The sequence below is a fragment of the Pristiophorus japonicus genome, chromosome 19 (genome assembly GCF_044704955.1).
Source record: "Pristiophorus japonicus isolate sPriJap1 chromosome 19, sPriJap1.hap1, whole genome shotgun sequence".
In the NCBI taxonomy this organism is placed as follows: Eukaryota; Metazoa; Chordata; class Chondrichthyes; family Pristiophoridae; genus Pristiophorus; species Pristiophorus japonicus.
In genome coordinates this window covers 1,740,719-1,884,897 of record NC_091995.1, presented here as the reverse complement: position 1 = coordinate 1,884,897, position 144,179 = coordinate 1,740,719, and the positions used below count along the sequence as shown (strand labels likewise).

General features: G+C 48.2%; 4 protein-coding genes across 5 annotated transcripts in view; all 4 read right to left on the bottom strand.

The window, feature by feature from the left end:
• Positions 1–24,159, bottom strand: part of LOC139229611 (zinc-binding protein A33-like) — a 52,224-nt gene extending 28,065 nt beyond the window's left edge. The window contains exons 1-6 of one of the 2 annotated variants that reach the window (XM_070861120.1): positions 23,304–24,157; positions 23,128–23,223; positions 22,447–22,680; positions 18,400–18,422; positions 18,196–18,311; positions 12,850–14,711 (exon numbers count right to left, since the gene is read on the bottom strand). In XM_070861120.1, coding sequence (XP_070717221.1) covers positions 14,161–14,711; positions 18,196–18,311; positions 18,400–18,422; positions 22,447–22,680; positions 23,128–23,223; positions 23,304–23,720 — 1,437 coding nt within the window. In that variant the 5' untranslated portion in view covers positions 23,721–24,157 and the 3' untranslated portion in view covers positions 12,850–14,160. Of the gene's footprint in view, positions 1–12,849; positions 14,712–18,195; positions 18,312–18,399; positions 18,423–22,446; positions 22,681–23,127; positions 23,224–23,303 lie in introns of those variants that run through there. The other variant, XM_070861121.1, reaches the window with a different exon arrangement.
• On the bottom strand, positions 3,468–12,115 carry LOC139230316 (zinc-binding protein A33-like). The gene is made up of 4 exons (XM_070862141.1): positions 12,053–12,115; positions 9,335–9,357; positions 7,580–7,695; positions 3,468–4,049 (listed from the first exon to the last, which is right to left on the bottom strand). The coding sequence occupies exons 1-4, from the start codon at positions 12,113–12,115 to the stop codon at positions 3,502–3,504; spliced, it is 750 nt and encodes a 249-aa protein (XP_070718242.1). The 3' UTR covers positions 3,468–3,501.
• Positions 24,160–61,444: 37,285 nt separating the features above from the next.
• Positions 61,445–90,785, bottom strand: LOC139229610 (nuclear factor 7, brain-like). The gene is made up of 5 exons (XM_070861119.1): positions 90,072–90,785; positions 89,893–89,988; positions 88,216–88,449; positions 77,912–78,041; positions 61,445–63,277 (listed from the first exon to the last, which is right to left on the bottom strand). Exons 1-5 carry the CDS (start codon positions 90,492–90,494, stop codon positions 62,727–62,729), a joined length of 1,434 nt encoding a protein of 477 aa, XP_070717220.1. The 5' UTR covers positions 90,495–90,785; the 3' UTR covers positions 61,445–62,726.
• Positions 90,786–104,583: 13,798 nt separating this feature from the next.
• LOC139230609 (zinc-binding protein A33-like) lies at positions 104,584–120,348 on the bottom strand. The gene is made up of 6 exons (XM_070862428.1): positions 119,974–120,348; positions 117,976–118,071; positions 116,069–116,302; positions 110,393–110,415; positions 108,650–108,765; positions 104,584–105,131 (listed from the first exon to the last, which is right to left on the bottom strand). The coding sequence occupies exons 1-6, from the start codon at positions 120,346–120,348 to the stop codon at positions 104,584–104,586; spliced, it is 1,392 nt and encodes a 463-aa protein (XP_070718529.1).
• Between the last annotated feature and the right edge of the window lie 23,831 nt (positions 120,349–144,179).

Below are 144,179 nucleotides of genomic sequence, written 5' to 3'. Positions count from 1 at the left end.
TATCTCTCACAGACACACATACAGGGACTGAAACGTCCCGTTTTTATAGCCCCATTAGCACCTCCGTTGACACACTAATTTGGCAGTGTGGCGTTTTCGTCCAGGAGCGCCACACTCCGCGATAAGGTCCCCTGGCTGGTACTCAACCACCGATGATGTCACCACCATGCCCGCCGATTCCTCGCCACCCCGCGCCGACCCCTTTGCGCCCCGCGGGGGCGGGAAAATGGTTCCGGCAGATGCCGGCGCAAGCTTCGCCGGCCGCAAAGTTTGAGGACATCCGCGACCCGGGCGCCCCTTGAAGGGGAGGCCTTTAGCGCACTGGGCATCCATTTTATTTTACTGGGTGACTCTTGGCTCGGCCCAACAATCGCGGCCCTAGCGTGGACCGGGCCGCCGTGGTGCAAGCCGGCACTCCGCTTTGGGTGCCGGGCAGCTGGCCCGGTCAACCGCGTGCCTGGTGGCCCAATGACTGGCTTCTAAAGAGCCTGTAGTAGTGTGCAAGGCAGCCCTGCCCTTTAATTAAAGGGGAGGCACCCAACTCTAGTGCCACTCCAAGGAGGCAGAGTGCTTGGAGGAGTGCATGGCCCAAATCCACGTCGGGGCGGGGCTTCAGGGCAGGGCGATCCACCCCCATAATCATAAGAACACAAGAAATAGGAGCAGGAGTAGGCCATACGGCCCCTCGAGCCTGCTCCACCATTTAATACCATCATGGCTGATCCGATCATGGACTCAGCTCCACTTCCCTGCCCGCTCCCCATAACCCCTTATTCCCTTATCGGATAAGAAACTGTCTATCTCTGTCTTAAATTTATTCAATGTCCCAGCTTCCACAGCTCTCTGAGGCAGTGAATTCCACAGATTAACAACCCTCAGAGAAGAAATTCCTCCTCATCTCAGTTTTAAATGGGCGACCCCTTATTCTAAGACCATGCCCCCTAGTTCTAGTCTCCCCCATCAGTGGAAACATCCTCTCTGCATCCACCTTGGCAAGCCCCTCATAATCTTATACGTTTCGATAAGATCACCTCCCGTTCTTCTGAATTCCAATGAGCTGAGGCCCAACCTCCTCAACCTTTCCTCATAAGTCAACTCCCTCATCTCCGGAATCAACCGAGTGAACCTTCTCTGAACTGCCTCCAAAGCAAGTATATCCTTTCGTAAATATGGAAACCAAAACTGCACGCAGTATTCCAGGTGTGGCCTCACCAATACCCTGTACAACTGTAGCAAGACTTCCCTGCTTTTATACTCCATCCCCTTTGCAATAAAGGCCAAGATTCCATTGGCCTTCCTGATCACTTGCTGTACCTGCATACTAACCTTTTGTGTTTCATGCACAAGTACCTCCAGGTCCCTCTGTACTGCGGCACTTTGCAATCTTTCTCCGTTTAAATAATAACTTGCTCTTTGATTTTTTTTCTGCCAAAGTGCATGACCTCACACTTTCCAACATTATATAATCTTTGCTCCATACGGACATATACTCATAATCTCTCCCTCACACACACACGCACAAAAATAATCTCCCTGCATATGCTCACACTTTCTTTCTCTCTCACACACACACACACAAAAGCTCCCCTCTACCCATAGACGCGGACTGAACCCTCTGACCAAGAATTTGGTCACCTGCCCTAATTTCTCCTCGTGTGTCAAATTTTGTCTGACAACGCTCCTGTGAAGCGCCTGGAAACGTTTGACTATGTTAAAGGTGCTTTTTTAAATGCAAGTTGTTGAGGGTAGTCCAGAACATGGGTGTGGTGTATGTAGCACACAAATCACTGACTCCACACGGTCTGGTGTTGATCTAACTGCTGTGACCTTCGTCCTTTATTGTTCAGCTCCAGAGTGCCTCTAAGGTGTGATGGTCAGCCTTATATAGTGCCTGTTGCAGGTACTACCAGGGTTTCCCACCACAGCGCCCTCTGTGGTGTGGCATAGTGCTTACATTACATTTAAGGTATTGGGACGATACACACATCATTACATAACAAAGGGGGCATAACCTTAACATTAGAATCTGGCCAGTCAGGAGTGATGTCAGCAAACACAAAGGGGGCTGCTGGAAATGTGGAACATTCAACCCCCAAAAAGCTGTGGATTCTGGAGCTCAACTGAAAATTCCAAGACTGAGAGCCAGAGAATATTTTGCTTAGGTAAGCGTATTAAGAGTTACGGGACCCAGGCGGGTAAATGGAGTTGAGTTGCAGATGAGCCTGGTTTAATTGAATGGCAGAGCAAAGAAAAGACTTGCATTTCTATAGCGCCTTTCACAACCACCGGGCGTCTCAAAGCGCTTTACAGCCAATGAAGTACTTTTGGAGTGTGGTCACTGTTGTAATGGGGGAAAAGCGGCAGCCAACTTGCACACAGCAAGCTCCCACATCAGCAGTGTGCTAATGACCAGACAATCTGTTTTTGTTATGTTGATTGAGGGATAATTATTAGCCCCAGGACACCGGGGATACCTCCCCTGCTTTTGTTCGAAACAGTGCCATGGGATCTTTTACGTCCACTGGAGAGGGTAGACGGGGCTTCGGTTTAATGTCTCATTTGAAGGATGGCACCTCCGACAGTACAGTGCTCCCTCAGCCCTGCATTGGGGGTGTCAGCCTAGATTTTTATGTGCTCGAGTCTCCAGAGTGGGACTTGAACCCATGACCTTCTGACTCAGATGCGAGTGTGCTGCCCACTGAGCTATAGCTGACACACCAGGCTCGATGGGCCGAATGGCCTCTTCCTCTGCAGCACGGGCCAGCCCACACTGTGCGCACTAGGTCCGTGCAGCAGAGCCAGTCTCTAGTCGTCTTGGTTAACCCTTGCCATTGGACAAAGATCTAGCTCTGTCAAGCCCGTGTGGTGGCTGGTGTGCAACAGCCACCACACGTCAAAAAAATCCACGCACAGTCATCGTCATGTCGTCAACTATCGTTGTAACCCATGTATCAGCTGACCTAAGCTGTACACCATGAGAACATTGACCACAGGGGGCGAACTTGTGGGAGACACTGCTGACCTGGACTTTCTGGTATAAAAGGGGAAGCTCCACCCACCTTCATCAATTGAGGTCTTGGTAATAAAGGTAACTGGTCACAGAGTGACCTTCTCTCAAGTATGGGCCTCATGTGCATTAATACTGTATCGTCAGGACATATCAGGTATCCTCCACCCTTCAACATGCAGTTCGGGACCTGGAATATTAGGTCCTTCACTGAAACACCCGTGAACTCATCCCTTTTTGACGTGGAAGCAAGTCACCCTCGTTTCGAGGGACTGCCGATGACGATGATGGTGACCTGATACCCGGTTTAGAAACGGACTTGCAATTGACCAGCTGCGTATTTGCAGCATTTTTATGCCTGTCGCAATCTTTAAACACGTTATTCAGATTTTATCTGGTACCCAGGCGACAATAGCAAACGCCGAAAAGGGAGCTTTCAGCAAGAAACCGCCCCCCCCCAAAAAAAAAAAATCACGGCACCCTGCAGCTTGGTGTCAGTGACCCTTCTCGCAGCAGATTCTCAATGGCTCTGAATTTTTCCCGTCGTCGTTCAAACAGGGACTGAAGTAGGGGAAGATTCTCTCGGTGAAGGTGTGGGTGAAGGTGTAGAGATGGGACATGTTGTCAGCGTTGTAAAACGACACCTGTCCGCCCTCGTAGTCCAGGTACACCCCGATCTTCCGGGGTCTGGCTCTCTGGGCGAGGGGGGTGCGAGGACTTGTCACTGCCCAATACTCATTGCCGTTTCTCAGCCACACAATCCAGTATCCAGTCTCCGGCGACGGTGCCTCGTTCCCTTTCCGGTCGACAGATCCCCGCACCACGCCCACATCCCACTTGGGCTTGTTCTTCACCTCCACCTCCCAGTAGTGCTTCCCCGACGCAAAGCCCTCGCTGGCCAGGACGCAGACGTAAGGGTCGAACCTGTCCGGGCTGGCGGGGAGCGGGGGCCGCCTGCCGCCGTGCTTCACCGCAGTCAGATCTTCCGACAGGACCAGCCGGCGATGAGCCGTGCTGGGGTCGAGCGTCAAAGGGGCTGGAGCTGAGGGAAAGAAGGGACAACTCATCATCTTGACCTGGCTTCTCACCATCAACTCACAGGCGGTCCCTCGTCTCGAGGAAGACACCGGCTTCCATCTTAGAATGGTGGCTGAACAGTCCAAATCGGGAATTACAGTCCCTGTCTCAGGTGGGGCAGACAGTGGTTGAGGGAAGGGGAGGGTGGGACTGGTTTGCCGCACGCTCCTTCCGCTGCCTGCGCTTGCTTTCTGCATGCTCTCGGCGACGAGACTCGAGGCGCCCGGATGCACTTCCTCCACTTAGGGCGGACTGGTCTTTGGCCAGGGACTCCCACGTGTCAGTGGGGATGTTGCAATTTATCAGGGAGGCTTTGAGGGTGTCCCTCATAACGGTTCCCTCTGCCCACTTGGGGGCTCGCTTGCCGTGAAGGAGTTCCGAGTAGAACGCTTGCTTTGGGGAGTCTCGTGTCGGGCATGTGAACAATGTGGCCCGCCCAGCGGAGCTGGTCGAGTGTGGTCAGTGCTTCGATGCTGGGGATGTTGGCCTGGTCGAGGACGCTAACGTTGGTGCGTCTGTCCTCCCAGGGGATTTGTAGGATCTTGCGGAGACATCGTTGATGGTATTTCTCCAGCGACTTGAGGTATCATCTGTACATGGTCCATGTCTCTGAGCCATACAGGAGGGCGGGTATCACTACAGCCTTGTAGACCATGAGCTTGATCAACTATGATCTATGAAGGTACTGAATAACTTTCCTCTGGTAAGATGCATGCTTCCCCACATAATTTAGGGAGGGATCGTGGAGGTATGTCCCTGGTGGTCAGGGCCGGATTGAGGGCCGATGGGCCTGGGGCAGACTGATCCCAATACACTGATAGTTATCTTTGTTCATGTTCATTACATTATGTATAGATTCTGATTCTGAGTATGAAAACATAGGCAAGTACATTCAACAATGAAAGCATATATCAAGTAGGTATATATTCTAGTTCTGGTAACATTGCAATACTTGATTCCTGTACATATATACAAATTTCTCTCAACATGTAAAATAAAGCAGGCTAGAACATATTCTATTCTGTATATAGGTATATTAGTGTATATAGGTACTTCTGTATATAGTTACATTAGTGTAGATAGGTACTTCTGTATATCAGTATATTAGTGTATATAGGTACTTGTGTATATCGGCACATTCGTGTATATAGGTACTTCTGTATATAGGTGCATTAGTGTAGATAGGTATTTCTGTATATAGGTGCATTAGTGTATATAGGTATTTCTGTATATAGATACATTAGTGTATATAGGTATTTCTGTATATAGTTACATTAGTGTAGATAGGTACTTCTGTATATCAGTATATTAGTGTATACAGAAGTACCTATATTGGTGTATATAGGTATTTCTGTATATAGGTACATTAGTGTATATAGGTACTTCTGTATATAGGTACATTAGTGTATATAGGTACTTCTGTATATCGGTACAATAGTGTATATTGGTACTTCTGTATATAGATATAAACAAGTGAATCTATTTTCCTCGGTCTTGTTTTTTCTCTCTTATTGTTGATTCTATTCAGCCTCTTTGGGAGGCCTTATATATTTTTCCCTACATTTATTTGGTGGGCCTAAGTTCTTTGGTGGGCCTGGGGCTACAGCCCCATCCGCCCCAAGGTTAATCCCCCCCCGCTGGTGGGACTCGCACCAATGTGCTGCACAGCTGCACGTCACATCTGGCAGAGGAGTCTGCAGCTGCCTATTCCTTGCAATCATAGAACGGTTACAGCACAGAAGGAGGCCATTCGACCCGTCGAGCCCATGCCGGCTCTCTGCAAGAGCACCTCAGCTAGTCCCACTCCCCCGCCCTTTCCCCGGAGCCCCGCAGTTTTCTTTGCCCTTCAGGTACTTATCCAATTCCGCTTTTGAAAGCCACGATTGAGTCTGCCTCCACCACCCTCTCAGGCCGTGCATTCCAGATCCTAACCGCTCGCTGCGTAAAAAAGTTTTTCTTCATGTTGCCTTTGGTTCTTCTGCCTTAAATCAGTGTCCTCCGATTCTCGACCCTTCCCCCAATGGGAATAGTGTCTCTCTATCCACTCTGTCCAGATCCCTCATGACTTTGAAACCTCAATCAAATCTCCTCTCAACCTTCTCTGCTCCAGGGGGACAAACCCAGCTTCTCCAGTCTATCCACATAACTGAAGTCCCGCATCCCTGGAATTTCTATCTTATAGTCTTGTTTATTTGCTGACATCACCTTTTTAATAAAATAGAATCGTTTCTTATCAAACTCTGCAAATCACGTGAACTCCAAATAACACGACACACACACACACACACACACACACATAAAGAAAGACTTGGATTTATATAGCGCCTTTCACGACCACCAGACATCTCAAAGCGCTTTACAGCCAATGATGTACTGTTAAAGTGTAGACACTTGTAATGTTGGAAACGCAGCAGCCAATTTGCGCACAGCAAGCTTCCACAAACAGCAATGTGATAATCATCCAGATAATCTGTTTTTTTGTGATGTTGATTGAGGGATAAATATTGGTCCCAGGACATAACTCCCCTGTTCTTCTTCGACATAGTACCATGGAAGCTTTTATGTCCACCTGAGAGGGCAGACGGGCCCTCGGTTTTAACGTCTCATCTGAAAGACAGCACCTCCGACAGTGCAGCGCTCCCTCAGCACTGCACTGGGAGTGTCAGCTTAGTTCCTGAAGTGGGGCTCGAACACGGGGATGAGGGGGTTGACTTATGGGGAAAGGTTGAGGAGGTTGGGCCTCTACTCATTGGAATTCAGAAGAATGAGAGGTGATCTTATCGAAACGTATGAGATTATGAGGGGGCTTGACAAGGTGGATGCAGAGAGGATGTTTCCACTGATGGGGGAGACTAGAACTAGGGGACATGGTCTTAGAATAAGGGGCCGTCCATTTAGTACTGAGATGAGGAGAAATTTCTTCTCTCAGAGGGTTGTAAACCTGTGGAATTTGCTGCCTTAGAGAGCTGTGGAAACTGGGACATTCAATACATTTAAGACAGTTTCTTAACCGTTAAGGGGATAAGGGGTTATGGGGAGCGGGCAGGGAAGTGGACCTGAGTCCATGATCGGATCAGCCATGATGGTATTAAATGGCGGAGCAGGCTCGAGGGGCCGTATGGCCGACTCCTGCTCCTATTTCTGATGTTCTTTTGCTTCAGGCTCAGAGGTGAGTATGCTGCCCACTGAGCCACAGCTGACGCACTTGGACTTTATCCTCAGTAAATAACCACTCTCTATAAAAGTTTGTTCATGCTCACTGAGCTAGGAATTTGTCTCATAAATCAAAGTCACTTCATTACCATCACAATTACACCCTGGGCTCGAGACAGTGTGCTAGATTTCTCCCAGCAGGATTATTTCGTTTCGAAGTAAGTATTTTTTAAATTTCATTTCTGTCTTTAAATATTTAATGCTCAAAACTTTCCACATTCACAATATTTAAGCTAGCAATCGAATGAAGTTAAGAATGGAAAAATAAATCACGCTCTTTACCAGGGTTGATGTACTCTCTCATTTCTTTCCAGGCTGCATATTGTAACGGGCCCTTAAATACACCCAAAGGCAGATCTCCATGCACCAGTGATATTGGTTTCTGTCTTTCAGCGATACTAGAAAAGGGAACGTATACAATGTTTGAAAAAAAAAGAGTTGCATTGTTATGGCGCCTTTCGCGAGCACCGAATGTCCAACGTGCATTACCGTGAAGTAACTTTTCGAAGTGTAGTCACTGTTGTAATGAGGGAAACGCGGCAGCCGATTTGCGCACAGCAAGCTCCCACAAACAGCAATGTGATAATCTGTTTTTCACTGATGTTGGTTGAGGGATAAACATTGGTCCCAGGACACCGGGGAGAACTCCCCTGCTCTTCTTCGAAATAATGCATTTGCTTAATGGGTTCTTTGCTTAAGCATTCTTAGCAACACATTGCTATTGAGAGCTAGTTGGTTTATTAAGGAAGGTTTAACAATCACTCGACACATGCCCAGTTCATCCACTTGGCTCACAACTGCATACCTCATCGTGGATGACCTAGACCCAACTGGCTGGGGTTTGATTGTGTCTTGTGAACATCACGTGACTGGCTAAACCACTCACAATGCAACAGCTCTACCACTATTTTAAGTAAAACTATAAATCAAGTGCCCCCCCGCCCCCTTAAAAGGGGCACTCGAACTGACAAATGAACAATTAAACTTTGAACATTAAATGAATCAAATTAAATTTGGTTGCCGGGGGTGATGATTCCGTCAAGTCCCTCCGGCGCCCACGTCTCGCAAAAGGCTGTGAGCGTACTGGTGGACACCGCGTGCTCCATTTCCAGGGACACCTTTGCATGAATGTTAGGGAGAGAGTTAGGCATTTGGACTGAACGACCCCCTTGAGCACCCGCTGCCTGGACCGGTTAATGGCCACCTTGGCCCAGGAGCAGTCCTACGAGGAGGCCCTCCGACCTGCCCGCTCCCCTCCGCACAGGGGGCCCAAAGATCAGGAGTGTGGGACTGAAGTGCAGCCAGAATTTGAGGAGCAGCCCCTTCAAATATTGGAAGAGGGGCTGCAACCTCGCACACTGTACCTACAGGTGGAACACGGACTCCTCCAGACCGCAGAAATTACAGGCGGCCTGAGAGCCCGTGAACCGGCTTAAAAACCGATTGCACCGTGCACCACCCTCCAGGCCAAGTCCCCGATAGATAAAGGGAGGACTCCCGCGTAGAGAGCACTCCATTGGGGACCCCCTTCTCCTCCGGACGGCAAGATGGTGCGCCATGGCGTGTGCAGACAGCAGACGAGGCTGGCAAAGTGGAGAGTGTGCACGAGCAGCCCGTACAGGAAACCCCTCTGCGCAGAGCTGCAAGGCACCAGTGGGGGGGGGGGGATTTCCCCGAGGAGGCTCAAGTTGTGAGGCACCGGCTCCCAAGGGAGGTTTCGGGGCAACAGTTCTACCAACCTGTGAGTATCCTCACAGGTGCATACATTACAAGTGCCGTGGGCTCTTTTACATCCACCTGAGAGAGCAGACGGGGCCTCGGTTTAATCTCTCATCTGAAAGACGGCACCTCCGACAGTGCAGCTCTCCCTCAGCACTGCACTGGGAACATCAGCCGATATTTACGTGCTGAAGTCCCTGAAGTGGGACTTGAACCCACAACCTTCTGACTCAGGGGGCGAGAGTGCTCCCCACTGAGCCATCGTTGAGCACAGTGCTAATTTAGTTTAAATTAGTTCATGAGTAATAAATGACCCACCTCTTTCTCAACGAGCCGTTCTCCTAAAACAGACAAGACGCAGATTTCAGTTCGCAGTAATGACAGTGTCAAGTCAGATCAATTACACGGAGCTTGAGTTATTAGATGACTATAAGAACGTAAGAAATAAGAGCAGGAGTAGGCTATTCTGCCCCTCGAGCCTGCTCCGCCATTCAATGAGATCATGGCTGATCTGATCTTGGGCTCAGCTCCACTTCCCTGCCCGCTCCCCATAACCCTTAACTCATCATTCAAAAATCTGTCTCTCGCCACCTTAAATATATTCAATGACCCAGCCTCCACAGCTCTCTGAGGCAGAGAATTCCAAAGATTCACGACCCTCTGAGAGAAGAAATTCCTCCTCATTTCCGTTTTAAATGGGCGACCCCTTTATTCTGAAACTAAGACCCCTCGTTCTAGATTCCCCCACGAGGGGAAACGTCCTCTCTGCATCTATCGCATCTAACCTGTCAAGCCCCCTCAGAACCTTATAGTTCATCATTTTAGTATGTAAGACAGGAAGACAAAATGCTGTACCTCTGCAGGGAGCATGTGCAGATAACCAGCCAGATGCACACACACACAGACAGCGCTAATACATAGCATTGTACCACACGTTAAACGCTTGGTGCTTTTCGTTCTTCAATGTTTTTAAACCTTCAGCTCTAGTTCTGTTTGAGAGGGGAAGCATTTCTATAACAAGTTTTCTGGCACCCGTTCAGCTCTCTCTCTTGCTCTCTCTTTCTCAAACACACACAAGCTCGCCGACACACCCACGTAGACTCATGCACCTTCTCTTTCTCGCTGACATATATAAACACTCCTACACACCCACATATATTCATACGCTCTTTCACAAAGAAGCTGTCATAAACACCCATATGTGCTCATACACTCTCTCTGTCTCTCACACACACACACAAACTCTCGAACACAGCCACAGAAACTGATACTCTCTCATACACACATAATCTCCCCTATATATCCATATTAACTCATACACACACACGTGCACATATACTCATACACCACTCTCTCGCACGCATAAACCCCCCCCCCTGCATATCCTCATATACTGACGCTCTCTCTCACTCACACACACAAACTTTGCTACATACAAACTGCATGCTTGAGATAGGACATTAATTGTACATAAACTACATATGAACTAAATGGCACAATTCCAAAAGGGGTGCAGAAACAGAGAATCCTGGGGTGCAAGTACACACATCTTTGAAGGAGGCAGCATAAGTTGATAAAGCAGTTTTAAAAAAGCAGACAGGACCCTTGGCTTTATAAATAGAGGAATTGAGTACAAAAGCAAGGAAGTTATGCCCAACCTTTTATAAATCACTGGTTTGGCTTGCTAAAATCCATATACACTACATTATATGCACTGCCTCTTCGACTGTCCCAGTTACCTCCTCGAAAATTTCAATCAAGTTAGTCAGACACGACTTTCCCTTAACAAGTCGATGCTGAATGTCCTTGGTTAATCCATGTCTTTCCAAATGAAGATTTATTCTGTCCCTAAGGAATATTTCCTCTAATTTTTCCACCACTGAGGTTAGGCTGACTGACCTGTAATTACTCGGTCTGTCCCTTTCTCCCTTTTGAAACAAAGGTACACCATCAGCAGTCCTCCAGTCCTCTGGCACCACAGCTGTTGTCAGAGAAAACTGAAAAATGACGGTCAGACCTTCTGCCTTTTCCACTGTTGCTTCTCTTAACAGCCTGGGATACAGTTCATGGAACACTCTCCACCTGCCTGGATCAGTGTAGGTCCAACAACATTCAAGAAGTGAACTAACACAGTAAGTAATCAGGAAGGCGAATGGAATGTTGGCCTTTATTGCAAGGCGGATAGAGTATAAAAGCACTGAAGTCCTGCTACAACTGTACAGGTTATTGGTGAGGCCACATCTGGAGTACTGCTTACAGTTTTGGTCTCTCTATTGAAGGGCCGATATGCTTGCATTATATGCCGTTCAGAGAAGGTTCACTCAACTGATTCCGGAGATGAGGGAGTTGACTTATGAGGATATGTTGATTAGGTTGGGCCTATACACATTGAAGTTCAGAAGAATGAGAGGTGATATTATTGAAACTTATAAGATAATGAGGGGGCTCGACAAGGTGGATGTAGAGAGCATATTCCCACTCATAGTGGAAACTAAAGCTACGGGACATAGTCTTAGAATAAGGGACCGCCCACTTAAAGCTAAGATGAGGAGAAATTTCTTCTCTCAGAGGGTCGTGAACCTGTGGAATTATCTGCTCCAGAAAGCTGTGGAGGCTGAGTCATTGAATATATTTAAGGTGGAGATAGACAGATTTTTGAGCGATAATGGAGTAAAGGGTTATGGGGAGCGGGCAGGGAAGTGGAGCTGAGTCCGTGATCAGATTAGCCATGATCTTATTAAATTGCGGAGCAGGCTCGAGGAGCAAAATGGCCGACATATGCTCCTATTTCTTTCGTTCTTGTGTTCTTAAAGGAATCTCAATACCGATCAGGACAAAGCATCTCGCTTGATTGGCACCCCATACACCACATTGAACACTCACTCCCTCCACCACCGCTGTACCGTGGCTGCACTGTGTACAATCTACAAGACGCACTGCAACAACTCGCTAAGGCTTCTTCGGCAGTACCTCCCAAACCCGAGATATTTACCACCTAGAAGGACAAGGGCAGCAGGTGCATTGTAACTCCATCACCTCCAAGTTCCCGTCCAAGTTGCACACCATCCTGATGTGTAAATAAATCAGGCGTTCCTTCATCGCTGGGTCCAAACCCTGTAACACCCTCACTAACAGCACTGTGGGAACACCTTTGAGACGTTCCTTAAAACCTATCACTTTGAGCAAGCATTTAGTCACCTGTCCAACTATCTCAGCGGTTCAAGAACGTGCGATCCACTACATTCTCAAGGGGCAATTAGCGACGCCCGCATCACATGAGTGAATTAAAAAAAAGAGACGGACGGACGGGCGGAGAAGCGCACAGAGGAACTCCTCAAGGTTGAAAAATGTGTTTTTGTTTGTTTCCCAATTCTGCCACGTGGTGACGCTGTTGTCTGCTCAGTTACAGCAGGCGCTCGGTTCTGCCAGAGATGCCTGCAGCAGTTCCCAGTATTGGACAATGCAAGTAGTCCTGCCTTAAAACCAGGGACCTGGGGAGGCAAACTCGCTTAGAGACAGGTATAATCAGTTTAGCCCGATGCAAACAAATGGACATCGGAACCACAAGCCGAAAAGGATTGAGGGCCACCAAAATCCCCTTCTACCTTCGCGGCTGTTGCATAATAGAACAATATTGGAGATGGTGACAAATTATAGCAAACCTGACTGCGGACTGACAGCGTCAAGAATCATTCGGCCCTTTCCCACTCAGAGCTTTGAAATTAACCAGGTATCCGAGACCAACCCAAGCAGCTGTCTGCTGGTTTGTGATTTATTTAGGTTTCCATATGACTCAGGAAAAGCAGGAGACAGGTAGAAAAGTGTTCCTTTTAAATCCATTTTTATTAAGATTCTGCAATATAATCTCCTTTACAATTCTCTTACATTCTCCATTAATAACGATCAGATAGCGAGTTAATTGTTGTTTTAAAGCAAAATGCTCAACAGTTGCTAGCCGTGGCTCAATGGGCAACACTTTCGCCTCTGAGTCAGAAGGTTGTGGGTTCATGTCCCACTCCAGAGACTTGAGCACCGCATCACAGTGCTGCACTGAGAGGGCGATGCACTGTCGGAGATGTTTTCATAGGAATTGGCACTGCCTTTTCCTGAAGATCACGATATTACTTGAAACACGATCTAAATACTGTGAAGCATTTTTGTTTCATCAAATTCCGCACAAAACCAACATCAGGTATCAGCCAGTGGGTGGTCAATACACAACATTATCAGAGCAGAGAAGCTCCAGCAACGATCACATGTTGGCAGGGACAATGGGTGGTCCCCAGGCCAGAGAGGACAGCAATAGCACATGGGATAGGGTGAAAGGCAAGTATCGAGTCTATTTTGGGTCTTTGAATCAGTGACTGTTACAGACTCGCTTGCTGCAGCTGGAGCGTAACTCAGGCGTTGCCCGCAAAGCCAGGAATTTCTGGTCAACGGCTCACCATTCTGCTTCAAGACGGAAGATTATATTTTCGGATTCCGTTCGGCAGCAGCCACAACCCTAACCCCAATCGCTCACCCTGCCGATCCTGCTCCCCGCATTTCCCCGTTCCACACCAGCTCCATTCAGCCCGGCTTTACATCCGCCAGGTTTCCGCCTCAAGATGCACTGCCAGCCCCCGCCCCCCGCACTTGGACTTCCTGATTTTGCCCTCACGGGAATTCTGGACAGAGTCTCCCTCCTCAGAATGAACTCCCCCCGCACTGGGAACGGGGCCCAGTTTGTGATGTTCCCCAGTGAGTGCTGCACAGATTGCACCAACACCCCACACTCTCTGCTCCTTAATGAAGGCGCTGAGCTGTTTATATTCAATGGCTTGACGGTTCCGCTAAAACCGCAGTCAAAGGAAGGTCACAGGGAATAAAGTTAAATGTCGATCTGGGTAATATCTCCAGAGGAATGCCAGGCTGTGGTCCCTGGAGGGAGAGACTCTATCCCAGTACAGGTTGGGCGGGGGTGATATGTTGTAGGGTGAGGATGGGAGGGTTATTCAGTGACCTGACCCTGCTGGGGTTACAGTCAAACACTGATTACAGACTGAGATACAAATGGAAATGTTCATCACACAAACACACCCGGGGAGGGAATGGAGTCAGAAACTGGAATTGGAGGGAAAATGATGGAAACAGACCCATTAATGTTAGTGTCCTTTAACCCCGCAGATTATCAGCGGTGCGGAGTTTTTCCCGCCTTCATACCACCCCGGATTGAAGATGGGAAAGATTCTCTCAGTGAAAGTGTGGGTGAAAGTGTGGAGATGGGACATGTTGTCCGCATTGTAAAATGACACCTGTCCGCCCTCATAGTCCAGGTACACCCCGATCTTCCGGGGCTTCACACTCGGGGTGAGGGGGGTCTGTGAGGGGGAGGTGAGGGCAGCATAGACACTTCCGGGTCTCAGCCACACAACCCAGTATCCAGTCTCTGGGCTCGGGGTGATTGCCCCTTTCCTCCCGGCAGACTCTCGGGTCACTCCCAGACCCCACTCAGTCTTGTTCCCCACCTCCACCTCCCAGTAGTGTCTCCCTGATGTGAATCCCTCCGATCCCAGGACAAAGGACCAGTAATCAAACCTCTCCGGGGTGTCAGGGAGCGGCTGCTGTTTGTCTCCGAGTCTCACACGGGTCCGGCCCTCAGACAGGATGAGCCAGGGACTCGCTGTGTTCGGATCCAGAGTCAGAGAGGCTGGAGCTGGGGGAAAGTTAAAATAACACAGTCAGTGATTTAAGCCGCGATTTCCGCTGTCTCGGCGGGTCGGTGGCGGGCGATGTCGGTGACAGGTCCCGGACTCGCTGCTGGCTCCAGCCCGCTGTCTGAAATTACTTCCCTGATTACACCTGTTAAGCCCCGCCCAGCGGGCCTGCCGGCCAATTGCAGGCTGCGGGTCTGATGACGTCTGGAGACCTTTGACCCACTGAAACAAATGCTATTTTTCCCACTGATCCCGCGAAAAATTCCCCGATAATTTATTGATGTGACAGAATCAAACTCTGAGTGACATTCCTTCTTCTAATCCTCAGCTTTCTGCATATTATTGAAAAATTACTTTGTCTCAGTGCTGATCAGCACGTCTGGCCAGCTGAACATGACAGTAGAAAAATAGATCAAATAAGATGCAATTATATTTAAGATGGAAAAGACAAGTTAATGATAAACTAATCAAATTCAGAGAGGATGAAACTCAAGGATTGCAAGACGCGTATTCAAATAAATGCACAAAGATATAGCACTATTTTATATTACAGTATTTCATTTTATAATTAGGATATAGAGGCATTGGAGGAAGTGCAAAATAGATATACAAGGAAATAGCACAAAAAGGTGAGAGGCTATAATTATCAGGAAAGATTGAATAGGCTCTAGAAATGGGAAAACTGAGGGGTGAAATGATAGAGGTCGTTAATATTATGAAAGGGTCTGATAGGGTAGATGTAGAGAAGACGTTTCCATTTGTGAGGAGACAAAAACTAGACACCATAAAAACATAAAATTAAGTAATAAATCTAACAGGGGATTCAGGAGAAACCTCTTTATCCGGAGAGTGGTGAGAATGTGGAACTCACTACCACGAGAAGCAGTTCAGGCAAATAGCACAGAAGCATTTAAGGGGAAGCGAGATTAACACACGAGGGAGGAAGGGACAGAAGGATATGCTGATATGGTTCGATGAAGAGGGGTGGGAGAAGGCTCGTGTGGAGCATAAACACCGGCTTGGACCTGTTGGGCTGAATGGCCTGTTTTTGTGCTGTATATACTTTGTAAAAATAAATCATCAGGCTGGGCCATCAAAGCATTGTTACCAAAACAAATTTGCAACATATGGCACCGGGAAGACGGCGGCTGACCTCGAGAGGGAACAGGGTTTGGGGGAGGGTGTAGTGGGATGGAACCCCTCAAAGTCGGATTAGTGATATGGGATGGGGGCTGGAGTTGTTGATGTCAGTTCATTGGATATATTCAAGAGGGAGTTAGATATGGCGCTTATGACTAAAGGGATCAAGGGGCATTGAGAGAAAGCAGGAAAGGGGTCTTGAGGTGAAATATCAGCCATGATCTTACTGAAAGGTGGTGCGGGCTTGAAAGGCCAAATGGCCTATTCCTGCACCTATTTTCTATGTTTCTATGTTTTTATGTTGAGTTCCCAGCTTTGGTCACCCTGGAGCCATGTCTTCGTGATGGCAATGATATCATACTCGTTAATTGCTGCCTGCGCAGTTAATTCATTCACCTTATTACAAATACTCCTCGCATTGAGGCACAGAGCCTTCAGCCTTGCCTTTTTAACACACTTTGCCCATTTAGAATTTTGCCATAGTGGCCCTTTTTGATTTTTGCCTTGGGTTTCTCTGCCCTTCACTTTTACTTTTCTTGTTTCTATCTTTTGTTTCTGCCCCCATTCCACTTCACTCTGTCTCCCTGCAAAGGTTGTCATCCCCCTGCCGTCTTAGTTTAACCCTTCCCCAACAGATCTAGCAAACACTCCCCCGAGGACATTGGGTCCGGTCCTACCCAGGTGCAAACCGTCCGGTTTGTTCCAGTCCCACCTCCCCCAGAACCGGTTCCAATGTCCCAGGAATTTGAATCCCTCTTTTCTGCACCACTCCTCAAGCCACGTATTCATCTTTGCTATCCTGCAATTCCTATTCTGACTAGCATGTGGCACTGGTAGCAATCCTGAGGTCCTACTTTTTAATTTAACTCCTAGCTCCCTAAATCCAGCTTGTAGGACCTCATCCCATTTTTTACCTATAACGTTGGTACCTATATGCAGCCCGACAACTGGCTGTTCACCCTAACCCTCCAAAATGTCCTGCTCCAAGACATCCTTGACCCTTGCACCAGGGAGGCAACATACCACCCTGGAATGTCAATTTTGGCCGCAGAAACGTCTATCTATTCCCCTTACAATAGAATCCCCTACCACTATAGCTCTTCCACTGTATTTCCTGCCATCCTGTGCAGCAGAGCCACCCACGGTGCCATGAACTTGGCTGCTGCCCTCACCTGATGATTCATCCCCCCAACAGTACCCAAAACGGTGTGTCTGTTTTGGTGGGGGATGACCACAGGGGTCCCCTGCACTACCTTCCTTCCACTGCTCTTCCTGCTGATCACCCATTCCCTATCTGGCTGTGTAAACTTTAGGTCCGGTGTGTCGAACTCACTAAACGTGTTTTCACGACATCCTCAACATCGCGGATGCTCCAGACTGAATCCATGCACAGCTCCGGTGCCGCAATGTGGTCTGTCAGGTGCTGCAGCAGGATACACTTACTGCACATGTAGTATCAGGGACTCTGGAAGCGTCCCTGAGTTCCCACATAGCACAGGAGGAGCATGACACGTGTCCGAGCTTTCCTGCCATCACTTAACCCTTAGATTAACTTTATTTAATTTGGCAACAATGATAAAGTTTACCTACTGATAAAGAAAAAGTAAATGAAGAAAAACTACTCACCAATTACGAGCCAATCACTTACCCCCTTGGCTGTGACGTCACCCTTCGATTTCTTTCTCCGTCCTTTTTTGCCTTCTCACCCTGCTACAGGTGTACCAGCTGGCTCCTCCTCGACTGCCGCTCCCCGACTGTGACTGATGGGACTTTTATAGGCCTCCCTCCGATCTCCTCCGCCTGGTCGATGAACTCCCACCGCTCAGAATGATGGGCCTTTTATAGGCCTCCCTCCAATCTCCCGCGTTTCCTCGACGAACTCACACTACTCCGACAAACGGACCTTTTCTCGGCCTCTCTCCAATCTCCCACGCCTCTCGATGTGCCCCTCAAAGTCGGGTGAGTTCCGTGGGATGGGGGGTGGGACGTGTTGCCAGGCGAGGAGGAATCATGGATTCCGTTATATCTTGAACCTGTTTTGTGATGAGCAATCTGGCTATTTTACTGACGCTGCAGTCACCGTCAGTCTGAAGGGTGAGAACATTGTTCTGTGTTGTCAATACCATACACTGCTTCTGTATCGAACCCGCACTCCTGGATCTGATATAGGGTCACAAACAGTTACACTGATTTCACACACCAGTTTCAATCTCCTTTTGGAGATTATTATATAATATTTTGTATTTAATTGCACAAATACAGAAGTTGTGTTTCATTATTTCGATGTATTCACGCAACGAGATTTTTACGAAGTCTGAAATTGGGGTGCTGAAAACGTTTTACCTGGGCTGATGTTCTCTATCATTTCTTTCCACGCTTTGTATTGACCGGGCCCTTTGAATATTCCCAGCGGCAGATTCCAGCCGTCCAATGAAAGGAGATTACCCTCGTCACTGATTCTAAAAATATGAAACATTCAACTCTAGAATTCTCGCAGTGCATTCCTTTAACAGGTGAAATAACAATTCAGTAAAGTGAACCTCATACCTTCTCATCCGGGAAGCTGCCTCCTGAAATAAAACAGAAACACAGACCTGAGTTCACAGGGAGGGTCTGGGGGCAAAATTTCAGAATCAGTGTCATACGCTACACATGGCACCAACTGAGAAATAGTTAATTAATAAAAACAGTAAAATGCTGGAAATCTCTGTGAGTCAGGCAGCATCTGTGGAGCGAAACAGAGTAAATGTTTTGTGTCTGTGAGCCTTCGTCAGAACTGAAAACCTCCGAAAATAAACAGATTGTTAAATAAATGGAGGGGCACTGAAAGGGGAAGAGGAGGGAAGAACAAAACGGAAGGTCTGTGATACTCTGGAAGACAGGAGTAATTTTAGAGACAACAGGGATGATCGCCAAATTGAGCTGGTAATAGCACAAGTTAGGAAACAAAATATGAGCCGAGATGGTGTGTGAATGGTGGAATAACTTCCAGCTGCCTTGGGAAAGAGAGAAACAAGAAAAGTAAAAGAGGGGAGGGTGGTTTGTTAAAAAAAAATGAGGGCAGAGAACAAAATATGGGCAGAGGTTATGTTCTGAAATTGTTGAACTCGATGTTGAGTCCAGAAGGCTGTAAAATACCTAAACGTAAGATTGGAACAGAGGATGCTGAGAAGGGACATTGAGGTGTACACATTGTGAGGATCCTGGATAGCAAGGGCCTATTTCCCGTGGTGGAGGGATCAATTATGAGGGGCCATAGTATTATGATGGTTGGTGGTAGGTTCAGAGGGGATTTGAGGGGGGGGGCTTCTTGATACAGAGGGTTGTGGGGGTCTGGAACTCACGGCCTGGAAGGGTGGTGGATGCAGGAATCCTCATCACATTTAAAAGGTGATTGGATGGGCACTTAAAGGGCCGTAACCTGCAGGGTTACTGACTTAGAGCTGGTAAGTGGGATTAGACTGGATAACCATTTGTTGGCTGGCGCAGATACGATCGTAAGTCATGCAGGGCATCAAATACGACCCGGGTGGTCTCCTGGACTAGTTTCGATCGGCTGGATGGGACGGAGAGGAATTTTCACGCTTTGTTCCCCAATTGGCCTGGATTTTTATCTGGTTTTTGCCTCTCTCAGGAGATCACATGGCTCTGGCTGGGGTGGAGTGTAGAATGTTTCGGTGCAAGGGGTGTCGCAGTTGTGTGGGGTGGACTGGTTGGGCTGGGTACTCTTTGCTTCCCGGCATTGTTCATAGGTTTATATGTAACCTTCAGGACTGCTGACCGAGGGGCAAGCTCGACTGGCCGTATGGCCTACTCCTGTTCCTATTTATTATGTTCTTATGTGATCGATTCTACTTTCTACACAAGCTAACTGAGAGATGGAAGAACTTCCATAGCAATTATTGAACCGGACCTCCCACAACCCGGAGTTACGCTGTGCATGTAGCACCGTGATGGGCGCTTCTCCCTGGGGATCTCACACCGCTTGGATTCAGGGCATTGAGTGTCACTTTGGTGCCTTCAGGTGCCTGGTCCGGTTGTAAGTAATGATCAGGTATATGAGCAAACTGTTTGTGCACAGCTTATTAAGATCGAAATGAAATGGAAACGGTCGGAAGAAAATGAGAATGCAGTGAGGCAGATTTCAGTAAAACGAGTAGCGAGCTAACTAGCTTGAGGCAATGGAAGAAAGATAGATACACAGAAATGAACATCAAAAATGGGATGTTTTAAAAAGTGATTCGAACAATGTAGAATAAATGTATTCTGTTAAAACAGAATGCAATTGCTAGTAGTTTTTGAGGTCCATGGTAAAATAATGAAGCAAGAAGCCTATTTAAATTAAAGCTCAGATTTCAAATGAGATGATCTTGTTGGAAATGCTTCATAGATATGTTTGAGGATCGAATACATATGGTTGATGGGACAATACAGTGAATGCAATGTACATGGAGTTTAGGAAAGCCTTGATAAGGTACCACACAGGCGATGACTAGAGAAGCTCGTGGGATATGGAATTCGGGGAGGATAGCAAATTGGATTAGAAATTACTTCGGATAAAATCAGAGAATAGCAATTAAGGGTGAGTTTTCAGGGCGAATAGAGGTGGGCAGTGGGGTCCCACAGTGATTCGTTCTGGGGCTAGAATTAATTTGATACAAGACCAAAAGAAGTGGTGAAGGGTTAATAAGAACATGCGTGAATGGGCTAAATTTTTGTTGGTCAGAATTATCTGCCAGTAAGTGTGGGCTGAGACAGGGGAAGTAACAGCAGGAATCCCACACCGAATGGATGTTGGCTTGGTGTGGTAGAAGAGCAGAAGGATTTGGGGGTATAGGCTCACAGAGCATTAAAGGCAGCTCCAGGGTTGATAAGGCTGTTTAACAAAACCTAACAAGATACGAGGTTACATAGGATTAAAGAGGATAAACGACACTGAAATAGGCCGTTCGGGCCAACCAGTCCATGCCGGCGTTGATGCTCCACTCGAGCCTACTCCTGCCTTTCCTCATCTAAATCTATCGCCATAACAGGTTGTATCACAAGGGATATAGCAGAGAAAATAAACAGGCAATGATGCAGTATTAGGCTCCACACCAGAGGGACGCTAATCTGGGTTGAATGTGGAGACAGCACAGATGGTCTCGGATGCTGCCTGGAATCAGGAAATGTAAATATGAAGAAAGAAAAAAATCAATTTATGGGGCAACACGATATAATATCATGGACTTATTTAAGTGAGACAAGGTATGTAGAAACAAACAATGGAGCTACTGAAGAGATTACAAAGTTTCGGTTTTGAAGAATGGACTCAGTCGAGAATATTTCGTGGACTTTATTGGCTTTTCTGAGGGTATTTTCCCTGTGGTGGGATCACCCTGTGCAGATAAGTAAAAAAGCTGGTGTTGGTAAAACTCCAGAGACTGCATGGCAGTTAGCTGTGACAAAAGAACTGTCAGTCATCCAGAACGGGTTTGCCCACCAGTCCCAGCTAAAGGAAGGGGGCCATGAATATTGACAAAAGAGCTGTCGGCCAGGAAGGGGGGCCACTGACAACGCCACTCTAACATGCAAAAGCATTTCTCACCTGCATCTCCGAAGGAAAGCAGAACAATGAACCCACTAGCCTGGTCAGACAAAGAGGAGCCAGGTCTTTCCCAACACAAAGACTGAGAGAGATGCCCAGATTAAGAGCCATCAGCCCAATACATATGGGTTGGATGGCCCATCACTGACCATGACTCATTTCATTTACACTCTGAATAATAATTCCCGGATCTGGAACTTTCGTAAGGCGATTCGAACCGTCCATCTAGCAATTGGGCAAGGATCAAAACCGCTTACACTACTTGTTACAAAATTTAGGATGTGCAAAGAGTTCAGAATTGGAGGAGCACAGATATCTTGGTGGGTTGTTTAGCTGGAGATGGTTGCAGAGATAGGGAGTGGAGAGGCCACGGAGTGAGTTGAAAATAAGAATGAGAATGTCAAAATTGAGATGTTTCTTAACCAGGAGACAGTTTGCGCCAGTGAGCACAGGGGTGATGGCTGGACGTGACTTGGTGTAAGTTAGGAAATGTGCCTCTGAGTTCTGGATGAGCCCAAGTTTATGGAGGGGGTAAAATCGGAGGCCAGCCTGGAGAGCATTGGACTAGTCAAGTTCATAGGTAGCAAAAGCATAGATGAGGGTTTCAGCAGCTGATGTTGAGGCAGGAGCTGAGACGGGCGATGTTACAGAGGTGGAAATAAGTGGTGTTGATGATGGCGTGGATATGTGGTAGGAATCCCATATCGGGGTCAAATAAGACGCCAAGGTTGTGAACAGCCTGGATCAGCCTCAGACAGTGGCCGAGGAGAGGGGTGGAGTTGGTGTCGAGGGAACGGAATTTGTGGCGGGACCAAAGAAAATGACTTCGACCATCCCAATAATTAGTTGGAAGAAATTGCTATTCTTCCACTTCTGGATATTGGACAAGCACCGTGACACATCTGGAACATTGCCGGGGTCGCGAGGTGAGCTGGGTGAGACCAGCATACATGACGTTGTGTTTCAGATGATGTCACTGAATGTATTTAAATAAAACAAGGTATTACCTTCAGAAATGAGACTGTGTCTTGCTCCTCCATCTGTCTCTGTAACTCGGATATCTCTCGATTAATACCATTTAACTTCTGTTGGATTCCACTGAGGTTCACATCCATTGATTTTAGAATATTCCCCTCTTGTTCCCTGAGATCTCTGATCAAACGCTGCTCTTTATCACTGAGAATCTGGTGCATTTTAGCGAACTCGGATGCGATGTGGGTCTGCAGAATGCTCGACTGTTCCTACCAAATGAAATGTGAAACATAATTCATGTACCGTGAAAAAGGGAACAAAACTAACCGAGATCCCAGAAAATCAGCACAGGGAGACATAGGAACATAGAAAATAGGTGCAGGAGCAGGCCATTCGGCCCTTCAAGCCTGCACCGCCATTGAATATGTTCATTGGCTGATCATGCAACTTCAGAACACTCCTGCCTCCTCTCTATACTCGCTGAAGTCCTCAGCCGTAAGAGCCAAATCTAAATCCCTCCTGACTACATCCATCAACTGGACTCAACAATTTTCTGTGGTAGAGAATTCCACAGGTGCACCACTCTCTGGGTGAAAAAGTTTCTCCTCATCTCTGTCCTAAATGGCATACCCCTTATCCTTAGACTGTGACCCTGGTTCTGGACTTCCCCAACATCGGGAACATTCTTGCTGCATCTAACCTGTCCAGTTCCTTACCCTAACTCCGGAAATCTGCTGTCCCTGCCGCCGTGCGGTGTCCAGAGCCGAATCCTTTCTCTTTGTAGCCGATTCCAGGGATGATTTCAGTTTATCCTGCAATTAGAAATTAAATTAGAGTAAAGTTTAAACACAAGATGTTTAAATGTTGCCAGAGATTCTACCCTCCATGTTACCCTGTACATCTGTGCAGCCTCCGTCAGTCCCACGAAGTTGTGGGTCTTGTGACTCCGCCCCTCTGTCGGGACCAGACACTTCACACAGATCAGTTTCTTGTCAGTTTCACAAAACCGCGTCAGTTCTTCCTGATGTTCCCCACAGAGATGTTTACTGTCTCTATCTTTGGCATTCACGGTTATTTTTCGAACTTTCTCCGCCAGATTCGCCAAGGCCCGATTAACCTTGAGGTTTATTTCCGGAAACTCCTCTCTGCATTCCGGGCAGCAGTTTGTCTCCTTATCCCAACACTGTGTGATACAGGAGCGGCAGAAATTGTACCCACAATCCAGCATTACTGGGTCGGTGAAGAAATCCAGACAAATGGGACAATTTAAATCTTCGGACAAACTCTCGGACTGCTGTGGGGAAGTCATGTTCTCTCTCAGCACTTCCTGATTCAATCCGCTTTCAGTTTCAATGTTTGTTTAAAGGGAGGAGCCAGAGCGAGTTTTGGCACAAACCTGCCCGACCTGTTCAGCACTGAGATGTTTACCAGTGCTCAGAGGCAAACGCCTACATTAGAATACACGAGGGAAAAGATTGAGCGTTGTTTGTGTGGAGATTTCCCAGTTGGACGTTAAGCGCTTCATCTCTTCCCAGAGAACACTGGACCTGTGGATCCAGGTTCCCGCTGACGGTGGGCGATGATTGATGGTATTCCTTCAGGAGAGAGTTGGTCCTGTTTCTGTGTGGGGAGGAGATGGCCTGGGACCAGAGATAGCTAGCCTGATGGCTAGGGACAGTGTGATCTCCTGCATTACTTTCCATGACCTAAAGGAGCCGGAGAGGAATTTTTCAGATTCTACCCACCCCCAGGAGATTATGTGACTCCCTGGGGGTTTGGAGTGTCTCTGTGACGACACATGAAGGCAGCACAACTGTATGGGACAGTCTGCGGGGACCCGATGAACTCTTCTGTTTGTTTTTTTGGTATGTTCGCAACCCAATGTTACAGGCTGTTGATGGGAAATGAAACAATCTGCTCACAGGACAGTATCAGTCAGTATTTAGATTTAATCAGTAAATTGTGGATCTATAAACAATGTTAATTAGAGAATGAAACAAAGTCTAGAAATTTATATAGCGCCTTTCACGACTACTGGATGTCTCAAAGCGCTTTGCAATCAATGATGTACTTTTGAATCGTAGTCACTGTTGTCATGAGGGAAACGCAGCAGGCAATTTGCACACAGCAAGCTCCCACAAACAGCAATTTGATAATGACCAGATAATCTGTTTTTACTTCTGCTGATTGAGGGATAAAAATTAGCCAGGACACTGGGATAACTCCACTGATCTTCTTCGAAATAGTGCCATGGGATCCTTTCAATCCATCTGAAAGAGCAGAAGGGGTCTCGGTTTAACGTTTCATGCAAAAGACAATACCTCCGATGGTGCGGCGTTCCCTCCGTACTGCACTGGAGTGCCAAGCCACAATTGTTTGTGTTCAAGTCCTTGGAGTCGGTCTTAAACCCACAAACCTCTGACACAGAGTGTGAGAGTGCTACCCACTGAGACACTAATAATAACGCACAAGAATAGAAATTGACAGCATTTTGAATGTGGGTTGTATTCGCAACTGTTTCCCATGGCAAGCTGAGGATGGAGATCCATTAACGGAGCAAAGAATAGTGTAAAAGGAACAGGAAGTAAATGGAGAGATAAATCAAACAGGATTATGGTATAGTTGCTGAAGCGGAGAGTTGGCTTAAACATGGGAAAGAATTGGAACTAAACATTCCAGGCTATAATATATTCAGGAAGGATTGGGATGAGAAAAAGACAGGAAGGAGAGGGGTGTGGGGTGGGGGCGGGGGGGAGGCGGTGGCAGTATTGATCAAGGATAATCTTACTTGAATGTAGGGGGTATGATTAAGAAGTTTGCAAATTACACTAAAATGGGCTGTGTGGTTGATAATGAAAAGAAAGCTGTGGACTGCAGGAAGATATCAATGTACTGCTCAGGTGGGCAGAACAATGGCAAATGGAATTCAATCTGGATAAGTATGAGGTAATGCATTTGGGGAAGGCTAACAAGGCAAGGGAATACACATTAAATGGTAGGGCACTGAAAAGTGTACAGGAACAACGAGACCTTGGAGTGCAGGTCCACAGATCCCTGAAGGTAGCAGGCCAGGTAGATAAGGTGGCTAAGAAGGCATATGGAATGCTTGCCTTTATTAGTAGAGGCATAGAGTAAAAGAGGAGGGAGGTTCTGCTTGAACTGTATAAAACACTTGTTAGGCCACAGCTGGAGTACTGTATGCAGTTCTGGTCACCACATTACATGAAAGATGTGATTGCACTGCAAAGGGTGCAGAGGAGATTCACAAGAATGTTGCCGGACTGGAAAATTTTGGCTATGAGGAAAGATTGGAGATGCTGGGTCTGTTTTCTTTGTAACAGAGGAGGCTGAGGGGAGACCTAATTGAGGTGTATACAATTATGAGGGGCCTGGTTATATTGGATAGGAAGGACCTGTTTCCCTTGGAAGAGGGGTCAACAACCAGGGGGCATATATTAAAATTAATTGGGGGAAGGTTTAGAGGAGATATGTGGGGAAATTTCTTCACCCAGAGGGTGGAGAGGGTCTGTAACTCATTGCATGAAGGGTGGTAGAGACAGTAACCCTCACCACATTTAACAATTACCTGGATGTGCACCTAAAGTGCTGTAACCTACAGGGCTATGGACCGAGAGTGGGGAAGTGAGATTAGGCTGGATAGCTCTTGGTCGGCCGGCATGGACACGATGGGCCGAAATGGCCTCCTTTCGTGCTGTAAATTTCTATGATTCTATAATAGGTTAGTCTCCCCCTTGGCCCAGATTCTCTAGCACAAAGGGTGCAACACATTTACCACACTTGGAATTGGTTCAATTTTAAACTTGAATGATGTTAGTTCCCCAATTAAGAACTCCACATTCACCACCTGTACATGTATGCAAATATCAGATACATCACCTTGTGTGCTGTACCACAACTACTTGTATTTATATAGCACCTTTAATGTAGTGAGTTATCCCAAGGCTCTTCACAGTAGTATTATAAGAGAAAACATTTAATACCGAGCCACATAAGGAGAAAGTAGAGCAGGTGACGCCATAGTTAGTGGAAGAAGTGGATTTTCAGGTGCGTCTGAAAGAAGGATAGAGAGGCAGAGAATTCCAGAGCAACATAAGGCACGGCCACCAATGATTGAGCGAATATAATCTGGGATGCTCCAGAGGAAAGCAGAAGAACAACACGGCAGGGTGGGGGTGCTGCTGCAGGAGATATTTTATTTCAATTCGTTCATGGGATGTGGGTATTGCTGGCAAGTCCAGCATTTACTCTCCATCTCTAAGTGCCATTGAACGGCTTGCTGTGTGATTTCAGATGACAGTTAAGAGTCCAGAGTCACATACAGGCCAGACCGGGTGAGGACAGCAGGTTTCCTTCCCTCACAGAGATTGGTGAACCAGATGGGTTTTTACAACAATTTTGTAATTTCATGCTCACCATTACTAATACGAGCTTTTTAATTCCAAATTTATCTAATTAACCGAAATTTGAATTTCACAGTTGCCATTGCAGGATTGGAACTCACATCTTTTCTGGTTCATTAAACCAGGCATCGGGATTAGCAGTCCAGTAACACAACCGCTAGGCTACCATCCCCTTAGAGCAGGGGGAGCCGATATTGATGAACTCACCGCCCACTGCCGACGACTGCCGCCCACTGCCGCCAAAATTCCTCTGCTCGAACCGCCCAGTGCCAGTGGCCTGGAGCGGGCGGGAGGGGAGAGCCGCCAGCAAGCGGCCGCTGACGTCAGCGGATGGTTGTTACATGTAAGTAGACTCCCGCACGCTGAGATGCCAGATTTGGTGCGGTCGGGAGTCGGAGGTGGACCGCTGCGTTGAGGCTGCTCTATCCTGAACGATGAGTGTCAAGATCCTGTAAAAAATGGTTTTAAATCATTTCTTTACAGGTACTCACCTGGATGGGGTCTCCTGAAGGTCCTCAGATGTTGCTCTTTTTTTGTTTGTTGATGATTTTTATATTTATCTCTTCGACCCTCCGTGGGCCCGACTCCACCCTCGGTGACACTTGGGCAGCAAGTGCCTCTGCCGCCGAGAATGAGACCTCCCGCCTGCTGCCGCTCAGATTGGTGGAGTACGTCGTCCTATTGCTACCCGCCGACCTTCGAGGGACCTCGATGATGAAAATCCCACGCAAAATACCGTCCGGTACCTCGGCGGCCATCGGCGGAATGTTGGCCATCACTTGGCCGGGCAGAGGCCTTGACCAAATTCTGCCCCATGGAGGGGCGAGGCCATGGAGGCATTTGAAAATAAGGAGAATTTTGATATTGAGGATTTGCTTAACTAGGAGCCAATTTGGTCAGCGAGCACAGGTTTTTTTTCCTCTTTCCAGGATGTGGGCATCACTGGCAAGACAGCATTTATTGCCCATTATAATTACCCTTGAGAAGATAATGTTGAGCCGGTCTTCTTGAACCGCTGCAGTCCGTGTGGTGAAGGTGCTCCCACAGTGCTGTTAGGGAGTGAATTCCAGGATTTTTGGACCGAGCCACGATGCAGGAATGGCCGATATATTTCCAAGTCAGGATGGTGTGTAACTTGGAGGGGAACTTGCAGGTGGTGGTGTTCCCATGCGCCTGCTGACTTTGACCTTCTAGGTGGTCGAGGTCGCTGGTTTTGGAGGTGCTGCCGATGAAGCCTTTGATGAGTTGCTGCAGTGCATCTTATAGATGGTACACATTGCAGCCACAGTGCACCGGTGGTGGAGAGAGTGGATGTTGAAAGCAGTGGATGGGATGTCAATCAAGTGGGCTGCTTTGTCCTGCATGCTGTTGAGATTCTTGAGTGTTGTTGGAGCTGCACTCATCCAGATAAGTGGAGAGTATTCCTGATTTGTACCTTGTAGATGGTGGAAAGGCATTGAGGATTCAGGAGGTGAGACACGCGCCGCAGAACCCAGCCTCTGATCTGCTCTTGTTGCCACAGTATTTATGTGACTGGTCCATTTAAGGTCCTGGTCAATGGTGAGCTCCAGGGTGATGGGTGAGCGGGACTTGGTATGATTTAGGACTTGGGTAGCCGAGTTTTGATCAATTCTAGTTTATTAAGCAAAGAATGTTGATGCCAACCAGAAGTGCGTTGGAATAGTCAAGCCTGGACCGAACAATGGCATGGATGAGTGCTTCAGCAATGGAGGCATGTTAGAATGATGCAAATAGGCGGTCTTAGTTATGCTGTAGATATGTGGTGGGAAGCTCATTTCAGGGTCAAATATCACACCAACATTGTAAACGGTCTGGTTCGGTGTCGGAAAGATATTAGGGAGAGGGTTGGAGTCAATGATAGGGAACGGAGTTTGTAGCATGGACCAGAAACATCAGCTTCAGTCTTCCCAATGATGAATTGGTGAAAATTATTGCTCATCTTGACAGCATCAAACAAGAAATTAGGAATGCATACAATAAAGGTACAGCAGTTGTCATGGGCGACTTTAATCTACATATAGATTGATCTAACCAAACTGGTAGCAACACGATGGAGGAAGATTTCCCGGAGTGTATTAGGGTTGGTTTTCTGGACCAATATGTCGAGGAACTAAATAGAGGGTTGGCCATCCTAGACTGGGTGATGTGTAATGAGAAAGGACTAATTAGCAATCTTGTTGTGCGAGGCCCCTTGGGGAAGAGTGACCATAATATGGTAGAATTCTTTATTAAGATGTAAAGTGACGCAGTTCATTCAGAGACTAGGGTCCTGAACTTAAGGAAAGGTAACTTCGATGGTATGAGACCTGAATTGGCTAGAATAGACTGGCAAATGATACTTAAGGGGTTGATGGTGGATAGGCAATGGCAAACATTTAAAGATCACAAGGATGAACTTCAACAATTGTACATCCCTGTCTGGAGTATAAAATAAAACGGGGAAGGTGGCTCAACTGTGGCTACCAAGGGAAATTAAGGATAGTGTTAAATCCAAGGAATTGGCTAGAAAAAGCAGCAAACCTGAGGACTGGGAGAAATTTATAATTCAGCAGAGGAGTACAAAGGGTTTAATTAGGAGGGGGAAAATAGAGTATGCGAGGAAGCTTGCTGGGAATATAAAAACTGACTGCAAACGCTTGTATAGATATATGAAGAGAAAAAGATTAGTGAAGACAAATGTAAGTCCCTTGCAGTCAGACTGAGGCGAATTTATAATGGGGAACAAAGAAATGTCAGACCAGTTGAACAAATACTTTGGATCTGTCTTCACAAAGGAAGAAACAAATAACCTTCCAGAAGTACTAGGGGACCGAGGGGCTAGTGAGAAGGAGGAACTGAAGGATATCCTTATGAGGCGGAAATTGTGTTCGGGAAATTGATTGGATTGAAGGCCGATAAATCCCCGGAGCCTGATAGTCTGCATCCCAGAGTATTTAAGGATGTGGCCCTAGAAATAGTGGATGCATTGGTGATCATTTTCAACAGTCTATCGACTCTGGATCAGTTCCTATGGACTGGAGGATAGCTAATGTAACATCACTTTTTTAAAAAGGAGGGAGAGAGAAAACGGGTAATTATAGACCGGTTAGCCTGACATCAGTTGTGGGGAAAATGTTGGAATCAATTGTTAAAGATGAAATAACAGCGCATTTGGAATGCAGTGACAGGATCGGTCCAAGTCAGTATGGATTTATGAAAGAGAAATCGTGCTTGAGAAATCTTCTCGAATTTTTTGAGGATGTAACGAGTAGAGTGGACAAGGGAGATGCAGTGGATGTGGTGTATTTGGACTTTCAAAAGGCTTTTGACAAGGACCCACACAAGAGATTGGTGTGCAAAATTAAAACAAATGGTATTGGGGGTAATGTACTGACGTGGATAGAGAACTGGTTGGCAGACAGGAAGCAGAGATTTGGGATAAATGGGTCGTTTTCAGAATGGCAGGCAGTGACTAGTGGGGTGCTGCAGGGCTCAGTGCTGGGACCCCAGCTATTTACAATATACATTAGTGATTTTGATGAAGGAATTGAATGTAATATCTCCAAGTTTGTAGATGACACTAAGCTGGGTGGCAGTGTGAGCTGTGAGGAGGATGCTAAGAGGCTGCAGAGTGCCTTGGACACGTTAGGTGAGTGGGCAAATGCATGGCAGATGCAGTATAATGTGGATAAATGTGAGGTTATCCACTTTGGTGGCAAAAACATGAAAGCAGAATATTATCTGAATGGCAGCAGATTAGGAAAAGGGGAGGTGCAACGAGACCTGGGTGCCATGGTACATCAGTCATTGAAAGTAGGCATGCAGGTCGAGCAGGCAGTGAAGAAGGCAAGTGGTATGCTGGCCTTCATAGCTTGGGGATTTGAGCAGGGAGGTCTTACTGCAGTTGATGAGGCCTCACCTGGAACATTGTGTTCAGTTTTGGTCTCCTAATCTGAGGAAGGACGTTCTTGCTACTGAGAGAGTGCAGCGAAGCTTCACCAGAATGATTCCCGGGATGGCAGGACTGACATATGAGGAGAGAATGGATCGACTGGGCATTTATTCACTGCAGTTTAGAAGGATGAGAGGGGATCTCATAGACACACATAAAATTCTGACGGGACTGGACAGGTTAGATGCAGGAAGAATGTTCCCGATGTTGGGGAAGTCCAGAACCAGGGGTCACAGTCTTAGGATAAGGGATAAGCCATTTCGGACTTAGATGAGGAGAAACTTCTTCACTCAGAGAGTTGTTAACCTGTGGAATTTCCTGCCACAGAGAGTTGTTGATGCCAGTTCATTGGATATATTCAAGAGGGAGTTAGATAATGCCCTTACGACTAAAGGAATTAAGGGGTATGGAGAGAAAGCAGGAAAGGGGTCCTGAGGTGAATGATCAGCCATGATCTTATTGAATGGTGGAGCAGGCTCGAAGTGCGAATGGCCTACTCCTGCACCTACTTTCTATGTTTCTATGGATGTCCAACAACAACATGACAATTCAGAGACTGTGGAGGAATCGAGAGAGGTGGTGGTGAGGTAGAGTTGGCTGTCATTAGCGTACATGTAAGCTAATATCAGACACTTCAGTTTCCCTCTTCGCCATGAGCTTGAAACAGCCACTGTATTCTGATCCCTCCCACAAACAGGTAACACTGTTTGGAATTATTCTCTCACTTTTGTTGTTCACCTGTCCCCAGCCATGATTGCAAACCTTCTACCGAGAACCTTCAAATAAAGCATGTAACTGAGCTCGATCGATTTGCCGACCATTGCCGTACAACATGTGGAATACAAAAGCATTATTACAGATCACTGTGTAAATGTAAATCACGATGTGGGACAAGGAGCCAGAGATATAAACTAGTAAAAGCCAGGTTCAGGGTGGATGATAGGAAGCACTTCTCCATGGAATGGGTGATAAACACTGGAATTTGAATTAGAGATGGGCAATAAAAGCAGCCTTTCCAATGTGGACCCCCTTCTCGAAGACAGCAGCTTTCCGAAGGGATCGCTCCTTCCGCGACATCCTGGTTTCCTCTATCATCCCCAGCACCCCCTCCCCTTTCCACGGCATCTTCCCGTGCAAGTGCAGGAGATGTAACACATGCCCTTTTACCGCCTCCCTTCCCACCGTCCAGGGCCCCAAACATCCTCTACATTGAGCAGACCAAACGCAGATTGGGTGACTGCTTTGTGGAACAACTCCGTTCAGTCCGTAAGTGTGACCCCGAGCTTCCGGTCACATATCACTTTAATTCTCCGCTCCACTCCCACTCTGACCTCTCGGTCCTCGGCCTCTTACACTCTTCGAATGAAGCTCACCGCAAGCGCAGGGAACAGCAGCTCATGTTTTACATACTTCTGGACTCAACATCGAGATCAACTATTTCATTCCATAACCTCTGCCCTATTTTTTTCGGATGGCAGCTATTGATTATTCTGCCATTCCCAGATACATCTCTTCTAGACCTATCTTTTCTTTCTTTACTTGTTCCATTACCATCTCCTTTTGCTTTGTACAATCATACGTCATATTATTTCATCACTCCTGCTTTCCACCCTATCACAGACCATCCCTTTTGTGCATTCCTCCCCCCACCGCACCCCTCTCCACCTTTCCCTACCCTTGCAGTTGGTTAAAACCTGTCACATCTCTAATAAAAACCAGAAAATGCTGGAATTCTTAGCAGGTCAGTCAGCATCTGTGGAGAGGAAGCAGAGTTAACATTTCGGGTCAATGACCCTTGGTCAGATTGGACCCGAAACATTAACTCTGCTTCCTCTCCACAGATGTTTTTCAAGGATACCCTCAAAGCCTCCTTGATAAAATGCAACATCCCCACTGGCACCTGCGAGTCCCTGGCCAAAGACTGCCCTAAGTTGAGAAAGAGCATCCGGGAGGGCGCTGAGCACCTCGAGTCTTGTCGCCGAGAGCATGCAGAAAAAAAGCGCAGGTAAAACCTCCCTGAGTAAAGCAATCCAGGCCGGAACTCCTGACCACCATATTGATGAGACTGTGTGCTACACCGAACCACACAACAGAACTCACCCTTTACTAACTAATAACTGGACAAGCAATAAAACTCCCTGAGGAAATAGTTACAGGAGAAGTAACGTTGGGACCTTTACGCAATAGAATTAGGAAGTATGTGATGGAACTGAGTAGGCAGTTGAAAGGTAAGTGACAAGATGTGTGAGATAAGCAGGAAGAGGAAGATGAGGATAAAGGAACAAAACCCCTGGCGGTAGTACCCGAGGTGGGGCAAGGGTAATGGTTCGGGTGTTAACAGAAAAATCTGGATTCGCCTCTCGACAGAGTGGACTGATTAGCGGAGACACGTGTGCAGGCGTAAATATGAAAATTGGGGGCCGATGGAAAGATTGGTCCCAGCTGAAAGAATAAGGAGTGGAGGGATGCATTATTAGATGGACTTTTCTGGGGACTAGGTTTAATATTTTCAATACTGGAGTACTTGCCATAATAAAATGGACATGGGTAAGGTCAGAGAAATGGTGCAAACATTCCGGTAAGTAGAAATGGTAAGAATCTAACTAAAAGCCTGGAATATCCAGGATGTATTTTATCAACAGAATGCATATAAACGTGATCACCACCACCCTTAGAATTCTACAAGGACAAGGAAGAAACTAGTAGCCCATTACCTGCCCCAGAGGGAAGTACAAGTTGTGACAATCATACAGGAGAGGGAGCGATGTTTCTGTGTATGAGGAGAACTCCAAGGTGCCCTCACATAACAAAGTGGGCCAAAGGGGGGTTAGTAATGAAATACATGAAGGAAAAGATACACTTTGGAATATGCCAGAAGATAATCACGATATTTCTAAATCTGACCGATCTAACGATCCCCAGTTCCTGCGGGTCAAAAACAATAAGCATGTATAAAAATCTGACACTGCAGGCCTTCGATGGACTCGAGTCTAAGACCCTGTGGTTTATTACATTAAAAGGGAAGATTAGACGAAAAAGGGGGATATTAGAAATGATGGGGGTGTGGGATATGTGGCAGGTGTAGCCACGGTAAACACTATAGATCTCCAGATGGTAGAAGAGCAGGTTGACCAACTCACCCAAACCCTAAGAGGGTTGCTGGAGAGGAGAAATGATAGTGAGAAAATGCAGGCCCAATCGGGAGATGGGGCCGAACGAGAATTGTTACAAGCGGCCCACATACTAAGGGATCATGCCAAGACAATTAACTTAATAAATGCAAACCAAAAAGTAAAATAGCGAAAGCGGTCGAAATGACGCGGTATGCGCCGGGTATGGAGCATGGATGATAAGCACACTAGAACATAACTTAGAACAGCTACAAAATGGGGAGGTCCCAGATTGGATAACCAATGATGTATTCAGGGAATGGACCTTGAGAAAAAGGGAAACAGATGCCGGTGAAATCAGGTGAAATAGCCATGCATGGGTTCCTAAAACGAAATGTGTAACTGGTCATCAGAATATAATCGGATTTGTACTGTCAATACCACAATATGATGTGGCCAAGGGAAACCTCCTGTATAAAGTTGACAATATAGGAGAAATAAGAAACCAAACACAGGTCAGAGACCACAAACTGCACCATAACATTATTAAGAAGGGAGATGATACCAAGGGTGCGTGCGTTAAAGATTGTTATAAGAATAACCAGGTTGTTTTGTGCTGAGAACATCACAAATTTGATCAAGCTGACTGTGGATACAGACGCACAGAAGGATGCGTCCTGAGCATAACACCGCTGATGCTGGATTTCGAGACAACAGCAGCACCACGAAGTAACAGGCAATGGTGTGTCAGCACCACAGCCACTAACATGACTGTGGGAGGAGTAACTCACTGCCCCATCACTACCCCCGACTTTTGCTTTACGACCAGAGAAGTGGTTAATATTCAGGGACATATTATATACCCAGAATTAAAAGAAGAAACTATCAGTGGAATGGTGGTAGACACTACACAGGCAGGGTACGAGGGCTTCGAAGAGCCTCAGGGAAAACCCATTCTCAAACTAAGTGAGGAACAGACAGCGTTGGAGAAGAGTGTCAATGAGCAACGACAAAATACATCATCCTGATGAAAAAGATTGTGAAGCTGAAAAAGGACGCAAACAAAGTGCTGGCCAATGGAATTTTGGATTTAATGTTCATTTGGATAAGAATTATATCTAATGTATTAGTGATAGTGTTTGAATGGTGCTTTAGATGTAGGAGGAGAAGGATGAAAGCGCTGGTAAAAGCCGCTCAGAAATCCGAAAGGAAGCCTTTGCTGAAAGTAAGTAACAGGGGAGATGAACCAAATCAACATGAATACCTGATACGAGTTGTGAGTGTCCCAATCCTATCACCTGATCAACAAAATCGGGGCTGGAGACACACGAGTCTAGTAAGGTAAAAAGATTGGTCAGAGTGGGATAATAGAATAACCATATGACCAAAGGAGAGATTGAAGGGGTGATTAAAGAGTTAAAAACGCTTTATGCTGGCCAGGCAAAAAATAAGCTGATATGGCAAATTATCATGTGCAGCCTAACCACAGGACGCATTTTTTCAGAACAATGGCCCTAAGTTTTTGGTGTAAGTTCCTGTTATTGGCAGGAGCACGGCTGTAGGATAAATATATTTATACCCAAGTAAGATGTTGAAACAATCTGTAACAAAGCGAAAAAATTGTCACGCGGTAGAAAGACTGAACAATGATAATGTAAATCATGACTTTGCAAAGAATTCTGGTTAAAAGAAGCAGCTCCTGAAGTGTTCGAGGAGAATGGTTGGGAAGACATCCAGTTAAGGAACTGGTGTAGACCGTGTCTACCTTGAGCAAGCAATCAAACAATTCTTTTCTCCACAACAGGCCAGTGTTGATTGTCTTTGTCATACTCCATATCACTTTACTACATTATCGCTCAAAAATGTGTCTACCTCCATCTTAAATATTCAATGACCCAGCCTCCACAGCTCTCGAGGGCAGAGACTTCCACAGATTTACAATCTTCTGAGAGAAGAAATTCCTCCTCATCTCCGTTTTAAATGGGTGGTCACTTATTCTGAGACCATGTCCCCCTAGTTCTAGATTGCCTTGAGTGGAAACATTCTCTCTGTACCCTTCTTGTCGAGCCCACTCATTATCTTAAAAGTTTCAATAAGATCACCTCTCATTCTTCTGAACTCCAATGAGTATAGGCCCAACCTACTCAACCTATCTTCATAAGTAAACCCTCTCATCTCCAGAATCAACCTAGTGAACCTTCTCTGAACAGCCTCCAATGCAAGTAAATCATGTTGGCGTCCTCGACCAGGCCAACAATCCCAGCGTTGAAGCACTGACCACACTCGATCAGCTCCGCTGAGCAGGCCACATTGTTCACATGCCTGACACGACACGCCCAAAGCAAACGCTCTACTCGAAACTCCTTCACGGCAAACGAGCCAAAGGTGGGCAGAGGAAACGTTTCAAGGACACCCTCAAAGCCTCCTTGATAAAGTGCAACATCCCCACTGACACCCGAGAATCCCTGGCCAAAAAGCACCTTGAGTGGAGGAAGTGCATCCAGGAGGGCGCTGAGCACCTCGAGTCTCGTCGCCGAGAGCATACAGAAACCAAGCACAGGCAGTGGCTGGAGCGTGCGGAAAACCAGTCCCACCCATCCTTTCCTTCAATGACTATCTGTCCCACCTGTGACAGGATCTGTGGTTCTCGTATTGGAATGTTCAGTCACCTAAGGACTCATTTTTAGAGTGGAAGCAAGTCTTCCTTGATTCTGAGGGACGGCCTATGATGATGATGATCCTTCCTTAAATATGGAGATCAAAACTGAACGCTGTACCCTAGGTGTGGCCTCACCAATACCCTGTACAGTTGCAGCAGGACTTCTCTGCTTTTATACTCCATTGGCCTTGCAATAGAAACATAGAACATAGAAACATAGAAAATAGGTGCAGGAGTTGGCCATTCGGCCCTTCGAGCCTGCACCACCATTCAATGAGTTCATGGCTGAACATGCAACTTCAGTACCCCATTACTGCTTTCTCGCCATACCCCTTGATCCCCCTAGTAGTAAGGACTATATCTAACTCCTTTTTGAATATATTTAGTGAATTGGCCTCAACAACTTTCTGTGGTAGAGAATTCCACAGGTTCACCACTCTCTGGGTGAAGAAGTTTCTCCTCATCTCGGTCCTAAATGGCTTACCCCTTATTATTAGACTGCGACCCCTGGTTCTGGACTTCCCCAACATTGGGAACATTCTTCCTGCATCTAACCTGTCTAAACCCATCAGAATTTCAAACGTTTCCATGAGATGCCCTCTCATTCTTCTGAACTCCAGTGAATACAAGCCCAGTTGATCCAGTCTTTCTTGATATGTCAGTCCCGCCATCCCGGGAATCAGTCTGGTGAATCTTCGCTGCACTCCCTCAAGAGCAAGAATGTGCTTCCTCAAGTTAGGAGACCAAAACTGTACACAATACTCCAGGTGTGGCCTCACCAAGGCCCTGTACAACTGTAGTAACACCTCCCTGCCCCTGTACTCAAATCCCCTCGCTATGAAGGCCAACATGCCATTTGCTTTCTTAACCACCTGCTGTACCTGCATGCCAACCTTCAATGACTGATGTACCATGACACCCAGGTCTCGTAGCACCTCCCCTTTTCCTAATCTGTCACCATTCAGATAATAGTCTGTCTCTCTGTTTTTACCACCAAAATGGATAACCTCACATTTATCCACATTATACTTCATCTGCCATGCATTTGCCCACTCACCTAACCTATCCAAGTCACTCTGCAACCTCATAGCATCCTCCTCGCAGCTCACACTGCCACCCAACTTAGTGTCATCCGCAAATTTGGAGATACTACATTTAATCCCCTTGTCTAAATCATTAATGTACAGTGTAAACAGCTGGGGCCGCAGCACAGAACCTTGCGGTACCCCACTAGTCACTGCCTGCCATTCTGAAAAGTACCCATTTACTCCTACTCTTTGTTTCCTGTCTGCCAACCAGTTCTCAATCCACGTCAGCACACTTCCCCCAATCCCATGTGCTTTAACTTTGCACATTAATCGCTTGTGTGGGACCTTGACGAAGGCCTTCTGAAAGTCCAAATACACCACACGAACTCCTTCTCCCTTGTCCACTCTACTGGAAACATCCTCACAAAATTCCAGAAGATTTGTCAAGCATGATTTCCCTTTCAAAAATCCATGCTGACTTGGACCTATCATGTCATCTCTTTCCAAATGCGCTGCTATGACATCCTTAATCATTTTACCCACTACTGATGTCAGGCTGACCGGTCTATAATTCCCTGTTTTCTCTCTTAAAAAGTGGGGTTACATTGGCTACCCTCCACTCCATAGGAACTGATCCAGAGTCAATGGAGTCTATAAAGGCCAACATTCCATTTGCCTTCCTGATCACTTGCCGTACCAGCAACTAACATTTCGTATTTCATGCACAAGGACCCCCAGGTCATTCTCCACTACAGCATTTTGTAATTTCCCTCCATTTAAATTTTGGGGCTGAAATTGGGGTCGGAGGCTTCCCGCGGGCATTTGCCTATTTCCTGAAACATTTCTAAGAAGTTACCTGGTGGTCCTGGAGAAGCGTGGGATTCCGGTGAGGAGGCCTTCTCTTCCCGTGCTGCAAAGCGCGCTCCCGTCCTCGAGGCTCCCATGGAGAAGGTGCAGTCATGTGTGAGTGCTCAGCCAATCAGGTACAGTATTTCAGAGCTTTCTCATTAATAGCAATAACTCCGTATCTACCAGTTCTCATTGGTATTAATGAGAAAAAAATCAAAGACACTACACACATATAATAAAAAATAAAAACATACCACATAATTAAAATTAAAGTTAATAAATATCTAATAGAAAAAAAATTCCGAGTTTTTTAAAAGTTTTTAAAATTCTGGTTGAAAATAAATGTAACGTAGTGGGCAGGTTTTTTTTAAAATAAAATATGTTTTTTAAAGTTAATTTAATTATATTTTGGTATGTTTTTAAACTCTTATGCCTGTAACAGTAGGCGACGACCCTGCTTTTATCAGGCGCAAGAATTTTGAAGACGTTTGCTGGGCAAGATATGGGTAAATGCCACAATCTTGCCCAAGCAAATGTCCTCACACCCGAGATATGGACAATTTGTCAAGCTCCAGCTTCACAAATCGGAAAAGCCGTTTTTTAGCGCATGCGCATTGTGTGCCGAAAACTGGCTTTTCCAATATCTTCCTGGGTCCGTAGACACTCCTTACAGACCTGGGGAGGCCAGGATTTCCAGGCCAATAATTTGCTTTTTAAATTTTTGTGCCAAAGTGGATAATCTCACACTTTCTCACATTATACTCCATCTGCCATATTTTTGCCCACTCACTTAGCCTGTCTATATCCCTTTGCAGATTTTTTGTGTCCTCCTCACAACTTGCTTTCCCACCCATCTTTGATTCATCAGCAAACTTGGCTACGTTACACTCGGTCCCTTCATCCAAATCATTAATATAGATTGTAAATATTTGTGGCCCCAGCACCGATCCCTGCGGCACCCCACTAATGAGCGTTTGACAACCGGAAAATTACGCATTTATCCCGACTCTCTGTTTTCTGTTAGTTAGCCAATCCTTTATCCATGCTAATATATTAACCCCAACCCCGTGAACTTTTACCTTGTGCAGTAACCTTTTATGTGGCACCTTATTGATTGCCTTCTGGAAATCCAAATACACCACATCCACTGGTTCCCCCTTATCCACCCTGTTCATTACATCCTCAAAGAACTCCAACAAATTTGTCAAACGTGATTTCCCTTTCATAAAACCATGCTGACTTTGCTTGAATGTATGCTTTTCCAAATGTCCTGCTACTGCTTCCTTAATAATGCATTCCAACATTTTCCCAATGACAGATGTTAGGCTAACCACTCGATAGTTTCCTGCTTTCTATCTTAAATAAGGGCATTAGATTTGAGGTTTTCCAATCTGCTGGGACGTCCCCAGAATCCAGGGATTTTTGGTAGATTACAACCAATGCATCCACTTTCTCTGCAGCCACTTCTTTTATGATCCTAGGATGCAAGTCAACAGGTCCAGGGGACTTGCCCACCTTTAGTCCCATTAGTTTACCGAGTACTTTTCCTCTAGTGATAGTGATTGTCTTAAGTTCCTCCCTCTCTACAGCCCCTTGATTATCCATTATTGGGATGTAATTAGTGTCTTCTACCATGAAGACCAATACAAAATATTTGTTCAAAGTCTCTGCTATTTCCCTATTTTCCATTATTAATTCCCCAGTCTCAGCCTTTAAGGAACCAATATTTACCTTAGCCACTCTCTTCCTTTTTATATACCTGTAGAAACTCTTTCTATCTGTTTTTATATTCCTTGCTAGTTTACTTTCATGATCAATCTTCCCGCTCTTTATTATTTTTTTAGTCATCCTATGCAAGCTTTTAATACTTTTCCAATCCTCTGGTCTCCCACTAATCTTGACCACTTTGTATGCCATTGTTTTCAATTTGAAACCGTCCTTTACTTTGTTAGTTAACCATGTATGGTTCTCTTAAAGTCTTTCCTTCTCACTGGAATATATTTTTGTTGAGAGTTCTGAAATATCTCCTTAAATGTCTGCCACTGCTTAGCAACTGTCTTACACTTAGTTATGTGTGTACTTTTGGGATCACTAGCCACTAGGTGGCGTCACTGTTTGAGGCCATTGGGCTCCACGCACGTGTGTGCAGCCCAAGTATAAAAGGCCAGCCATTTTGTATATTAGTCACTTTGGGCCTTAATAAAGCAGAGCCAAGGTCCTACCTCTTGGAGTTAAACAGTACTCAGTCTAACAGTTATTGCATGCACAACACTTGGCGACGAGGCAACTGGAATCTTTGCATGCAAAAATGAGCACAATTGGATTGTTGGATCGATTTGTGTAAGGAGAAGATTGGGCAGACTTTGTGAGCCGTTTGAGCCAGTTCTTCATGGCCAACAAAATGGAGGAGGTCGGTGACACAAATCGGCGCCGGGTGGTGTTCCTCACAGTTTACGGTCCAAATATTTATGGTCTGATAAATAATCTACTCTTGCCTGTGAGTCCAACAGAGAAGACGTATGAAGAATTGTGTACACTGGTACAGGACCACCTTAAGCCAGACGAAGGCATCATCATCTCGAGATATAAATTTTACATGCACGTTCGCTCAGAGGGTCAGAATGCGGCGGAATTCGTTGCCAACCTGCGACGTCTAGCGGGACGGTGTATGTTTTGGGCTGTGTTGGCAGACATGCTGCGGGACTTCTTTATAATGGGAATAAACCACGAGGTGATCCTGCGTAAACTACTGGTGGTGGAGACGTTGGACTTGAACAGGGCCATCAAAATCGCTCAGTCATGCATGACGACAGATAGAAGTCTAAAGCAGATATCAGTGAAAAATTGAAACTCAGCAAGTACTGTAAATATGATTGATTTGGCATTCAGCAGAGTGGCACATGGCAGGGCCTACCCGACTGCGTACGCGAAACTTGTGGCTGCCCAAAGTCCGCCAGTAGGAATGCATCCGATTTCTCCATGTTGGCTTTGTGGGGGAAATCACCGGCACCAGCAGTGCTGATTTAAGCAATATTGTTGCAAAGGCTGGCTGAGAGTGGGGCATCTCCAACGCAAGTGTCCGCAGATGAGCAAGCGTGCTGCGACACACGACGTGGAGGATAATGGTGAGACTAGCGCGGATCTGGATACGCAATCTGAGATACCAGAGGAGGAAGTGTATGGACTGTACTTGTTCCTAACTAAGAGCAAACGATAATGATCAACATGAAATTTAATGGGGTGCTGGTATCGATGGAACTGATCGATGGGGGTGAGTCAATCGATAATGAGCCAGAGGGCATTCGACAAGCTGTGGGATACTCAGGCTGTGAGGCCCAGGCTGAGTCCAGTCAATGCCAACTTGCACACGTACACCAAAGAACTCATAATGCTGATTGGCAGTGCCACAATTAAAGTGTCTTATGATGGTGCTGTTCATGAGTTACCGCTATGGATTGTCCCAGGCAATGGTCCAAAGCTGTTCGGCAGGAAGTGGCTTAAAAAATCAGATGCGATTGGAACGACATCAAGGTGTTGTCATCGGAGAAAGATAAATGTGTCCAAATACTGAGCAAGTTCTCCTCGCTGTTCCAATCAGGCATCGGCAACTTCACGGGAGCCAAGGTGTAGATCCACGTGGACTCGGATGCAAGACCCATCCATCGTAAAGCTCAGGCAGTTCCATATATGATGATGGAGAAAGTCGAAATTGAACTGGACAGACCTCAGCGTGAAAGGATCATATCACCGGATGAATTTAATGAATGGGCCAGCCCCATTGTTCCTGTGCTGAAAAGTGATGGCACATTCAGAATCTGTGGAGACTACAAGGCTACAATCAACAGGGTTTTGAAACAGGATCGGTACCCATTACCGAAGGCTGATGACTTGTTTGCAACGATAGCCGGGGGGAAGTCGTTCACCAATCTGGACTTGACATTGGCCTATATGACACAGGAGCTGGTTGAGACGTCGAAGAGACTTACATGCATTAACACGCATAAAGAACTGTTTATTTAAAAGGTGCCCTTTTAGAATTCGCTCGGCTGCAGCAATATTCCAGAGGAACATGGAGAGTCTACTGAAGTCCGTTCCCAGAACCGTCATGTTCCAAGATGACATCCTGATCACAGGTTGTGACTCTGAACAACATCTGAACAATCTGGAAGAGGTTGTACATTGTCTGGACAAAGTGGGACTCAGACTTAAACGCTCGAAGTGCGTCTTCATGGCACCAGAGGTCGAATTCCTGGGAAGGAAAATTGCTGCTGACGGTATCAGGCCCACGGACGCGAAAACCAAGGCCATCAAGCATTTACCCAAGCTGCAGAATGTGACAGAGCTGCATTCGTTCCTGGGTCTACTCAACTACTTTGGTAACTTCCTACCTAAATTGAGCACCTTATTAGAACCACTGCACCTGCTGCTAAAAAAAGGCGACAACTGGGTGTGGAGTGCGTCTCAAGACAGAGCTTTGTTCTAACAAGCTGCTGGTACATTATAACCCATGTAAACATTTAGTATTGGCCTGCGATGCTTCATCATATGGAATTGGTTGCGTACTCCAACAAGCCAATGAGTCGGGTAAATTTCAATCAGTCGCATATGCTTCAAAAAGTTTGTCTAAAGCAGAAAGAGCCTACAGCATGGCAGAGAAAGAAGCACTAGCTTGTGTGTATGGGGTTAAAAAGATGCATCAGTACCTGTTTGGTCTTCGGTTTGAACTGGACACAGATCACAAGCCACACATTTCACTGTTCTCTGAAAACAAAGTATCAATACCAATGCTTCATCCTGCATCCAGATTATGATTATGTCATTCGCCATAGACCTGGCACCAAGAATTGTGCCGATGCTTTGAGCCGTTTGCCGTTGCCCACACTGGAGGTGGAAACGCCACAACCGGCGGACCTATTGTTAGTTATGGATGCTTTTGAGAATGAAGGAACATCTGTCACGGCTCAACAAGTTAAGACCTGGATCAGCCAGGACCCGATTTTATCGGTGGTGAAGAGGTGCATCGTCAAAGGTGATTGGTCTGACATATCCAAGCTAATGTGTGAGGAGCAAAATACCTTACATTCGTCACAAAGTTGAACTGCCTATTCAGACGGACTGTACACTGTGGGGCAATCATGCTGTTGTGCTCAAGAAAGGGAGAGAGAAATTTGTACGTGAGCTACATAGCACACATCCCGGCATTGTAATGATGAAAGCCATCACCAGGTCTCATGTATGGTGGCCGGGAATTGACTCTGAACTGGAATCATGTTTGCATCAGTTGCATGCAGCTCAGCAAAGCACCAGCGAAACCTTTTTTTTTTTAATTTTAAAATATACTTTATTCATAAAAAAATTTGCACAAGACATTGGAAAGCAGGTCAGTACATTTGGATACGGTCAGCAATTCCATACAATACATTTGGATGCTGACGGCAGTTCCGTTCAATACATTTGCTTGCTTTACATTTCGAGGTACAATTCAGTACAATCCAGGATACATTGTAATACAGTCATCACATTACATTACATGTGGCACTATACGATACACGGAATGGGTGAGGTACAGTTACATTTCTTTGCAACATACATTACTAAACAGAACTTGCATTATACATGGCACTACATAGGTGTTTTCAGATCATGGTGCTCTAGGTATACAAAAGGTTTACAAGTACAGCCCGAGGGGGGTTTTATACTGATTCCAGCCCCTGGGTTTACCGTGGCGGAAGGGCTTTAAACGGTGGTCTTCCCCACCGTGCCTCAGCACGTACTCCTGGATCTTGGATTGCGCCAGTCTGCAACATGCAGACGTGGACATCTCCTTGCTCTAGAAGACCAGCAAGTTTCGGCAAGACCAAAGAGCGTCTTTCACTGAGTTGATGGCCCTCCAGCAGCAGATGATGTCTGTCTCGGTGTGTGACCCTGGGAACAGCCCGTAGAGCACAGAGTCCTGTGTTACAGAGCTGCTTGGGATGAACCTCGACAGCAACCACTGCATCTCCTTCCAGACCTGCCTTGCAAAGGGGCAATCCCAAAGGAGATGGATGACTGTCTCGTCCGCACCACAGTCAACTTGGGGGCAGAGTGCTGTGTCTCTGAAACCCCGGCTGTGCATGAAGGATCTGACGGGTAGGGCCCTCCTCACCGCCAACCAAACTATGTCTTGGTGTTTGTGTGAAAGCTCTGGTGATGAGACATTCTGCCAGACGAGTTCGACAGTCTGCTCGGGGAACCACCCGACAGAGTCCACCCTCTCCTTCTTTCGTAGGGCGCCCAGGACCTTACGTGCTGACCACTGCTTTATGGCCTTTCTGAAAAACTTTTCCACGAATGACAGGTGGGCAGGCATGGTGCAACTGGTGGGGGCGTTTCGCGACAGCGTGGCCAGGCCCATCCTTCGCAACACCGGGGACAGGTAGAACCTCAGCACGTAGTGACACTTGGTGTTTGCGTACCGTGGGTCTGTGCACAGCTTGATGCAGCCGCACACAAAGGTGGCCATCAGGATGAGGGCCACGTTAGGAACATCCTTTCCTCCACCGTCCAGAGATTTGTACATCATGTCTCTGCAGACAAAGTGGAAGACGGCCCGGGTGACTGCCGCGGCACAGGAGCGAGAGATGGGCCAGACCTGTGCCACGTGCAGCAACCCCGAGAGCACCTCACTCCTGATGACCAGGTTCTTTCCTGCGATGGAGAGGGAGCGCTGCTCCCACCATCCCAGTTTTTGTTTCACTTTGGCGATACGCTCTTCCCAGTTTTTGGCGCACGCCCCTTCCGCTCCGAACCATATTCCCAACACCTCCAGGTAATCTGGCTTAACGGTGAAGGGAATAAAGAATAGGTCGGCCCAGTTGCCAAAGAACATGGCCTCGCTTTTGCTGCGATTGACCTTTGCTCCCGAGGCCAGTTCAAACTGGTCGCAGATTGTAAGCAATCTGCGGACTGACTGCGGATCTGAGCAAAAGATGGTGACATCGTCCACGTACAGGGAGGTCTTGACCTGAGTGTCTCCACTGCCTGGGATCGTCACCCCTCCAATGCCACATCCTTCCTGATGGACTCGGAAAAAGGGCTCGATACAACACACAAACAAGACAGGAGATGGGACAGCCTTGCCTGACTCCAGACCTGATCGGAAAGCTTTCAGTTTCCCACCCGTTGATTAGAACTGACCTACTGATGTCTGTGTAGAGCAGTTGGATCCAATTGCAGATACCCTCCCCAAACCCCATCTTGGAGAGCACGTCCATCAGGTACGTGTGCGATATCGTGTCAAAGGCTTTCTCCTGGTCCAAGCTGATTAAACAGATGTCCACCCTCCTGTCCCGCACGTAGGCAATCGTATCCCTGAGTAGCGCCAGGCTACCCGAGATCTTCCTGCCGGGGACAGCGCAGGTCTGCTCCGGGTGGATCACCAGCTCCAGAGCAGACTTGACCCTGTTTGCGATGACCTTCGACAGGATCTTGTAGTCCACATTGAGCAGCGAAATGGGCCGCCAGTTTTTGTTTTCCTCCCTCTCGCCCTTCTGCTTGTAGATGAGGGTGATGATGCCTTTCCGCATTGATTCTGACATGCTGCTGGCCAGAAGCATACCCTCGTACACTTCCAGCATGTCTGGGCCCATTCAGTCCCACAGAGCCGAATACAACTCGACCGGTAAGCCGTCGCTTCCGGGAGTTTTACTCGTCGCGAGGGACATGAAGGCCTTTGTCAGCTCATCCAGAGTTAGCGGGTGGTCCAGACTCTCCCGCTCGCTGTCGTCTAAGACTTCTGAGATAGATGACAGGAAAGACTGAGAGGCCGCACAATCTGTGGGCTTGACGTCTTACAGCCCGGCATAGAAGGATTCGCTGATCCTCTGCATGTCAGGCTGCGAAGACGTCACAGAACCGTCTTCTTCCTTTAGGCTGGTGATCACACAGCTCCCCCTGTGTACCTTTTTGGAAGAAGAAATGCGAACACGTCTCATCCTGCTCGACGGAGCAGACTCTGGAGCGGAAGATGATCTTGGAGGACTCTGAGGCAAAGAGCGAGGCTTGCTGGCCCTTCACCTTTTCCAGTTCCTCCGCGACATCGACCCCCATCGCCTGCAGCAGGAGCAGGTTTTGCATACTCTTCTGGAGTTGGGACAATTCTCTCTGTCTCCCTCTCGTCTCCTGAACACCTTTGAGGATGAAGAACCTCTTGATGTTTGTCTTGATTGTTTCCCACCAGTGCATCGGGGAATCACAGAGGGGTATTACGGTTCTCCAACCTGTGTAATCCCTCTTGAGTTCCTCAACATATTCCAGAGTCAACAGTTTCACGTTCAGCTTCCATATCCCCCTGCCAACTTTCTGGTTTTCCTGTGGGTGACAGTCGGCCAGTAGGAGGCAGTGGTCAGAGAAGAACACCGGCGTGACGTCGGTGGATCTGACCTTGAGCGTGTGGGATACAAACAGGAAGTCTATTCTGGAACGGACGGACCCGTCTGGTCTTGACCAGGTGTATCTGCGCGGTGCTCCGTCTGCAGGGTTGCTGAAGACATCGCACAGCTTGCGTCTTTTACCGCATCCATCAGGAGTCTGGACGTGGCGTCCAGTTTGCTGTCGGCTCTGCTGGATCGTCCAGCCGCATCGATGTTGCAGTTGAAGTCTCCACCCAGAATGACCAGCCTGGACGTTGCCAGTAGCAATGGGAGCTGCTGGAAGAGGGCCAGCCTCTCGTTCTTGAGAGCTGGGGCATAAACATTAATTAACCTGAGAGGGGAGTTTTTGTACATTACGTCTGCTACGTGGCAGCCACCCACCACCTCCTTAACTTCGGTGATGGTGAAGTGGCCTCCCCGCAGCAAAATGCCCAGGCCGGAGGACTGGCAATCGTTGCCACCTGACCAGGGTCCATGGGCCCACCATCGTGACCACTGCCGGTAACTGCTGAAGTGCGGCAGACCGCACTCCTGCCAGAACAGCAGGTCTGCTTTGACCTTGGCGAGGTACCCCAAGGTGGAAACACATCGCGTAGTGGATTTTACGCTACGCACGTTAATAGATGTAATTTTTAAATCCATTTTAAAGTTAGTGGTTACAGTTCAGAAAATTTCATTTCAAATAACCCGTCCTTTAAGTTGGAGACCTGCCCAATGGCCTGTCCCTCCATACATAGATTAACACTATAAAAGTCTACTTCACCTGGGCTGGGATACGGGTCGTCCTTTGCCGAGAGGGTGCTTCGACAAGGGACTGGTGCACCAGCGGAATCGGCGCTGAGTCTGTGGTCATGGCCATCTAAACCATGGTCCAGGATCCACATAGACTTTGCAGGTCCCTTCCTGGGGAAGATGTTTTTAGTTGTGGTGGATGCATATTCGAAGTGGATAAAGTGTATAATCATGTCATCCAGCAAATCCACAGCTACCATTGAGAATCTCAGTGTCATGTTCGCGACACATGGTCTGCCTGACATCATTGTTAGCGACAACGGATCATGCTTCACCAGTCAAGAGTTTCAAGAGTTCATGAAACTCAATGGTATCAACATGTAAGGTCAGCACCATTCAAACCTGCATCCAATGGGCAAGCAGAACCTGCTGTCCAAATCATAAAGCAATGTATGAAGCGAGTAACCCAAGGGTCACTGCAGACCCGCCTGTCATGCATACTGCTTACTTACAGGACAAGACCACATACGCTTACCGGGGTCTCACCTGCTGAACTAATGATGAAGAGAGATCTTAAGACCAAGCTATCTCTTGTACCCTGACTTGAATAATCATGTTGAATACAGAAGAAAAAGTCAGCAAGGGGATCACGATCGCACAGCTGTGTCACGCGATATTTCTGTCAATGAACCTGTATATGTTCTGAATTATGGTCAGGGTCCCAAGTGGATTGTTGGTACTGTCATGGCCAAGGAGGGCAACAGAGTATTTACTGCCAAAAATGGGCAAACATGCAGGAAGCATATGGATCAGACAAAGCTGCGGCACACAGACGAACTGGAACAGTCAGAGGAAGAGACAATCGACGACCAACCAACCTACCCCCAGTCATCAGAGGACTCAATGGTCATCAGTGAATCGGGACTTTCAATCACTGACATGTTCAATGAAAATGGCCTTTCAATCCCTGACATGGCCATTGCCACTCCCACCAGGTCAGCCACCCAGCCACCAGTCACAACAGACTCTGAACACTTACCAAGGCTGGAGTTGAACTGAGACGGTCAACTCGGGAGCGTAAAACATCGGACCGTCTCAATTTGTAAAAGACTGTATTAATATCTCAGAGGAGGGTATTGTCGTGTCTGTACTTTTGGGATCACTTGCCACTAGATGGCGTCATTGGTGGAGGCCATTGGGCTGCACACAGATACAGTTTTGGTCTCCGTATTTAAGGAAGGATATACTTGCATTGGAAATTGTTCAGAGAAGGTTCACTAAGTTGATTCCGGAGCTGAGGGGGTTGACATAAAGATACGTTGAGTAGGTTGGGCCTATACTCATTCAGAAGAATGAGAGATGATCCAAACGAAACATATACGATAATGAGGGGGCTCGACAAGGTGGATGCAGAGAGGATATTTCCACTCAATGGGGAAACTAAAACTAGGGGACATCATCTCAGAATAAGGGGCTGCCCATTTAAAACTGAGATGAGGAGCAATTTCTTCTCTCAGAGGGTTGTAAATATGTGGAATTCTCTGCCCCAGAGAGCTGTGGAGGCTGGGTCAGTGAATATATTTAAGGCAGAGAGAGACAGATTTATAAACAATAAGGGCATAATGGGTTATGGGGAGCGGGCAGGGAAGTGGAGCTGAGTCCATGATCAGATCAGCCATGATCTTATTAAATGGCCGAGCAGGTTCGAGGGGCCGTATGGCTTACTCCTGCTCCTATTTCTTATGTTCTTATGTTCTTATATCAGGACAATGATAGAAGGGTATGGAATTATTAATGGATGGGACAAGTAGTTGTTTCATGTAGTTAAGCTGTCTATACAAAGAGCCATCAAACGATTAAATGTAAGAGATTGAGTACAGTGTGTAGGAGATACTTATATCCACAGAGTGTTGGGAGGCTGTAGAATTCATTCCCAATCTTTATGGTTGAGATAGAAACTATGTCAACATTCAAGATTAGATTGGCAGAGTGCATGATGGAAAAGGCATGATGGGATTAGCCAATATGGAGGGTAACTGTGAAAAGATCAATTTTCTCTGTCTAACTCTGTGTAGTCACAATGGGCCCAAGTTTCCACATGATTCGCGCTTGATTTTTAGGAGCAACTGGTGGAGAACGGACCATTTTAGAAATCGCAATTCTCCACATTTTTTTTTCTGCAGTTCTAGTCAGGTAGAACAGTTCTAGTTTAGAACAGAATTTTTTCTTCAAAAGGGGGCGTGTCCGGCCACTGGCGCCTGATTTGAAAGTTTCCAAAGTGAAAATGTACTCCAAACTAAAGGAGAATGGAGCCAGTGAAGATTTTTGTAGAACTGAAAAAACCTGTTCTACACATGAAAAAAATCAGGCGCAGGTTATGAATTAGGCGTCCAGAACGAGGTGGGGGGGAGGGGGGGAAGGGAACTCATTAAATTCTATAATAAATCCTTATTTATACTTCTACAAATATTATACGAATAAATCCAACCTGAATAAACATTTATAAGCCAAGAAAAGATTAAATAAACCATTTTCCTACCTGTATGAAAGTGCTTCAGTCAGGGAGAATTCTGCAGCCGTTCGTGCCGCTGAGCGGGAGGGGGAGAGAGAGAGAGAGGAGGAAGAGAGAGAGAGGGGGGTGGAGGGAGGGAGAGAGAGAGAGAGAGAGAGAGAGAGAGAGAGAGAGGGAGGGAGGGAGGGGGAGAGAGAGAGAGGGAGGGAGGGAGGGGGAGAGAGAGAGAGGGAGAGGAGGGGGAGAGAGAGAGAGAGGAGGGAGAGAGAGAGAGGGGGGTGGAGGGAGGGAGAGAGAGAGAGAGAGAGAGAGAGAGGGAGGGAGGGAGGGGGAGAGAGAGAGAGGGAGGGAGGGAGGGGGAGAGAGAGAGAGGGAGGGGAGGGAGAGAGAGGGGAGGGGAGGGGAGGGGAGGGAGGGAGGGAGGGAGGGAGAGGGGAGGGTGGGAGGGAGAGGGGAGGGAGGGAGAGGGAAGGGGAGGGAGGGAGAGAGAGGGAGGGGAGAGGGAGGGGAGAGGGAGGGGAGGAAGGGGAGGAAGGGGAGGGGAGAGGGGAGGAAGGGGAGGGAGCGAGAGGGCGAGAGAGGGAGAGAGAGGGAGAGAGGGAGAGGGAGGGAGGGAGAGGGAGGGAGGGGAGAGGAGAGGGAGGGAGGGAGGGGAGAGGGAGGGGGGAGGGGAAGAGAGAGGGGAGGAGGGGGGAAGAGAGAGGGGGGAGGGGGGAAGAGAGAGGGGGGAAGAGGGGGGGAGGGGAAGAGGGGGGGGAGGGGAAGAGGGGGGTAGAGGGGAATAGGTGCAGGTGTCGGGTCGGGTCGGTTTGGGGCGGGGGGAGCGGGTCGCGGGGGATGGAACGGGTGTAGGGTCTCGGGTCGGGGGGGGAGCGGGCCTCGGGTAGGGGCGGGGGGGGAGCGGGCCTCGGGTCGGGGCGGGGGGGGGAGCGGGTGTCGGGTCTCGGGTGGGGGGAGCGGGTGTCGGGTCGGGCGGCGGGAGGGAGCGAGTGTCGGGTCTGGTCGGCGGGGAGCAGGAGCTGGCCGTGGGCCAGGGCTAGGGGCTGCGTGCTTCGGGCCCCTCCCACACAGTTCGGCGCCTGGAGCTACTGCACTTGCGTGCCGACTGTAGCGCGCATGTGCAGAGGTCCCGGCACTGTTTTCAGCGCAGGGACCTGGCTCCGCCCCCCCACAGCTCGTGCCGGCTGCGCCGAGGGCCAGAGGACCTGTAAGTCGGTGGAGAATACCGAGGATATCTTTAGGCGCCGTTTTAGGCGCGAAAAGCGGGCGCCCAGCTCGGAGGGGTGCCCGTTTTTTTTCTTGTGGAAACTTGGGCCCAATATACTAAACCAATCTCTCACCTTCAGAATTGTGACTGTATCTTGTTCCTGCGTCTGTCTCTTGAAGTTCGAAATCTATCACTCAACGCAATCGAAGTCCTGTTTGACCCGCTGTTCATTGGCCTTATAATCGACGTTGCTTGTTTCCTGGAGAGTCCTGATTAAACATTGCTCTTTCTCAGTGAGAATCTGGTGCATTTTAGCGAACTCCGATGTGATGTTGGTCTGGAGAATGCTCGACTGTTCCTTCCAAATGAAACGTGAAGCATAATTAATGTACCGCAATAAAGGGAACAAAACTAACTGAAATCCCAAAACCTACACAGGGAGACCTTACCCTAACTCCGGAAATCTGCTGTTTCTGACGCCGTGCTGTGTCCAGAGCTGAATCCTTTCTCTTTGCAGCCGATCCCAGAGATTATGTCAATTAATCCTAGAATCAGAAATTAACTGAATATAATTTTTATGCACGAAAAGCAAGAAAGAAATGTTGCCTGAGATTCTACCCTCCATGTTACCGTGTATATTTGTGCAGCCTCCATCAGTCCCATGAATCATAGAAACATAGAAATTTACAGTGCAGAAAGAGGTCATCTCGGCCCATCGTGCCCGTGCCGGCCGACAAAGAACCACACGGCCCTCGGTCACCAGCCCTGAAGGTTACATATAAACCTATGAACAATGACGGAAAGGCAAAGAGCACCCGGCCCAACCAGTCCGCCTCACACAACTGCGACACCCCTTATAGAAACATAGAAACATAGAAAATAGGTGCAGGAGTAGGCCATTCGGCCATTCTAGCCTGCACCGCCATTCAATGAGTTCATGGCTGAGCATGCAACTTCAGTACCCCATTGCTGCTTTCTCACCAATTATACTGAAACATTCTACACTCCACCCCAACCGGAGCCATGTGATCTCCTGGGAGAGGCAAAAACCAGACGAAAACCCAGGCCAATTTAGAGAGAAAAAATCAAATTTCTCTCTGACCCATCCAGGCGATTGAAACTAGTCCAGGAGATGACCCTGCAGGACTTACCATTGTATCTGCTCCGTCCAACAAAACGTCATCCAGTCTAATCCCAATTACCAGCTCTAGGTCCATAATGCTGCAGGTTACGACACTTTAGTGCCCATCCAACCATCTCTTAAAAGTGGTGAGGGTTTCTGCATCCACCACTCTTCCAGGCAGCGAGTTCCAGATCCCCACAACCCTCTGCGTAAAGAAGCTACCCCTCAAATCCCCTCTAAACCTTCCACCAACCACCTTAAAACTATGCCCCCTCATAATGGAAATAGACCCTACTATCCACTATGTCCAGGCCCCTCAATATTTTGTACACCTCAAAAAGGTCTCCTCTCAACCTCCTTTGTTCCAATGAGAACAAACCCAGCCTACCCAATCTGTCCTCATAACTAAGATGAGGTTAGTTAAGGCGGTTAAGAAAGCAAATGGCATGTTGGCCTTCATAGCGAGGGGATTTGAGTACAGGGGCAGGGAGGTGTTACTACAGTTGTACAGGGCCTTGGTGAGGCCACACCTGGAGTATTGTGTACAGTTTTGGTCTCCTAACCTGAGGAAGGACATTCTTGCTATTGAGGGAGTGCAGCGAAGGTTCACCAGACTGATTCCCAGGATGGCGGGACTGACCTATCAAGAAAGACTGGATCAACTGGGCTTGTATTCACTGGAGTTCAGAAGAATGAGAGGGGACCTCATAGAAACGTTTAAAATTCTGACGGGGTTAGACAGGTTAGATGCAGGAAGAATGTTCCCAATGTTGGGGAAGTCCAGAACCAGGGGACACAGTCTAAGGATAAGGGGTAAGCCATTTAGGACTGAGATGAGGAGGAACTTCTTCACCCAGAGAGTGGTGAACCTGTGGAATTCTCTACCACAGAAAGTTGTTGAGGCCAATTCACTAAATATATTCAAAAAGGAGTTTGATGAATTCCTTACTACTAGGGGGATCAAGGGGTATGGCGAGAAAGCAGGAATGGGGTACTGAAGTTGCATATTCAGCCATGAACTCATTGAATGTCGGTGCAGGCTAGAAGGGCCGAATGGACTACTCCTGCACCTATTTTCTATGTTTCTATGTTTCTAAGATTCTCCATTCCAGCATCCTAGTAAATTTCCTCTGCACCCTCTCTCGTGCAATCACGTCCTTCCTATAATACGGCGACCAGAACTGCCGCAGTACTCCAGCTATGGCCTAGCTAAAGTGTTATCCAATTTAAGCATAACCTCCCTGCTCTTATATTCTATGCCTCGGCCAATAAAGCCAAGCATTCTGTATGCCTTCTTAACCACCTTATCCACCTGGCCTGAAGTTGTGGGCCTTGTGACTCCGCCCCTCTGTCATGACCAGGCACCTCACACAGATCAGTTTCTTGTCAGTTTCACAAAACTCCGTCAGTTCTTCCTCATGTTCCACAGAGTGAAGTTTACTTTCCTTCTCTTTCGCATTCATATTTAATTTACGGGCTTACCCTACCAGACCGCTACGCCCCGATTTATCTTGAGGTTTCTTTCCATAAGCTCCTCTCTACATTCCGGGCAGGAGATGGTTTGCTTCTTTTCCCAACTCTTCGACTCTGTCAACCGGGAGGGATTATGGAGTGTCCTCCTCAAATGCGGCTGCATCTTCCGCCTGCTTCACGATGACATGCAAGCCATGATCCTGACCAATGGATCCACCACATACCCAATGCATGTGCGGACCGAGGTCAAGCAGGGCTGTGTCATCGCACCAGCGCTCTTCTCGATCTCCCTTGCTGCAATGCTCCATCTCACCCTCAACAAGCTCCCTGCTGGAGTGAAGCTAAATCAAGGACAAACGGCAATCTGTTCAATCTCCGCCGCCTCCAGGCAAGATCCAAGGTCATCCCATCCTCTGTCATTGAAATACAGTACGCAGATGACACTTGAGTCTGCGCACACTCGGAGTCCGAACTCTAAGCCATCGTCAACACCTTCACCGAAGCGTATGAGAGCATGGGCCTTACACTAAACATCCGGAAGACAAAGGTTCTCTACAAACCTGCCCCTGCCTCAGAGCATTGCCCCCCGATTATCAAAATCCAGGACGAGGCCTTGGACAACGTGCACCATTTTCCATACCTCGGGAGTCTCCTGTCAACAAGGGCAGACATCGATGACGACGTCCAACATCGCCTTCAGTGCGCCACTGCAGCCCTCTGTCGCCTGAGGAAGAGAATGTTCAAAGACTAGGACCTCAAACCCATCACCAAGCTCATGGTCTACAGAGCAGCAGTGATATCCACGCTCCTATATGCTTCAGAGACATGGACTATGTACAGCAGGCACCTCAAAGCACTGAAGATGTACCACCAAAGCTGCCTCCACAAGATCTTGCAAATTCATTCATAGGATTGGCACACCAACATCAGTGTTCTCGATCAGGCCAACATCCCCGGCATCGAAGCCACTCTCCACTGACCACTCTCGACCAGCTCAATTGGACAGGCCACATCGTCCACATGCCTGACACGAGACTCAGAAAACAAGTGCCCTACTCGGAGCTCCAACGTGGCAAGCGAGCCCCAGGAGTGCAGAGGAAACACATCAAGGACACCCTCAAAGCCTCCTTGAAAAAAGTGCGACCTCCCCATCGACACCTGGGAGTCCCTCGCCCAGGACCGCCCAATGTGGAGGAAAAACATCCGGGAAGGCGCCGAGCACCTCGAGTCTTGTCGCCGAGAGCTGAAGCCGAGCATAAACAGCGGAAGGAGTGCATGGTAAACCAGAAACCCCACCCACCTGTCCCTCCAACCACCGTCTGCCCCACCTGTTACATAGACTGTAGGTCCCACATTGGACTCTTCAGTCACTTGAGAACTCATTTTTAGCGTGGAAGCAAGTCATCCTCGACTCGGAGGGACTATCTAAGAAGAAGACAGGAGCAGCAGAAGTTGTGCCCATACTCCAGTGTTACCGGGTCGTTGAAGAAATCCAGACAAATGCTACAAATTAACTCCTGGGTCAATCTCTCGGCCTGCTCTCTGGAAGCTGTGTTCACTCTCGCACGTCTTCACACAACCCGCTCTCAGTTGGGATGGGCAGTGAGTGCGGATTTCTAACTCTGATTGGTGGCGTTCCTGGAGGTTTGATCAGGTGACATTCTGACCACCTGACACCTGATCAGGTGACATTTGTTCACATGACTTCAACCGCTGTTACTGCATTTACCTGGTAAAAGTTGGGTCCTCTGTAGCTGAGCACTTTTCCTCTCTCCTCTCCCCACCCCATGTTTCCCCTCTCCCCCTGCTCACGGGTGGCCTCCTGTTCCTTGGTGTCACATTTGACCCTGAAATGAGCTTTCGACCACACATCCGCAGCATAACCAAAACTGGCTATTTCCACCTCCATAACATCGTCCATCAATGCCTATTGCCTCAGCTCATCCGCTGCTGGAACCCTCATCCACGCCTTTGTTACCTCTAGACTTGACTATTCCAACGCACTCCTGGCTGGCCTCCCACATTCTACCCCCGGTAAATCAGAGGTGATCCAAAACTCGGCTGCCGGTGTCTTAACTCGCACCAAGTCCCGCTCACCCATCACCTCTGTGCTCGCTGACCTACATTGGCTTCCAGTTAAGCAACACCTCGATTTCAAAATTCCCATCCTTGTTTACAAATCCCTCCATGGCCCTCGCCCCTCCCTATCTCTGTAATCTCCTCCAGCCCCCACAACCCCCCGAGATGTCTGCACTCCTCTAATTCTGCCCTCCTGACCATCCCTGATTATAATCGCTCCACCATCGGTGGCCGTGCCTTCAGCTGACTGGGCCCCAAGCTCTGGAACTCCCTCCCTAAACCTCTCCGCCTCTCCACCTCACTTTCCTCCTTCAAGATGCTCCTTAAAACCTCCCTCTTTGACCAAGCTTTTGGTCACCTGCCGTAATTTCTAATTATGGCATGTGTACTTTTTTTAATCTCATAATACTCCTTTGAAGTGCCTTGGGACATTTCACTACGTTAAAGGCATGAGATAAATACAGGCACGTCATGGCTATCAAGACCACCTACGGCCCAAGCACCCAAGGTCCTATCCCACTGAGGGCCAAGATCGGAGAGGTGCTCATCAAGGACACCGAGGCAGTCAAGACCTGATGGAAGGAACACTTCGAAGATCTCCTCAACCACAACTCTGCTTCTGACATGAGTGTCCTCGACTCCATCCCACAGCATGCTACCCACCACCATCTCAGCAAATATAGAAACATAGAAAATAGGTGCAGGAGTAGGCCATTCGGCCCTTCGAGCCTGCACCACCATTCAATAAGATCGTGGCTGATTATTCACCTCAGTACCCCTTTCCTGCTTTCTCTCCATATCCCTTGATGACTTTAGCCGTAAGAGCCATATCTAACTATCTCTTGAATATATCTAATGAACTGGCATCAACAACTTTCTGTGGTAGAGAATTCCACGGGATAACAACTCTCTGAGAGAAGAACTTTCTCCTCATCCCGTCCTAAATGGCTTACCCCTTATTCTTAGACTGTGACCTCTGGTTCTGGACTTTCCCAACATCGGGAACATTCTTCCTGCATCGAACCTGTCCAGTCCCGTCAGAATTTTATCTGTTTCTATGAGATTCCCTCACATTCTTCTAAACTCCAGTGAGTATAAGCCTGGTCGATCCAGTCACTCCTCATTGAAGTGGAGATTCATCGTCGCCTCCAGTGCGCCAATGCAACCTTCCGGCCACCTGCAGAAAAGAGTGTTTGAAGACCAGGCCCTCAAGTCGACCACCAAACTCATGATCTACAGGGCTGTAGTAATACCCATCCTCCTGTATGGGTCTGAGGCATGGACAATGTACAGAAGGCACCTCAAGTCGCTGGAGATATATCACCAACCATGTCACCACAAGATCCTGCAAATCCCCTGGGAGGACAGGCGCACCAACATCAGTGTCCTCGACCAGGTTAACATCCTCAGTATTGAAGCACTGACCACACTCGATCGGCTTTGCTGGGCAGGCCACATAGTACTCATGCTAGATACGAGACTTCCTAAGCAAATGCTTTATGGTAAACGAGCCAAAGGAGGACAGCGGAAACGTTATAAGGACACCCTCAAAGCCTCCCTTGTAAAGTGCGACATCACCACTGACACCTGGGAGACCCTGGCCGCAGACTGCCCGAGGTGGAGAAAGTCCATCCGGGAGGGCGTTGAGCTCTTTGAATCTCGACGCAAAGAGAATGAAGAGGCCAACCGCAAGCAGCGGAAGAAGCGCACGGCAAACCAGCCCCACCGTTCCCTTCCCCCGACGAATATCTGTCCCACATGTGACAGGGTCTGTGGCTCTCGTATCGGACTGTTGAGCCATCAAAATACTCACTTTGGGAGTGGAAGCAAGTCCTCCTCGATTCCAAGGAACTGCCTATGATGATGATGATATATCAGTCCTGCTATCCCGGGAATCAGTCTGGTGAACGTTCGCTGTACTCCATCAATAGCAAGAACGTCCTTCCTCAGATTAGGAGACCGAAACTGAACACGATATTCCAGGTGAGGTTTCACCAAGGCCCTGTACAACTGCAGTAAGACCTCCCTGCTCCTATACTGAAATCCCCTCGCTATGAAGGCCAACATACCATTTGCCTTCTTCACCGCCTGCTGTACCTGTATGCCAACTTTCAATGACTGATGAACCATGACACCCAGGTCTCGTTGCAACTCCCCTTTTCCGAATCTGTCGCCATTCAGATAATATTCTGTCTTCCTGTTTTTGCCACCAAAGTGGATAACCTCACATTTATCCACATTATACTGCATCTGCCATGCATTTGCCCACTCACCTAACCTGTCCAAGTCACCCTGCAGCCTCTTAGCATCCTCCTCACAGCTCACTCCACCACCCAGCTTAGTGTCATCTGCAAACTTGGAGATATTACACTAAATTCCTTCATCTAAATCATTGATGTATATTGTAAATAGCTGGCGTCCCAGTACTGAGCCCTGCGGCACTTCACTAGTCATTGCCTGCCATTCTGAAAAGGACCCATTTATCCCGACTCTCTGCTTCCTGTCTGCCAACCAGTTCTCTTTCCACATCTATATATTACCCCCAATACCATGTGCTTTAATTTTGCACACCAATCTCTTGTGTGGGACCTTTTCAAATGTCTTTTGTAAGTCCAAATACACCACATCCACTCGTTCTCCCTTGTCCACTCTACTTGTTACATCCTCAAAAACTTCTTGATTTGTCAAGCATGATTTCCCTTTCATAAATCCATGCTGGCTTAGACAGATCCTGTCACTGCTTTCCAAATGCGCTGCTATTTCATCTTTAAAAATTGATTCCAACATTTTCCCCAAAACCCCAGCCCTGTGTGGGATAGAAAAGGCCATCCGTCAGCTCAAGAACAACAAAGCCTCAGGAGCAGATGGAATCCCCGCCGAAGCACTATAACATGGTGGAGAAGCACTACTGGCATGTATCCATGACCTCATCTCTCTTATTTGGAAGGAGGAGATCTGGCCAGGAGATCTCAGAGACCCTGTAATCGAGACAATCTTCAAGAAAGGTGACCGGTCCCATTGCGGGAATTCAGTGAAAGTCATCGCAAGAATCCTCCTCAATCGCCTTCTCCCAGTGGCTGAAGAGCTCCTCCCAGAGTCGCAATGCGGATTGCACCCACTAAGGGGCACAATGGCCATGATCTTCTCATCACGTCAAATCCAAGAGAAATGCAGGGAGCAGCATCTTGACCTCTCAAAGGCCTTCACACTGTCAACCGTGAGGGATTATGGAGTGTCCTTCACAAATTCGGCTGCCCTCAAAAGTTCATCACCATCCTCCGCCTGCTTCACGACGACATGCAAGCCACGAGCCTGACCAATGGATCCACCACAGACCCAATGCATGTGCGGACCGGGGTCAAGCAGGGCTGTGTCTTGGCACCAACGTTCTTCTTGATCTTCGTTGCTGCAATGCTCCATCTCGGCCTCAGCAAACTCCCCGCTGGCGTGGAGCCAATCTACAGGTCAAACGGGAAACTGTTCAATCTCCGTCACCTCCCGGCCAGGTCCAAGGACATCCCATCCTCTGTCATTGAATTACAGTGTGCAGATAACGCCTGCGTCTGCGCACACTCGGAGGTGGACCTCCAAACCATCATTAACACCTTGGCCAAAGCGTATGAGAGCATGGGCCTTACACTAAACAGCCATAAGACAAAGGTTCTCTATCAACCTACCCCTGCCACACAGCCTCTTAACAGCCTAGGATACAGTTCATGGAACACTCTCCACCTGCCTGGATCAGTGCAGGTCCAACAACATTCAAGAAGTGAACTAACACAGTAAGTAATCAGGAAGGCGAATGGAATGTTGGCCTTTATTGCAAGGCGGATAGAGTATAAAAGCACGGAAGTCCTGCTACAACTGTACAGGTTATTGGTGAGGCCACATCTGGAGTACTGCTTACAGTTTTGGTCTCTCTATTGAAGGGCCGATATGCTTGCATTATATGCCGTTCAGAGAAGGTTCACTCGACTGATTCCGGAGATGAGGGAGTTGACTTATGAGGATATGTTGATTAGGTTGGGCCTATACATATTGAAGTTCAGAAGAATGAGAGGTGATATTATTGAAACTTATAAGATAATGAGGGGGCTCGACAAGGTGGATGTAGAGAGCATATTCCCACTCATAGTGGAAACTAAAGCTACGGGACATAGTCTTAGAATAAGGGACCGCCCACTTAAAGCTAAGATGAGGAAACGTTTCTTCTCTCAGAGGGTCGTGAATCTGTGGAATTATCTGCTCCAGAAAGCTGTGAAGGCTGAGTCATTGAATATATTTAAGGTGGAGATAGACAGATTTTTGAGCGATAATGGAGTAAAGGGTTATGGGGAGCGGGCAGTGAAGTGGAGCTGAGTCCGTGATCAGATTAGCCATGATCTTATTAAATTGCGGAGCAGGCTCGAGGGGCGAAATGGCCGACACCTGCTCCTATTTCTTTCGTTCTTTTGTTCTTAAAGGAATCTCAACACCGATCAGGACAAAGCATCTCGCTTGATTTGCACCCCATCCACCACATTGAACACTCACTCCCTCCACCACCGCTGTATCGTGGCTGCAGTGTGTACCATCTACAAGACGCACTGCAGCAACTCACCAAGGCTTCTTCGGCAGTACCTCCCAACCCCGAGATATTTACCACCTAGAAGGACAAGGGCAGCAGGTGCATTGTCACTCCATCACCTCCAAGTTCCCCTCCAAGTTACACACCATCCTGATGTGTAAATAAATCGGGCGTTCCTTCATCGCTGGGTCCAAACCCTGTAACACCCTCACCAACAGCACTGTGGGAACACCTTTGAGACGCTCCTTAAAACCTATCACTTTGAGCAAGCATTTAGTCACCTGTCCAACTATCTCAGCGGTTCAAGAACGTGCTATCCACTACCTTCTCAAGGGGCAATTAGCGACGCCCGCATCACATGAGTGAATTCAAAAAAAGAGAGAGACGGACGGACGGAGAAGCGCACAGAGGAACTCAAGGTTTAAAAATGTTTTTTTGTTTCCCAATTCTGCCACGTGGTGACGCTGTTGTCTGCTCAGTTACAGCAGGCGCTCGGTTCTGCCAGAGATGCCTGCAGCGGTTCCCAGTATTGTACAATGCAAGTCGTCCTGCCTTAAAACCAGGGACCTGGGGAGGCAAACTCGCTTAGAGACAGGAATATTCAGTTTAGCCCGATGCAAACAAATGGACATAGGAACCACAAACCGAAAAGGACTGAGGGCCAGCAAAATCCCGTTCTACCTTCGCGGCTGTTGCATAATAGAACAATATTGGAGATGGTAACAAATCATCGCAAACCTGTCTGCGGACTGACAGCGTCAAGAATCATTCGGCCCTTTCCCACTTCGAGCTTTGAAATTGACCTTGTATCCGAGACCAACCCAAGCAGCTGTCTACTGGTTTGTGACTTATTTAGGTTTCCATATGACTCAGGAAAAGCAGGAGACAGGTAGAAAAGTGTTCCTTTTAAATCCATTTTTATTAAGATTCTGCAATATAATCTCCTTTACAATTCTCTTACATTCTCCATTAATAACGATCAGATAGCGAGTTAATTGTTTTAAAGCAAAATGCTCAACAGTTGCGAGCCGTGGCTCAATGGGCAACACTTTCGCCTCTGAGTCAGAAGGTTGTGGGTTCATGTCCCACTCCAGAGACTTGAGCACCCCATCACAGTGCTGCACTGAGAGGCCGATGCACTGTCGGAGATGCTTTCTTTGGAATTGGCACTGTCTTTTCCTGAAGATCACGATATTACTTGAAACACGATCTAAATACTGTGAAACATTCTTGCGCATTTTTGTTTCATCACATTCCGCACAAAACTAACATTCGGTATCAGCCAGTGGGTGGTCAATACACAACATTATCAGAGCAGAGAAGCTCCAGCAACGATCACATGGTGGCAGGGACAATGGGTGGTCCCCAGGCCAGAGAGGACAGCAATAGCACATGGGATAGGATGAAAGGCAAGTATCGAGTCTATTTTGGGTCTTTGAATCAGTGACTGTTCCAGACTCGCTTGCTGCAGCTGGAGCGTAACTCAGGCGTTGCCCGCAAAGCCAGGAATTTCTGGTCAACGGCTCGCCATTCTGCTTCAAGACGGAAGATTATATTTTCAGATTCCGATCGGGAGCAGCCACATCCGTCACCCCAATCGCTCACCCTGCCGATCCAACTCCCCGCATTTCCCCGTTCCACACCAGCTTCATTCAGCCCGGCTTTACATCCGCCCGGTTTCCGCCTCTAAATGCGCTCCTCCCTCAATTGATATCCTGACTTTGCCCACTCAGAATGAGCTCCCCCCCGCACTGGGAACGGGGCCCAGTTTGTGATGTTCCCCAGTGAGTGCTGCACAGATTGCACCAACACCCCACACTCTCTGCTCCTTAATGAAGGCGCTGAGCTGTTTACATTCAATGGCTTGACGGTTCCGCTAAAACCGCAGCCAAAGGAAGGTCACAGGGAATAAAGTTAAATGTCGATCTGGGTAATATCTCCAGAGGAATGCCAGGCTGTGGTCCCTGGAGGGAGAGACTCTATCCCAGTACAGGTTGGGCGGGGGGTGATATGTTGCAGGGTGAGGATGGGAGGGTTATTCAGTGACCTGACCCTGCTGGGGTTACAGTCAAACACTGATTACAGACTGAGATACAATTGGAAATGTTCATCACACAAACACACCCGGGGAGGGAATGGAGTCAGAAACTGGAATTGGAGGGAAAATGATGGAAACAGACCCATTAATGTTAGTGTCCTTTAACCCCGCAGATTATCAGCGGTGCGGAGTTTTTCCCGCCTTCATACCACCCCGGATTGAAGATGGGAAAGATTCTCTCAGTGAAAGTGTGGGTGAAAGTGTGGAGATGGGACATGTTGTCCGCATTGTAAAATGACACCTGTCCGCCCGCATAGTCCAGGTACACCCCGATCTTCCGGGGCTCCACACTCGGGGTGAGGGGGATCTGTGAGGGGGAGGTGAGGGCAAAATAGTCACTTCCGGGGTCCAGCCACACAATCCAGTATCCAGTCTCTGGGCTCGGGGTGATTGGCCCTTTCCTCTCGGCAGACTCTCGGATCACTCCCAGACCCCACTCAGTCTTGTCCCCCACCTCCACCTCCCAGTAGTGTCTCCCTGATGTGAATCCCTCCGATCCCAGGACAAAGGACCAGTAATCAAACCTCTCCGGGGTGTCAGGGAGCGGCTGCTGTTTGTCTCCGGGTCTCACACGGGTCCGGCCCTCAGACAGGATGAGCCGGGAATGGGCTGTGTTCGGATCCAGAGTCAGAGAGGCTGGAGCTGGGGGGAAGTTAAAATAACACAGTCAGTGATTTAAGCCGCGATTTCCGCTGTCTCGGCGGGTCGGTGGCGGGCGATGTCGGTGACAGGTCCCGGACTCGCTGCTGGCTCCAGCCCGCTGTCTGAAATTACTTCCCTGATTACACCTGTTAAGCCCCGCCCAGCGGGCTTGCCGGCCAATTGCAGGCTGCGGGTCTGATGACGTCTGGAGACCTTTGCCCCACTGAAACAAATGCTATTTTTCCCACTGATCCCGCGAAAAATTCCCCGATAATTTATTGATGTGACAGAATCAAACTCTGAGTGACATTCCTTCTTCTAATCCTCAGCTTTCTGCATATTATTGAAAAATTACTTTGTCTCAGTATTGATCAGCACGTCTGGCCAGCTGAACATGACAGAGAAAAATAGATCAAATAAAGATGCAATTATATTTAAGATAGAAAAGACAAGTTAATGGTAAACTAATCAAATTCAGAGAGGATGAACCTCAAGGATTGCAAGACGCGCATTCAAATAAATGCACAAAGATAGAGCACTATTTTATATTACAGGTTTTCATTTTATAATAAGGATATAGAGGCATTGGAGGAAGTGCAAAATAGATTTACAAAAACGAGTACAAAAAGGTGAGAGGCTATAATTATCAGGAAAGATTGAATAGGCTCTAGAAATGGGAAAGCTGAGGGGTGAAATGATAGAGGTCGTTAATATTATGAAAGGGTCTGATAGGGTAGATGTCGAGAAGACGTTTCCACTTGTGAGGAGACAAAAACTAGACACCATAAAAACATAAAATTAAGTAATAAATCTAACTGGGGATTCAGGAGAAATCTCTTTATCCGGAGAGTGGTGAGAATGTGGAACTCACTACCACGAGAAGCAGTTCAGGCAAATAGCACAGAAGCATTTAAGGGGAAGCGAGATTAACACATGAGGGAGGAAGGGACAGAAGGATATGTGATATGGTTAGATGAAGAGGGGTGGGAGAAGGCTCGTGTGGAGCATAAACACCGGCTTGGACCTGTTGGGCTGAATGGCCTGTTTCTGTGCTGTATATACTTTGTAAAAATCAATCATCAGGCTGGGCCATCAAAGCATTGTTACCGAAACAAAGTGGCAACATATGGCACCGGGAAGATGGTGGCTGACCTCGAGAAGGAACAGGTTGGGGGGGGGGTGGGGGGAGGGTGTAGTGGGATGGAACCCCTCAAAGTCGGATTAGTGATATGGGATGGGGGCTGGGGAGTTGTTGATGTCAGTTCATTGGATATATTTAAGAGGGAGTTCAATATGGCGCTTATGACTAAAGGGATCAAGGGGCATTGAGATAAAGCAGGAAAGGGGTCTTGAGGTGAAATATCAGCCATGATCTTAATGAAAGGTGGTGCAGGATCGAAAGGCCGAATGGCCTACTCCTGCACCTATTTTCTATGTTTCTATGTTTCTATGTTGAGTTCCCAGCTTTGGTCACCCTGGAGCCATGTCTTCGTGATGGCAATGATATCATACTCGTTAATTGCTGCCTGCGCAGTTAATTCATTCACCTTATTACAAATACTCCTCACATTGAGGCACAGAGCCTTCAGCCTTGCCTTTTTAACACACTTTGCCCATTTAGAATTTTGCCATAGAATTTTTGCCTTGGGTTTCTCTGCCTTCCACTTTTACTTTTCTTCTTTCTATCTTTTGCTTCTGCCCCCATTCTACTTCACTCTGTCTCCCTGCATAGGTTTCCATCCCCCTGCCATATTAGTTTAACCTTTCCCCAACAGCACTAGCAAACACTCCCCCGAGGACATTGGGTCCGATCCTGCCCAGGTGCAAACCGTCCGGTTTGTACCAGTCCCACCTCCCCCAGAACCGGTTCCAATGTCCCAGGAATTTGAATCCCTCCTTTCTGCACCACTCCTCAAGCCACATATTCATCTTAGCTATCCTGCAATTCCTATTCTGACTAGCATGTGGCACTGGTAGCAATCCTGAGATTACTTCCTTTGAGGTCCTACTTTTTAATTTAACTCCTAGCTCCCTAAACCAACAATGATAAAGGTTACCTACTGATAAAGGAAAAGAAAAAGAAGAAAAACTACTCACCAATCACTAGCCAATCACTTACCCCCTTGCCTGTGACGTCACCCTTCGATTTCTATCTCCATCCTTTTTTGCCTTCTCACCCTGCTACAGGTGTACCAGCTGGCTCCTCCTCGACTCCCGCTCCCCGACTGTGACTGATGGGCCTTTTATAGGCCTCCCTCCGATCTCCTCCGCCTGGTCGATGAACTCCCACCGCTCAGACTCACGGACCTTTTCTACATCTCCCTCCAATCTCCCACGCCTCCTCGATGAGCCCCTCAAAATCGGGTGAGTTCCGTGGGATGGGGGGTGGGACGTGTTGCCGGGCGAGGAGGAATCATGGATTCCGTTATATCTTGAACCTGTTTTGTGATGAGCAATCTGGGTATTTTACTGACACTGCAGTCACCGTCAGTCTGAAGGGTGAGAACATTGTTCTGTGTTGTCAATACCATACACTGCTTCTGTATCGAACCCGCACTCCTGGATCTGATATAGGGTCACAGCTCCGAAGCATTCTGACAGATAAGAGCAAAGATTGGTCCCGCAGGGTTTAAAAGAAAGAGAGAAACATAGAAACATAGAAAATAGGTGCAGGAGTCGGCCATTCGGCCCTTCGAGCCTGCACCACCATTCAATATGATCATGGCTGATCATTCAACCTCAGTACCCCTTTGCTGCTTTCTCTCCATACCCCTTGATCCCTTTAGCTGTAAGGGCCTTATCTAACTCCCTTTTGAATATATCCAACGAACTGGCCTCAACAACTTTCTGTGGTAGTGAATTGCACAGGTTAACAACTCTCTGAGTGAAGATGTTTCTCCTCATCTCGGTCCTAAATGGCTCACCCCTTATCCTTAGACTGTGACCCCTGGTTCTGGACTTCCCCAGCAACAGGAACATTCTTCCTGTCTCTAACCTGTCCAATCCTGTCAGAATTTTGTATGTTTCTATGAGATTCCTTCTCATTCTTCTAAACTCCAGTGAATACAAGCCCAGTCAATCCAGTCTCTCCTCATATCTCAGTCCTGCCATCCCGGGAATCAGTCTGGTGAACCTTCGCTGCACTCTCTCAATAGCAAGAATGTCCTTCCTCAGATTAGGAGACCAAAACTGAACACAATATTCCAGGTTTGGCCTCACCAAGGCCCTGTACAACTGCAGTAAGACCTCCCTGCTCCTATACTCAAATCCTCTCGCTATGAAGGCCAACAAGCTATTTGCCTTCTTCACCACCTGCTGTACCTGCATTCCAACTTTCAATGACTGATGTACCATGACACCCAGGCCTCGTTGCACCTCCCCTTTTCCTAATCTGTCACCATTCAGATATAATTCTGCCTTCCTGTTTTTGCCACCAAAGTGGATAACCTCACATTTATCCACATTATACTGCATCTGCCATGCATTTGCCCACTCACCTAACCTGTCCAAGTCACCCTGCAGCCTCTTCGCGTCCTCCTCACAGCTCACATCGCCACCCAGCTTAGTGTCATCTACAAACTTGGAGATATTACATTCAATTCCTTCATCTAAATCATTGATGTATATTGTAAAGAGCTGGGGTCCCAGCACTGAGCCCTGCAGCACCCCACTAGTCACTGCCTGCCATTCTGAAAAGGACCCGTTTATTCCGACTCTCTGCTTCCTGTCTGCCAACCAGTTCTCTATCCATGTCAGTATATTACCCCCAATACCCCCAAAAGAAAGAGCAACTTGCATTTATATAGTGCCTTTCGCGGACTCAGGTCATCCCAAAACACGTTACATCCCCTGAGGTTTTGTTTGGAAATGTAGTCACTGTTGAAATGCAGGAAATGCAGCGGTCAGTTTGTGCACAGCAAGCTCCCACAAACAGCCATGATTGGGTAATCTGTTTTTTTTTTGGTGCTGCCGGTACAGGGATAAGTATTGGCCCAGGACACCATGGATAGCTCACCTGCTCTTCTGGGAAACAGTGCCATAGGGTTTTGTTACATCAACCTGAGAGGGCAGACGGGGCCCTGGTTTAACTTCTCCTCCGCCTCAAACCGTGCAGCACTGCGCTGGAGTGTCAGCCCAGATGTTAGTGCTCAATACCTTGGACTTTGAAGCCACAAGCTTCTGACTGAGCGGCTGACACTCTACAGAACTGATGAAGCATGGTGGCTTCTCTGTAAAGAATGATGGCCTAGTTTGGCGATTGGGGCAGGGAGTAATTGTGACTCTAGGCCACCGTGTGAAACGGGAGATACTGAATCAACAGGCTTTAATGGAAATAAAATCGGGAGAGATGTGAACTGGACCTTCCAATTTGCTATCACCCATTTTACATTGTCCCACAATGTCAATGTTAACCCAACAGGTGAAGTTTTTGTTTGCTAATAGACTGGGAAAAGTTTGCCTGTTTACAATTAACAAATTTATCTTTATCTTTTTCTGATAAGGATTGAGCCTCTTTACATTTCAGTTCGAAAGTATATTTGATACAGTCGCCGCAGGAGGTCCAGCCGGGAGGTCCAGGTTGCGAGAGACTGAACTCCAGGATATAGTCGACGTATTTACTGAGGTGTATGAAAGCATGGGCCTTACACTAAACATTAGGAAGACAAAGGTCCTCCACCAGCCTGTCCTCGCCGCACAGCACTGCCCCCCCAGTCATCGAGATCCACGGCGTGACCCTGGACAACGTGGACCAGTTCCCCGAGCTCGGGAGCCTCCTATCAACAAGAGCAGGCATTGACGACGAGATCCAATACCGCCTCCAGTGCGCCAGTGCAGCCTTTGGCTGCCTGAGGAAAAGAGTGTTTGAAGATCAGTCCCTCAAAACTGTCACCAAGCTCATGGTCTACAGTGCTGTAGTAATACCCGCCCTCCTGTATGGCTCAGAGACATGGACCATGTACAGTAGACACCTCAAGTTGCTGGAGAGATACCACCAACGCTGTCTCCACAAGATCCTACAAATCCCCTGGGAGGACAGACGCACAAACATTAGCGTCCTCGACCAGGCCAACATCCCCAGCATCGAAGCACTGACCACACTCGATCAGCTCCGCTGGGCAGGCCACATTGTCCACATGCCCCGACACGAGGCTCCCAAAGCAAGCGCTCTACTTGGAACTTGTCCACGGCAAACGAGCCAAAGGTGGGCAGAGGAAACGTTACAAGGGACCACCCTCAATGCCTCCCTGATAAAGTGCAACATCCCCACCGAACCTGGGAGTCCCTGGCCAAAGACCACCCTAAGTGGAGGAAGTGCATCCGGGAGGGCGCTGAGCACCTCGAGTCTCGTCACCGAGAGCATGCAGAAACCAAGCGCAGGCAGTGGAAGGAGTTGCGGCAAACCAGTCCCACCCTCCCTTACCCTCAACCACTGTCTGTCCCACCTGTGACAGAAACTGTGGTTCTCGTATTGGACTGTTCAGCCACCTAAGAACTCATGCTAATAGTGGAAGCAAATCTTCCTCGATCCCGAGGGACTGCCTGTAATGATGATATTTGATACAACATTGCCACCTACTGGTTCAGTAGTACATTACACACAGAACAAGTCACCTGACGTTGCTTGGGAACTGTCAGTTCAGGTGTGTTCAGTAGTTCTTAGGTGTTCAGTGCTTGAAACTTGCTTGGTTGGCAGTGCTTTGCAGACCCCAATGGATATCCTACTTCTGAGAATTCGCACGTACGAATGTACTTGTACTTCCTGCAGATATTCAATAAACCAACCTCTGAATCTATATAATTGGTTTAATTCACGCACCGATCTAACACAGGCAGCTGCAGTTTAGGGTTATGCCTCTCTCGTAGAAACATAGAAAGTAGGTGTCGGAGTAGACCATTCGGCCCTTCTAGCCTGCACCACCATTCAATCTGCTCATGCAACCTCAGTGGCCCACCAATGTTATTTCGATAAACCCGCGAAAAGCTGAGATGTCCTATCACTTGGGTTGTCATGGTTTGATCCTCCATTAGTCCGCGGCTTTTAGTCTCAGGGTGGATTCTGCAGTTTGGTTCCATACGTAAAATATTCCCTTTAATCTATCGAACTGTAATTCTGATTCTTCTGCCAATACAATGAACCAGAAATAATGGAGTTTCTGATACACACTCCCAGTGTCAACGTTTCACACGGGTTAAGTGAAACTTGCTCTACATTGTGCACAGGAAAATAAAATTAGTGGGGGTGACCCCATGGCACTATGTCGAAGAAGAGCTGGGGTATTATCCCAGGTGTCCTGGGGCCAATATTTATCCCTCAATCAACAAAACTAAAAATCAGATGATCTAGTTATTATCACACTGCTGTCTGTGGGAGCTTGCTGTGCACAAATTGGCTGCTGCGTTTCCCACATTACAACAGTGACTACACTCCAAAAGTATTTCATTGGCTGCAACGTGCTTTAAGATGCCCGGCGGTCGTGAAAGGCGCTATAAAAATCCAAATATTGCTTTCTTTCCAGAAATACGACAAAATTTCCCTTTCAATGAAACACGAACCAAGTTAGGGTCGTGGGAGCATAGTGGTTATGTTCGTGAACTAGTCATCCAGAATCTGAACTAATGAGCTGGAGACATAAGCTCAAATCCCACCATGGCAGCTGGGGAATTTAAATTAAATTAAATAAATCCGGAATAAAAAGTTCTCACCAATAATGGTGACAATGAAACTACCGCATCTGGTTCACTAAATGTCCTTTTGGGAAATCTGCTGTCTTCACCCGGTCTGGCCTATATATGACACCAGACCCACAGTAATGTGGTTGACTCTTAACTGCTCCCTGAACTGGCCTGGGAAGCCACTCGGTTGTATTTAAGAAGTTGTCTTCAAGAAGGCGACTCACCACCAGCTTATCAAGGGCAGTTCATGCTGACCTCGCCAGTGATGCCCAGATCCCATGAATTAATAAAATAAATCGACTTTCCTGTGTATCGGGACATTGGTGGCCCAGGATCTGCTGGTTGAATACACCTTGCTCAGGGAATACACATTGCCAAGTGCACACTGTCATCGACCTGAAACATTAACTCTGTTTCTCTCTCCATAGATTCTGCCCGAACCGTTGAGTGTTTCCAACACTTTCTGTTTATACTTCACATTTCTAACATGCGCAGTAATTTGTATCAACCTATCAAAACAGTTCCAGATTTCTCTCTGCGCCATTGGTGTTGCAAATCAATTCTATAGCATTCATTCGACATTCCACACCTGTGCAGGGATAGGCATATAGAAGGCCAAGTACTGGGCTAGCATACCAGCATGTTGACTTGAATTTAATACATATATGAACATAAGAAATAGGAACAGGATTAGGCCATACGGCCCCTTGAGCCTGCTCCGCCATTCAATAAGATCATGGCTGATCTGATCTTGGCCTCAACTCCACTTTCCTGCCTGTTCCCCATAACGTTTGACTGCTCTATAATTCAAAAATCTGTCTCTCTCAGATTCGAATATATTCAATGACGCAGCCTCCCAGCTCTCTGAGACAGAGAATTCCAAAGATTTACAATCCTCTGAGAGAAGAAATTCCACCTCATCTCTATCTTAAATGGGTGACGAATTATTCTGAAACTATGCCCCCTAGTTGTACATTCCCCCAGGAGGGGAAACAGCCTCTCTGCATCTACCCTGTCAAGCCCCCTTAGAATCTTATAACTTTCAAAAGTTCACCGTTCATTCTTCTAAACGCCAATGAATATAGGCCCAACCTGCTCAACCTTTCCTCATAGGACAAGCCCTGCATCTCAGAAATCAACCTAATGAACCTTTTTGAATTGTCTCCAATGTAAGTATATCCCTCCTTAAATAAGGAGACCAAAACTGTACGCAGTACTCCAGGTGTGGTCTCACCAATGCCCTGTACCTTTGTAGCAAGACTGCCTTGCTTTTATATTCCACCCACCTTGCAATAAAGGCCTTCTTAATTACTTGCTTTACCTGCATGCTAACTTTTTGTGTTTCATGTACGAGGACACCCAGATCCCGCTCTGCCGTAGCATTCTGCAGTCTTTCTTCATTCAAATAATCGTTTGCTTTTCTATTCTTACCATCAAAGTGGATAACCTCACATTTTCCCACCTTAAACGCCATCTGCCAAATTTTTGCCCACTAACTTAACCTATCTATATTCCTTTGCGGACTCTTTGTGTCCTCCTCACAACGGTGACTTGAATTTAATAAACCTGACAATTACTGGCACTAGAAAGGAAGTCCTGGCATACAGGTGACTCTGTCTCACAATATCTGGTTGCCTAGCAAACCACTCAGTTGTAAAATGGACATTCACAATAAAGGTGACCTTCCCAGAACCGTCGACATTCTGTGGCCAGTTAAAAACTTCCTCGCAAATTTCCAACCGACACGAATCAGTCTACAGCACATACTATAATTTAATTTACGCTGCTAACCTAACTCTACTAAAGTAACACCATCAGTTCGACATTTTGCTGTTTTTCTCTGTGTCCGTCTGATAGTGCATCCTAGGCTCAACCCAACCTGAGAAGGAAATGAGCCATATGGGGAAATCCTACTACAATCCTTCAGCAGCCCTGAAGGTTACATACAAACCCATGAACAATGACGGAAAGACAAAGCACCCAGCCCAACCAGTCCGCCTCACACAACTGCGACACCCCTTATACTGAAACATTCTACACTCTGCCCCAACCGGAGCCATGTGATCTCGCGGGAGAGGGAAAAACCAGATAAAAACCCAGGCCAATTTAGGGAGAAAAAATCTGGAAAAATTCCGCTCTAACCCATCCAGGCGATCGAAACTAGTCCAGGAGATCACCCTGGCTGTATTCTATTCCCTGCAGGACTTACCATTATATCTGCACCGTCCAACAAAAGGTCATCTAGTCTAATCCCAATTACCAGCTCTAGGTCCGTAACCCTGCAGGTTGGCCTTTATTGTAAAGGGGATGGCATGTAAGAGTAAGGCAGTCTTGCTACAACTGTACATGGTCTTGGTGAGTCCACACCTGGAGGACTGCGTACAGTTTTGGTCTCCTTATTTCAGGAGGGATATACTTGCATTGGAGGCAATTCAGCGAAGGTTCACGAGGTTGATTCCTGATGTGAAGGGGTTGTCATATGAAGAAAGCTGGAGCAGGTTGGGCCTACACTCATTGGAGTTTAGAACACTGAGAGGTGATCTTATTGAAACATGTAACATTTCAAGGAGGCTTGACAGGTTAGATGCAGAGAGGATTCTAGAACTAGGGGGCAAAGTTTCAGAATAAGGGGTCGCCCATTTAAAACGGAAATGAGGAGGAATTTCTTCTCTCAGACGATCATGATTCTTTGGAATTCCCTACCCCAAAGAGCTATGGAGGCTGGATAATTGAACACATTTAAGTTGGAGATAGACAGATTTATGAAAGATAAGGGCATCAAGAGTTATGGGGAGGGGGCGGGGAAGTGGAGTTGAGCCCATGATCAGATCAGCCATTGACTTATTGAATGGCGGAGCAGGTTCGAGGGGCCGAATGGTCGACTCCTGCTCCTATTTCTTATGTTCTTAATTAATAAGTTCCTTTCCTGCAGTCAGGTACAGCTCCCTTAGTTCGTTACCTTACGGATAGTTTCACTCAAGCTACATATATTTTGTATTCCACTAAATGAAACATTTTAATTACAATATCTTCGTTGATTCAGTACCATTTTGACCCATCCACCCAAATGCATTCCCTAATCAGCTGTTATCAACTGATGAAAACTCTCTGAAATATATGAATCAGTATGCGCTGCCATGTCTAATAATTAGGTTTAGTGAGGTGAATAAACGGACCATTAATTTAAGGACAGCCGAGGCTCAATAGCCCAGTGGTACTTCAAATTCACTCATACCTCCCTGCTTAACGGGAAAAGGATACAAGTGAATATTACTACAATATAACTGGAAATAGATAGCAGTATAACATGAGCAGCTATCAGGACAGTTTGATTCACCCATGCCTTACAGGGAGGTATTAGTTAGATGGGGGCTGATGATTGATTACGATCTGGTTACATTGGGACTGTTTATTACACAGGAATTAGAGGAAACATTATGGAATCAGGCCCTTTATTGTTAATGACTTTAATCCCTACAGATTGTCAGCGAGGCTGAGTTGTCCCCAAACTGACTTGATCCAAGATTGAAGATGGGAAAGATTCTCTCAGTGAAAGTCTGGGTGAAAGTGTGGAGATGGGACATGTTGTCCACATTGTAAAATGACACCTGTCCGCCCTCATAGTCCAGGTACACCCGATCTTCCGGGGCTCCACACTCGGGGTGAGGGGGGTCTGTGAGGGGGAGGTGAAGGCACAATAGTTCCTTCTGGTTCCCCGACCCACAGCCCAGTATCCGGCCACAGGTCTCGAGTCAATTGCCTTTTTCCTATTCACAGACGCTTTGACCAGTCCCACACTCCACCCAGTGTTGTTCCCCAGCTTCACCTCCCAGTAGTGTCTCCCTGATGTGAATCCCTCCGATCCCAGGACACACAGCGCTGGGTCAAAGCTCTCCGGGGTGGGTGCGAGCAGTGGCCGTTGGAGGTGTATCACATTGCCCCTGGAATCAAACCTCACCGGGGTGTCAGGGAGCGGCTGCTGTTTGTCTCCGAGTCTCACACGGGTCCGGTCTGGAGACAGGACGAGCCGGGGATTTGCTGTTTTTGGATCCAGAGTCAGGGAGGCTGGAGCTGGGTGGGACAGCTAAAATAACACCATCAGTGGTTTAGGCCCAGAAATCCCGGTTTCTCCTTCCCGCGGGCGTTCCGACTGGATTCTGGAAAAAAAAGAAGCGCACCTTCCTGAAGCTGCTGCGCGAGTTCCCGGTCCTGAGGCCTCCCCTGACTGCGCTTTGCAGCACATGCACATCGGCACATGCGCAGGGTGGGAGCTGGAGTCACATGGCTCTGGGCAGCCAATCAGGTATAGTATATTCTCATTCCTAATAATGGGAACTCCATAAGTTGGAATTCCCATTTTTATGAATGAGAAACAGCCCCGAGAACACACACAACCAATAATAAAAGCTAGAAAAAAATGCACAACATATTTTTATTAATTTAAATTAAAGTTATTAATGTATTTAAAAAATATATATTTTCCCGATTTAAAAAAAAATGTTTTTAATTATGCTTTAAAATAAACTTACCATCGTGGGCAGGGTTTTTAACAATAACATATGTTTTCGTAACTTTATTTTAAAATGTTTATGTGTATTTTAAAACTCTTAGGCCTGTAAATGGAGGCTATGCACCTGCTTTTATCAGGCACAGTTTTGAGGTCATTTGCTGGGAAAGATATGGGTAAATCCCGCAATCTTGCCCTTGCAAATTGTCCTCGCTCCCGAGATGCGGAGAATCTGTCCAGACAAAAACCTGACCGATCGGAAAAGCCGGTTTTCAGCGCATGCGCATTGTGCGCTGAAAACCAGCTTTTCCGATGCCTTCCCGGGTCCATACACGCTCCGTACGGAACCGGGAAGGCCGGAATTTCTTACGGCATTCGACTAAAAAGGTAGGCGCGCACCTTTTCCCTTATTTTTAGTCGAACGCCCGCGGGAAGAGGAAACAGGGATTTCTGTCCCCGTTAGTTTGATTGATTCAAAGTCTGACTGTTTTTAAATCTCCCGCCCTGCTGTATCATTTGATGGTGGCTCATGGTGGGGGCAGCTCCGGGCTGGGACCCCCTCCGCACTGGGACTGGAGGGTCAGAGGGCAGTGGCTGCAGGAACAGGGGAACATGTTACAGACCTGTTACATTCTCTGTACTTATATACAGGATATAACACTCTATGATATCGTTTGGCTCCCGTTCACTTTCCCAGCCCAATGTGTCAAGCACCGATCCCGGGATATCTCTCCCTCCAACTGGAGGGGAAAACCGCCCCTTCATGGGCCCTAGTCGGCAATGATGGATAAAGAAAATAACGATTGTTTTTTAAAATAAACCCTGTTATCAATGTTTCGTAGATTAATTATAAAAGCATTATTAAATTCCTGGGATTTTTCAGTCAAACCTGATTTTGGGACATAGATAATTTAGGTTTAAAGTAACTTATTGAATGTGACTCAGTAATTTCCCATCACTTCACTCTGGATGATCCCTGACTGTTTCTGGTCTCTCCGATATTTGAACTTTGGGGCGCGAGATGTGATCACATCCATAATCGAGAATAATCGATTCGTATTGATCACCAGTCAAGCCAGGGACATTCTCACTCGGATTTCCCTCAGTTTGTTCGGTGTCAGTGACGTTTTCAGTCAGAACGTGAACATATTCCTGGGAATACTGAAACTCCTGCGGGTTCCACATGGACCTTCTCCGGAGACGGACAGAGCTCCGGGGACAACACAGCGAACAGCTGCAGCCAGGACCGGCACAACGGGAACTGCTGCTGTGAGTGAAGGGACAACAGTGTGGACAGAATGGGGAATAAACCTCTGGGACCCCGGGAACACTCAGAGGGTAATCCCGATTGGGGCAAATAGCTCGCAGTCTCCTTGGACTCATTTCACCTTCTGATACAACTAATGATGCTGAATATTAAACATGGATCAGAGGTTGCCTTCACACTGACAATATTGGGACCCATTTCAGTGTCTCAATAACGACAGAGGAGGGGACAAGCAACCACTTTTTGTTTCATTGTGGGTGCGTACATGTGTGTGTGGTTTGGGTTCTGGAGCACAACTTTCCTGCCCCTGTTAGACTTTGCCAATGCCTTTCATGGCCACTGGACATCCCAAAGCTCCTTCCAGCCAATGAAGTACTTTTTGGAGTGTAGTCGCTGTTGTAATGTGGGAAACGTGGCAGCCAATTTGCGCACAGCAAGCTCCCAGAAACAGCAATGTGATAATGACCAGATAATCTGTTTTTTGTTCTGTTGATTGAGGGATAAATATTGGCCCCAGGAGACCGGGTAGAACTCCCCTGCGAAATATTTCCATGGGATCCTTTACATTCACCTGAGAGGGCAAACGGGGCCTCAGTTTAACAGCACCTCCGACAGTCCAGCACTCCCTCAGCACTGCACTGGAGAGTCAGCCTAGATTTTTGTGCTCAAGTCCCTGGAGTAGGACTTAAATCCACGACCTTCTGACTCAGGCGAGAGTGTTAGCACTGAGCCACGACTGACAGTTACGCTGTGAGTTCATTCTTACAATGCAGTATGCGGAGACCCACTATAATTTTTCCCTAATTTTTCCCACACACATGTCCAGAAACTTCTCACCCTGTCTAAATATGACCAGCGCAGTGGTACCGCTTAGCATTCAGGATGCCGAGGATTGGGGGCCAGTATCGCTCCATCGAAGCTTGCAGCACCAAAGGAGGCCATTCTTCCCGTCATGTATATCCCTGCTCATTACCGAAACAATCCCATTGCCATGTGTTCCCCGTCACCCTGGCTCTCTCTCCCTCTTTCTCCGCTTCAATGTTTATCTAATTTCCTTGAAATGATGCAATGATCTCTGTCTCAACAACTCATTCTGGTGATGCATTCCATGCACCCTGCGTAAAACCGTTCCTCCCGACCTCTTTCCTCTCTCTGTTCGTGACAACGTTAAATTGATGACGCATCACTGACTGCTAAATGAAGGAATATAGTTGTTCACTCTTGGCGCTGTCAAAAACCCTTCATCATTTAAATACAATCTAGTAAATCACCCCTTAGGCTCCCTGCACCAAATGAAATAGTCCATTCTATCCTCCTGCTGATAGCTTTCCATCCCAGGCAGTATCCCGGTGAATCTCCAATGTCCGCTCGCTATGGCTGTAGTGGCTTGTCATAGAATGACACAGCACAGATGGAGCCCATTCAGCCCATCGTTCATGTACCGTGCCTTGTGTCTGTAATGAATCATCTAAAACTGAACAATGAATTCTAACTGTGTCCCAACCATTGCATTGTACATACCACGTTACTCTTTTATTCTGTATCCCTTTTAATTCAAAACAACACTTTTACTGGGATGTTGTGGTTTAACCGACTTGCGCTCTAACTTTCAACAATTATTATAGGATCCTCTGGGACTCTCTATCCATTTACCAACATTCAGACTCTTACCATTGGGCTTATGGACTCATTCAATGTTTTTGCTCCCAAACTGTATCAGGTCACACTTCTCCACATTTAATTACACCTCCCTCCTGTATGCTACTAGCCTCTCGGTGTACTTGAGAAGTTTTCTAGAGTCCGATTTGCTGTTTGCCAACCTCCATACATTGGTACCATCAGCAAATGTCGCGATTGTGCCCATGCATAAAACGTCTATATATGCCGGGAACAAAGATGACCCGGGCACTGACTCCTGGGGCCACCACAACCAACCTTACCGCTAGCGCAAGCAATACTTCCGAACCCCAGCTCGTTGCTTATTGTTGGCCAATCCATTTTATACCCACGCCGTGACAGTTCCTCATATTCATTGCACCTGAATTGATAAGCTGCCTCTGCGAAATGCGAAGATTTTGTGTTTTCGCTTCCTTCCCATTTGTCCAAATCCTGGAGCTGTATTCCATTATTTAGATGCATTCACACAATGGGAGCTTTACAGAGTCTGATATAGAAAACTCTTTACCTGGGATGATGCTGCTCCTCATTTCTTTCCACACTGTGTACTGTAAAGGGCCTTTGAATGTTCCCAGTGACAGTTCCCCACTGACCAATGAACGGAGAGCGTTATTCTTGCTGACATGGTTAACTTCATCCTAATATAAAACACAAACACAGATCTCAGTTCACAGTGAGCCTCTGGCATCAGAAAACTAGAATTGAGTGACGCAGTCAGCAAGTGTGAAATAGTTCCGGTGTGCCAGTGACAGGACCGGGTGACAGGTATGGATTAACACCGGAAAATGAACCTGGAAAAGTAAAATGACACTTTTTTTTTGGAGAAAGTAAACTTGGAAGCAGATCTGGTAGTCCTCCTGCTGATCACATTGCTTCCATTGGCAATGCATTAATTTATTGTGGTTTATTTTGATTGCAGTGTTACTGCAATGGATATTTCCGTGGCAAGTGTCTTGACTGCATCAAAATGTGCAACAAAGAGTTGGCAGAAACGCAGCGATCTGTGGATGAGAACAATCCAGCTAAAATATAAAATCTGAGTGTGTATTGGTGCATTATTGCACGGTACCAGGTATGAAGATGGCAATTACCAGACACTAACAGTGATGCTTCAACTTGTAGCAAAGTTAACTGATGTGAGACTGCCTCTAGTAGGTACTCTCATACTCTGGTTTTAGAAACATAGAAAATAGGTGCAGGAGTAGGCCATTCGGCCCTTCGAGCCTGCACCACCATTCAATCTGATCATGGCTGATCATACAGCCTCAGTGTAATTGCAGACCTGTGAGAAGCCACATTTAATCATATATTTCTCTAACTGGCGATCCTTTGTGGTTCTGCACACTTGGAGAGGAGACTCAGAAAAATGGGTACTTTTCAGAATGGCAGGCAGTGACTAGTGGGGTACCGCAAGGTTCTGTGCTGGGGCCCCAGATGTTTACACTGTACATTAATGATTTAGACGAGGGGATTAAATGTAGTATCTCCAAGTTTGCAGATGACACTAAGTTGGGTGGCAGTGTGAGCTGCGAGGAGGATGCTATGAGGCTGCAGAGTGACTTGGATAGGTTAGGTGAGTGGGCAAATGGATGGCAGATGAAGTATAATGTGGATAAATGTGAGGTTATCCACTTTGGTGGTAAAAACAGAGAGACAGACTATTATCTGAATGGTGACAGATTAGGAAAAGGGGAGGTGCAACGAGACCTGGATGTCATGGTACATCAGTCATTGAAGGTTGGCATGCAGGTACAGCAGGCGGTTAAGAAAGCAAATGGCATGTTGGCCTTCATAGCGAGGGGATTTGAGTACAGGGGCAGGGAGGTGTTACTACAGTTGTACAGGGCCTTGGTGAGGCCACACCTGGAATATTGTGTACAGTTTTGGTCTCCTAACTTGAGAAAGGACATTCTTGCTATTGAGGGAGTGTAGCGAAGGTTCACCAGACTGATTCCCAGGATGGCGGGACTGACATATCAAGAAAGACTGGATCAACTGGGCTTGTATTCACTGGAGTTCAGAAGAATGAGAGGGGACCTCATAGAAATCCTTTAAAATTCTGACGGGTTTAGACAAGTTAGATGCAGGAAGAATGTTCCCAATGTTGGGGAAGTCCAGAACCAGGGGTCACAGTCTAAGGATAAGGGGTAAGCCATTTGGGACCGAGATGAGGAGAAACTTCTTCACCCAAAGAGTGGTGAACCTGTGGAATTCTCTACCACAGAAAGTTGTTGAGGCCAATTCATTAAATATATTCAAAAAGGAGCTAGATGTAGTCCTTACTAATAGGGGGATCAAGGAGTATGGCGAGAAAGCAGGAAGGGGGTACTGAAGTTGCATGTTCAGCCATGAACTCATTGAATGGCGGTGCAGGCTCGAAGGGCCGAATGGCCTACTCCTGCACCTATTTTCTATGTTTCTATGTTTAGTCTTTGGGTGGGGTTACAGAGCGAGGGATAACGGGAGCAGTGTGACTATGTGACCATTTTGTTCCACAAAAAGTATTTGGGAAAATAAGAGTTATTTTTAATATTGTTTATTCTAACGAGTTTCACAAAAGACATTTAGGCAAAATGGTGTTTAATATGATGAACTGAAGTTGTCACCCCTGAGATTAACAGTAAGAAATACATGGTTAAAGGGCTGATGAAGTTTGATAAAGTGCCACAAAATAGTCTTCCTAACAAAGTTGAATCCCGTGGAATGAAAGGGACAGGGGCAGCGTGGATACAAATCTGGCTAAGTGGTCGGAAACAGAGAGCAGTGATGAACGGTTGTTTTACGGACTGGAGGAAGGTATACAGTGATGTTCCCCAGGGGTCGGTACTGGGATCACTGCTTTCCTTGGTATGTATAAATGACATGGACTTGGATGTACAGGGCACAAGTTACAAAAATTGAAGATGTCACAAAACTTGGGAGTAGAGTGAACAGTGAGGAGGATCGTAGAGCGAATGGTAAAAAGAAGGAGGAGGGGACATAAGGAGTTGAATCTTGATGGGGGTGCATGAACAGAGAGACCTGGAGGTATGTGCGCTTAAACTGTCGAAGGTGGGGCAGGTTGAGAAAACAGTTAAAAAAGCTTATGAGATCCTAGATTTCATAAATAGAGGTGTAGAGTACGAAGTGTGGGAATTATGATGAGCCTGTGTAAAACACAGCCTCAGTTCTGGGCACCACACTTTAGGAAGGATGAGAAGGTCTCAGAGAAGGTGCAGAGAAGATTTACGAGAATGATTCCAAGAATGAGGGACTTCAGTTACGTTGATACACTGGAGAAGCTGGACTTGTTCTCCTTTCAGCAGAGAAGGTTGAGAAGATTTGATAGAGGTGTTCAAAATCATGAGGGGTCTGGACAGAGTGGACAGGGAGAAACTGTTCCCATTGGCGGAAGGGTCGCGAACCAGAGGACACTGATTTAAGGTGATTGGCAGAACCAAAGGCAATTTGAGAAAAAATATTTTTTTACACAGTGAGTGTTTAGGATCTGGAATTCACTGCCTGAAAGGATGGTGGAGGCAGAGTCGATCGTGGCTTTCAAAAGGGAATTAGATAAGTAGGTGAAGGAAAGAATTGCTTGGCTGCGGGGGAAGGGTGGAGTGGGACTGGCTGAAGTGCCCTTGCTGAGAGCTGGCATGGGCTCGATGGGCCGAATGGCCTCCTTCTGTGCTGTAACCATTCTATGATTCTATGATTAATGGGGGCGCCTGGGGAGAGGTTTATGAAACAAGAAAGATGTCAAGGAGTCAAGTGTGTTGAAGGAAATTCTTTGCAAAGGTCGTATCTTCAGATGCTTCCCTTGGGAACACTGCGAAGCAGTGTGAGGATTCATGGCTGAATGACTGTCGGACAGGCACAGGCCGCAAGATGACCACTCCTTCCATGGCCGTAACTCACCTTATACCAGCCCACAGGGTGCTTAGGGCTCTGTGGCAGAAGGTTCCATGGGGTCTCAGAGCCCGCATGACAATAGGGCCACCCACCAGATCCGAATTACCAAAATAATTCAGAGCTGAATTTCCACTTGCTTTGACCGTCTACAGCTGGATTTAATCCCTGCGCCTTCTGACTGAGAGGTAGGAATGCTACCAGCAAACCACAGGCTTGCTCCCTCTCTAAGGTGGAAAAGTTAAACAACCTGAATGGAAGTTTTAACCCATTGATGCAAAGTACCAAGGCGTATGTTCTATTTTGTATCATTCCGTGAAGACAAATTGTACTGCTTCAGCCAAGTGCATCTGATCATAGTGCTTGCTCTGTATGGCCACCTTAGTCTAACGCAGTTTCAAGATTCGGATCAAGTTTCACCACATCTGGCATTTGCCCCGGTCCTATTTCACAAAACAAGGGAACATAAGAACATAAGAAATAAGAGCAGGAGGAAGCCATTCGGCCCATCGAGCCTGCTCCACCATGCAATAAGATCATGGCTGATCTGATCTTGGGCTCAGCTCTACCTCCCTGCTTGCTCCCCAGAATCCTTGACTTGCTTATCGTTCAAAGATCTGTCCATCTCCACCTTTAATATATTCAATGACCCAGCCTCCACACCTCTCTGGGGTACAGAATTACAAAGATTCACGACCCTCTGAGAGAAGAAATTCCTCCTCATCTCCATTTTAAATGGGAAACCCCTTATTCTGAATCTATGCCCCGTAGTTCTAGATTCCCCCATGAGGGGAAACATCCTCTCTGTATCTACCCTGTCGAGCCGTCTCAGAATCGTATACGTTTCAATAAGATCACCTCTCATTCTTCTAAACTCCAATGAATATAGGCCCAACCTGCTCAAACTTTCTTCAGAAGTCAACCCCTTTATCTCAGGAATCAACCTAGTAAATCTATTCTGAACTGCCTACAATGCAAGTATATCCCTCCTTAAATATGGAGACCAAAACTGTCCACAGTACTCTAAGTGTGGTCTCACCAATACCCTGTACAGTTGTAGCAGGACTTCTGTAAGTTTATATTTCACAGGAGGGCACAATAAAGCACATGGTATCCAGTTAGTATGTCAAGGAAGATGCATTGACACATCCTCTCTGTTACTCTATTTAAGAAATAGATACTGGACAGTGTCAAATCTGGCAGGTTAGGAGTGTAAGATCCACATACAGGAATGGCATATGCCACTCAACCCAACAAAGTATCGATTTAGACTCAAATTTGTAATGCAAAGCATGCAAACATAGTCTAGTTTAATGACATACATTCTGCCCTTATTTGGGATTTCACTTTCATTGCATATTATTTAGTTGAAAAGCACACCTTGAAGCAATTTGGGAAACAGAAAGATAGAGTTAGTTACAACACAGGATGTCTCTGCAGCATAAGCCAAGGAGCGGAGTGATGCAACATGCAGGTGCTGCAGCGCCTCCACTGTCCGAATGGTGCAATTACAGCATGACAGGTTAATATAAAGAAAGACTTGTATTTATATAGCGCCTTTCACGACCATCGGATGTCTCAAAGCTCTTTACAGCCAATGAAGTAGTTTGGAGTGTAGTCACTGTTGTAATGTGGGAAATGCGGCAGCCAATTTGCGCATAGCGAGCTACCAAAAACATCAATGTGGTAATGGCTAGATAATCCGGGGCTTTTTTGTTATGTTGATTGAGGGATAAATATTGGCCAGGACACCGGGGATAACTCCCCTGTTCTTCTTCAAAATAGTGCCACGGGACCTTTTACATCCACCTGAGAGAGCAGACGGAGGCCTCGGTTTAATGTCTCATCCAAAAAACAGCACCGTCGACAGTGCAGCACTCCCTCAGCACTGCCTCACCGACAGTGCAGCAGTCCCTCAGCACTGCCTCTCCGACAGTGCAGCACTCCCTCAGCACTGCCTCTCCGACAGTGCAGCAGTCCCTCAGCACTGCCTCTCCGACAGTGCAGCACTCCCTCAGCAGTGCCTCTCCGACAGTGCAGCAGTCCCTCAGCACTCCCTCTCCGACAGTGCAGCAGTCCCTCAGCACTGCCTCTCCGACAGTGCAGCAGTCCCTCAGCACTGCCTCTCCGACAGTGCAGCACTCCCTCAGCACTGCCTCTCCGACAGTGCAGCAGTCCCTCAAGCACTGCCTCTCCGACAGTGTAGCAGTCCCTCAAGCACTGCCTCTCCGACAGTGTAGCAGTCCCTCAGCACTGCCTCTCCGACAGTGCAGCAGTCCCTCAGCACTGCCTCTCCGACAGTGCAGCAGTCCCTCAAGCACTGCCTCTCCGACAGTGTAGCAGTCCCTCAGCACTGCCTCTCCGACAGTGCAGCAGTCCCTCAGCACTGCCTCTCCAACAGTGCAGCACTCCCTCAGCACTGCCTCTCCGACAGTGCAGCAGTCCCTCAGCACTGCCTCTCCGACAGTGTAGCAGTCCCTCAGCACTGCACTGGAGTGTCAGCCTAGCATTATGTGCTCAAGTTCCTGGAGTAGGACTTGAACCCACAACCTTCTAGTTCAGAGGCGAATGTGCTACCCACTGAACCACAGCTGACATACAGGCAGTTTCCATTATAAACATTGGCACAGGAACATCTCTTGAAAAAAATTGATAAAAAATGTAACAAGTAGCAGTGCATAGGGGAGCAGCAAATAACTGGACCAGGTTCGCAGAGGAAATTTATTCCCCTTTAAAGGTTATACATTTTGCCCATATTTTGAAATTGCCATTATTAATTCCCGTGTCCACACTTCCAATAGAAGCAGCATGGGCAATCTTGGCATGCTGCAGCACTCTCTGCCAATAATGTTGGCACTGCAGCGCCTCCATTGGTGGGAGGATTGAATTATAGGCTGAAAATTAACATCGGCTATTTCCAATGCACGTGTTGACACGGGAATTTACAATGGAAACAGTTGACAGAAAATGTCACCAAAATGTAACGCTTTCAGTACATTAGACAGTGAAAGATAGATAGGTGAAGACAAAGCTGCTGCTTCCGCGGCCTCTTTCCTGGTATTAAAGGTGCATCCAATCGCTTAGCACAGCTTTGCGCATGCGTGCGTTGTCCCCATACAAGGTGAGAGCAGCAACTGGACAGCTGTGGTTTGCCAGCTATAGACCACAACATCCCATTAACCTGAATCTGCCGACTCCTCTCAAATCTAGACGGCCTTGTTGGACCGTCGCAGAAGCCCCTCAGCGATCTCCCCTCAGCCTGGATGACCGATGGCGAAATTCTGGGAAAAACTGTGACATACGGATTAGATTTCTTATAGAGGACCCTACAGTACAACCTGAAGGATCAAACCATTCCCGCAAACAGTGGACAACCATTAAGGCAGAATTTTATCTGAATGGCGGCAGATTAGGAAAAGGGGAGGTGCAACGAGACCTGGGTGTCATGGTACATCAGTCATTGAAAGTTGGCATGCAGGTACAGCAGGCGGTGAAGAAGGCAAATGGTATGTTGGCCTTCATAGCTAGGGGATTTGAGTATAGGAGCAGGGAGGTCTTACTGCAGTTGTACAGGGCCTTGGTGAGGCCTCACCTGGAATATTGTGTTCAGTTTTGGTCTCCTAATCTGAGGAAGGACATTCTTGCTATTGAGGGAGTGCAGCGAAGGTTCACCAGACTGATTCCCGGGATGGCAGGACTGACATATGAGGAGAGACTGGATCAACTGGGCCTGTATTCACTGGAGCTTAGAAGAATGAGAGGGGATCTCATCGAAACATATCAAATTCTGACGGGATTGGACAGGTTAGATGCAGGAAGAATGTTCCCAATGTTGGGGAAGTCCAGAACCAGGGGTCACAGTCTAAGCATAAGGGGTAAGCCATTTAGAACTGAGATGAGGAGGAACTTCTTCACTCAGAGAGTTGTTAACCTGTGGAATTCTCTTCCTCAAAGAGTTGTTGATGCCAGTTTGTTAGATATATTCAAGAGGGAGTTGGATATGGCCCTTACAGCTAAAGGGATCAAGGGGTATGGAGAGAAAGCAGGAAAGGGATACCTGAGGTGAATGATCATCCATGATCTTACTGAATGGTGGTGCAGGCTCAAAGGGCCGAATGGCCTACTCCTCACCTATTTTTCTATGGTTCTATGTTTCTAATAACGTGGACCACTTCCCAACAACGGCAGACATTGACAACGAGATTCAACACTGCCTCCAGTGCGCCAGTGCAGCCTTCGGCCGCCTGAGGAAAAGAGTGTTCGAAGACCAGGCCCTCAAATCTGCCACCAAGCTCATGGTCTGCAGAGCTATAGTAATACCCTCCGTTCTGTATGGCTCAGAGACATGGACCATGTACAGTAGACACCTCAAGAGGCTTACCACCAACGAGATCTCCGCAAGATCCTGCAAATCCACTGGGAGGACAGATGCACCAACATTAGCGTCCTCGACCAGGCCAACATCCCCAGCATTGAAGCACTGACCACACTTGATCAGCTCCGCTGGGCAGGCCACATTGTCCACATGCCAGACATGAAATTCCCAAAGCAACGTACTCGGAACTCCTTCATGGCAAGTAAGCCAAAGGTGGGCAGCGGAAACGTTACAAGGACATCCTCACTGCCTTCCTGTTAAAGTACAACATCCCCATCGACACCTGGGAGTCCCCGGCCAAAGACCGCCCTAAATGGAGGAAGTGCATCCGGGAGGGCGCTGAGCACCTCGAGTCTCATCGGCGAGAGCATGCAGAAATCAAGCGCAGGCTGCGGAAAGAACATGCAGCAAACCAGACCCACCCTCCCTTTCCCTCAACGACTATCTGTCCCACCTGTGACAGGGACTGTAGTTCTTGTATTGAACTATTCAGCCACCTAAGAACTCACTTTAAGAGTGGACGCAAGTCTTCCTCGATTCCGAGGGACTGCCTATGATGATGATTAACCACATTAGAACCGTTCATGGTAGATGCCTCCACCTTCTCCATAGGTGGAAGATTGTAGCATCCCCATGATGTGACTGTGGAGCTCCTAATCAGACCCTGGAGCATATCAGTGAGCATTGCCCTCAGAGGGAATTCACAGGCAGCCTACAAAATATTCACGTTGTTACACCGGGAGCTTTGGCCTGGATATCTGACTTCGACATTGACATTCGATTTGCTTTGTTACTACCATACCAAAGAAGACGACTTCACTGGAAATAGTTCTACGATCGGTATGAGGGCAGAGCTCTGCTGCATTCTGCAGTGCGAGTCTCAAACTGTTCTGAGGCCCAGGTGAGAACGTAGGCTTTCTATACATGAAAGACACCGCAACAAGTTTATGAACTGTCCGAGAGATGTGAAAGGCTCCTGAACCGGCATTGACACCAGCCCAAGTGACACTCTGCAGGTGAGGCACCGAGAGAGGCGATTCTCCCAGGGGATCTCACACCGCTTGGATACGGTGCATTCAGGGTCAGATTAGGAGCCCTAAAGCACTCTGCCTCCAGGGAAAAGGTAGCACTGCACGCGTACTGAGAAGATCATAAGAACATAAGAAGTAGGAGCAGTAGACCATTCGGTCCCTTGAGCCTGCTCCGCCATTCAATAAGATTATGGCTGACCGGATCATTGACTCAGCTCCACTTCCCCGCCCGCTCCCCATAACCCTTTACTCCTTTATCGCTCAAAAATCTGTCTATCTCTGCCTTAAATATATTCAATGACCCAGCCTCCACAGCTCACTGGGGCAGAGAATTCCATAGATTCACAACCCTCAGAGAAGAAATTTCTCCTCATCCCAGTTTTAAATGGGCGGCCCCTTATTCTAAGACTATGTCCCCTAGTTTTAGTTTCCCCTATGAGTGGATATATCCTCTCTGCATCCACCTTGTCGAGCCCCCTCATTATCTTATAAGTTTCAGTAAGATCACCTCTCATTGTTCTGAACTTCAATGTGTATAGGCTCAACCTATCCTCATAAGTCAACCCCTCATCTCCTGAATCAACCGAGTGAACCTTCACTTAACAGCCTCCAAAGTACATCCTTCCTGAAATACGGAGACCAAAACTGGATGCAGTACTCTAGGTGTGGCCTCACCAATACCCTGTACTGTTGCAGCAGGACTTCTCTGCTTTTATACTCCATCCCCCTTGCAATACAGGTCAACATTCCATTTGCCATCCTGATTACTTGCTGTACCTCCATATTAACTTTGTGTGTTTCATGCATAAGGACCCCCAAGTGTCTCTGTACTGCAGCACTTGCCAATTTTTCTGCATTTAAATTATAATTTGCTTTTCTACTATTTCTGCCAAAGTGGATAGCCTCACATTTTCCCACATTATACTGCATCTGCCAAATTTTTGCCCACTCACTTAGCCTGTCTATATCCCTTCACAGATTTTGTGTGTCCTCCTCACAATTTGCTTTCCCACCCATCTTTGTATCATCAGCAAACTTGGCTACATTACTCGGTCCCTTCATCCAAGTCATTAATATAGATTGTAAATAGTTGTGGCTCCAGCACTGATCCCTGCGGCACCCCACTAGTCACTGTTTGCCAACCGGAAAATGACCCATTTATCCCTACTTCCTGTTTTCTGTTAGTGAGCCAATCCTCTATCCATGCTAATATATTAACCCCCAATCCCATGACCTTTTATCTTGTGCAGTAACCTTTTATGTGGCACCTTATCGAATGCCTTCTGGAAATCCAAATACAGCACATCACAAACCCACTACAGATTGTCAGATTCCCCTACAATGATGATATCCCAAAATATATATAAAACGTTACCTCGCAATGTGCGAACATTCAGTAAGAGAATGGTTTAATGATGGTTAACAAATCAATTATGTTTTACGATAATCTATACGGGACCAAAGCTATTTGAATTCTGTCTAACTGTATAGTTTTATTATAATAAAATAAGGTATTACCTTCAGAAATTTAACATTATCTTGTTTCTCCATCTGTCTCTGTAACTTCAATATTTCTTCCTCAGCACAATCTAACTCCTGTTGGATTCCCCTGAGGTTTTTCTCCATTGATTTTAGAATCTTCCCCTCTTCTTCCCTGAGGTTGCTGATCAAACGCTGCTCTTTCTCAGTGAGAATCTGGTGCATTTTAGCGAACTCGGATGTGATACGTGTCTGCAGACTGCTCGACTGTTCCTACCGAATGAAATGTGAAACATAATTAATGCACCGCGATAAAGGGAACAAAACTAACCGAGATCCCAGAAAATCAGCACAGGGAATCCATTATTAAAGAAGCAGTAGCAGGACAGTTGGAAAAGCAAAATTCGGTCAGGCAGAGTCAGCATGGATTTATGAAGGGGAAGTTATGTTTGAAAAATTTGCTGGAGTTCTTTGAGGATGTAATGAACAGGGTGGATAAAGGGGAACCAGTGGGTGTGGTGTATTTGGACTTCTAGAAGGCATTTGATAAGCTGCCACATAAAAGGTTATTGCACAAGATAAAAGTTCACAGGGTTGGGGGTAATATAGTATCATGGATAGAGGATTGGCTAACTAACAGAAAACAGAGAGTCGGGTTAAATGGTTAATTCTCGGGTTGGCAATCAGTAACTAGTGGGGTGCCGCAGGGATCAGTGCTGGGATCCCAATTATTTACAATCTATATAAACAATTTGGAAGAAGGGACCGAGTGTAACGTAGCCAAGTTTGCTGACAATACAAAGATGGGAGGAAAAGCAATGTGTGAGGAGGACACAAAAAATCTGCAAAAGGACATAGACAGGCTAAGTGAGTGGGCAAAAATTTGGCAGATGGGAGTATAATGTTGGAAAGTGTGAGGTCATCCACCGTGGCAGAAAAAATCAAAGAGCAAGTTATTATTTAAATGGAGAAAGATTGCAAAGTGCTGCAGTACAGCGGGACCTGGGGGTACTTGTGCATGAAACACAAAAGGATAGTATGCAGGTACAGCAAGTGATCAGGAAGGCCAATGGAATCTTGGCCTTTATTGGAAAGGGATGATGTATAAAAGCAGGGAAGTCTTGCTGCAGCTATATAAGGTATTGGTGAAGCCACACCTGGAATACTGCGTGCAATTTTGGTTTCCATATTTACGAAAGGACATACTTGCTTTGGAGGCAGTTCAGAGAAGGTTCACTCGGTTGATTCCGGGGATGAGGGGGTTGACTTATGAGGAAAGGTTGAGTAGGTTGGGCCTCTACTCATTGGAATTCAGAAGAATTAGAGGTGATCTTACTGAAACGTATAAAATTATGAGGGGGCTTGACAAGGTGGATGCAGAGAGGATGTTTCCATTGATGGGGGAGACCAGAACTAGGGGGCATGATCTGAGAATAAGGGGCCGCCCATTTAAAACTGCGATGAGGAGAAATTTCTTCTCTCAGAGGGTTGTAAATCTGTGGAATTCGCTGCCCCAGAGAGCTGTGGAAGCTGGGACATTGAATAAATTTAAGACAGAAATAGACAGTTTCTTAAACGATAAGGGGATAAGGGAGCGGGCAGGGAAGTGGAGCTGAGTCCATGATCGGATCAGCCATGATCGTATTAAATGGCGGAGCAGGCTCGAGGGGCCGTATGGCCTACTCCTGCTCCTATTTCTTATGTTCTTATGCTTACCCTAACTCCGGAAATCTGCTGTTCCTGTCGCCGTGCGGTGTCCTGAGCCGAATCCTTTCTCTTTGTAGCCGATTCCAGGGATGATTTCAGTTTATCCTGCAATTAGAAAGTAACAATGTAAAGTTTAATGCGAAACAGATTTTTTAAATGTTGCCAGAGATTGTACCCTCCCACTGTACCCTGTACATCTGCGCAGCCTCGTCTATCTCCATGAAGTTGTGGGACTTGTGACCCCGCTGGTCTTTAGCAACAAGACACCTCACACAGATCAGTTTCTTGTCAGTTTCACAGAACAGCGTCAGTTCTTCCTGATGTTCCTCACAGCGATGATTACTTTCCTTCTTTTCCGGATCCAGCTTCAGATTGCGAACTTTCTCCCCCAGATTCGCCAAGGCCCGATTAACCCTGAGGTTTATTTCCGGAAACTCCTCTCTACACCCCGGGCAGGAGTTTGTCTCCGTCTTTTCCCAGCACTGTGTGATACAGGAGCGGCAGAAGTTGTGCCCACACTCCAGTGTAACCGGATCTCTGAACAAATCCAGGCAAACCGGACAGATTAATTCATCGGCCAAACTCTCGGCTGCTGGCTGCGTGGATGCCATGTTCCCTCTCAGCACTTCCTGATTCAAACTCAGCTTAAGCTTGTCATCGGGTGGACCCAGCCTGTTACCGCAAAAAACGTGCCCGTTCTTGTCAGTACTAAATTGTTTACCAGTGCACAGGGGAGTGTTTAAAATCTCTCTTGGAACAGATAGATAGACAGACAGAGATTGATAGACAGACAGGGATTGATAGACAGACAGACGGAGGGACGGATCGGCAGGAATTTATCTCAAAGTTTACAATCGGTGCTTTGTGTCTGTGTTTCCAGTTGCTGCCTCTGGTGATAATGTTGTCTGTTCAGTTACAGCAGGCGCTCGGTACTGCCAGGGATTCCTGCAGCGGTTCCCAGTAATGTACAATGAAAGTAGTACTCCCTTAAAGCCAGGGACCCCGAGGGGTGGCACACACGCCCAGAGACAGGTATTTTCAGTTCAGCCCGATGCAAACAAAGGGACACAGGAACTGCAAACCGAAAAGGACTGAGGCCCACCAAGTTCCCCTTCTGCCATCTCGACTGTCGCATAATAGAACAATATTGGAGATGGTGACACATCATAGCATCCTGTCTGCGGACTGACAGCCTCAAGAATGATTCGGCCCCTGTCAACTGTACTGCTTTCCATATAAAAAGGAAATAGGGGTATTGGAGGAGGTGCAGAATGGATTTACAAGGATGGGAGGTTATAATTATCAGGAAAGATTAAACAGGCTGGGGCGTTTTTCTCCAGAAAGGGGAAAGCTGAGGGATGACCTGATAGAGGTCTTTAATATTACGAAAGGGTTTTGCAGGTCGATGTACGTAAGAACATAAGAACATAAGAAATAGGAGCAGGAGTCTGCCATACGGCCCCTCGAGCCTGCTCCACCATTTAATACGATCATGGCTGATCCGATCATGGACTCAGCTCCACTTCCCTGCCCGCTCCCCATAACCCCTTAATTCCGTATCGGTTAAGAAACTGTCTATTTCTGTCTTAAATTTATTCAATGTCCCGGCTTCCACAGCTCTCTGAGGCAGCGAATTCTACAGATTGACAACCCTCTGAGAGAAGCAATTCCTCCTCATCTCAGTTTTAAATGGGCGGCCCCTTATTCTCAGATCATGACCCCTAGTTCTAGTCTCCCCCATCAGTGGAAACATCCTCTCTGCATCCACCTTGTCAAGCCCCCTCATAATCTTATATGTTTCAATAAGATCACCTCTCATTGTTCTGAATTCCAATGAGTAGAGGCCCAACCTACTCAACCTTTCCTCATAAGTTAACCCCCTCATCCCCGGAATCAACCGAGTGAACCTTCTCTGAACTGCCTCCAAAACAAGTATATCCTTTTGTAAATATGGAAACCAAAACTGCACACAGTATCTCAAAATTTACAATAGATGTTTTTTGTGTCTGTGTTTCCCATTGCTGCCTCCTGGTGACGCTGTTGTCTGTTTAATTACAGCAGGCGCTCAGTACTGCCAGAGATGCCTGCAATGGTTCCCAAGCCTCACTAAGACCATGTATAACTGTAGCAAGACTTCTCTGCTTTTATACTCCATCCCCTTTGCAATAAAGGCCAACATTCCATTGGCCTTCCTGATCACTTGCTGTACCTGCATACTAACCTTTTGTGTTTCATGCACAAGTACCCCCAGGTCCCGCTGTACTGCAGCACTTCGCAATCTTTCTCCATTTAAATAATAACTTGCTCTTTGATTTTTTTCTGCCACAGTGCATGACCTAACACTTTCCAACATTATATTCAATCGCCAAATTTTTGCCCACTCACTTAGCCTGTCTGTGTCCTTTTGCAGATTTTGTGTGTCCTCACACATTGTTTTTCCTCCCATCTTTGTATCGTCAGCAAACTTAGCCATGTTACACTCAGTCCCTTCCTCCAATTCGTTAATATAGATTGTAAATAGTTGGGGTCCCAGCACTGATCCCTGCGGCATCCCAGCAGTTACTGATTGCCAACCCGAGAATGAACCATTTATCCCGACTCTCTGTTTTCTGTTAGTTAGCCAATCCTCTATCCATGCTAATATATTACCCCCAACCCCTGAACTTTCATCTTGTGCAGTAACCTTTTATGTGGCACCTTGTCAAATGCCTTTTGAAAGTCCAAATACACCACATCCTCTGGTTCCCCTTTATCCACCCTGTTCGTTACATCCTCAAAGAATTCCAGCAAATTTGTCAAACATCACTTCCCCTTCATAAATCCATGCTGACTCTGCCTGACTGAATTATGTTTTTCCAAATGTCCTGCTACTGCTTCTTTAATAATGGACACCAACATTTTCCCAACCACAGATGTTAGGCTAACTGGTCAATAGTTTCCTGCTTTTTGTCTGCCTCCTTTTTTAAATAGGGGCATTACATTTGCAGTTTTCCAATCTGCTGGGACCGCCCCCCCTCTCCCCCCCACCCGCCCCCCCCCCACCCAGACTCCAGGGAATTTTGGTAAATTACAACCAATGCATCCACTGTCCCTGCCGCTACTTCTCTTAAGATCCAAGGATGCAAGCCATCAGGTCCAGGGGATTTATCTGCCTTTAGTCCCATCATCTTACTGAGTATCACCCCCTTGTCTATCCACTGTTGGGATATTGTTAGTGTCCTCCACTGTAAAGACTAATACAAAATATTTGTTCAGAGTTTCTGCCATCTCCATGTTCCCCATTATTAATTCCACGGTCTTGTCCTCTAAGGGAGCAATATTTACATTAGCTACCCTTTTCCTTTGTATATATCTATAGAAACTCTCACTATCTGTTTTTATATTTCATGCTAGTTTACTTTCATAGTCTATCTTCCCTTTCTCAATCATTTTTTTAGTCATTCTTTGCTGGCTTTTAATAGCTTCCCAATCTTCTGTCTCCCACTAGTTTTGGTCACTTTGTATGCCCTGGTTTTTAATTTGATACCGTCCTTTATTTCTTTAGTTAGCCACGGATGAGTATCTTTTCTCTTACACCCTTTCCTCCTCACTGGAATATATTTTTTGCGAGTTGTGAAATATCTCCTTAAATGTACACCACTGTTCATCAACCGTCCTACACTTTATAATCTATTTTCCCAGCCCACTTTAGCCAACTCTGCCCTCATACCTTCATAGTCTCCTTTATTTAAGCTTAGTACGCTGGTTTGAGATCCAACTTTCTCAGCCACCATCTGGATTTGAAACTCAATCATGCTATGATCACTCATTCCAAGGGGATTCTTTACTAGGAGATTGTTTATTAATCCTGTCTCATTACACAGGACCAGATCGAAGATAGCCTGTCTCTTGGTTGGTTCCGTTACATACTGCTCAAGGAACCCATCCCTTATGCAGTCCATGAACTCTTCCTCAAGGCTACCCTGAGCAATTTGATTTATCCAATCAATATGGAAGTTAAAATCACCCTTGATTATTGCTGTTCCCTTTTTACAAGCCCCCACTATTTCCTGGTTTATACTCCGACCAACAGAATTGCTACTGTTAGGGGGCCTATAGACTACGCCCACCAGTGACATTTTCCCCTTATTGTTCCTTATCTCCACCAAAATGTTTCAACATCCTGATCATTTGAGCCAATATTATTTTTCTTACTATTGCAGTGATTCCATCCTTTATCAGTAGAGCTACCCCACCTCCTTTTCCTTTCTGTCTGTCCTTCCAGATTGTCAATACCCCTGAATATTTAATTCCCAGTCCTGGTCACCTTGCAGCCACGTCTATGTAATGGCTATCAGATCATACCCATTTGCCTTTATTTGTGCCATCAACTCATTTATTTTGTTACGAATACTACGTGCATTTAGACAAAGTGCCATTTGATTTGTTTTTTTACCCTTTTTTCCTGCTTAATTCCTCTCTCATCCAAGCTCACTTTCTTTATTTTTGCTTTCTAATTCCAGCTTTACTCCCCTCCCGACTGAATCTATTTTCAGGTTCCCATCCACCTGCCAAGCTAGTTTAAACCCTCCCCAACAGCACTAGCAAACCGCCCCCCCCTCCCGCCGTGGGAATATTGGTCCCGGCTCAGGTTGTGAGTTTTATTTATTTTTCTCTGTTTCAATATTCCCAGTGGCAGATTCCGGCTGTCGAAACTACTTCCGTTGGTTGGAATTAACATGACCAGTGGGCACAGTCTAAAAATTAGAGCCAGACCTTTCAGGAGTGAAATAAGGAAACACTTCGACACACACAGGGTGGTAGACGTTTGGAACTCTCTCCGCAAATGGCAATTGATGCTGGGTCAATTGTTAATTTTAAATCCGAGATTGGTAGCTTCCTGTTAAGCAAAGTTCTTAAGGGATATGAAGCAAAGTTGGGTATATGGAGTTTGGTCACAGATCAGCCATGATCTCATTGAATGATGGAGTAGACTCAAGGGGCTGAATATCCTCCATGTTTTCCTTCCTCGGTATAAACCACTCGACCCTTTGGAACAGGCCTAGTGTGTGATGTTCCCCAATGAGCAATGAGGCGACAGCCCACTCACAGCTCATTCATCAAGTGACCACTCCATCTATTTCCAATGGATTCACAGATACTTTTATATTCATTCTCGGCATATGGGAGCCATGAGTATAGGTTGCCCAATTCTAAAATAAAAGCTTAAGGAACATCATAAAGTTAGTTGCTGGTTGGGTAATATTCAAAGAGGAATTCCAGACTATGTTCCCTGGAAAGGACTCGAATCCAAACCAGGAAGGATGGGGCTATACGTTGGCACATATTTTGTTTCTTTACCTTGTCCCAACATTAGCGTTCTTGTCCAGGCTAACATCCCCAGCATTGGAGCAGTGACCACACTCGATCAGCTCCGCTGGGCGGGCCACATTGTTCGCATGCCTGACACAAGACTCCCAAAGCAAGTGCTCTACTCGGAACTCCTTCACAGCAAGCGAACCCCAGGTGGGCAGGGGAAACGTTTCAAGGACACCCTCCAAGCCTCCTTGATAAAATGCAACATCCCCACCGACACCTGGGAGCCCCTGGCCCAAGACCGCCCTAAGTGGAGGAAGTGCATCCGGGAGGGCGCTGAGCACCTCGAGTCTCATCGCCGAGAGCGTGCAGAAACCAAGCGCAGGCAGCGGAAGGAGCGTGCGGCAAACCAGACTCCCCGCCCTTTCCCTCAATGAATATCTGTCCCACCCTTGACAGGGACTGTGGTTCTCGTATTGGACTGTTTAGTCACCTAAGAACTCATTTTTAGAGTGGAAGCAAGTCTTCCTCGATTCCGAGGGACTACCTACAATGATGATGATGTCCATTGCCATCACCTTTTGCTTTTCACCATCATCCCTTTTGTCATTTAATCTCTCTTTCCTTCCACCCTATCAGACCTTCCCTTTTGTTCTTTCCTCCCCGTTTCTTGCCCCTACATTTGCTTAAAACCTGTTACATCTCTAACTTCATACGTTTCTGACAAAATGTCATCGACCTGAAACGTTAACTCTGTTTCTTTACTCGTACAAATGGAGTTCCCATTATGATCATTGAGAATACTGCATCGTGGTTGGCGGTCCAGGCCCACGTGATTCCAACACAGACGTCCAAACGTGGAAGACAGATCCCCGTTCGCTGTGCAGCAAATGAAGAACTCAGACCGGAATTGTACGTTTGTTCGGGACGAACAGGTAGTTTCGTAGATTTATTTTGGGTCAGATGCGTTGGTACGAATGAAGCCTCTGACCGCAATTTTCCCCCCATTATGTTGTGTTCCTTGTCTTAGGGGAGGGTTCTCATTGATAGTAATGGGAGCTCGTACAAACGGAGTTCCCAAAGTGATTGGTGGTCCAGGCCCACATGATCCCAGCATTTCCGTACATATGTGGAACTCATCTTCCATACGCTGCACAGCAAATGGAGGTCTCTGACCACAATTGTAGGTTCCTCCGTGACCACCAGGTACATAAGAACATAAGAAATAGGAGCAGGAGCAGGCCACCTGGCCCCTCGAGCCTGCTCCGCCATTTAGTAAGATCATGGCAGATCTGATCATGGACTCAGTTTCGATATGATCACCTCTCATTCTTCTGAATTCCAATGAGTAGAGGCCCAACCTACAACATGCTGCGGTGCAGAGGGACCTGGGGGTCCTTGTGCATGAATCCCAAAAAGTTAGTTTGCAGGTGCAGCAGGTAATCAGGAAGGCGAATGGAATGTTGGCCTTCATTGCGAGAGGGATGGAGTACAAAAGCAGGAAAGTCCTGCTGCAACTGTACAGGATATTGGTGAGGCCGCACCTGGAGTACTGCGTGCAGTTTTGGTCACCTTACTTAAGGAAGGATATACTAGCTTTGGAGGGGTACAGAGACAATTCACTTGGCTGATTCTGGAGATGAGGGGGTTACCTTATGATGATAGATTGAGTAGACTGGGTCTTTACTCGTTGGAGTTCAGAAGGATGAGGGGTGATCTTATAGAAACATTTAAAATAATGAAAGGGATAGACAAGATAGAGGCAGAGAGGTTGTTTCCACTGGTCGGGGAGACTAGAACTAGGAGGCACAACCTCAAAATACGGGGGAGCCAATTTAAAACCGAGTTGAGAAGGAATTTCTTCTCCCAGAGGGTTGTGAATCTGTGGAATTCTCTGCCCAAGGAAGCAGTTGAGGCTAGCTCATTGAATGTATTCAAATCACAGAAAGATAGATTTTTACCCAATAAGGGAATTAAGGGTTACGGGGAGCGGGCGGGTAAGTGGAGCTGAGTCCACGGCCAGATCAGCCATGATCTTGTTGAATGGCGGAGCAGGCTCGAGGGGCTAGATGGCCTACTCCTGTTCCTAATTCTTATGTTCTTATGTTCTTATGTTCAACCTATCTTCAAAAGTCAACTCCGGAATCAACCAAGTGAAACTTCTCTGAACAACCTCCAATGCAAGTATATCCTTCCTTAAATAAGAAGTCCAAAACTGTACGCAGTGCTCCAGGTGTGGCCTCACCATTACCCTGTACAGTTGTAGCAGGACTTCCCTGCTTTTATACTCCATCCCCCTTGCAATAAAGGCCAACATTCTATTTGCCTTCCTGATCACTTGCTGTAGGCACTTTTGTAGATTTTTTCTGGTCAGCGGCGTTTGTCCGAAGGATGCCTCTGTCCGTAGTTCCAAGTTCCCTGCAGGATCTCCAGCCATTCGGGACTTCTTTTCAAACAGAGTTCAGCTGCAGATACTGTTGACAGAAGTTGTTACTGCACTCCACTGCGAACTGATCCTTAATCAATTCAGGACAAATCGGACACGTTCATTTCTCGTTCCCACGCGCCACCAGTTATCTGGAAGCCATTTTCACCCCACTGTCATTCCCGCTTAAACGTCCAAGCTTTGCCCACGTGTGCCTGTGCGAGTCTCGGGGACTGGGGGAGCGAGAGAATGTCTGCCTTGTGTTGCTTTTATGTGCAGGTACTATTCATTTTCAAGTTGAAAGGGATTTAGTTGTCCATCGGCTCTGGTGATTAAAAGCTCGTGCTTGGGGACACAAAATGTCTGCATCTGGTCGTGCCTTTGTTAATTCTAGACTTGACGACACCAAAGCTCTCCTGGCCGCCTCTCACCTTCCACCCTCCATAAACTTGAGCTCCTCTAATCCTCTGTAGTCCGTGCCCAAACTCACATCCGCTCCAGATCACCCATCAACCACCATGCTCACTGACGTACACTGGCTCCGTTTTAAAACTCTCTTCCATGTGTTGAACTCCTGTCTAGGCCACACCTCCTCCCTATCACCGTAACCTCCTACAGCCCCTACACCCCTCCCTATCTCTGTAACCTCCTCCAGCCCCTACACCCCTCCCTATCTCTGTAACCTCCTCCAGCCCTACACCCCTCCCTATCTCTGTAACCTCCTACAGCCCCTACACCCCTCCCTGTCTCTGTAACCCCCTCCAGCCCCACACCCCTCCCTATCTCTGTAACCTCCTCCAGCCCCTACACCCCTCCCTATCTCTGTAACCCCCTCCAGCCCTACACCCCTCCCTATCTGTAACCCCCTCCAGCCCCTACACCCCTCCCTATCTCTGTAACCTCCTCCAGCCCTACACCCCTCCCTATCTCTGTAACCCCCTCCAGCCTGTCGCCCCTCCCTATCACTGTAACCCCCTCCAGCCCCTACACCCCTCCCTATCTCTGTAACCTCCTCCAGCCCCTACACCCCTCCCTACCTCTGTAACCTCCTCCAGCCCTACACCCCTCCCTATCTCTGTAACCTCCTCCAGCCCCTACACCCCTCCCGATCTCTGTAACCTCCTCCAGCCTGTCGCCCCTCCCTATCTCTGTAACCTCCTCCAGCCCTACACCCCTCCCTATCTCTGTAACCCCCTCCAGCCCCTACACCCCTCCCTATCTCTGTAACCCCCTCCAGCCACTACACCCCTCCCTATCTCTGTAACCTCCTCCAGCCCTACACCCCTCCCTATCTCTGTAACCTTCTCCAGTCCCTACACACCTCCCTATCTCTGTAACCTCCTCTAGCCCCTACACCCCTCTCTATCTCTGTAACCTCCTCCAGCCCCTACACCCCTCTCTATCTCTGTAACCTCCTCCAGCCCCTACACCCCTCCCTATCTCTGTAACCTCCGCCAGCCCCTACACCCCTCCCTATCTCTGCAACCTCCTCTAGCCCCTACACCCCTCCCTATCTCTGTAACATCCTCCAGCCCCTACACCCCTCCCTAGCTCTGTAACCTCCTCCAGCCCCTACAACCCTTCACATCTCTGTAACCCCCTCCAGCCCTACAGCCCTCTCTATCTCTGTAACCTCCTCCAGCCCGCCAACCCTCTGAGACCTCTGCACTCCTTTAATTCTAGCCTCCGGAGCATCGCTGATTATAATCGCTCTACCATTGGTGGCCCTGGCTTCAGCCGGGCCCTAAGCTCTGGCCCTCCCTGCCTAAAGCTCTCCGCCTCTCCACTACCCCCTCATCCTTTCTTCTTCTCCTTCTTTGGCAGTCCCCCGGAGTCGAGGATGACTTGCTTCCACCACTAAAATGAGTTCGAAGGTGGCCGAGGAGACCAATGCAGGCCAGGTCCCGAACTTCATTTTAGAGGGTGGAAGATGCCTGTGCGTGAATTCTTTTCACGTGGGGTGGCCGTTGCACACCAGCCACCACACGGGCTTGATGGAGCAAGGTTTTGGTTCATTGGCAAGGGGATCCATGATGATTGGAGACTAGGCTCTGCTGCATGGGCCTAACGCACACACACACACACACACACACACACACATATTGCTACTGATCCCCTCCCTCCCTCCCTCAGGTCCTCTCTCCCTGGTTTTCACAGATCGCAGTGTAGGTGAGCACATTAATCTTAGAGCAGCTTGCGTATCTGTCCATAGAATACTGACTCTGTACCCCAGTTCCCCCCCGACCCCAGCTCCCGCATACTGCACTCCATGCACAGGATCCTATGCGCTGTTACCGCGCTTTCTCCATCCGCTCATGCTTTGGTGGTTGGTCACCATGCATATTCTGGCCTCGGGCCCCAACCTCACTGCTGGCCTCTGAGTGCAATTACTGCTATCCTGACTTGCGATCAGCCAACTCAAAATTGCACCTCCGGCCTTCCTGGTCCGCGTGGTCCAGCATCGACCAACTTAGCCCCCCCCCACTTACTGGTAAACGTGGGGATTGGGGGAGGGGCACCAGCAAATGGGGCAACTGGGGAGGGGCAGCATATTTTGAAAAAATATTCCACTCTCTTTACTGAACCTTAGCAGAATCTCTTGGGTAAAACTCTGCCAGTACATGTTGAGGAGTACGTTTCAACATCCCCTTTCAATGTGTCCGCCAGATCCTGCAGATCCCCCGGGAGGACAGACGCACCGACGTTAACATCCTCGATCAGGTTCAACATCCCCAGCATCGAAGCACTGACCGCACTCGACCAGCTCCGCTGGGCAGGCCACATTGTCTGCATGCCTGACACGAGACTCCCAAAGCAAGCGCTCTACTCGGAACTCCTTCACGGCAAACCGGCCAAAGGTGGGCAGAGGAAACGTTACAGGGGCACCCTTAAAACCTCCCTGATAAAGTGCGACATCCCCACCGACACCTGGGAGTCCCTGGCCAAAGACCAGTCTGCCCTGAGTGGAGGAAGTGCATCCGGGAGGGCGCTGAGCACCTCGAGTCTCGTCGCCGAGAGCATGCAGAAACCAAGCGCAGGCAGCGGAAGGAGCGTGCGGCAAACCAGTCCCACCCTCCCCTTTCCCTCAACCACTGTCTGCCCCACCTGTGACAGGGACTGTGGTTCTCGTATTGGACTGTTCAGCCACCTAAGAACTCATTTTTGGAGTGGAAGCAAGTCTTCCTCGATTTCGCTCCTTCCGCTGCCTGCGCTTGGTTTCTGCATGCTCTCGGCGACGAGACTCGAGGTGCTCAGCGCCCTCCCGGATGCACTTCCTCCATTTAGGGCGGTCTTTGGCCAGGGACTCCCAGGTGTCGGTGGGGATGTCGCACTTTATCAGGGAGGCTTTGAGGGTGTCCTTGAAACATTTCGAGAGACGAGGGAAAATTTGAAGCAACTGGCACCAATATCCTAAGTTTCAAATACAGTCCTGTTGTCATAGGAACCTTGTGCAGTGAAGTTCTTCTCAAATCTCTGTATCTCTCACACACACACACACACAGGGACTGAAACGTCCCGTTTTTATAGCCCCATTAGCGCCTCCGTTGACACACTAATTTGGCAGTGTGGCGTTTTCGTCCAGGAGCGCCACACTCCGCGATAAGGTCCCCGGGCTGGTACACAACCACCGATGATGTCACCACCGTGCCCGCCGATTCCTCGCCACCCCGCGCCGACCCCTTTGCGCCCCGCGGGGGCGGGAAAATGGTTCCGGCAGATGCCGGCGCAAGCTTCGCCGGCCGCAAAGTTTGAGGACATCCGCGACCCGGGCGCCCCTTGAAGGGGAGGCCTTTAGCGCACTGGGCATCCATTTTATTTTACTGGGTGACTCTTGGCTCGGCCCAACAATCGCCGCCCTAGCGTGGACCGGGCCGCCGTGGTGCAAGCCGGCACTCCGCTTTGGGTGCCGGGCAGCTGGCCCGGTCAACCGCGTGCCTGGTGGCCCAATGACTGGCTTCTAAAGAGCCTGTAGTAGTGTGCAAGGCAGCCCTGCCCTTTAATTAAAGGGGAGGCACCCAACTCTAGTGCCACTCCAAGGAGGCAGAGTGCTTGGAGGAGTGCATGGCCCAAATCCACGTCGGGGCGGGGCTTCAGGGCAGGGCGATCCACCCCCATAATCATAAGAACACAAGAAATAGGAGCAGGAGTAGGCCATACAGCCCCTCGAGCCTGCTCCACCATTTAATACCATCATGGCTGATCCGATCATGGACTCAGCTCCACTTCCCCGTCCGCTCCCCATAACCCCTTATTCCCTTATCGGATAAGAAACTGTCTATCTCTGTCTTAAATTTATTCAATGTCCCAGCTTCCACAGCTCTCTGAGGCAGTGAATTCCACAGATTAACAACCCTCAGAGAAGAAATTCCTCCTCATCTCAGTTTTAAATGGGCGGCCCCTTATTCTAAGACCATGCCCCCTAGTTCTAGTCTCCCCCATCAGTGGAAACATCCTCTCTGCATCCACCTTGGCAAGCCCCTCATAATCTTATACGTTTCGATAAGATCACCTCCCGTTCTTCTGAATTCCAATGAGCTGAGGCCCAACCTCCTCAACCTTTCCTCATAAGTCAACTCCCTCATCTCCGGAATCAACCGAGTGAACCTTCTCTGAACTGCCTCCAAAGCAAGTATATCCTTTCGTAAATATGGAAACCAAAACTGCACGCAGTATTCCAGGTGTGGCCTCACCAATACCCTGTACAACTGTAGCAAGACTTCCCTGCTTTTATACTCCATCCCCTTTGCAATAAAGGCCAAGATTCCATTGGCCTTCCTGATCACTTGCTGTACCTGCATACTAACCTTTTGTGTTTCATGCACAAGTACCCCCAGGTCCCTCTGTACTGCGGCACTTTGCAATCTTTCTCCGTTTAAATAATAACTTGCTCTTTGATTTTTTTTCTGCCAAAGTGCATGACCTCACACTTTCCAACATTATATAATCTTTGCTCCATACGGACATATACTCATAATCTCTCCCTCACACACACACGCAAAAAAATAATCTCCCTGCATATGCTCACACTTTCTTTCTCTCTCACACACACACACATACACAAAAGCTCCCCTCTACCCATAGACGCGGACTGAACCCTCTGACCAAGAATTTGGTCACCTGCCCTAATTTCTCCTCGTGTGTCAAATTTTGTCTGACAACGCTCCTGTGAAGTGCCTGGAAATGTTTGACTATGTTAAAGGTGCTTTTTTAAATGCAAGTTGTTGAGGGTAGTCCAGAACATGGGTGTGGTGTATGTAGCACACAAATCACTGACTCCACACGGTCTGGTGTTGATCTAACTGCTGTGACCTTCGTCCTTTATTGTTCAGCTCCAGAGTGCCTCTAAGGTGTGATGGTCAGCCTTATATGGTGCCTGTTGCAGGTACTACCAGGGTTTCCCACCACAGCGCCCTCTGTGGTGTGGCATAGTGCTTACATTACATTTAAGGTATTGGGACGATACACACATCATTACATAACAAAGGGGGCATAACCTTAACATTAGAATCTGGCCAGTCAGGAGTGATGTCAGCAAACACAAAGGGGGCTGCTGGAAATGTGGAACATTCAACCCCCAAAAACCTGTGGATTCTGGAGCTCAACTGAAAATTCCAAGACTGAGAGCCAGAGCATTTTTTGCTTAGGTAAGCGTATTAAGAGTTACGGGACCCAGGCGGGTAAATGGAGTTGAGTTGCAGATGAGCCTGGTTTAACTGAATGGCAGAGTAAAGAAAAGACTTGCATTTCTATAGCGCCTTTCACAACCACCGGGCGTCTCAAAGCGCTTTACAGCCAATGAAGTACTTTTGGAGTGTGGTCACTGTTGTAATGGGGGAAAAGCGGCAGCCAACTTGCACACAGCAAGCTCCCACATCAGCAGTGTGCTAATGACCAGACAATCTGTTTTTGTTATGTTGATTGAGGGATAATTATTGGCCCCAGGACACCGGGGATACCTCCCCTGCTTTTGTTCGAAACAGTGCCATGGGATCTTTTACGTCCACTGGAGAGGGCAGACGGGGCTTCGGTTTAATGTCTCATTTGAAGGATGGCACCTCCGACAGTACAGTGCTCCCTCAGCCCTGCATTGGGGGTGTCAGCCTAGATTTTTATGTGCTCGAGTCTCCAGAGTGGGACTTGAACCCATGACCTTCTGACTCAGATGCGAGTGTGCTGCCCACTGAGCTATAGCTGACACACCAGGCTCGATGGGCCGAATGGCCTCTTCCTCTGCAGCACGGGCCAGCCCACACTGTGCGCACTAGGTCCGTGCAGCAGAGCCAGTCTCTAGTTGTCTTGGTTAACCCTTGCCATTGGACAAAGATCTAGCTCTGTCAAGCCCGTGTGGTGGCTGGTGTGCAACAGCCACCACACGTCAAAAAAATCCACGCACAGTCATCGTCATGTCGTCAACTATCGTTGTAACCCATGTATCAGCTGACCTAAGCTGTACACCATGAGAACATTGACCACAGGGGGCGAACTTGTGGGAGACACTGCTAACCTGGACTTTCTGGTATAAAAGGGGAAGCTCCACCCACCTTCATCAATTGAGGTCTTGGTAATAAAGGTAACTGGTCACAGAGTGACCTTCTCTCAAGTATGGGCCTCGTGTGCATTAATACTGTATTGTCAGGACATATCAGGTATCCTCCACCCTTCAACATGCAGTTCGGGACCTGGAATATTAGGTCCTTCACTGAAACACCCGTGAACTCATCCCTTTTTGACGTGGAAGCAAGTCACCCTCGTTTCGAGGGACTGCCGATGATGATGGTGACCTGATACCCGGTTTAGAAACGGACTTGCAATTGACCAGCTGCATATTTGCAGCATTTTTATGCCTGTCGCAATCTTTAAACACGTTATTCAGATTTTATCTGGTACCCAGGCGACAATAGCAAACGCCGAAAAGGGAGCTTTCAGCAAGAAACCGCCCCCCCCCCAAAAAAAAAATCACGGCACCCTGCAGCTTGGTGTCAGTGACCCTTCTCCCAGCAGATTCTCAATGGCTCTGAATTTTTCCCGTCGTCGTTCAAACAGGGACTGAAGTAGGGGAAGATTCTCTCGGTGAAGGTGTGGGTGAAGGTGTAGAGATGGGACATGTTGTCAGCATTGTAAAACGACACCTGTCCGCCCTCGTAGTCCAGGTACACCCCGATCTTCCGGGGTCTGGCTCTCTGGGCGAGGGGGGTGCGAGGACTTGTCACTGCCCAATACTCATTGCCGTTTCTCAGCCACACAATCCAGTATCCAGTCTCCGGCGACGGTGCCTCGTTCCCTTTCCGGTCGACAGATCCCCGCACCACGCCCACATCCCACTTGGGCTTGTTCTTCACCTCCACCTCCCAGTAGTGCTTCCCCGACGCAAAGCCCTCGCTGGCCAGGACGCAGACGTAAGGGTCGAACCTGTCCGGGCTGGCGGGGAGCGGGGGCCGTCTGCCGCCGTGCTTCACCGCAGTCAGATCTTCCGACAGGACCAGCCGGCGATGAGCCGTGCTGGGGTCGAGCGTCAAAGGGGCTGGAGCTGAGGGAAAGAAGGGACAACTCATCATCTTGACCTGGCTTCTCACCATCAACTCACAGGCGGTCCCTCGTCTCGAGGAAGACACCGGCTTCCATCTTAGAATGGTGGCTGAACAGTCCAAATCGGGAATTACAGTCCCTGTCTCAGGTGGGGCAGACAGTGGTTGAGGGAAGGGGTGGGTGGGACTGGTTTGCCGCACGCTTCTTCCGCTGCCTGCGCTTGCTTTCTGCATGCTCTCGGCGACGAGACTCGAGGCGCCCGGATGCACTTCCTCCACTTAGGGCGGACTGGTCTTTGGCCAGGGACTCCCACGTGTCAGTGGGGATGTTGCAATTTATCAGGGAGGCTTTGAGGGTGTCCCTCATAACGGTTCCCTCTGCCCACTTGGGGGCTCGCTTGCCGTGAAGGAGTTCCGAGTAGAACGCTTGCTTTGGGGAGTCTCGTGTCGGGCATGTGAACAATGTGGCCCGCCCAGCGGAGCTGGTCGAGTGTGGTCAGTGCTTCGATGCTGGGGATGTTGGCCTGGTCGAGGACGCTAACGTTGGTGCGTCTGTCCTCCCAGGGGATTTGTAGGATCTTGCGGAGACATCGTTGATGGTATTTCTCCAGCGACTTGAGGTATCATCTGTACATGGTCCATGTCTCTGAGCCATACAGGAGGGCGGGTATCACTACAGCCTTGTAGACCATGAGCTTGATCAACTATGATCTATGAAGGTACTGAATAACTTTCCTCTGGTAAGATGCATGCTTCCCCACATAATTTAGGGAGGGATCGTGGAGGTATGTCCCTGGTGGTCAGGGCCGGATTGAGGGCCGATGGGCCTGGGGCAGACTGATCCCAATACACTGATAGTTATCTTTGTTCATGTTCATTACATTATGTATAGATTCTGATTCTGAGTATGAAAACATAGGCAAGTACATTCAACAATGAAAGCATATATCAAGTAGGTATATATTCTAGTTCTGGTAACATTGCAATACTTGATTCCTGTACATATATACAAATTTCTCTCAACATGTAAAATAAAGCAGGCTAGAACATATTCTATTCTGTATATAGGTATATTAGTGTATATAGGTACTTCTGTATATAGTTACATTAGTGTAGATAGGTACTTCTGTATATCAGTATATTAGTGTATATAGGTACTTGTGTATATCGGCACATTCGTGTATATAGGTACTTCTGTATATAGGTGCATTAGTGTAGATAGGTATTTCTGTATATAGGTGCATTAGTGTATATAGGTATTTCTGTATATAGATACATTAGTGTATATAGGTATTTCTGTATATAGTTACATTAGTGTAGATAGGTACTTCTGTATATCAGTATATTAGTGTATACAGAAGTACCTATATTAGTGTATATAGGTATTTCTGTATATAGGTACATTAGTGTATATAGGTACTTCTGTATATAGGTACATTAGTGTATATAGGTACTTCTGTATATCGGTACAATAGTGTATATTGGTACTTCTGTATATAGATATAAACAAGTGAATCTATTTTCCTCGGTCTTGTTTTTTCTCTCTTATTGTTGATTCTATTCAGCCTCTTTGGGAGGCCTTATATATTTTTCCCTACATTTATTTGGTGGGCCTAAGTTCTTTGGTGGGCCTGGGGCTACAGCCCCATCCGCCCCAAGGTTAATCCCCCCCCGCTGGTGGGACTCGCACCAATGTGCTGCACAGCTGCACGTCACATCTGGCAGAGGAGTCTGCAGCTGCCTATTCCTTGCAATCATAGAACGGTTACAGCACAGAAGGAGGCCATTCGACCCGTCGAGCCCATGCCGGCTCTCTGCAAGAGCACCTCAGCTAGTCCCACTCCCCCGCCCTTTCCCCGGAGCCCCGCAGTTTTCTTTGCCCTTCAGGTACTTATCCAATTCCGCTTTTGAAAGCCACGATTGAGTCTGCCTCCACCACCCTCTCAGGCCGTGCATTCCAGATCCTAACCGCTCGCTGCGTAAAAAAGTTTTTCTTCATGTTGGTTCTTCTGCCTTAAATCAGTGTCCTCCGATTCTCGACCCTTCCCCCAATGGGAATAGTGTCTCTCTATCCACTCTGTCCAGATCCCTCCTGACTTTGAAACCTCAATCAAATCTCCTCTCAACCTTCTCTGCTCCAGGGAGACAAACCCAGCTTCTCCAGTCTATCCACATAACTGAAGTCCCACATCCCTGGAATTTCTATCTTATAGTCTTGTTTATTTGCTGACATCACCTTTTTAATAAAATAGAATCGTTTCTTATCAAACTCTGCAAATCACGTGAACTCCAAATAACACGACACACACACACACACACACATAAAGAAAGACTTGGATTTATATAGCGCCTTTCACGACCACCAGACATCTCAAAGCGCTTTACAGCCAATGATGTACTGTTAAAGTGTAGACACTTGTAATGTTGGAAACGCAGCAGCCAATTTGCGCACAGCAAGCTTCCACAAACAGCAATGTGATAATCATCCAGATAATCTGTTTTTTTGTGATGTTGATTGAGGGATAAATATTGGTCCCAGGACATAACTCCCCTGTTCTTCTTCGACATAGTACCATGGAAGCTTTTATGTCCACCTGAGAGGGCAGACGGGCCCTCGGTTTTAACGTCTCATCTGAAAGACAGCACCTCCGACAGTGCAGCGCTCCCTCAGCACTGCACTGGGAGTGTCAGCTTAGTTCCTGAAGTGGGGCTCGAACACGGGGATGAGGGGGTTGACTTATGGGGAAAGGTTGAGGAGGTTGGGCCTCTACTCATTGGAATTCAGAAGAATGAGAGGTGATCTTATCGAAACGTATGAGATTATGAGGGGGCTTGACAAGGTGGATGCAGAGAGGATGTTTCCACTGATGGGGGAGACTAGAACTAGGGGACATGGTCTTAGAATAAGGGGCCGTCCATTTAGTACTGAGATGAGGAGAAATTTCTTCTCTCAGAGGGTTGTAAACCTGTGGAATTTGCTGCCTTAGAGAGCTGTGGAAACTGGGACATTCAATACATTTAAGACAGTTTCTTAACCGTTAAGGGGATAAGGGGTTATGGGGAGCGGGCAGGGAAGTGGACCTGAGTCCATGATCGGATCAGCCATGATGGTATTAAATGGCGGAGCAGGCTCGAGGGGCCGTATGGCCGACTCCTGCTCCTATTTCTGATGTTCTTTTGCTTCAGGCTCAGAGGTGAGTATGCTGCCCACTGAGCCACAGCTGACGCACTTGGACTTTATCCTCAGTAAATAACCACTCTCTATAAAAGTTTGTTCATGCTCACTGAGCTAGGAATTTGTCTCATAAATCAAAGTCACTTCATTACCATCACAATTACACCCTGGGCTCGAGACAGTGTGCTAGATTTCTCCCAGCAGGATTATTTCGTTTCGAAGTAAGTATTTTTTAAATTTCATTTCTGTCTTTAAATATTTAATGCTCAAAACTTTCCACATTCACAATATTTAAGCTAGCAATCGAATGAAGTTAAGAATGGAAAAATAAATCACGCTCTTTACCAGGGTTGATGTACTCTCTCATTTCTTTCCAGGCTGCATATTGTAACGGGCCCTTAAATACACCCAAAGGCAGATCTCCATGCACCAGTGATATTGGTTTCTGTCTTTCAGCGATACTAGAAAAGGGAACGTATACAATGTTTGAAAAAAAAAGAGTTGCATTGTTATGGCGCCTTTCGCGAGCACCGAATGTCCAACGTGCATTACCGTGAAGTAACTTTTCGAAGTGTAGTCACTGTTGTAATGAGGGAAACGCGGCAGCCGATTTGCGCACAGCAAGCTCCCACAAACAGCAATGTGATAATCTGTTTTTCACTGATGTTGGTTGAGGGATAAACATTGGTCCCAGGACACCGGGGAGAACTCCCCTGCTCTTCTTCGAAATAATGTATTTGCTTAATGGGTTCTTTGCTTAAGCATTCTTCGCAACACATTGCTATTGAGAACTAGTTGGTTTATTAAGGAAGGTTTAACAATCACTCGACACATGACCAGTTCATCCACTTGGCTCACAACTGCATACCTCATCGTGGATGACCTAGACCCAACTGGCTGGGGTTTGATTGTGTCTTGTGAACATCACGTGACTGGCTAAACCACTCACAATGCAACAGCTCTACCACTATTTTAAGTAAAACTATAAATCAAGTGCCCCCCGCCCCCTTAAAAGGGGCACTCGAACCGACAAATGAACAATTAAACTTTGAACATTAAATGAATCAAATTAAATTTGGTTGCCGGGGGTGATGATTCCGTCAAGTCCCTCCGGCGCCCACGTCTCGCAAAAGGCTGTGAGCGTACTGGTGGACACCGCGTGCTCCATTTCCAGGGACACCTTTGCATGAATGTTAGGGAGAGAGTTAGGCATTTGGACTGAACGACCCCCTTGAGCACCCGCTGCCTGGACCGGTTAATGGCCACCTTGGCCCAGGAGCAGTCCTACAAGGAGGCCCTCCGACCTGCCCGCTCCCCTCCGCACAGGGGCCCCAAAGATCAGGAGTGTGGGACTGAAGTGCAGCCAGAATTTAAGGAGCAGCCCCTTCAAATATTGGAAGATCGGCTGCAACCTCGCACACTGTACCTACAGGTGGAACACGGACTCCTCCAGACCGCAGAAATTACAGGCGGCCTGGGAGCCCGTGAACCGGCTTAAAAACCGATTGCACCGTGCACCACCCTCCAGGCCAAGTCCCCGATAGATAAAGGGAGGACTCCCGCGTAGAGAGCACTCCATTGGGGACCCCCTTCTCCTCCGGACGGCAAGATGGTGCGCCATGGCGTGTGCGGACGGCAGACAAAGTGGAGAGTGTGCACGAGCAGCCCGTACAGGAAACCCCTCCGCACAGAACTGCAAGGCACCAGTGGGGGGGGGGATTTCCCCGAGGAGGCTCAAGTTGTGAGGCACCAGCTCCCAAGGGAGGTTTCGGGGCAACAGTTCTACCAACCTGTGAGTATCCTCACAGGTGCATACATTACAAGTGCCGTGGGCTCTTTTACATCCACCTGAGAGAGCAGACGGGGCCTCGGTTTAATCTCTCATCTGAAAGACGGCACCTCCGACAGTGCAGCTCTCCCTCAGCACTGCACTGGGAACATCAGCCGATATTTACGTGCTGAAGTCCCTGAAGTGGGACTTGAACCCACAACCTTCTGACTCAGGGGGCGAGAGTGCTCCCCACTGAGCCATCATTGAGCACAGTGCTAATTTAGTTTAAATTAGTTCATGAGTAATAAATGACCCACCTCTTTCTCAACGAGCCGTTCTCCTAAAACAGACAAGACGCAGATTTCAGTTCGCAGTAATGACAGTGTCAAGTCAGATCAATTACACGGAGCTTGAGTTATTAGATGACTATAAGAACATAAGAAATAAGAGCAGGAGTAGGCTATTCTGCCCCTCGAGCCTGCTCCGCCATTCAATGAGATCATGGCTGATCTGATCTTGGGCTCAGCTCCACTTCCCTGCCCGCTCCCCATAACCCTTAACTCATCATTCAAAAATCTGTCTCTCACCACCTTAAACATATTCAATGACCCAGCCTCCACAGCTCTCTGAGGCAGCGAATTCCAAAGATTCACGACCCTCTGAGAGAAGAAATTCCTCCTCATTTCCGTTTCAAATGGGCGACCCCTTTATTCTGAAACTAAGACCCCTTGTTCTAGATTCCCCCACGAGGGGAAACATCCTCTCTGCACCTACCGCATCTAACCTGTCAAGCCCCCTCAGAATCTTATAGTTCATCATTTTAGTATGTAAGACAGGAAGACAAAATGCTGTACCTCTGCAGGGAGCATGTGCAGATAACCAGCCAGATGCACACACACACAGACAGCGCTAATACATAGCATTGTACCACACGTTAAACGCTTGGTGCTTTTCGTTCTTCAATGTTTTTAAACCTTCAGCTCTAGTTCTGTTTGAGAGGGGAAGCATTTCTATAACAAGTTTTCTGGCACCCATTCAGCTCTCTCTCTTGCTCTCTCTTTCTCAAACACACACACGTAGACTCATGCACCTTCTCTTTCTCGCTGACCTATATAAACACTCCGACACACCCACATATATTCATACGCTCCTTCACAGAGAAGCTCTCATAAACACCCATATGTGCTCATACACTCTCTCTGTCTCTCACACACACACACAAACTCTCGAACACAGCCACAGAAACTGATACTCTCTCATACACACATAATCTCCCCTATATATCCATATTAACTCATACACACACACGTGCACATATACTCATACACCACTCTCTCGCACGCATAAGCCCCCCCCCCTGCATATCCTCATATACTGACGCTCTCTCTCACTCACACACACAAACTTTGCTACATACAAACTGCATGCTTGAGATAGGACATTAATTGTACATAAACTACATATGAACTAAATGGCACAATTCCAAAAGGGGTGCAGAAACAGAGAATCCTGGGGTGCAAGTACACACATCTTTGAAGGAGGCAGCATAAGTTGATAAAGCAGTTTTAAAAAAGCATACAGGACCCTTGGCTTTATAAATAGAGGAATTGAGTACAAAAGCAAGGAAGTTATGCCCAACCTTTTATAAATCACTGGTTTGGCCTTAGCGGGAATATTGGCCCTGAAATTCCGACGTCCCGGGTCCGTAAGAAGTTCCTTCGGACTCGGGAAGACATCGGAAAAGCCGGTTTCCAGCACACAATGCACATGCCGACACACATATGCTCATAATCTCTCTCTCGCATACACACATGTAACCTCTCCTACATACCCACATATATGCACACTCTCTCTTTCTCACACAGATAAATTCTGCTATATATCCACAGATAATCATAGTCTCTCTCTCTCACACACATACATACACATAAACTCCCCTATGCACCCATATATGCTCATACAGTCTCCCTCTCACACACACACATAATTTCCGCTATATAGACATAGATGCTCATACTCTCTCTCACATACTTCGGGCTAGACTTTCCCGAGAGCCCCAATTGCCCGCTCAGAAAAACCACTAACATTTGGTAAGTAACGCTGGCAAAATTTATGTTAAAATTAATTAAAACTAATCGCCCAGCGAGAAAATGGGCCTTGCACCTTTATTCTCGGTGGTTTTCTCGGCGCTTCAGGGGAAACTAAGTAAAACGGGTGCTTTTTTAAAAATTTAGTCCGAGGCTGCGGTTGGGCCTAGGGAGGGAGGAAAATCTAAAAAAATTTTCACTAAAAAATATAAAATCGTGTAACGCATTCCCAAAACATTTTTACACCTAATCGCCGTTTTAACATTTAAAAAATAAATAAAAAACCTTTCACTTACCTTTCTTTGCAGATAACTCACCGACCACCCTGTTTAAGCAGCTTTTATATAGAAACATAGAAACTAGGAGCAGTAGTAGGCCATTCGGCCCTTCGAGTCTGCACCGCCATTCAATATGATCATGGCTGATCATGCAACTTTAGTACCCCATTCCTGCTTTCTCTCCATACCCTTTGATCCCTTTTGTGTCTAGAAATCTATCGATCTCCCTCTTAAATATATTCAGTGACTTGGCCTCCACAGCCTTCTGTGGTAGAGAATTCCACAGGTTCACCACCCTCTGAGTGAAAACATTTCTCCTCATATCGGTCCTAAATTTCCTGCCCCGTATCCTGAGACTGTGACCCCTTGTTCTAGACTTCCCAGCCCCGGGGGAAACATCCTCCCCACATCCAGTCTGTCCAACCCCGTCAGAATTTTATACCTTTCAATGAGATCCCCTCTCATTCTCCTAAACTCTAGTGAATACAGGCCCAGTCGACCCAATCTCTCCTCATACCACAGTCCTGCCATCCCAGGAATCAGTCTGGTGAACCTTCGCTGCACTCCCTCTGTGGCAAGTATATCCTTTCTTAGGTAAGGAGACCAAAACTGCACACAATACTCCAGGTGTGGTCTCAGCAAGGCCCTGTATAACTGGATGGGCTTCAGTTGAGGCCAAACTTAAGCCCTGGCGATTTTCTCGGTGGTGCACGTTGGCGGTTTGGCCCCAGCGGGCGTTGTCAGATTTGGGCAATGCCACTAAAAAAAATAAATGGGGGAACTTTCGCCAGGCGGAAAAAGAGCTGTACCGCCGAGAAAATCGGCGAGAACCCACCGAAGATGATAGGAAAGTTTAGCCCCATAGCTCCCCATTGTACCCACATTTTATACTGAGACTCTCTCTCTCGCTCTCTCCATCACTCACTCACTCTCACACACACAGATAATCTCTGCTACATACCCCACATATCTGCACTCTCTCTCTTTCTCACACAGATAAATTCTGCTATTTACCCACAGATACTCATAATCTCACACTTCACACACAAACATCAGCATCATCGCAGGCAGTCCCTCGGGATCGAGGAAGCCTTGCTTCCACTCTTAACATGAGTCCTTAGGTGGCTGAACAATCCAATACGGGAACCACAGTCCCTGTCACAGGTGGGACAGACAGTCGTTGAGGGAAGGGGAGGGTGGGCCTGTCGCTGTTGGGGTTGTCCATGAGGGTCCTGACGATCCAGGTCCCGACATTCCAGGTCCCGAACTTCATGGTCGAGGAGTGAGTTCCTTTAACATGGGGTGGCCGTTGAACACCAGCTACCACACGGGCTTAGCTGAGCAAGGTCTTGGTCCAGTGGCAAGTGGGGGGGTCCAGGACGACTGGAGACCAGGCACTGCTGTACGGGCCTAGTCGCCTGCGGCGAGATGTTAGCCGCAGGCTCTCCGCTGGGTAACGCCCTTGGTAGTAGGCGGTCTGAGGCTTGGTTGGGGGCAGGCATTGGGAGGGTCAGTGGCCCACTGGGGTTCAGAGTGGGAGGGCAAGGGAGCGTTCATAGCCATGGTACTCACCATGTGCTGGTGGAGGAAAAGAGGCCAGGTCATCAGTGGAGAAGGAGAGGTCCAGTCGTCGCTTTAGGAGGGGCAGGGGGAGGCCAGCCAACCCGGTCGCAGTTGAGGAGGAGGTCGCTTGTCACTGCAGGTGTCATGTATTCAACCAGCATTGTAACCCATGTATAATCTGACCGAAGTGTACATTGTGAGAACAATGACCACTAGGTGGGAGACACTCCTAACCTGGACCTTCAGGTATAAAAGGGGAAGCTCCACCCACCTTCATCACTTGAGTGCTAAGGAATAAAGGACAGGTCACAGACTGACCTTCTCTCAAGCATGGGCCTCGTGTGCATTTATACTGTGTAGTAAGGACGTATCAATTCACCTCCCCCCCGCAAAGTCTTATTGGGATCACAGGTTGAGTCTCTCTGGTGGTTTACGCTTTCTTGTAGAGCGCCTGAGTTGGGGCTCCAGTTGTTGGGCGCTGGCCTGAGTGTCTGCTGTTTGCAGTGCCTCAGGCCTGTCCGGACTGCCCACAGTGACTGGGCTCTCCTCCCTTTGGTTCCGGTGTTCGGTCACCTGTGGTGGAGTGAACTCTATATCGTGTTCTTCCTCTGCTTCTTCTGTGGGGTTGCTGAACCTCCTTTTTGTTTGATCCACGTGTTTACGGCAGATTTGTCCATTGGTAAGTTTAACTACCAGAATCCTATTTCCCTCTTTGGCAACCACAGTGCCTGCGAGCCATTTGGGCCCTGCAGCGTAGTTGAGGACAAAAACAGGATCATTTACATCAATACATCGCGCCCTCGCATTCCTGTCATGGTAGTCATATTGTGACTGGCGCCTGCTCTCGACAATTTCTTTCATGGTGGGGTGTATAAGGGATAACCGGGTTTTGAGCGTCCTTTTTATTAGCAGCTCTGCGGGTGGAACCCCTGTGACTGTCCTTGAGTGCGCCATTAACAGGTGTTGATGGCCCCATTACTGGCCGCATTGTCCCTTGCAATGGTGTGAATCGCCGTTCAGCTTGCTATTGTCTCTGTCGAACTCCCCCTCTGGGTTCGACTACATGTTGGGGCATGCCCGACTGCCCTTGTCTGCCTGGAGAACTGTGTGCTGCTCTAACAATGTTGAATCTCTGTCCCAACCATTCCTTCACACAGTACCTCTCGTCTGTTCTGCTCGTGGCCATGCTCGCGTGGTTTAAATCCCAGTTTCTCGTCGCCATTGATATGTCCTTGCTACACAGTATAAATGCACACGAGGCCCATGCTTAAGAGAAGGTCAGTCTGTGACCTGTCCTTTATTCCTTAGCACTCAAGTGATGAAAGTAGGTGGAGCTTCCCCTTTTATACCTGAAGGTCCAGGTTAGGAGTGTCTCCCACCTAGTGGTCAGTGTTCTCACAGTGTACAACTTAGGTCAGATTATACATGGGTTACAATACTGGTTGAATACATGACAGCAGGTGGTCCAGCTGTTGCCGAGGATGCCCAGACTCCGTCGTGGAGGAGAGGCCCATCTGCTGTCACTGGAGGTGTTCCGATCGCTGCTGGAGGCGGGGGTGTGAGGGTCCAATGGCCAGCACATACATACACATAAACTCCCCTATGCACCCATATATGCTCATACAGTCTCCCTCTCACACACACACACACACACATAATTTCCGCTATATACCCACTGATGCTCATGCTCTCTCTCACACACTTAATCTCCCCATTGTACCCACATATACTGAGACTCTCTCTCTCCGTCACTCACTCACTCTCAGACACACACAGATAATCTCTGCTTCATCCCCACATATTCTCTCTGTCACTTACTGACACAAATATGCGTCCAGACAGGTACAAGCCAGAACTGCAGCAACTTGTGTTTTCGGAATGTGCTGAATCTCGGTCACACTGGGCGTGGTTACATCACTCGGGTGTGACGACAGTATCATTCTCTTCTTCATTTGTGGACCAATCAATTTAATCTTAATTTATTTTCGACAATTTGGAAAAGTAAGACATTTTATGGATTTGCTTTTATTTGATTATGTCTACAAATTAATTTTTTATAAACTACCTCCAGAAAGGAGAAGGTGTCTGCCTCGTCCATCTGTTCCTGTAACTTGCACAACTCTTGTTCAATTGATTGTAAGTTCTCCCGAATTGCTCGAAGATTATTCTCCATCGGCTCTAGAATCTTTCCCTCTTGTTCCCGGAGATCTCTGATCAAACGCTGCTCTTTCTCAGTGAGAATCTGGTGCATTTTAGCAAACTCCGATGTGATATGGGTCTGGAGACTGCTTGACTGTTCCTATCAAATAATATTTATGCATTAAAAAAAAAGAGACATTTTCATTTCAATATCACCCTTCACGTCCTCAGAGTGTCCCAAAATGCTTTACCGCCAATAAAGTATTTTTGAACGGTCGACACTGCTATAAAGTGGGAAACGCCAATTTGCGCACAGCAAGCTACCACAAACAGTAATGTGATAAAGACCCGACTATCTGATTTTCTGTGATGTTCGTTGAAGAATAAATATTGGCCCCAGGACACCGGGGAGAACACCCCATCTCTTCTTCGAAATAGTGCCATGGGATACTTTACGTCCACCTGAGAGAGCAGATGGGACCTCGGTTTAACGTCTCATCCAAAAGACGGTACCTTCCGACAGTGCAGCGCTCCTCCAGTTATTATCCTCTGACAGTGAGGCGCTCCCTCAGTACTGCCCCTCCGACAGTGCGGCACTCCCTCAGTACTGCCCCTCCGACAGTGCAGCGCTCCTTCAGTACTGCCCCTCCGACAGTGCGGCGCTCCCTCAGTACTGCCCCTCCGACAGTGCAGCGCTCCTTCAGTACTGCCCCTCCGACAGTGCGGCGCTCCCTCAGTACTGCCCCTCCAACAGTGCGGCGCTCCCTCAGCACTGCCCCTCCGACAGTACGACGCTCCCTCAGTACTGCCCCTCCGATAGTGCGGCGCTCCCTCAGTACTGCCCCTCCGACAGTGCGGCACTCCCTCAGTACTGCCCCTCCAACAGTGCAGCTCTTCCTCAGTACTGCCCCTCCGACAGTGCGGCGCTCCCTCAGTACTGCCCCTCCAACAGTGCGGTGCTCCCTCAGCACTGCCCCTCCAACAGTGCGCCGCTCCATCAGTACTGCCCCTCCGACAGTGCAGCGCTCCTTCAGTACTGCCCCTCCAACAGTGCAGTGCTCCTTCAGTACTGCCCCGCCGACAGTGCGGTGCTCCCTCAGTACTGCCCCTCCAACAGTGCAGCGCTCCCTCAGTACTGCCCCTCCGACAATGCGGCGCTCCCTCAGTACTGCCCCTCCGACAGTGCGGCGCTCCCTCAGTACTGCCCCTCCGACAGTGCGGCGCTCCCTCAGTACTGCCCCTCCGACAGTGCGGGGCTCCCTCAGTACTGCCCCTCCGACAGTGCGGCGCTCTCTCAGTACTGCCCCTCCGACTGTGCGACGCTCCCTCAGCACTGCCCCTCCGACAGTGCGGCGCTCCCTCAGTACTGCCCCTCCGACAGTGCGGCGCTCCCTCAGTACTGCCCCTCCGACAGTGCGGCGCTCCCTCAGTACTGCCCCTCCGACAGTGCGGCGCTCCCTCAGTACTGCCCCTCCGACAGTGCGGGGCTCCCTCAGTACTGCCCCTCCGACAGTGCGGCGCTCTCTCAGTACTGCCCCTCCGACAGTGCGGCGCTCCCTCAGTACTGCCCCTCCGACAGTGCGGCGCTCCCTCAGTACTGCCCCTCCGACTGTGCGACGCTCCCTCAGTACTGCCCCTCCGACAGTGCGGCGCTCCCTCAGCACTGCATGGGAGTGTCAGCCTAGATTTTGGTGCTCAAGTCCCTGGAGCGGAGACTTGGACCCAGAACCTTCTAACTCAGAGGCGATCGAGTGCTACCCACTGAGTGACTGGCTCAAAGAGGGAGGGGTGAAAAAACAAAAATTCAATGAATATTAAGCAGAAGGAACTTACTTTGATTTCCGAAATTATTTCGTTTTGCTTCAATTTAGCGTTGAGACTGGTGGCTCTTTTGGTCTTGAGACAATTTGTGGCAAGCAGCAGTTTGACCTAGAAACACAATTGAAATTAGCAGTGAAGGAATTATGTGTGTTAAGCGTTTGGAGCTCGCCAGCCCCAGGTGGGCAGAGGAAACGTTTCAAGGACACCCTCGAAGCCTCCTTGACAAAGTGCAACATCCCCACCAACACCTGGGAGTCCCTGGCCAAAGACCGCCCGAAGTGGAGACAGTGCATCCGGGAAGGCGCAGAACACCTGGATTATCTTCGCCAGGAGTAAGCGTATGCCAAGCGCAAACAGCGGAAGGAGCATTTGACAACCCAAGCACCCCACCCACCCTTCCCTCCAACCACCGTCTGCCCCACCAGTGACAGAGACTGTAGGTTCTGCATTGGCCTGATCTGTCACCTGAGAACTCGTATCGAGTGTGCAAGGAAGTCATTCTCGACTCCGAGAGCCACAGCCAAAGACGGAGAAGGGTTAAGTGCAACTTTGAACATAAGAACATAAGAATTAGGAACAGGAGTAGGCCATCTAGCCCCTCGAGCCTGCTCTGCCATTCAACAAGATCATGGCTGATCTGGCCGTGGACTCAGCTCCACTTACCCGCCCGCTCCCCGTAACCCTTAATTCCCTTATTGGTTAAAAATCTATCTCTCTGTGACTTGAATACATTCAATGAGCTAGCCTCAACTGCTTCCTTGGGCAGAGAATTCCACAGATTCACAACCCTCTGGGAGAAGAAATTCCTTCTCAACTCGGTTTTAAATTGACTCCCCCATATTTTGAGGCTGTGCCCCCTAGTTCTAGTCTCCCCGACCAGTGGAAACAACCTCTCCGCCTCTATCTTGTCTATCCCTTTCATTATTTTAAATGTTTCTATAAGATCACCCCTCATCCTTCTGAACTCCAACAAGTAAAGACCCAGTCTACTCAATCTATCATCATAAGGTAACCCCTCATCTCCGGAATCAGCCTAGTGAATCGTCTCCGTACCAACTCTAAAGCCAGTATATCCTTCCTTAAGTAAGGCGACCAAAACTGCACGCAGTACTCCAGGTGCGGCCTCACCACTACCCTATACAGTTGCAGCAGGACCTCCCTGCTTTTGTACTCCATCCCTCTCGCAATGAAGGCCAACATTCCATTCGCCTTCCTGATTACCTGCTGCACCTGCAAACTAACTTTTTGGGATTCATGCACAAGGACCCCCAGGTCCCTCTGCACCTCAGCATGTTGTAATTTCTCCCCATTCAAATAATATTCCCTTTTACTGTTTTTTTTCCCAAGGTGGATGACCTCACACTTTCCGACATTGTATTCCATCTGCCAAACCTGAGCCCATTTGCTTAACGTCTCCTCAAGATCCTGCAATTCCCCTGGGAGGACAGACGCACCAACGTTAGCGTTCTCGCTCAGGCCAACATCCCCAACATCGAAGCACTGACCACACTCGACCAGCTCCGCTGGGCAGGCCACGTTGTCCGCATGACCCCGATACGAGACTCCCAAAGCAAGCACTCTACTCGGAACTCCTTCACGGCAGGCGAGCCCCAGGTGGGCAGAGGAAACGTTACAAGGGACACCCTCAAAGCCTCCCTGATAAAGTGCAACATCCCCACCGACACCTGGGAGTCCCTGGGCCAAAGACCAGACTGCCCTAAGTGGAGGAAGTGCATCCGGGAGGGCGCTGAGCACCTCGAGTCTCGTCACCGAGAGCATGCAGAAACCAGGTGCAGGCAGCGGAAGGAGCGTGCGGCAAACCAGTCCCACCCTCCCCTTCCCTCAACCACTGTCTGTCCCACCTGTGACAGGGACTGTGGCTCTCGTATTGGACTGTTCAGTCACCTGAGAACTCACTTTTAGAGTGGAAGCAAGTCTTCCTCGATTCTGAGGGACTGCCTCTGATATTTGATCTGAAGGATTGAGATTTCAGAGCTCGCTTGTGTGTACCTTGCAGCCCTCGGGCGGCTGGTTTGCCAGAGCCGAGCCGTGATTTCGGTGCTCCGGCGCGCCTCGGCAGAGCAGGCAGGTCCGCCCGTGGTCAGCGCCGTCCAGCTCGATCCCCGCTCCTTGGGGCCGGAGACTCCAGCCCCGGGCTTTGTCGGCCAGGTTCCTCAGCACCCGGCTGCCTCGCAGGTCCCGCTGCGGGAAGACCCGGCGGCACTCGGGGCACGAGTCCCGCCTGCGCTCGCCCCAGTACTGAGTGATGCAGCCCCGGCAGAAGGTGTGGCTGCACTCCAGGGTGGCCGGGTCGCGGAAGAAATCCAGGCAGATGGGGCAAACCAGTTCCTCGGTGAAGAGCTCGGCTCGCGACGGGCCAGCCATCCTCCAACCTTCCCCCAGCACTTCCTGACTCAACTCAGCTCTGCGTTTCAGTGCTGGGTGTTTCCAGTCCAGCCTACCAGTCCGACCTGTCTATCCACTGCCCTGCAGTGTTCCTGTGACAATTCTCTACAGATTGAATACAAGGATGCATTATATTTAAAACACAATGTCTTGATTGATTCCACTTTGGAGAAATGTATTGCACAGCAGGAGGCCATTCGGCCCTTCGTGTCTGCGCTAGCCGACAAAGAGTTATCCAGCCTAATCCCACTTTCCTACATAAGAACATAACATAAGAATTAGGAACAGGAGTAGGCCATCTAGCCCCTCGAGCCTGCTCCGCCATTCAACAAGATCATGGCTGATCTGGCCGTGGACTCAGCTCCACTTACCTGCCCGCTCCCCGTAACCCTTAATTCCCTTATTGGTTAAAAATCTATCTCTCTGTGACTTGAATACATTCAATGAGCTAGCCTCAACTGCTTCCTTGGGCAGAGAATTCCACAGATTCACAACCCTCTGGGAGAAGAAATTCCTTCTCAACTCGGTTTTAAATTGACTCCCCCCGTATTTTGAGGCTGTGCCCCCTAGTTCTAGTCTCCCCGACCAGTGGAAACAACCTCTCTGCCTCTATCTTGTCTATCCCTTTCATTATTTTAAATGTTTCTATAAGATCACCCCTCATCCTTCTGAACTCCTTGGTAGCTCTGTAGGTTGCAACAAAAAAAAAACCCACATACAGTAGACACCTCAAATCGCTGGAGACATACCGCCAACGATGCCTCCGCAAGATCCTGCAAATCTAATGGCCTATTTCCATTGGTGGAGGGGTCTATTATGAGGGAGCATAGTTTTAAGGTGGGTGGTGGAAGGTTTAGAGGGGATTTGAGGGGTGGGGGGCTTCTTTACGCAGAGGGTTGTGGGGATCTGGAACTCGCTGCCTGGAAGTGGTGGATGCAGAAACCCTCACCACTTTTAAGAGATGGTTGGATGGGCACTTAAAGTGCAGTAACCTGCAGGGTTACGGACCTAGAGCTGGGAATTGGGATTAGACTGGATGACCTTTTGTTGGATGGTGCAGATATAATGGTAAGTACTGCAGGGAATAGAATACGGCCAGGGTGATCTCCTGGACTAGTGTCGATCGCCTGGATGGGTCGGAGAGGAATTTTCCCAGATTTTTTCTCCCTAAATTGGCCTGAGTCTGTATCTGGTTCTTGCCCCTCCCAGGAGATCACATGGCTCCGGTTGGGGTGGAGTGTAGAATGTTTCAGTGTAAGGGGTGTCGTAGTTGTGTGAGGCGGACTGGTTGGGCTGGGTGCTCTTTGCCTTTCCACCATTGTTCATACGTTTATATGTAACCTTCAGGGCTGCTGACCGAGGGCCGTGCGGTTCTTTGTCGGCCGGCGCGGACATGATGGGCCGAAATGGCCTCCTTCTGCGATGTAAATTTCTATGTTTCTATGTCCCCTAGGATGAGATCATCATCATAGGCAGTCCCTCGGAATCGAGGAAGACTTGCTTCCACTCTTAAAGTGAGTCCTTAGGTGGCTGAACAGTCCAATACGAGAACCACAGTCCCTGCCAGAGGTGGGACAGATAGTCGCTGAGGGTAAGGGAGGGTGGGACTGGTTTGCCGCACGCTCCTTCCGCTGCCTGCGCTTGGTTTCTGCATGCTCTCGGCGATGAGACTCGAGGTGCTCAGCGCCCTCCCGGATGCACTTCCTCCACTTAGGGCGGTCTTTGGCCAGGGACTCCCAGGTGTCGGTGGGGATGTTGCACTTTATCAGGGAGGCTTTGCGGTGCCCTTGTAACATTTCCTCTTCCCACCTTGGGCTCGTTTGCCGTGAAGGAGTTCCGAGTAGAGCATTTGCTTTGGGAGTCTTGTGTCTGGCATGCAAACGATGTGGCCTGCCCAGCGGAGCTGACCAAGTGTGGTTAGTGCTTCAATGCTGAGGATGTTGGCCTGGTCGAGGACGCTAATGTTAGTGCATCTGTCCTCCCAGGGGATTTGTCGGATCTTGCGGAGACATGTTGGTGGTATTTCTCCAGCGACTTGAGATGTCTACTGTACATCTGTAGAGAAATGTATCGCACAGCAGGAGGCCATTCGGCCCAACGTGTCTCCGCTAGCCAACAAAGAGCCATCCAGCCTAATCCTACTTTCCTGCTCGTGGTAGCCCTGTCAGTTGCAACAAAAAAAACACATACAGCAGACACCTCAAATCACTGGAGAAATACCACCTCTGATAGTGCAGCACTCCCTCAGCACTGCATTGGAGTGTAAGCCTCGATTTATGTGCTCAAGTCCCTTCTGATTCAGAGGCGAGTGTGCTACTCATTGAGCCACAGCTGACACTGCAACACTTCAAGTGCATATCCAGGTACTTTTTAAATGTGGTGAGGGTTTCTGCCTCTACCACCCTTTCAGGCAGTCAGTTCCAAACCCCCACCATCCTCTGTGTTGTATATGGTGATTATGGGCGTACTCTATGTGTAGTCACTGTGAGATTGTATAAGATGGAGACTTGTTCACCTGATGTACTTTCAATCAGGTTCACGCCGTGTACATACATGCTGGTACCACTAGAGGGTGCAACTGGTGGAGACCGGGGGTTTCCTGCCCTGGTGGCAGGGCCCTGTGTAAAAGGCTGCACACCATGCTTGCACAGCACTCTGGAGTTTGGAATAAAGGACCAAGGTCACTACAGTTCAAGTACAACACATTGCCTTGTGGAATCATTCATAAGTACACTGTAGACATAACACTCTGGGTGTAAACAGTTCTCCTCAACTCCCCTCTAATCCTTCTACCAATTACTTTGAATCTATGGCCCCCGGCTATTGACCTTTCTGCTAAGGGAACGAGATCCTTCCTATCCACTCTGTCTCGGCCCCCTCATAATTTTAATAACCCCTCTTATATCTCCCCTGAGCCTCCTCTGTTCCAAAGAAAACAACCCCAGCCTATCCAATGGGATGCAAGGGAGAGTGGCAAGTTGGATGCAAAATTGGCCCAATGGTAGGACGTAAAGGGTAATGGTTGACAGGTGTTTTTGTGACTGGAAGACTGTTTCCAGTGGGGTTCTACAGGGCTCAGTACTGGGTCCCTTGCTTTTTGTAGTGTATGTTAATGATTTAGACTTAAAGGTAGGGAGCATAATAAAGACATTTGCAGATGATGCAAAAATTGGCCGTGCGGTTGACAGTGAAGAGGAAAGCTTTAGACGACATCATCATAGGTAGTCCTTCGAAATCGAGGAAGACTTGCTTCCACTCTAAAAGTGAGTTCTCAGGTGACTGAGCAGTCCAATACGGGAATTACAGTCTCTGTAAAAGGTGGGACAGACAGTGGTTGAGGGAAGGGGAGGGTGGGACTGGTTTGCCGCACGCTCCTTCCGCTGCCTGCGCTTGCTTTCTGCATGCTCTCGGCGACGAGACTCGAGGTGCTCAGCGCCCTCCCGGATGCACTTCCTCCACTTTGGGTGGTCTTTGGCCAGGGACTCCCAGGTGCCGGTGGGGGTGTTGCATTTTATCAGGGAGGCTTTGAGGGTGTCCCTTGTAACGTTTGCCTCTGCCCACCTTGGGCTCGCTTGTTATGTAGGAGTTCCGAGTAGAGCGCTTGCTTAGGGAGTCTCATGTCGGGCATGTGAACAATGTGGCCCTGCCCAGCGGAGCCGGTCGAGTGCAGTCAGTGCTTCGATGCTGGGGCTGTTGGCCTCGTTGAGGACGCTAATGTTGGTGCATCTGTTCTCCCAGGGGATTTGTAGGATTTTGCAGAGGCAGCGGTGATGGTATTTCTCCAGCGACTTGAGGTGTCTACTGGACTGGTCAGTTGGGCAGTAAAGTGGAAAATGGAATTCAATCCAGAGAAGTGTGAGGTAATGCATTTGGGAAGGTGCAATGAGGCAAGGGAATACACAATAAATGGGAGGATTCTGAGAGGTGTGGAGGAACAGAGGGATCTTGGAGAGTACGTCCACAGCTCTTTAAAGGTAGCAGGACAGTCAATAAGGTGGTTTAAAAAGGCATATGGAATGCTTTCCTTTATTAACCGAGACATAGAATATAAGAGCAGGGAAGTTATGTGTGAACTGTATAAAACACTAGTTAGAGCACAGCTGGAGTACTGCGTGCAGTTTTGGTCACCACATTACTGGAAAGGTGTGATTGCACTGGACAGGATACAGAGGAGATTTACGAGGATGTTGCCAGGAGTGGAAAATTTTAGCAATGAGGAAATATTGGATAGGCTGGACTTGTTTTTCTTGCAACAGAGGAGGCTGAGGGGAGACCTCACTGAGGTGCATAAAAGTTTGAAGGGCCTGGATAGAGTGGGTAGGAAGGACCTGTTTCCCTTAGCAGAGGGATCAACAACCAGGTGGCACAGATTTAAAGTAATTGGGGGGGGGTTTAGAGTGGGCTTGAGGGGAAATGTCTTCACCCAGAGGGTGGTGGGGGTCTGGAACTCACGGCCTGAAAGGGTGGTAGAGGCAGAAACCCTCACCACATTTAAAAAGTACCTAGATGTGCACATGAAGTGACGTAACCCACAGGGCTAAGGACCGAGAGCTGGAAAGTGGGATTAGGCTGGATAGCTCTTTGTCGGCCGGCCTATGGCCTACTCCTGCTCCTTATTCTTATGTTCTTATGTAGAGAGGTGGAGAGGTTTTATGGAGGGAGTTCCAGAGCTTGGGGCCCAGGCAGCTGAAGGCACGGCCACCGATGGTGGAGCGATTATAATCAGGGATGGTCAGGAGGGCAGAATTAGAGGAGGGCAGACATCTCGGGGGATTGTGGGGCTGGAGGAGATTACAGAGATAGGGAGCGGCGAGGGCCATGGAGGGATTTGCAAACAAGGCTGAGAAATTTGAAATTGAGGCGTTGCTTAACTGGAAGCCAGTGTAGGTCAGTGAGCACAGGGGGTGATGGGTGAGCGGGACTTGGTGCAAGTTAGGACACGGGGCAGCGAGCACAGGGGGTGATGGGTGATCGGGACTTGGTGCGAGTTAGGAAACGGGGCAGCCGAGTTTTGGATCACCTCGAGTGTACGGAGGGTGGAATGTGGGAGGCCAGCCAGGAGTACGTTAGAATAGTCAAGTCTAGAGGTAACAAAGGCATGGATGAGGGTTTCAGTAGCAGATGAGCTGAGGCAGGGGCAGAGATGGGTGATGTTACGGAGGTGGAAATAGGAGGTTTTAGTTATGCTGTGGCTATGTGGTCGAAAGCTCATTTCAGGGTAAAATATGTTATCAAGGTTGAGAACAGCCTGGTCAGGATGTCAAGGGATAAATAGCAACGCCTGGCAAATGGAGATGAGATGCAGATCAGCCATGATCTAATTGAATAGCAGAACAGGTTGGAAGGATGAATGGTCTTCATCTTTCCTATGGTGCTAGGATGCAGAGAAAAACAGAAGATGGTAGAATTGTAAAGAATTTGGCATTTAAAGGAAAATAGAATTACATCAAAATGTAAATATATATAAAAAAAATACTGAAACTTGCTGTTCATTTACGAACTTTATTTAAGGGTTTCATTCACCGGGTTTAAAAAAATTAGTTCCTGGGGTCTGGGCGTCGCTGGCAAGACCGGCATTTATTGCCCGTCCCTAATTGCCCTTGAGAAGGTGGTGGTGAGCCGCCTTCTTGAACCGCTGCAGTCCGTGTGGTGAAGGTGCTCCCACAGTGCTGTTAGGGAGGGAGTTCCAGGATTTTGACCCAGTGACGATGAAGGAACGACGATATATTTCCAAGTCAGGATGGTGTGTGACTTGGAGGGGAGCTTGGAGGAGCTGGTGTTCCCATGTACACTCGACCAGCTCCGCTGGGCAGGCCACATTGTCCGCATGCCAGACACGAGACTCCCAAAGCAAGCGCTCTACTCGGAACTCCTTCACGGCAAACGAGCCAAAGGTGGGCAGAGGAAACGTTACAGGGACACCCTCAAAGCCTCCCTGATAAAGTGCAACATCCCCACCGACACCTGGGAGTCCCTGGCCAAAGACCGCCCTAAGTGGAGGAAGTGCATCCAGGAGGGCGCTGAGCACCTCGAGTCTCGTCGCCGAGAGCATGCAGAAAGCAAGCGCAGGCAGCGGAAGGAGCGTGCGGCAAACCAGTCCCACCCTCCCCTTCCCTCAACCACTGTCTGTCCCACCTGTGACAGGGACTGTGGTTCCCGTATTGGACTGTTCAGCCACCTAAGGACTCATTTTCAGAGTGGAAGCAAGTCTTCCTCGATTCTGAGGGACTGCCTATGATGACGATGATGATGATGATCTAGATGGTAGAGGTCACCGGTTTGGGAGGTGCTGCCGAAGAAGCCTTTGGCTGATGATTGCAATAATAAGTATCTGTTGATCACAGATGCTGAGGGTGGGTCATTGGTTAAGGGCAGCCGGCCCATGGGAACACCACCACCTCCAAGATCCCTCCAAGTCACACTCCATCCTGACTTGGAAATACATCGGCCGTTCCTTCATTCAGTGGCAGAGGACATAATAATACATACTCATTTAATCGAATTGAGCGGAATTATCAAGGGCAAAAGACTAGAGAACAAATTGTGCCCTTGACAAGAAATAATAAAAACAATTTTACATTCTTATAGTCGCTCACAAAGGCCTTACCAGATTTGTAGAGAGCGTACTCCCTCCACCCATCCCCATCCCCTCTCCTCACACACACACCCCCCCACCCCTCACCAGTGATTCCTGTCTCTCCTCAGACAGTTCGCGTGACACATATGGGTTAATTTCCACTCCGACGGACTGCCTATGATGTATTTGCAAATATGTAAAGCTGAAATTAAAGGGTTGGGTTGACACAGTTATCCTTGCCACAATGCTGCTCCTTTGTGTAACCGGTTCTATATGGGAGTTGCCTGCCTATTATTACACTCTGTTGGCTTGAAAGTGGAGCAGCCAGTTTTTGGAGCAGTTCACCATGTTGAGCTCAGAACATTCTTTTCATATTTCCAGTTGCCAGCCATACAGAGAGTTTTCTTCCCGAAATGACATTCGGGCACCTCTTAGGGTTTTACTGAACATTGGACAGCCTCCTGCTTACTTTGACTGATACTGCATGCTTTATTTCCAGAATTTTAATGAATTCAAGTTCGCAAGCTGCTCATCATCATCATAGGCAGTACCTCGAAATCGAGGAAGACTTGCTTCCACTCTTAAAATGAGTCCTTAGGTGGCTGAACAGTCCAATACGGGAACCACAGTCCCTGTCACAGGTGGGACAGACAGTGGTTGAGGGAAGGGGAGGGTGGGACTGGTTTGCCGCACGCTCCTTCCGCTGCCTGCGCTTGCTTTCTGCATGCTCTCGGCGACGAGACTCGAGGTGCTCAGCGCCCTCCCGGATGCACTTCCTCCACTTAGGGCGGTCTTTGGCCAGGGACTCCCAGGTGTCGGTGGGGATGTTGCACTTTATCAGGGAGGCTTTGAGGGTGTCCCTGTAACGTTTCCTCTGCCCACCTTTGGCTCATTTGCTGTGAAGGAGTTCCGAGTAGAGCGCTTGCTTTGGGAGTCTCGTGTCTGGCATGCGAACAATGTGGCCTGCCCAGCGGAGCTGGTCGAGTGTGGTCAGTGCTTCGATGCTGGGGATGTTGGCCTGAGTGAGGACGCTGATGTTGATGTGTCTGTCCTCCCAGGGGATTTGTAGGATCTTGTGGAGACATTGTTGGTGGTATTTCTCCAGCAACTTGAGGTGTCTACTGTACATGGTCCATGTCTCTGAGCCATACAGGAGGGCAGGTATTACTACAGCCCTGTAGACCATCATCATCATCATCATCATAGGCAGTCCCTCGGAGTCCCCATGAGCTTGGTGTTAGATTTGAGGGCCTGGTCTTCAAACACTCTTTTCCTCAGGCGGCCAAAGGCTGCATTGGCGCACTGGAGGTGGTGTTGGATCTCATCGTCGATGCCTGCTCTTGTTGATAGGAGGCTCCCGAGATAAGGGAACTGGTCCACGTTGTCCAGGGCCACGCCGTGGATCTTGATGACTGGGGGGGCAGTGCTGTGCGGTGAGGACAGGCTGGTGGAGGACCTTTGTCTTACGGATGTTTAGCGTAAGGCCCATACTTTCGTATGCCTCAGTAAATACGTTGAATATGTCCTGGAGTTCAGTCTCTGTCTGTGAGCAGCGTACTGTAGCTCGACGACAGAGGTTGGGGTGGTCTTGGACCTGGCCTGGAGACAGCGCAGGTTGAACAGCTTCCCACTGGTTCTGTAGTTTAGTCCCACTCCAGCGGGGAGCTTGTTGACTGTGAGGTGGAGCATGGCGGCGAGGAAGATCGAGAAGAGGGCTGGGGCGATGACGCAGCCCTGCTTGACCCTGGTCCGGACGTGGATTGGGTCTGTAATAGATCCGTGGGTAAGGATCGTGGCCTGCATGTCGTCGTGGAGCAGGCAGAGGATGGTGACGAACTTTTGGGGGCATCTGAAACGGAGGAGGTCACTCCATAGACCCTCGCGGTTGACAGTGTCAAACGTCTCTGTAAGGTCAAAGAAGGCCGTGTATAAGAGCTGCAAAAATCATGTCTGTTATGCCCCGTAGGGGTCGAAATCCGCACGATGACTCCGGGAGGAGCTCCTCGGCCACAGGGAGAAGACGATTGAGGAGAACTCTAGTGACGACTTTCCCAGTGGCTGATAGCAGGGAGATTCCTCTGTAGTTACCGCAGTCGGGAGCAGCGTCGAGGAGGTGCGTGGAGAGGCCTATAAAAGGCGGGACTTGTGCAGCTACAGGGAGAAGGCAAAAAAGAAGTAGAAAGAAATCAAAAGGTGACGTCACAGCCAAGAGGGTAAGTGATTGGCTGGTGATTGGTGAGTAGTTTTTCTTTTTTCTCTTCTATATCAGTGAGTAACTTTTAACATTGTTGTTGCCAATTTAAGTGTATATAAGGGTTAAGTCATGGCAGGAGAGCTCGGTCGGGTGTTATGCTCCTCCTGTACCATGTGGGAACTCAGGGACACTTCCGGTGTCCCTGACGATTACGTGTGCGGGAAGTGTATCCGCCTCCAGCTCCTGACAGACCGCGTTGCGGAGTTGGAGCTGAGGGTGGATTCACTCTGGAGCATCCACGATGCTGAGAATGACGTGAGTATCACGTGTAGCGAGTTGGTCGTACCACAGGGAAAGGGACCACAGCCAGATAGGGAATGGAAGACCAGCAGGAAGAGCAGTGCAAGGAAGATAGTGCATGAGTCCCCTGTGGTCATCCCCCTGCAAAACAGATACACTGCTTTGGGTACTGTTGAGGGGGATGACTCATCAGGGGAGGGCAGCAGTAGCCAAGTTCATGGCACCGTGGCTGGCTCTGCTGCACAGGAGGGCAGGAAAAAGAGTGGGAGAGCAATAGTGATTGGGGATTCAATGGTGAGGGGAATAGATAGGCGTTTCTGCGGCCGCAACCGAGACTCCAGTATGGTGTGTTGCCTCCCTGGTGCAAGGGTCAAGGATGTCTCAGAGCGGGTGCAGGACATTCTAAAAAGGGAGGGAGAACAGCCAGTTGTCGTGGTGCACATTGGTACCAACGACATAGGTAAAAAGAGGGATGAGGTCCTACGAAACGAATTTAAGGAGCTAGGAGCTAAATTAAAAAGTAGGACCTCAAAAGTAGTAATCTCGGGATTGCGACCAGTGCCACGTGATAGTCAGAGTAGGAATCGCAGGATAGCGCAGATGAATACGTGGCTTGAGCAGTGGTGCAACAGGGAGGGATTCAAATTCCTGGGGCATTGGAACCGGTTCTGGGGGAGGTGGGACCAGTACAAACCGGACGGTCTGCACCTGGGCAGGACCGGAACCAATGTCCTAGGGGGAGTGTTTGCGAGTGCTGTTGGGGAGGATTTAAACTGATATGGCAGGGGGATGGGAACCAATGCAGGGAGACAGAGGGAAACAAAAAGGAGGCAAAAGCAAAAGACAGAAAGGAGATGAGGAAAAGTGGAGGGCAGAGAAACCCAAGGCAAAGAACAAAAAGGGCCACTGTACAGCAAAATTCTAAAAGGACAAAGGGTGTTAAAAGAACAAGCCTGAAGGCTTTGTGTCTTAATGCAAGGAGTATCCGCAATAAAGTGGATGAATTAACTGTGCAAATAGATGTTAACAAATATGATGTGATTGGGATTACGGAGACGTGGCTCCAGGATGATCAGGGCTGGAAACTCAACATCCAGGGGTATTCAACATTCAGGAAAGATAGAATAAAAGGAAAAGGAGGTGGGGTAGCATTGCTGGTTAAGGAGCAAATTAAGGCAATAGTTCGGAAGGACATTAACTTGGATGATGTGGAATCTATATGGGTCGAGCTGCAGAATACCAAAGGACAAAAAACGTTAGTGGGAGTTGTGTACAGACCTCCAAACAGTAGTAGTGATGTTGGGGAGGGCATCAAACATGAAATTAGGGATGTGTGCAATAAAGGTGCAGCAGTTATAATGGGTGACTTTAATATGCACATAGATTGGGTTAACCAAACTGGAAGCAATACGGTTGAGGAGGATTTCCTGGAGTGCATAAGGGATGGTTTTTTAGACCAATATGTCGAGGAACCAACTAGGGGGGAGGCCATCTTAGACTGGGTGTTGTGTAATGAGAGAGGATTAATTAGCAATCTCGTTGTGCGAGGCCCCTTGGGGAAGAGTGACCATAATATGGTGGAATTCTGCATTAGGATGGAGAATGAAACAGTTAATTCAGAGACCATGGTCCAGAACCTAAAGAAGGGTAACTTTGAAGGTATGAGGCGTGAATTGGCTATGATAGATTGGCGAATGATACTGAAGGGGTTGACTGTGGATGGGCAATGGCAGACATTTAGAGACCGCATGGATGAACTACAACAATTGTACATTCCTGTCTGTCGTAAAAATAAAAAAGGGAAGGTGGCTCAACCATGGCTATCAAGGGAAATCAGGGATAGCATTAAAGCCAAGGAAGTGGCATACAAATTGGCCAGAAATAGCAGAGAACCCGGGGACTGGGAGAAATTTAGAACTCAGCAGAGGAGGACAAAGGGTTTGATTAGGGCAGGGAAAATGGAGTACGAGAAGAAGCTTGCAGGGAACATTAAGACGGATTGCAAAAGTTTCTATAGATATGTAAAGAGAAAAAGGTTAGTAAAGACAAACGTAGGTCCCCTGCAGTCAGAATCAGGGGAAGTCATAACGGGGAACAAAGAAATGGCGGACCAATTGAACAAGTACTTTGGTTCGGTATTCACTGAGGAGGACACAAACAACCTTCCGGATATAAAAGGGGTCGGAGGGTCTAGTAAGGAGGAGGAACTGAGGGAAATCCTTATTAGTCGGGAAATTGTGTTGGGGAAATTGATGGGATTGAAGGCCGATAAATCCCCAGGGCCTGATGGACTGCATCCCAGAGTACTTAAGGAGGTGGCCTTGGAAATAGTGGATGCATTGACAGTCATTTTCCAACATTCCATTGACTCTGGATCAGTTCCTATGGAGTGGAGGGTAACCAATGTAACCCCACTTTTTAAAAAAGGAGGGAGAGAGAAAACAGGGAATTACAGACCGGTCAGCCTGACATCGGTAGTGGGTAAAATGATGGAATCAATTATTAAGGATGTCATCGCAGTGCATTTGGAAAGAGGTAATATGATAGGTCCAAGTCAGCATGGATTTGTGAAAGGGAAATCATACTTGACAAATCTTCTGGAATTTTTTGAGGATGTTTCCAGTAGAGTGGACAAGGGAGAACCAGTTGATGTGGTATATTTGGACTTTCAGAAGGCTTTCGACAAGGTCCCACACAAGAGATTAATGTGCAAAGTTAAAGCACATGGGATTGGGGGTAGTGTGCTGACATGGATTGAGAACTGGTTGTCAGACAGGAAGCAAAGAGTAGGAGTAAATGGGGACTTTTCAGAATGGCAGGCAGTGACTAGTGGGGTACCGCAAGGTTCTGTGCTGGGGCCCCAGCTGTTTACACTGTACATTAATGATTTAGACGAGGGGATTAAATGTAGTATCTCCAAATTTGCGGATGACACTAAGTTGGGTGGCAGTGTGAGCTGCAAGGAGGATTCTATGAGGCTGCAGAGCGACTTGGATAGGTTAGGTGAGTGGGCAAATGCATGGCAGATGAAGTATAATGTGGATAAATGTGAGGTTATCCACTTTGGTGGTAAAAACAGAGAGACAGACTATTATCTGAATGGTGACAGATTAGGAAAAGGGCAGGTGCAAAGAGACCTGGGTGTCATGGTACATCAGTCATTGAAGGTTGGCATGCAGGTACAGCAGGCGGTTAAGAAAGCAAATGGCATGTTGGCCTTCATAGCGAGGGGATTTGAGTACAAGGGCAGGGAGGTGTTGCTACAATTGTACAGGGCCTTGGTGAGGCCACACCTGGAGTATTGTGTACAGTTTTGGTCTCCTAACCTGAGGAAGGACATTCTTGCTATTGAGGGAGTGCAGCGAAGGTTCACCAGACTGATTCCCGGGATGGCGGGACTGACCTATCAAGAAAGACTGGATCAACTGGGCTTGTATTCACTGGAGTTCAGAAGAATGAGAGGGGACCTCATAGAAACGTTTAAAATTCTGACGGGGTTAGACAGGTTAGATGCAGGAAGAATGTTCCCAATGTTGGGGAAGTCCAGAACCAGGGGACACAGTCTAAGGATAAGGAGGAAGCCATTTAGGACCGAGATGAGGAGGAATTTCTTCACCCAGAGAGTGGTGAACCTGTGGAATTCTCTACCACAGAAATTTGTTGAGGCCAATTCACTAAATATATTCAAAAAGGAGTTAGATAAAGTCCTTACTACTCGGGGAATCAAGGGGTATGGTGAGAAAGCAGGAATGGGGTACTGAAGTTGCATGTTCAGCCATGAACTCATTGAATGGCGGTGCAGGCTCGAAGGGCCGAATGGCCTACTCCTGCACCTATTTTCTATGTTTCTATGTTTCTATGTCTCCTTTTTTAAAGATGGTCACGATCACTGCATCTCTCAGATCTCCCAGCATGCTCTCCTCCCTCCAGATGAGAGAGATGAGGTCGTGTATTCGTGCCAGTAGTGCCTCTCCGCCATACTTCAGTGCCTCAGCAGGGATTCTGTCCGCTCCCATAGCCTTGTTGTTTTTTAGCTGTCTGATGGCTTTTTCTACCTCGTGCAGTGTTGGTGGTTGGAGTCGAGAACACTCGAGTCAAAGGCACAGTCTCGGTTGAGGAGATCTTCGAAGTGCTCCTTCCAGCGGGCCCTGACAGCCTTGGTGTCCTTGATGAGTGTTTCCCCGTTCTTGTCCAGCAGTCGGGTGGGGCCTGGGGTGTTTGGTCCATATGTGGCCTTGACTGCGATGAAGAATCCTCACACATCATGGTTGTCGGCCAGCTGCTGTGTCTCCTGTGCTTTCTCCATCCACCACCTGTTCTTTAGGTCCCGGGTTTTTTGTTGGACCTCAGCCTTGAGCCGTCTGTAATGTTATTTTGCTGCTCCCGAGTTGGGTTGCTGTTTAAGGCTCAGAAATGCCCTGCGCTTGCGATCTATTAGCTCTTGGATCTCCTGATCATTCTCATCAAACCAGTCCTGGTGCTTCCTGGTTGTCTCTTTGCAGGCACTAGTTATGGAGGCCTGGAGGGCAGACCAAGCTCTGTGGGCATTCTGCGTCTCGGGGTCATCAAGGCACGCCAGGTTAGCTGTGAGACACTGGCTGTAAAGGGCTCTCTTAGCTGGATCTTTAAGTGCCCCGGCATTGACTTTTTTGCGGCACTGCTTCTGATGCCCCCTCCGCTTTGGGGCTAAGTTGATGTCGATGATGGATCGGATTAGGTGGATGGATCGGATCCCAACCTCGAAAAATCCCTGTCCTGCATCCCCGCGGGTGACAAACTGATCCTCCTGGGTGACTTCAACGTCAGGGTTGGCAAGGACACAGACCTCTGAGGGGGGCGTGATTGGCAGAGAGGGGGTAGGGAAAGCCAACTCCCAGCGGTACCCTACTCCTGACAAAACATCACCAACACCTTGTTCCGCCAGAGAGACAAATACAAGGCATCGTGGCAACACCCTCGCTCCAAGCACTGGCACCTGCTCAACTATGTCATCGTCCGAGCCAGCGATCACAAGGATGTGCGCATCACCCGCGCCATGACAGGAGCTGATGACTGCTGGACGGACCACCACCTAATCCGATCCATCATCGACATCAAACTGCGATGGTGGGATTAGCACTCATATTCTCCTTATTATAGAAAATAGGTGCAGGAGTCGGCCATTCGGCCCTTCGAGCCTGCACCACCATTCAATATGATCATGGCTGATCATGCAACTTCAGTACCCCATTCCTGCTTTCTCTCCATACCCCCCTGATCCCTTTAGCCATGAGGGCCACATCTAATTCCCTTTTGAATATATCTAACGAACTGGCATCAACAACTTTCTGTGGTAGAGAATTCCACAGGTTCACAATTCTCTGAGTGAAGAAGTTTCTCCTCATCTCGGTCCCAAATGGCTTACCCCTTCTCCTTAGACTGTGATCCCTGGTTCTGGACTTCCCCAACATCGGGAACATTCTTCCCGCATCTAACCTGTCCAGTCCCGTCAGAATTTTATATGTTTCTATGAGGTCCCCTCTCATTCTTCTAAATTCCAGTGAATACAAGCCCAGTCGATCCAGTCTTTCTTCATATGTCAGTCCTGCCATTCCGGGAATCAGTCTGGTGAACCTTCGCTGCACTCCCTCAATAGCAAGAAATGTCCTTCCTCAGATTAGGAGACCAAAACTGTACACAATATTCAAGGTGTGGCCTCACCAAGGCCCTGTACAACTGCAGTACCATTGAAGGAAATATTTAAAAGTGTTTTCTCAATGGTTTCCCGTTTGGAATTGATTTTAACAACTCATCGGCTGTTGCTGATTCCCTTTTCCCTTGCCACTCACTCTTCATTTATTTCACAAAATGTGCATTGGACAGAAGAAAATATTCTACAATATGACATGTGCACCTTCCCCGCCTACCGATATAATAATGAAAAACTTCTGCATTCCCTGTTCACAAACTTCACTTCTCACTGTCGCGATTTTTGATGAGGTTTTTGTTCCAATATATTTAACATTGAAATGCCACGTTACCACTGATAATGGAACCTCCCTGTGGAACCAGGTCCCTGCGATGTTGCAGCTTTCACCTGCGGCCACAAGGTGGCAGCACCTCTTAGGAACACAGGAACAGGAGGAGGCCAGTGATCCCCTCGAGCCTGTTCCGCCATTGAATGAGATCACGGCTGACCTGCGACCTCACTCTATCTACCCGCCTTTGTCCCATATCCCTTAACACCTTTGGTTAACAAAAAGATATCAATCTCCAATTTAAAATTAACAATTGATCGAGCATCAATTGCCGTTTGCGGAAACATAGAAACATAGAAAATAGGTGCAGGAGTAGGCCATTCGGCCCTTCGAGCCTGCACCGCCATTCAATGGCTTCATGGCTGAACATGCAACTTCAGTACCCCATTCCTGCTTTCTCGCCTTACCCCTTGATCCCCCCTAGTAGTAAGGACTACATCTAACTCCTTCAGAAGAGAGATCCGAACCTCTACCAGCCTTTGTGTGTAGAAGTGTTTCCTAATTTCACCCCTAATTTTTAGACTGTGCCCCTTAGTCCTGGAGTCCCGAACCAGCGGGAATGATTTCTCTCTATCTGCCCCACCTGTTCCCCTTAAAATCCTGAAAACTTCGATCAGATCACACATTGAACTTCTAAATTCCAGGGAATACAACCCTAATTTGTATAATCTCTCCTCGTAACTTAACCCTTGAACTCCGGCCATCATTCTGATAAACCTACGCTAAACTCACTCCAAAGCCATGATATTCGTCCGAATGTTTGGTGCCCAGATCTGCTCACAGTGCTCCAGGACTGGTCTAACCAGGGTTTGTACAGCTGCAGCATAACTTCGACTGCCTTGAACTCTAATCCTCTCGATATAAAGGCCAGCATTCCATTAGCCTTTTTGATTATTTTCTGTACCTGCTCAGGACATTTGTACCTGACCCCCAAAGTCTCTTTGGACCTCCACTGTTTTTATCTTTTTATCATTTAGAAAGTACCCCGTTGTTTCCTTTTGAGGTCTAACATGGGTGACATCACATTTACCTACATTGAATTCCATTTGCCACAGTTTTGCCCATTCACTTAATCTATCGATATCCCTTTGTAATTTTATACTTTCATCCTTTCATCTACACTGTCACCTATCTCCCCACACTGTCACCTATCTCCCCACACTGTCACCTATCTCCCCACACTGTCACCTATCTCCCCACACTGTCACCTATCTCCCCACACTGTCACCTATCTCCCCACACTGTCACCTATCTCCCCACACTGTCACCTATCTCCCCACACTGTCACCTATCTCCCCACACTGTCACCTATCTCCGTACACTGTCACCTATCTCCCCACACTGTCACCTATCTCCGTACATTGTCACCTATCTCCCCACACTGTCACCTATCTCCTCACACGGTCACCTATCTCCGTACACTGTCACCTATCTCCCCACACGGTCACCTATCTCCCCACACTGTCACTTATCTCCCCACACTGTCACCTATCTCCCCACACTGTCACCTATCTCCGTACATCGTCACCTATCTCCCCACACTGTCACCTATCTCCATACACCGTCACCTATCTCCGTACACCGTCACCTATCTCCGTACACCATCACCTATCTCCCCACACTGTCACCTATCTCCGTACACTGCCACCTATCTCCCCACACTGTCACCTATCTCCCCACACGGTCACCTATCTCCGTACACTGTCACCTATCTCCCCACACGGTCACCTATCTCCGTACACTGTCACCTATCTCCCCACACTGTCACCTATCTCCCCACACTGTCACCTATCTCCGTACACTGTCACCTATCTCCCCACACTGTCACCTATCTCCTCACACGGTCACATATCTCCGTACACTGTCACCTATCTCCCCACACGGTCACCTATCTCCCCACACTGTCACCTATCTCCGTACACTGTCACCTATCTCCGTACACCGTCACCTATCTCCCAACACTGTCACCTATCTCCCCACACTGTCACCTATCTCCCCACACTGTCACCTATCTCCCCACACTGTCACCTATCTCTGTACACTGTCACCTATCTCCGTACACCGTCACCTATCTCCCCACACTGTCACCTATCTCCGTACACTGTCACCTATCTCCCCACACTGTCACCTATCTCCGTACACTGCCACCTATCTCCCCACACTGCCACCTATCTCCCCACACTGTCACCTATCTCCCCACACTGTCACCTATCTCCGTACACTGTCACCTATCTCCGTACACTGTCACCTATCTCCGTACTCTGTCACCTATCTCCCCACACTGTCACCTATCTCCCCACACTGTCACCTATCTCCCCACACTGTCACCTATCTCCGTACTCTGTCACCTATCTCCCCACACTGTCACCTATCTCCCCACACAGTCACCTATCTCCCCACACTGTCACCTATCTCCGTACACTGTCACCTATCTCCGTACACTGTCACCTATCTCCGTACACTGTCACCTATCTCCCCACACTGTCACCTATCTCCCCACACTGTCACCTATCTCCCCACACTGTCACCTATCTCCGTACACAGTCACCTATCTCTCCACACTGTCACCTATCTCCTCACACTGTCACCTATCTCCCCACACTGTCACCTATCTCCCCACACTGTCACCTATCTCCCCACACTGTCACCTATCTCCCCACACTGTCACCTATCTCCCCACACTGTCACCTATCTCCCCACACTGTCACCTATCTCCCCACACTGTCACCTATTCCCCACACTGTCACCTATCTCCCCACACTGTCACCTATCTCCGTACACTGTCACCTATCTCCCCACACTGTCACCTATCTCCGTACACTGTCACCTATCTCCGTACACTGTCACCTATCTCCCCACACTGTCACCTATCTCCCCACACTGTCACCTATCTCCCCACACAGTCACCTATCTCCCCACACTGTCACCTATCTCCGTACACTGTCACCTATCTCCCCACACTCTCACCTATCTCCGTACACCGTCACCTATCTCCGTACACTGTCACCTATCTCCCCACACTGTCACCTATCTCCGTACACCGTCACCTATCTCCGTACACTGTCACCTATCTCCCCACAGTGTCACCTATCTCCGTACATCGTCACCTATCTCCCCACACTGTCACCTATCTCCGTACACCGTCACCTATCTCCGTACACCATCACCTATCTCCCCACACTGTCACCTATCTCCCCACACGGTCACCTATCTCCGTACACTGTCACCTATCTCCCCACACTGTCACCTATCTCCGTACAGTGTCACCTATCTCCGTACACTGTCACCTATCTCCGTACACTGTCACCTATCTCCGTACACTGTCATCTATCTCCCCACACTGTCACCTATCTCCGCACACAGTCATCTATCTCCCCACACTGTCACCTATCTCCGTACACTGTCACCTATCTCCGTACAGTGTCACCTATCTCCGTACACTGTCACCTATCTCCCCACACTGTCACCTATCTCCGTACACTGTCACCTATCTCCCCACACTGTCACCTATCTCCGTACACTGTCACCTATCTCCCCACACTGTCACCTATCTCCCCACACTGTCACCTATCTCCCCACACTGTCACCTATCTCCTCACACTGTCACCTATCTCCCCACACTGTCACCTATCTCCCCACACTGTCACCTATCTCTGTACACTGTCACCTATCTCTGTACACTGTCACCTATCTCCCCACACTGTCACCTATCTCCCCACACTGTCACCTATCTCCGTACACTGTCACCTATCTCCGTACACTGTCACCTATCTCCCCACACTATCACCTATCTCCCCACACTGTCACCTATCTCTCCACACTGTCACCTATCTCCCCACACTATCACCTATCTCCCCACACTGTCACCTATCTCCCCACACTCTCACCTATCTCCGTACACTGTCACCTATCTCCGTACACTGTCACCTATCTCCCCACACTGTCACCTATCTCCGTACACTGTCACCTATCTCCCCACACTGTCACCTATCTCCCCACACTGTCACCTATCTCCGTACACTGTCACCTATCTCCCCACACTATCACCTATCTCCCCACACTGTCACCTATCTCCCCACACTGTCACCTATCTCCGTATACTGTCACCTATCTCCCCACACTGTCACCTATCTCCCCACACTGTCAGCTATCTACGTACACTGTCACCTATCTCCGTACACTGTCACCTATCTCCCCACACTGTCACCTATCTCTCCACACAGTCACCTATCTCCCCACACTGTCACCTATCTCCGTACACTGTCACCTATCTCCCCACACTGTCACCTATCTCCGTACACTGTCACCTATCTCCCCACACTGTCACCTATCTCCCCACACTGTCACCTATCTCCCCACACTGTCACCTATCTCCGTACTCTGTCACCTATCTCCGTACACTGTCACCTATCTCCCCACACTGTCACCTATCTCCCCACACTGTCACCTATCTCCGTACACTGTCACCTATCTCCCCACACTGTCACCTATCTCCCCACACTGTCACCTATCTGCGTATACTGTCACCTATCTCCGTACACTGTCACCTATCTCCCCACACTGTCACCTATCTCCGTACACTGTCACCTATCTCCCCACACTGTTACCTATCTCCGTACTCTGTCACCTATCTCCCCACACTGTCACCTATCTCCCCACACTGTCACCTATCTCCGTACTCTGTCACCTATCTCCCCACACTGTCACCTATCTCCGTACTCTGTCACCTATCTCCCCACACTGTCACCTATCTCCGTACACTGTCACCTATCTCCCCACACTGTCACCTATCTCCGTACACTGTCACCTATCTCCCCACACTGTCACCTATCTCCCCACACTGTCACCTATCTCCGTACACTGTCACCTATCTCCCCACACTGTCACCTATCTCCCCACACTGTCACCTATCTCCCCACACTGTCACCTATCTCCCCACACTGTCACCTATCTCCGTACACTGTCACCTATCTCCGTACACTGTCACCTATCTCCCCACACTGTCACCTATCTCCGTACACTGTCACCTATCTCCGTACACTGTCACCTATCTCCCCACACTGTCACCTATCTCCCCACACTGTCACCTATCTCCGTACACTGTCACCTATCTCCCCACACTGTCACCTATCTCCCCACACTGTCACCTATCTCCCCACACTGTCACCTATCTCCCCACACTGTCACCTATCTCCGTACACTGTCACCTATCTCCGTACACTGTCACCTATCTCCCCACACTGTCACCTATCTCCCCACACTATCACCAATCTCCGTACACTGTCACCTATCTCTCCACACTGTCACCTATCTCCCCACACTGTCACCTATCTCCCCACACTCTCACCTATCTCCGTACACTGTCACCTATCTCCGTACACTGTCACCTATCTCCGTACACTGTCACCTATCTCCCCACACTGTCACCTATCTCCCCACACTGTCACCTATCTCCGTATACTGTCACCTATCTCCGTACACTGTCACCTATCTCCCCACACTGTCACCTATCTCCCCACACTGTCACCTATCTCCCCACACTGTCACCTATCTCCCCACACTGTCACCTATCTCCGTATACTGTCACCTATCTCCGTACACAGTCACCTATCTCCGTACACTGTCACCTATCTCCCCACACTGTCACCTATCTCCGTACACTGTCACCTATCTCCCCACACTGTCACCTATCTCCGTACACTGTCACCTATCTCCCCACACTGTCACCTATCTCCCCACACTTTCACCTATCTCCGTACACTGTCACCTATCTCCGTACACTGTCACCTATCTCCCCACACTGTCACCTATCTCCCCACACTGTCACCTATCTCCCCACACTGTGACCTATCTCCCCACACTGTGACCTATCTCCGTACACTGTCACCTATCTCCCCACACTGTCACCTATCTCCGTACACTGTCACCTATCTCACCACACTGTCACCTATCTCCCCACACTTTCACCTATCTCCGTACACTGTCACCTATCTCCGTACACTGTCACCTATCTCCCCACACTGTCACCTATCTCCCCACACTGTCACCTATCTCCCCACACTGTCACCTATCTCCGTACACTGTCACCTATCTCCCCACACTGTCACCTATCTCCGTACACTGTCACCTATCTCCCCACACTGTCACCTATCTCCCCACACTGTCACCTATCTCCCCACACTGTCACCTATCTCCCCACACTGTCACCTATCTCCCCACACTGTCACCTATCTCCCCACACTGTCACCTATCTCCCCACACTATCACCTATCTCCGTACACTGTCACCTATCTCCCCACACTCTCACCTATCTCCCCACACTGTCACCTATCTCCGTACACTCTCACCTATCTCTCCACACTGTCACCTATCTCCCCACACTGTCACCTATCTCCCCACACTGTCACCTATCTCCCCACACTGTCACCTATCTCCCCACACTGTCACCTATCTCCCCACACTATCACCTATCTCCCCACACTGTCACCTATCTCCCCACACTGTCACCTATCTCCCCACACTGTCACCTATCTCCCCACACTGTCACCTATCTCCCCACACTGTCACCTATCTCCCCACACTGTCACCTATCTCCCCACACTGTCACCTATCTCCCCACACTATCACCTATCTCCGTACACTGTCACCTATCTCCCCACACTCTCACCTATCTCCCCACACTGTCACCTATCTCCGTACACTCTCACCTATCTCTCCACACTGTCACCTATCTCCCCACACTGTCACCTATCTCCCCACACTGTCACCTATCTCCCCACACTGTCACCTATCTCCCCACACTGTCACCTATCTCCCCATACTGTCACCTATCTCCCCACACTGTCACCTATCTCCCCACACTGTACACCTATCTCCCCACACTGTCACCTATCTCCCCACACTGTCACCTATCTCCCCACACTATCACCTATCTCCCCACACTGTCACCTATCTCCCCACACTATCACCTATCTCCCCACACTATCACCTATCTCTCCACACTGTCACCTATCTCCCCACACTGTCACCTATCTCCCCACACTGTCACCTATCTCCCCACACTGTCACCTATCTCCGTACACTGTCACCTATCTCCCCACACTGTTACCTATCTCCGTACTCTGTCACCTATCTCCCCACACTGTCACCTATCTCCCCACACTGTCACCTATCTCCGTACTCTGTCACCTATCTCCCCACACTGTCACCTATCTCCGTACTCTGTCACCTATCTCCCCACACTGTCACCTATCTCCGTACACTGTCACCTATCTCCCCACACTGTCACCTATCTCCGTACACTGTCACCTATCTCCCCACACTGTCACCTATCTCCCCACACTGTCACCTATCTCCGTACACTGTCACCTATCTCCCCACACTGTCACCTATCTCCCCACACTGTCACCTATCTCCCCACACTGTCACCTATCTCCCCACACTGTCACCTATCTCCGTACACTGTCACCTATCTCCGTACACTGTCACCTATCTCCCCACACTGTCACCTATCTCCGTACACTGTCACCTATCTCCGTACACTGTCACCTATCTCCCCACACTGTCACCTATCTCCCCACACTGTCACCTATCTCCGTACACTGTCACCTATCTCCCCACACTGTCACCTATCTCCCCACACTGTCACCTATCTCCCCACACTGTCACCTATCTCCGTACACTGTCACCTATCTCCCCACACTGTCACCTATCTCCCCACACTATCACCTATCTCCGTACACTGTCACCTATCTCTCCACACTGTCACCTATCTCCCCACACTGTCACCTATCTCCCCACACTCTCACCTATCTCCGTACACTGTCACCTATCTCCGTACACTGTCACCTATCTCCGTACACTGTCACCTATCTCCCCACACTGTCACCTATCTCCCCACACTGTCACCTATCTCCGTATACTGTCACCTATCTCCGTACACTGTCACCTATCTCCCCACACTGTCACCTATCTCCCCACACTGTCACCTATCTCCCCACACTGTCACCTATCTCCCCACACTGTCACCTATCTCCGTATACTGTCACCTATCTCCGTACACAGTCACCTATCTCCGTACACTGTCACCTATCTCCCCACACTGTCACCTATCTCCGTACACTGTCACCTATCTCCCCACACTGTCACCTATCTCCGTACACTGTCACCTATCTCCCCACACTGTCACCTATCTCCCCACACTTTCACCTATCTCCGTACACTGTCACCTATCTCCGTACACTGTCACCTATCTCCCCACACTGTCACCTATCTCCCCACACTGTCACCTATCTCCCCACACTGTGACCTATCTCCCCACACTGTGACCTATCTCCGTACACTGTCACCTATCTCCCCACACTGTCACCTATCTCCGTACACTGTCACCTATCTCACCACACTGTCACCTATCTCCCCACACTTTCACCTATCTCCGTACACTGTCACCTATCTCCGTACACTGTCACCTATCTCCCCACACTGTCACCTATCTCCCCACACTGTCACCTATCTCCCCACACTGTCACCTATCTCCGTACACTGTCACCTATCTCCCCACACTGTCACCTATCTCCGTACACTGTCACCTATCTCCCCACACTGTCACCTATCTCCCCACACTGTCACCTATCTCCCCACACTGTCACCTATCTCCCCACACTGTCACCTATCTCCCCACACTGTCACCTATCTCCCCACACTATCACCTATCTCCGTACAC

Coding starts and splice junctions, on each gene's coding strand:
- LOC139230316 (XM_070862141.1), bottom strand. CDS start 12,115: ATGAAGGAACGCCTGATTTATTTACACATCAGGATGGTGTGCAACTTG. Junction 9,358..12,052: donor ACTTGGACGGGAACTTGGAG/GTGATGGAGTTA, acceptor TGTCTGTTTTAG/GAGAACGGCTCGTTGAGAAA. Junction 7,696..9,334: donor AACGGCTCGTTGAGAAAGAG/GTGGGTCATTTA, acceptor TCCCTTTTCTAG/TATCGCTGAAAGACAGAAAC.
- LOC139229610 (XM_070861119.1), bottom strand. CDS start 90,494: ATGGCATCCACGCAGCCAGCAGCCGAGAGTTTGGCCGATGAATTAATC. Junction 89,989..90,071: donor AGGCTGCGCAGATGTACAGG/GTACAGTGGGAG, acceptor TTCTAATTGCAG/GATAAACTGAAATCATCCCT. Junction 88,450..89,892: donor AGCAGATTTCCGGAGTTAGG/GTAAGCATAAGA, acceptor TTCATTCGGTAG/GAACAGTCGAGCAGTCTGCA.
- LOC139230609 (XM_070862428.1), bottom strand. CDS start 120,348: ATGGCTGGCCCGTCGCGAGCCGAGCTCTTCACCGAGGAACTGGTTTGC. Junction 108,766..110,392: donor AACGGCTCGTTGAGAAAGAG/GTGGGTCATTTA, acceptor TCCCTTTTCTAG/TATCGCTGAAAGACAGAAAC. Junction 105,132..108,649: donor GAGAGAGTACATCAACCCTG/GTAAAGAGCGTG, acceptor TCTTTCCCTCAG/CTCCAGCCCCTTTGACGCTC.